The sequence below is a fragment of the Bos mutus genome, chromosome 18 (assembly GCF_027580195.1).
Source record: "Bos mutus isolate GX-2022 chromosome 18, NWIPB_WYAK_1.1, whole genome shotgun sequence".
NCBI classification, from domain to species: domain Eukaryota; kingdom Metazoa; phylum Chordata; class Mammalia; order Artiodactyla; family Bovidae; genus Bos; species Bos mutus.
In genome coordinates this window covers 8,637,980-8,746,421 of record NC_091634.1, presented here as the reverse complement: position 1 = coordinate 8,746,421, position 108,442 = coordinate 8,637,980, and the positions used below count along the sequence as shown (strand labels likewise).

The 108,442-nt window shown below is 48.4% G+C and overlaps 2 protein-coding genes across 4 annotated transcripts; one reads left to right on the top strand and one right to left on the bottom strand.

Annotated features, from left to right (window-relative positions):
• The first annotated feature begins 18,369 nt into the window (after positions 1 to 18,369).
• On the top strand, positions 18,370 to 81,154 carry SAE1 (SUMO1 activating enzyme subunit 1). 2 transcript variants are annotated; one of them, XM_005900929.2, is made up of 9 exons: positions 18,372 to 18,567; positions 31,514 to 31,625; positions 37,099 to 37,272; positions 39,519 to 39,661; positions 41,277 to 41,376; positions 52,985 to 53,090; positions 71,187 to 71,331; positions 76,473 to 76,542; positions 80,177 to 81,154. In XM_005900929.2, the coding sequence occupies exons 1-9, from the start codon at positions 18,470 to 18,472 to the stop codon at positions 80,267 to 80,269; spliced, it is 1,041 nt and encodes a 346-aa protein (XP_005900991.1). In that variant the 5' UTR covers positions 18,372 to 18,469; the 3' UTR covers positions 80,270 to 81,154. The 2 variants fall into 2 exon arrangements, with proteins under 2 accessions (XP_005900994.1, XP_005900991.1); XM_005900932.3 differs by lacking the exon at positions 71,187 to 71,331 and having other exon boundaries at positions 18,370 to 18,567.
• A 4,856-nt stretch (positions 81,155 to 86,010) lies between these two features.
• On the bottom strand, positions 86,011 to 94,002 carry BBC3 (BCL2 binding component 3). 2 transcript variants are annotated; one of them, XM_070387448.1, is made up of 4 exons: positions 93,672 to 93,994; positions 90,675 to 90,963; positions 89,051 to 89,241; positions 86,011 to 87,053 (listed from the first exon to the last, which is right to left on the bottom strand). In XM_070387448.1, the coding sequence occupies exons 2-4, from the start codon at positions 90,946 to 90,948 to the stop codon at positions 86,937 to 86,939; spliced, it is 582 nt and encodes a 193-aa protein (XP_070243549.1). In that variant the 5' UTR covers positions 90,949 to 90,963; positions 93,672 to 93,994; the 3' UTR covers positions 86,011 to 86,936. The 2 variants fall into 2 exon arrangements, with proteins under 2 accessions (XP_070243549.1, XP_070243550.1); XM_070387449.1 differs by lacking the exon at positions 86,011 to 87,053 and adding an exon at positions 87,062 to 88,574 and having other exon boundaries at positions 93,672 to 94,002.
• Between the last annotated feature and the right edge of the window lie 14,440 nt (positions 94,003 to 108,442).

Genomic DNA, 108,442 nt, shown 5'->3' with positions numbered 1-108,442 from the left:
ATGCAGGTGGACCTGGGTTTGATCACTGAGTCAGGAAGATCCTCTGGAGAAGGAAATGGCAACCCACCCCAGTACCTCTGCCGGAAAATCCCATGGACGGAGGAGCCCTGTAGGCTACAGTCCATGCGGTAGCAAAGAGTCGGACATGACTGAACAATTTCACTTTCTCTTTCAGGGGAGAAATTAGCATTCCTGATAAAGTGACAAGATTAAGCCATTTTCTATTGAGTTTTGTTGGAATGAAACTTCTGGGAAATCAGTGGCCCACCCAGTTAAAAGTCAGCTGACTGCCAGCCAAGAATCTGCTGATCTTTAACCAGATCATCTTTTCTTCCTGGATCTAATCAGTAGTCTAAGAAGGTTACTTAACAATTCTCTTCTATAAAAAATGCTCCTACAAGAGAAAATGTTTCAATTGGCCTTCAAGAGAACTTTTTCCCTTGCATGCATGATTATAATAAAATATTGGCACGTGCTCATGACTAAGTTGTCCAAAAATTTTGTTTAACACATGGAGAGTTAGATCAGGGCTGAGAGAGTGGAAAGGAAAAATACGAAAGTGGGTCTTGATGAAGGCATGTAACTCAGATTCAAACTTGTACCCGTGGTCTTTTAACTGAGATCACTCACCTGGTCTCAGAACTTGATAAAGCTCATGTTCTTGATGTCTCATTGCAGAAAGAATTCAGTGAGAGAAAAAGTGATAGGAAAAAGTGGATTTTGATAGAAACACACTCTACACAGTGTGGGCCATCTCAGAAGGTGACACCAGCACCAGGGTAGAGAGTTGTCAGTTTTTACAGGGGTGGGTAATTTCGTAGGCTAATGAATGAGAGGAGTATTCCTACTGTTTTAGGGAAGGTGCCCACTTTTTTCTTTATTTTGGTTTTGTTTTCTATTTTTGGGATGTGCTGAGAAGAACCTAGATAGCATATTGAAAAGCAGAGACATTACTTTGCCAACAAAGGTCCGTCTAGTCAAGGCTATGGTTTTTCCTGTGGTCATGTATGGATGTGAGAGTTGGACTGTGAAGAAGGCTGAGTGCCGAAGAATTGATGCTTTTGAACTGTGGTGTTGGAGAAGACTCTTGAGAGTCCCTTGGACTGCAAGGAGATCCAACCAGTCCATTCTGAAGGAGATCAGCCCTGGGATTTCTTTGGAAGGAATGATGCTAAAGCTGAAACTCCAGTACTTTGGCCACCTCATGCGAAGAGTTGACTCACTGGAAAAGACTCTGATGCTGGGAGGGATTGGGGGCAGGAGGAGAAGGGGACGACAGAGGATGAGATGGCTGGATGGCATCACTGACTCGATGGACGTGAGTGTGGGTGAACTCTGGGAGTTGGTGATGGACAGGGAGGCCTGGCGTGCTGCGATTCATGGGGTTGCAAAGAGTCGGACACGACTGAGCGACTGAACTGAACTGAACTGAACTGAGAAGCATGTGGGAGTTTAGGTCCCTGACCAGGGATCAAATCTGGGCCCCCTGTGCTAGAAATAAGGTCTTTAACTATTGGACCACCAGGGAAATCCCAAGATGCCACTTTTTAACTTTTATAGTCAGCTTTGGAACTGTCATAGCACCTGTGGGTGTGTCATTTAGCTTACTGGTGTGTTACAACGGGGCGTCCCACGTGGCGCTAGTGGTAAAGAACCTGCCTGCCAATGCAGGAGACATCAGAGATGTGGGTTCTATACCTGGGTCAGGAAGATCCCCTGGAGAAGGGAATGGTAACCCACTCCAGTATTCTTGCCTGGAGAATCCAAAGGACAGAGGAGCCTGGTAGGCTACAGTCCATAGGATTGCAAAGAATAGGAGACGGCTGAAGCAACTTAGTACACAAACGCAGTTGAAGTTCAGTCAGTTCAGTTCAGTCACTCAATCATGTCCAACTCTGCGACCCCATGAACCGCAGCACGCCAGGCCTCCCTGTCCATCACCAACTCCCGGAGTCGACCCAAACCCATGTCCATTGAGTCGGTGATGCCATCCAACCATCTTATCCTCTGTTGTCCCCTTCTCCTGCCCTCAATCTTTCCCAACATCAGGGTCTTTTCATGAGTCAGCTCTCTGCATCAGGTGGCCAAAGTATTGAAGTTTCAGCTTCAACATCAGTCCTACCAATGAACACCCAGGAATGATCTCCTCTGGTTGGATCTCCTTGCAGTGCAAGGGACTCTCAAGAGTCTTCTCCAACACCACAGTTCAAAAGCATCAATTCTTCCGTGTTCAGCCTTCTTTATGGTCCAACTGTCACAACATCCTTACATGACTACTGGAAAAACCGTAGCCTTGACTAGACGGACCTTTGTTGAAGTTCATTCATTCTCATTTCTGTGTAGTATTGTGGTGTGTGACTAAACCAGGTATTGGTGCAAATGTGGAGCCACAGGAACTGCTGATAGGACTGTGAATTGTCTAACCATCTATATTGTGATTTATATCAGAAAATACATGTCTGGTGTTTGTCCTAGTACCTTGCACTGAGCTCCTAAAACCCTAGGAATGTCCAAAGTGATAAGAGTTATAGATAAAGGTTCATACAAGCCCCTTTTAACCACACCTTCAGTCAATTCAGTTCAGTCGCTCAGTCGTGTCCGACTCTTTGCAACCCCATGAATCGCAGCACGCCAGGCCTCCCTGTCCATCACCAACTCCCAGAGTTCACCCACACTCACGTCCATCGAGTCAGTGATGCCATCCAGCCATCTCATCCTCTGTCGTCCCCTTCTCCTCTTGTCCCCAAACCCTCCCAGCATCAGAGTCTTTTCCAATGAGTCAACTCTTCTCATGAGGTGACCAAAGTATTGGAGTTTCAGCTTTAGCATCAGTCCTTCCAATGAACACCCAGGACTGATCTCCTTCAGAATGGACTGGTTGGATCTCCTTGCAGTCCAAGGGACTCTCAAGAGTCTTCTCCAACACCACAGTTCAAAAGCATCAATTCTTCGGTGCTCAGCCTTCTTCACAGTCCAACTCTCACATCCATACATGACCACTGGAAAAACCATAGCCTTGACTAGACAGACCTTTGTTGGCAAAGTAATGTCTCTGCTTTTGAATATGCTATCTAGGTTGGTCATAACTTTCCTTCCAAGGAGTAAGCGTCTTTTAATTTCATGGCTGCAGTCACCATCTGCAGTGATTTTGGAGCCCAAAAAAATGTCTGACACTGTTTCCACTGTTTCCCCATCTATTTCCCATAGTTTATGTTAATGAAGTGACTTTTGGAAAGCCACCAAGCTAGTTGTCAGGGGAACCAATCAGGAGATTGCACTTTTTACTCCATTCCCCAATCCCTAGAAGAAGGAAGAGGGGCTGGAGATTAACTTAATCCCCAATGGCCAATGATTTAACCAATTATACCTACATAGTGGGGCTTCCCAAGTGGCTTGGTAGTAAAGAATTCACCTGCCAATGCAGGAGACTCAGTTTCCATCCCCAGGTAGGGAAGATCCCCTAGAGTAGGAAAGGGCAACCCACTCCAGTATTCTTGCCTAGAAAAATCCCATGGACAGAGGAGCCTGGTGGGCTACAGTCTATGGGGTTGCAAAGAGTCAGACACAACTTAGCGACTGAGTACATACACACACAAATACACACACTCCTATGTAGCGACACCTTCCTAAAAATCCCTAGCCTATGGGGTTTGGAAGAGCATGGCAAAGGATGAGATGGTTAAATAGCATTACCAACTCAATGGACTTGAGTTTGACCAAACTCCAGGAGATAGTAGAGGACAGAGAATCCTGTTTCTAGTAGAGTAGAAACACAGGCGTTCCCCTCGAGGCACTTTAAAAACTAGCCCAGATCAGATCAGTCGCTGAGTCGTATCTGACTCTTTGCGACCCCATGAATCGCAGCTCGCCAGGCCTCCCTGTCCATCACCAACTCCCAGAGTTCACCCACACTCATGTCCATCGAGTCAGTGATGCCATCCAGCCATCTCATCCTCTGTCGTCCCCTTCTCCTCCTGCCCCCAATCCCTCCCAGCATCAGGGTCTTTTCCAATGAGTCAACTCTTCACGTGAGGTGGCCAAAGTACTGCAGTTTCAGCTTTAGCGTCATTCCTTCCAAAGAAATCCCAGGGCTGATCTCCTTCAGAATGGATTGGTTGGATCTCCTTGCAGTCCAAGGGACTCTCAAGAGTCTTCTCCAACACCACAGTTCAAAAGCATCAATTCTTCGGCACTCAGCCTTCTTCACAGTCCAACTCTCACATCCATACATGACCACAGGAAAAACCATAGCCTTGACTAGACGGACCTTTGTTGGCAAAGTAATGTCTCTGCTTTTGAATATGCTATCTAGGTTGGTCATAACTTTCCTTCCAAGGAGTAAGCGTCTTTTAATTTCATGGCTGCAGTCACCATCTGCAGTGATTTTGGAGCCCAGAAAAATAAAGTCTGACACTGTTTCCACTGTTTCCCCATCTATTTCCCATGAAATGATGGGACCGCATGCCATGATCTTCGTTTTCTGAATGTTGAGCTTTAAGCCAACTTTTCACTCTCCACTTTCATTTTCATCAAGAGGCTTTTGAGTTCCTCTTCACTTTCTGCCATAAGGGTGGTGTCATCTGCATATCTGAGGTTAGTGATATTTCTCCTGGCAATCTTGATTCCAGCTTGTGTTTCTTCCAGTCCAGCGTTTCTCATGATGTACTCTGCATATAAGTTAAATAAACAGGGTGACAATATACAGCCTTGACGAACTCCTTTTCCTATTTGGAACCAGTCTGTTGTTCCATGTCCAGTTCTAACTGTTGCTTCCTGACCTGAATACAAATTTCTCAAGAGGCAGATGAGGTGGTCTGGTATTCCCATCTCTTTCAGAATTTTCCACAGTTTATTGTGATCCACACAGTCAAAGGCTTTGGCATAGTCAATAAAGCAGAAATAGATGTTTTTCTGGAACTCTCTTGCTTTTTCCATGATCCAGCGGATATTGGCAATTTGATCTCTGGTTCCTCTGCCTTTTCTAAAACCAGCTTGAACATCAGGAAGTTCACGGTTCACATATTGCTGAAGCCTGGCTTGGAGAATTTTGAGCATTACTTTACTAGCGAGTGAGATGAGTGCAATTGTGCGATAGTGTGAGCATTCTTTGGCATTGTCCAGCAGTTATCAAATACAGGCTAGTTGATTTGGGGTAGGAACGTACTCCTATACCAAAATACAGCAATTCTAACCCCTGAGTTAAAATTCATGTTTAATTGCAAGATCAGAAAAATTTAAACCTATTTTTTTACTCTCCCCTGTACTGTGCTTTGTGTATCTGCATTAGAAGTCAACCAAACCTCCCCCGGTCCACAGAAAGATCTGCTCAACCGTAAAAAGAAACATTCTCTCAGCATCAAAAGACAACTCTTTAAAAGATAACATCTTCTTGATTTTGTAAGGGACCACGTGACCCACCACTCTGTACCCCAGATTTGAATTGTGCAAACTTTCTACATCATTTAGTGTATAGTCCTATGTCTCAAAAACCTAAATAACAGTGCTTTGGCCTCTAACAGGTGGAACAGTCTCAGAACTTTCTGAGGTTGTAATACTCCATTTGACTCAAATAAAATTTTCCATTTCTTTCCTAGATTGATCAATTCATTTTTTTATTGATAACCCCCAAAGTATATATCCCACAAGTACATATAAAGGCACAAGGGAGATTGGGGATAGTAAGTAGGTGATGCGGGATTGATCCCTGGTCAGGGAGCAAGGATCGAACACGCCTCAGATCTAAAAAACCAAAACCAAAAATAGAAGCAATATTGTAACAAATTCAATAAAGACTTTAAAAATGGTCCACATGAAAAAAAAAAAATCTTAAAATGGTGTGGCCAAAACAGTTATAAAAATATATATTAAAACTTTTTTTTTCTAACTTACTACCCAAAACCAAACTTTGTTTAAATTCCTTACTAAGAAAGCACTCAAATCTAAGTTTATCTTGTCAATTTCTCGCCAAATTATTGTGTCTTTTTTCCTACAAGAAATATGTTTTTTACAAAAAAAATTTATTTATTTTTGACTGTGCTGGGTCTTTGTTGCTGCGTGGGCTTCTCTCAAGTTTCACTGACTGGAGGCTTCTTTTGGTTGTAGTGAGCCGGCTTCTCATGGCTATAACTTCTCTTGTTGTGGAGCACAGGCTCTAGGGCACCCCGGCTCAGCAGTTGCAGCTCCCAGGCTCTAGAGCAGAGGCTCAATAATTGGGGTGCATGGGCTTAGTTGCTCTATGGCACATGGAATCCTCCCAGATCAGGGCTCAAACCTGTGTCTCCTGCATTGGCAGGCGGACTCTTTACCACTAAGCCACCAGGGAAACCCACTAAAAGAGACAAGTTTTGTCTACTGCCTGTTTGGGCCACTTCTTAGGTTTCAGTTCTTTTTCTCCTGTTAATCTGTCTTATGTCAATTTTATTACGAATCTAGCCACAAGAATTCAAGAAGGGTGAAGAGGGAAATTTCCCACTCCCTTATGGCATCACCAACTCAATGGACATGAGTTTGAGCAAACTCTAGGGGACAGTGGAGGAAGGGAAGCATGGTGTGCTGCAGTGCATGGGGTCAAAGTGTCAGACAAGACTGAGCGACAGAACAACGCACTATATCTTGGAGCATCTAGAGAACCACCTCTTGCATGGGGTCCAGAAGCCCTAGGATTTCCTTTGATGATGTCTCCCAAACATGATACAAATTGCTGCCAAAACTCCTAGAGGGCCCCCAAACATTTTGGCTCTCTGGTAGTAGGGATGGGAGGAAATACAAATTTTAGCAACTTTCCCTTTGTTTTGGGACAAAAAAAAAAAAGAATTCATTCCAACATATCTCTTCTTCTGGATCGCCAAAACATCTTTGACCTAGCAGGTGCCCGTATTTTTCTGAGACAGAACCTTCTATAATGTGCATAAATCTATAATCAATGAATCCATAGCACCTGTTTCATTGTCCATTTGGTGTTGGTGGTTTAGTTGCTCAGTTGTGTCCGATTCTTTGCAACCCCATGGACTGTAGCCCACCAGGTTCCTCTGTCCATGGAGTTTCCCAGGCAAGAATACTGGAGTGGGTTGCCATTTCCTTCTCCAGGGCATCTTCCTGACCCAGGGCTTGAACTGGGTCTCCTGCATTGCAAGTGGATTCTTTACTGAATGAGCCACCAGTTATTCTTGGAAAATCATAATTCTGGAAAAGGATGTGATTTTTCTAGTTCCTGGGATGGCTTTAGGGTGGGTTCTTTGTGCCACGGGTGAGCAGTCCTGTAGAGAGGAGACATCACAGAGTGTGGATGCAATTCCAGCTTCAACTTCTGGAAACCCTGGGGAAGAAAGGAGACCATTGGTCAAAGAGAGACATTATGGTGTATTGGATCCTACTGACTGCCAACCCAATCATTATTCCCACATTCTTTCTTGCTAATCCGATCTTGGATTTATTGGGAAGGCTGGAGGTAAAGAAGTTCATTTTATGAAGTGAACCTGTGTCTAACTAGTTCTTAAGGAGATGATGCCCCCTCTGGGGCTGAGATTGTAGCAGCCCCTTGCCTTCCAGCTCTGGCTGTCCAAGCCTGCCTCTCTGCCTTCGGGTAGGGAGGGGCCTGTATGCCCTTATGGCAGAAAGTGAAGAAGAATTAAAGAGCCTCTTGATGAAAGTGAAAGACGAGACTGAAAAAGTTGGCTTAAAACTCAACATTCAGAAAACTAAGATCATGGCATCCGGTTGCCATCACTTCATGGCAAATAGATGAGGAAACAGTGGAAACAGTAACAGACTTTATTTTCTTGGGCTCCAAAATCACTGCAGATGGTGACTGCAGCCATCTTTTAATGAAATTAAAAGAGACTTGCTCCTTGGACCAAGCTATGACCAACCGAGACAGCATACTAAAAAGCAGAGACATTACTTTACCAACAAAGGTCCATCTAGTCAAGGCTATGGTTTTTCTAGTAGTCATGTATGGATGTGAGGGTCGGACTATAAAGAAAGCTGAGTGCCAAAGAATTGATGCTTTTGAATTGTGGTGTTGGAGAAGACTCTAGAGAGTCCCTTGGACTGCAAGGAGATCCAACCAGTCAATCCTAAAGGAAATCAGTCCTGAATAATAATTAGAAGGACTGATGATGAAGCTGAAACTCCGGTACTTTGGCCACCTGATGCGAAGAACCGACTCATTGGAAAAGACACTGATGCTTGGAAAGATTGAAAACGGGAGGAGAAGGGGACAACAGAGAATGAGATGGGACACAATGGACATGACTTTGAGTAAACTCCGGGAGTTGGTGATGGACAGGGAAGCCTGGCTGCAGTCCATGGGGTCGCAAGAGTCCTACACGACAGAGACTGACCTGAACTGAAGGAGATGATGTCGCCCCCTAGAGGACATTTTGGAAATTATGGAGGGAAATTATTTGTGCTTGTCAATTGGTTCTCAAGGTGACAATATTGCTCCATTCGGGACGTTTTGGAAATTTTTGTGGACTTTTGAGGCATCACAATAATGAGGGGGCTGTTACCAGATTTAGAAGGTAGAGGTGGGGATGATAGAATATTCTGCAACATTAGTTTGTGGATAATGGGAAAAACTGTTTATGCTAAGTTATATTAAGCTGTCATGCTGAACTTTTCCAGTTCTTTAGCAATTTTGTACATAGCAAAGTCATGGTAGACTCTTGGAGATAAACGCATACCAATACTTTTGGAATAAGAGAAGTGTTTTGGAATTCAATAGAAGTGGTGGTTTCCAGTGGTGGCTGTACTAAATGTCACTGAATTGGTCACTTTATTTTTTTAATTTGTATTTTAGATTAAACTATAGCTAATTTACAATGTTGTGTTGGTTTCAGATATACAACAAAGTTATTCAGTTATCAGTTCAGTTCAGTTCAGTTGCTCAGTCATGTCCGACTCTTTGCGACCCCATGAATCGCAGCACGCCAGGCCTCCCTGTCCATCACCAACTCCCAGAGTTCACCCACACTCACATCCATCGAGTCAGTGATGCCATCCAGCCATCTCATCCTCTGTCGTCCCCTTCTCCTCCTGCCCCCATCCCTCCCAGCATCAGAGTCTTTTCCAGTGAGTCAACTCTTCGCATGAGGTGGCCAAAGTATTGGAGTTTCAGCTTTAGCATCATTCCTTCCAAAGAAATCCCAGGGCTGATCTCCTTCAGAATGGACTGGTTGGATCTCCTTGCAGTCCAAGGGACTCTCAAGAGTCTTCTCCAACACCACAGTTCAAAAGCATCAATTCTTCGGTGCTCAGCCTTCTTCACAGTCCAACTCTCACATCCATACATGACCACTGGAGAAACCATAGCCTTGACTACACAGACCTTTGTTGGCAAAGTAATGTCTCTGCTTTTTAATATGCTATCTAGGTTGGTCATATTCAGTTATACATATACATTTTAAATTTTTTTCAAATTCTTTTTCCAGTTAGGTTATTACAGAGTATTAAGCAGAATTCCTTGTGCTACATAATAGATCTTTGTTGATTTTCTATTTTAAATATAGTGGTGTATATATGTTCAGTCCCAAACCTTCAATTTATCCCTCCCACACCAAATTGGTCTCTTTAAAATGGTTAATTTGGGTATTCCTTGGCAGTCCAAAATATTTTATGTTATATGAATTTCAGATGAATTTCACTCAGGACACTCCCTAACCCAATGCAAATAAGTACATGCCCTGGATCTTTAAGGTCAGTTTCAAGATCAATATATTAACAAATCATTCAAAGCTCTAGGTCTGTTTTTGCAACTCAGAAAAGTTTCACTTAGACTCTCCTGGTGGTACAGAGGATAAGAGATCTTGCTGACCTCAACTGGAGAAAGTCTGCATGGGGCAATGAAGACATGGTGTCACCAAAAATCAAGAAATTTTAAAAAAGAGTTTGATTCCTTTATTTTCCTATAAGCCGTGTGTGTGTGAGTTTAGTCACTCAGTCCTGTCCGACTCTTTGCGACCCCATGGACTGTAGCCCGCCAGGCTCTTCTGTCCATGGGATTCTCCAGGCAAGGATACTGGAGTGGGTTGCCATGCCCTCCTCCAGGGGATCTTCCCTACCCAGGGACCGAACCCAGGTCTCCCGCATTGCAGACGGATTCTTTGTTCACTTTAATAACACAAGGCAACTCAGCAAAAGTGTTTATTTCCAAAGGCTTATCCAAAAGATACTTGATATAGCCCTTTGCTGCCCAGTCATTCCATGACTTCTAAACGTCTTTCCTGCGCAGAGGTTATTTGATCCTGTCTTTGGCATTTTCCCCACAGAGGTTATTTGATCCTGTCTTTGGTATTTTCCCCTTTGATTGGAAAATAGTAACACAGCAGAGTGCAATAGCTTTGAATTTAGAACTTAAAACAAGGTTTTAAAAAAGAAAAAGCCCACAGTTTTATTTTGGAAAAATTCAAAGATACACAAAAATAGAGGGAAGAATAATGTGAAAGTCATGTATACATTATCCAAATTAAACAATTATAATGTCATGGCCAGATAACCGACAAGGATTTACCATATAGCAGAAGACCTATGCTCATCATTTTGTAATAACCTGTAAGGGAAAAGAATCTGAAATAAATAGTTAATGTGTATGTAAAAAGTGATACAAATGAACTAATTTACAAAACAAAAAGAGATACACACATAGAAAACAAATTTATGGTTACCAAAAGGGAATGGAGAGGAGGGCTAAATTAGGAGCTTGGGATTAACACACACACTGTGGTGAAGAATCTGTCTGCCGATGCTGGAGACGCAAGAGTCTCAGGTTTGACTTCTGGGTCGGGAAGATCCCCTGAAGAAGGAAATGGCAACCCATTCCAGTATTCTTGCCTGGCGAACCCCAGGGACAGAGAAGCCTGGCGGGCTACAGTCCATGGGGTCACAAAGAGTCAGACACGATTGAGCAGGTGAGCATGCGTGCACATAATATAATACAGTACATACGTTACATGATACAGACTGATGAATTTACATCTGTACAAAGTGTTACGGGGCAAATTGTGTCTCCAAGAAGGTATGTTCACATCTCAATCCCTACTACCTATGAATGTGAGCTTACTTGGAAATAGGAGAGCATTCTTTACCACTGTGCCCCCTGGGAAGCCCCTTGTTATAGTATACTTTTATTAAAACATATTTGTTCTAAGGACTCCACTTATCCTTTGACTGTCATAGTTTCTACTCTAAACAGCAGAAACTGTGTCTACAGATGGCTTAGAGAGTGTGATTAAAAGCTGTACAGACCCATGAGAGATACCCAGAGCTTAATCTGATGTCATTTTTTAAAACTGAAGTATAGTTGGCTAACAATGCTGTGTCAGTTTCAGGTGTACAGCAAAGCGATTCAGTCATACATATTCTTCAGAATCTTTTCTTCTACAGATTATTACAAGATACTGAGTATAGTTCCCTGTACTATACAGGGAGTCCTTGTTAGTTATCTAGTTTATATTCGGTAGCATGTATATGTTAACCCCAAACTCCTAATTTCTCTCTCCATCTGTTGTCTTTTATTTATTTATGGCTGAACCACCAGGCATGTGGGATCTTCCCTAGCCAGGGATTGAATTTGTGCCCCCCTGCAGTGGAAGTGCAGAGTCCTAACCACGGGACGGCCAGGGAATTCCACCCCTTCCCCATGTCCTTTATCTATTTTTTTTTTAATTTAAGTTTTAAAAAACTTCATTTTGTATTGGGGTATGGCTGATTAACAATGCTGTGATAGCTTTGGGTGAACAGTGAAGGGACTCAGCCATACACATACCTCCCCCCCATGTCTTTTAAATACCCCATAAGAGTTACATAGTTCTATCAGGAAGAGGAGGAAAAGAATTCAGACTACAATGAAACAAGACACAGACCTTTGTTCCACAATTCTCCACACTGACTGCCTTTCAGAATCATCTGGGGAGCATTTGGTAAAAATCCCAAGGTCTCAGCTCCACCCTGAACCAATTAAGCCGTCTCTGAAGTGGGGTTTGGGCACTGTCTTCGCTAAAAAGCTCTCCAGACAATCCTAATGTACAGGTGGGATTGAGAACCACTGCCTTGGTGAATGGTGAGCAGTCACCTGGGTGGAGGTAATTATGTAATCCTTAAACCCAGGAGCCTGATGTATTGAATAACCGCTCTCCTCCCCCTTTAAGTTACTCTGTCACAGTTTGGGCAGCTGTTTTGATGAGGTGTTGCTAAAAAGCAAATTGCCCCATGGGTATCTACCCAAGAGAAATGAAAACTGTGTCTCAAAGAGATATTTGTATGCCAGTGTTCACAGCTGCATTATTCACTATAGTCGAAACAGTAGAAACAAACCAAATGTCTATTGATGGATGAATGGATAAGCAAAATGTGGTATATGCTCACAGTGGAATATACTCAGTCTTAGAGTCTCCGCCTGTGATGCGGAGTTCTCCTGGGTTCAATCCCTGTACTAGCGACTAAGCACACACAATGATCACATATTACAATTAACAAATAGATTTCCAGGCTTTAAAAAAAAAGTATACACTTTAATCCAATGTTGTATGTCAATTATACTACTACTACTAAGTCGCTTCAGTCGTGTCCGACTCTGTGCGACCCCATGGACTGCAGCCTACCAGGCTTCTCCGTCCCTGGGATTCTCCAGGCAAGAACACTGGAGTGGGTTGCCATTTCCTTCTCCAATGCATGAAAGTGGAAAGTGAAAGTGAAGTCGCTCAGTCGTGTCCGACTCTTAGCGACCCCATGGATTGCAGCCTACCAGGCTCCTCCATCCATGGGATTTTCCGGGCAACAGTACTGGAGTGGGGTGCCATTGCCTTCTCCCATGTCAATTATACCTCAGTTAAAAATAAAACAAAACATTATTTTGCCTCTCGATTGATGCTTTGTCCCCTGGGGTCACCATGGCTTAGTTGCCTGACTTCTCTTCCTTTGTCTCCTGTCTACTTGGTTATCACTTCCTCTAAGAGACGTTCCCTAAGCCCACAGTACAAAACACTCCCCCTACAGGTTATCTATTGCCTAGCATGGGGCTGGGCACTGAGGAGTTAGTGGCTTAGTGTTAGTCTCTCAGTCGTGTCCTACTCTTTGCAACCCCATGGACTGTAGCCCTCCAGACTCCTCTGTCCATGGGATTCTCCAGGCAAGAATACTGGAGTGGGTTGCCATGCCCTTCTCCAGGGCATCTTCCCCACCCCGCAATCAAACCTGGGTCTCCAACACTGTAGGTAGATTCTTTAACCATCTGAGGCACCAGGGAAGCAGGCATTGAAGATGTCCCCAGGGAAATGTAAATGAATGAACACATCAGAGAGACTAAATTCAGAAAGATGGAGAGTGAGTTTGCATTCTCAGAATACTCTTTCCTGACTCCTACACTAAATCAGACACTATTGTAGCTGCTGCTTCTTTCCCTTGACAGCACTTCTCAAAGTTTCTATTTATTTTTATACCACTTTCAGCAGAGAAAAAGAACTAGAGTTAGAAAGAGAAAGGAAGCTGGGGTTGGGCAATAAGGGAGAGTGTGAGGAGAGAATTGAGTGGGGAGAATATTCAGGTTTTCTAAAGCTCTGTAGCAAGTGTCAGCAAACTTGTACCAAAGGGCTTTCTGGTTCTTAGTTCCTGGACCAGGAATTGAACTCATTACCCGGTACTGCAAGCTGCCGAGTCTTAACCACTGGACAGCCAGGGAATTCACAGTACTTACAGCTCAGTACTTTGGGTAGAGCTTGGCAAGAATAGCTTCTCTCTGCTCCCTCTGGGGTGATTTTCTGCCAGAGGGTCTCCTTTCAAGATGGCGCACTCACATGGCCAGAAAGATGGTGCTGGTTGTTGGTTGGAGCTGTCAGCCTGGCCGAGGGTCAGAAGCTTTTGTCCCTTTCCATGTACGACTTCTTCATAGGCTGTTTTGGCTTCTACTAGCGTGGAAGCTGGGGTTAAGAACAAGTGTCCCAAGAAACAGATAGTGGAAGTTGACCACTTCCTTTTTAAAAAACAGCTTCACTGAGATATTCACACACTATGCAATTCACTTATTTAAAGTGTACAATTCGGCGACTTCCCTGGTGGTCCAGTGGCTAAGATTCTGCACTCCCAATGCAAGAGGCCAGAGTTCAATCCCTGATCAGGGAACTAGATCCCCAATGCCACAGCTAAGACTTGATGCAGCCAAATACATATTTTTTTTTTTAAAGTGTACAATTCAGTCTCTTTGGGTATATTACATTATTAATTTTTAAACATTTTACTAATTTTTTATTTTTAAATCATTTTCAAATGTACAATTCAATGTAATTAAGTACAGTAAGTGTCACACAACCACCACCACTGCCTAGTTCTTCTTTCATCACCTTTTGTACCTGAGTTCTTTCACTTAACATAATATCCTCAAGGTTCATCCAAGTTATGGCCTGTATCAGTGCTTCATCCTTTTTACGGGTGAATATGTTTTCATTGTATTGTTTTACCACATTTTGTTTATCCACTCATCACTTGATGGGTGGATTGGGTTGTTTCACATTTGGCTTTTGTGAATAATTGTCATAATGATCAGCATACAAATATCTGTTTGAGATATTTGCAAATGGAAATTGCTGGGTCCTCTGATAATTCAAAGTTTTGCTTTTTCGAAGGAAGGCTGCCCATTTCTCAAGGGCTGGACCCAAACATTGGCCTAGCATTCACTCCAATCATATATTATTAATCAAGCAGCCGTAGAACACAGATTCAAGGACAGGAGATCTAGATTCCTTCCCTCCCTCCCAATACAAATGAAGAATATCAAAGGAGTTGAGGACATGTTTTTATCCCTCCCACAGAAAGTCTGGGAGGGAGAGGCGGTGGTGAGGACCAAGGAGAGACTCTCAAGGAGTCAGACAAAGAGAATTAACTCAGACTCTGGGTCTTGGCAGGGGAAGCCGTGCTCTCAGCTTGGGGTTCTTTCGCTGGTTTGGTAGTTTCAATCTTTATCGACTGCAAATATCAGCTGAAAGTTTACACTCTCAAAATATTTTTTCCTGACTCCTACGTTAAGTCAGATACTGTCATATCTCCCTCTTCTTTTCTCTTTCTCAAAGTTCTATTTCTTTTTTTCTTTTTTATTAAAAAATATATTTAATTGTTTTTGGCTGTGCTGGGTCTTTGTTCCTATGAGGGTTTTTCTTTAGTTGCAGTGAGCCGGGGTCACTCTGTAGCTACAGAGAGTGGGCTTCTCATCGCAGTGACTTCTCTTGTTGCAGAGCACCGGCTCTAGGGTGAAAGGCTTCAGTAGTTACAGCTCTCAGGCTCTAGAGCACAGGCTCGGTAGTTGTGGTGAACGGGCTTAGTCGTTCCGACGCGTATGGGATCTTCCCAGATCAAGGCTCGAACCCGTGTCCCCTGCATTGGCAGGTGGATTTTTTACAACTGAGACACCAGGGAAGCCCTAAATTTTTAAATTTTTTTGCCATACCACAAGGCTTGTGGGATCTTAGTTCCCCAGACAGCAAGCGCGGAGTCCTAACCACTGGTGTTCCCTGGAATGTGTCCAAGTTTATCATGATTGTATCCCCAGGGCCTGGCCCAAAGTTGAATACATAGTTGGAATTTGGTAAATAGTTGTTGAGAAGTTGCATTAGTGAATGCTTTTGATGAAGTACTGTCTGTCCTCCCTACTAGAGTGTCAGCACCACACAGGGCAGGTGTTTGCTTTGTTCACCGTATTTTCACCGGGCAAGATGTGTAGTCAGTGGAGTAACGTGCCTCCAGGATGGTCCCCAAATGATCTTTGCCCTCTAGTATTCACACCCTTGTATAATCCCCTCCCGCAATGAACAGAGCTGGCCAGTACGTGGCCAATAGCATACTGGTGAGAACGCGTGACTTTCAAAGCGGCTCTGAGGATCACTTGCTCTGGGGTATGGCAGTCGGTATGTCATGAAGACACTCTTAGCAGGCTGGTGGATAGTTCCAGAGGGAGAGGAATTGAGGTCCCCAGCCATCAGCCAACATCAACTCACCAGCCACAACTATGAGTCATTTTGGAAGGAGATCTCCCTGCACCCCAAGCCATCAGAAAGTTGTAGCCCCAGCTGCCATCTGACTTCGTCCCTATGAAAAACCTTGAGCCAGAACTACCCCGCCAAACTGCTCCTGAGTTCCTGATTCACAGAAACACTAAGAGATAACAAATATCTATTGTTGTTTTAAGTCCTTAAATGTTTATATAATTTGTTCCATAACCATAACCAACACAGTAGGTATTGCTACCCTTTTCTGAATGCCAGAGTCATATTGCAAAAGGGGAAGAAATATCTATCTCTGAGGTTCATAGAGAATGCACCTCACTGGGCAAGGTCATAGAACATGTGCGTGCATGTGACTATGTGCTAAGGTTGCTTCAGTTGTCTGACTCTTTTGAGACCTAGTGGACAGTAGCCCCGCCAGGCTCCTTTGTCCATGGGATTCTCCAGGCAATAATACTGGAGTGGGTTGCCATGCCCTCCTCCAAGGGATTTTTCCGACCCAGGGATTGATCCCATGTCTCCTATGTCTCCTGCATTGGCAGGCAGGTTCTTTACCACTAGGTCAGAGGACATAGTAAGAGCTTAATGTACCACCAGAAGTGTAACTTCCTGAGGAAGCATGTGGGCCTGGGTTTGAATCCTAGCTTCACTACTTCTAAGATATTAAGACTTTGTTTGGGCCACTAATACTTAACTTTGCTGGATCTCATACTCCTCAGCTATGAAATGGGAATACTAAAGGATGTATCTACTCTTCCAAGGGTTAGAGAAATAATCCATGTAAAGCCCATTTAAGCTCCATGAGAGGGCAGATACTGTTTTTTCCTTTTCACTGTTCTATCCCTAGCACAAAGATTGGTGGTTGACAGTTTATTAATAAATATTTGTAGACTGAGCCATAAAAAGGCACTTTGCCTAAGTACACATTAGCTATTACTAGCCTATAACATCCTGCACGGGGCTTTCCAGGTGGCTCAGTGCTAAAGAATCCGCCTGCCAATGCATGAGACATAGGTTCAATCCTTGGGTTGGGAAGATCCCCTGGAGAAGGAAATGGCAACCCACTTCAGCATTCTTGACTGGAAAATTCCACAGACAGAGGAGACTAGTAGGCTACATTCCTTGGGGTTGCAAAGAGTCAGACACAACTTAGCGGTGGCGGTGGTTTAGTTGCTAAGTCGTGTCCCACTCTTGCAACCCCATGGACTGTAACCTACCAGGCTTCTCTGTCCATGGAATTCTCTAGGCAAGAATACTGGAGTGGGTTGCCATTTCCTTTTCCAGGGGATCTTCCAAATCCAGGAATGGAACCCTGGTCTCCAGCATTGCAGGCAGATTCTTTACTGACTGAGCTCGGAGGGAAGCCCCACAACTTGGTGACTAAACAACAAAAAAAGTCCTAGTGATTTCCCACCTGCTTCATTTTATGATTTAATCTTGTGCCATTTGCCACCCTCTCACTCTGCTCCATCTGCCCTCCCCTCTCCATAGCTCCTCAAATATGTCACATGTGCCAGCTTCAGGGCTTTTGCACCTGCTGGCCCCACCACCCCAAAGAAATACTCCATCTACATAGCTTGTTATTGCAGGTCCTTCAGCTCTCTACTCAATGTCACCTTTTCTGAGAGACCTCCTCTGGCCGCTCCTGTCACCCTCTAGTCCCATATCCTGTTTTACTTTTCTCCAAAACATTTACTGAGGGCCTGACTTCCCCTCCCCCTTCCCCCCTTTGGGCTCTCTTCAGTGTAATGTAAGCTCCATGAGGGCAGGGCTTTGTCTATTTTACTCGCCACTCTATTTCACAACTCCCGCGTTGCCAGGATTCAGCCGATTTCATTATATTTGCTGAATTAAAATGGCAACCCACTCCAGTACTCTCGTCTGGAAAATCCCATGGACAGAGAAGCCCGGTAGGCTACATTTCATGGGGTCACAAAGAGTCAGACACGACTAAGCGACGACAAATGACCACCTGGCTTCCCTGGTGGCTCAGACGGTAAAGCGTCTGCCTGCAATGTGGGAGACCCGGGTTCGATCCCTGGGTCGGGAAGATCCTCTGGAGAAGGAAATGGCATCCTACTGCTGTACCCTTGCCTGTAAAATCCCAGGGACGCGGTCCATGGAGTCGCAGAGAGTCCGACAAGATTGAGCAACTTCACTTTCCTTTGCTTTACAAACGACCAGCTGGGTAGCCCCGTGGAGCTAGAAGCCGCGGGGATTTTTGGCCAGGATTGGCCACAGACTCCGTCACATGACTGGCTGTGTCCCGCCCGCCTTGGCGGCTAAGGAGGTCCACGTGGTTTCGACTCCAGGGACGGGGCGGGATGGGGGTGGGGCGCCTGGAGGCGGTACTGCGCAGGCGCAGTTCGTGGCGCAGGCGCAGACGCCTCCCGGGCGCGCGGCCGGCGGCGGTTGGCGGCGTGTGGGGCCGGCTGGCGGTTGCCGGGAGCGGGACCAGAGCTCAGGCAGCTAGAGCCGGCGCCATGGTGGAGAAGGAGGAGGCGGGCGGCGGTATCAGCGAGGAGGAGGCGGCGCAGTATGACCGGCAGATCCGTCTTTGGGGGTTGGAGGCCCAGAAACGGTCAGGGCTGGTGCGGCTTGTGGAGGCGGGGGAGGGTGGTTGAGGATCTGCAGGGGGCGTCTGGCCTGAGGCGTTGGCGGCCTTCGGGGAGCCGGACGGTTTCATTTGAAAAGAGCAGGCGGGAATCGTGTCAGGCGTGGGCGCCCTTATGAGAGGACTGGAGGGGGTAGATTTGGTCTGCTTCCTCAGAAGCTTTGGGAAGCAGGGACGTCCCAGGTGGTGGGAGGGTCGTTCCGAGGGGTTGGCGGCCTCTCGAAGGGGAGGTTCAGGGACTCGACGCCCGAAGGGAGTAATGGTGGGGTTTGGATCGGGGTTGCGGGCTTACGGACTAGGAGAGGGGAGGAATGCCTGGAAACGGTGAAGTGGGGGGGCATAGTTGATTCATTCATAGGTAGCAGGAACCTCGTCTCGGCTGGACGCTGGGGGAGACTGGCGAGCCAAACAGATGCGAACTTGGATTCATTCTTGTGGCCTCTAAGTGGTGGGCCAGTCTGAAAGAATGAGGACTTTTTTCTTTTTTTGTTTTTTTTTTTTTTGAGGAATTTTGGAGCACTTTATTTCAAATGGGCATCCCGAGAGGCTCGGAGGGTCTCGGGGCGCTGGAGGTACCCGAAGAGGCTGCTTATGTGTAGATCTGGGGATTCCTCCAGAGAGGACAGGATTGGGCATGCCTTCGTCTTGGGCGAGTAATTTTCGGAGGGGATGAAGTCTTTCAAAGAGGTGATGGATTTGATCAGATATTTATTGAGCACCTACCACAGACACCGGTGTAGGCACTGAGCGGGTGTCAATGAACGATGGAGACTGCATTCTTGTGGGGAACGCAGTAAACCTAAAGAAATAGCAAAATATTGGGCAATGCAAGAGCCAGGGAGAAAAAATAAAGCAGGAAAAGAGGGTCAACAGAGGATGGTGAGGTGGAAGAGCTATTTTAAAATTTTATTTATTTTTGGCTGTGCTGGGTCTTCCTTGCTCTGTGGGCTTCTCATTGTGGCGACTTTTGTTGCAGAGCGGGGGCTCTAGGGTTCTCAGGCTTCAGTAGTTGTGTCTCCTGGGCTCTAGAGCTAGGGCTTAGTTGTGGCACACAGGCTCAGTCGCTCCGTGGCATGTAGAATCTTCCCCGGATCAGGGATCGACTCCTTCATTGGTAGACGGGTTCTCCACCATTGAGCCACCAGGGAAACCCTGTTGTGTTTTTTTTTTGTTTGTTTTACTGGAGTATAGTTGCTTTACAGTGTTGTGTTAGTGGGAGAGCTGCTTTGATAGGGTGGCCAGGGGAGTTATCTGAGAGGTAACACTGAGCCTCGGTTCTCTATGCAAGGAAGGAGCCAAAGAGCCGTGTGGTCATCTCGAAGGACCTTCCAAGCCTAGATAACAGCAAAATCCTGGAGGCCAGGGCATGCTTGGCAAAACAGAGCAACAGAAGTGGCTGGAACCAAACCAGGGGAAGCTTTTTAATACTAAGTGCTGAGGAACCTGTTGGAGAGTTTTGAGCAGAGGAGTAACACGATCTGCTTTGTGTTCAAAAAGGATCAGTCTTCTCTGTTCGAGTGTGCAGAAGTGGGAAGAAGGATTCTGTTTAAGAAGTAGCTGCAATAATCCTCTTGAGACGGAAGTAGTGACGGCTTGGAACTCTAGAGAAGGGGTCAAATTAGATTCTTACAATTTGAAGGTAGAGAGAACAGGCTTTGCTGAAGGATTCAATGTGTGGGGTGTGAAACACAGAACTCAAGGATGCCTCCAAGGTTTTGGGCCTAAGCAAGTGGAAAGATGAAAGTGCCTTTACTGAGTGAGGTGGGGAAATTGGAGGTGTGGTGTGAAGAATCGGGAGTTCACTTTTGGACTTAGGTTTTAACTGTTTACTAGACATATAAGTAGCAATATGAAAGTGGTTGAGTTCAGTGATGAGGTCTGGGTGATGGGGAGTGATTATGTGATGTGAGGGAGTACAAAGTGGAGAATTACTTGATTGAAGGATCGGGGAGGCAGGCAGGTCACGAGAATTTAGTTTGAGGGGTGAGAGCTTGTAGAATTTTTGGGTGAGTGTGTGTGTGGGGGGGTGAGGTGGGGTTACTTCAGGCTCATTCTGGAATCTTCTCTGATTGTGGAGGAAGGTACATCATGAGGTATTAGTAAGCAGTGGTCCGAGGGTTGGAGGCACCTGAAATAGACGATTGGTAATTAAATAATGAGAATGGGCCTGAAGACATAGGTGGGGTGGATTGAACTTAGGGTCTCCTGATTGAAGGATTGAAGCGTTAGGAGGTCCTAAAGAATTGGGACGCGAATCCTAGATGTTCTGGAAGGGTTGATCCAAGGGTTTAGGAGCAGCAGGTAGGTCTTATTTGAAGTGGTGTAGTGTCGGTGAGGATTAAAGGGAGCTGTCAGAGGCTTAGGAACCAGTGATTTATCTGAGGAGCAATAAAGGATGGATGGGGGCTCTTGAGGGAGAGAAGACCTAAGGGGCAAATCAGAGTCAGGGTAAGGAATTCTTGGGAGGTTGGAGTTATTCTGAGGAAATGGAGATGTACTGAGCTCAGTGGAGAACCTGTAAAGGGTTGGCTGAGGGTCCTGGGGGAAGGAAGGGGTTACCTATCGTTTGAGAGCTATAGATTTGTAGACAGTCTTACAGAGTTGATAAAATGCTCTTGAGTCTCATAGCAGCTCTTTGGAGAAGGAAGGCAGTGGTTTCCTCCTCTGTTCAGAAAGGAAGGAAGCACCACAAAGCAAACTGATTCGTCTCTAAGGGAACTCCAGGTGGGGTAGGAGAGCTTCGGAGACTGGAGCAACTTCGTGAAATAGAAAGCAGCCTGGGAATCGACAACTGCATTCTGGCTACAGGTTTGCCTCTGACTCTGTCATGTTGGACCAGGGTTGTCAGAGAACTGTAAGGGAGAGAAATTATAATAAAAATGGCCTTCAGGGGAACTCATACAGTCTGGAGGTTAAAAACGGGTGTATCTCTCATACAGTGTTTTAATTTTTTTGAAATTAGTTGCCAGCATTAAAAATTCTAAAAGAATTGGCCAAATTTGGGACAATTTGAGCATGGAAAGAATAAAATCGACCTCACTTAGAAATATGTAATAATGTATTTTCTGATGTGGTGATATAAGAACCTCAATGCATCATCTTTGATGTTTTCCTACCAAATATCTTTTACCCTAATCATGTTTTTAGAGAACAGGGGAACAGGTTAAAGGACACTATTGAGGTAATGATGAGATGTCCAGCATGTGGAACATTTTACAAGACAGCTGCCCTGGTTCTCTTCCAGAAGTCAGTGTCATGGGAAAAGCAAGCAGTGGGACTGTTCTCAATTAAGAGAGTAAAGTGGTGGAGCCCAATGCAAGGTGTGATCCTAATTGGATCCTGGTTCAAAAAGAAAACTTCTATAAAAAATATCTTTTAGGCAATAGGGAAATTTGAGTATTTAGTCCTGTTAGACGATTTGGGGAATTATTTTCTAGATGTGATAGTAGTGTGGTTATGAAGGAGAACATCATATTTTTGGAGCTGCAAGCTAAAGGTGTGAAGTGCTGCCTCGTCAGCACATGGGTGAAGCCAACAGGGCAAAATATTAACTCTGCTTTCTATTTTTCTGTATGTTGGAATTTTTTAATGAGAAGTTGGGAAAATGTCTCTGTCTCCCAACTACTCTCCATGCTCCCCACATAAGGGGATGTCACAGTTTCTGATTTATGTCTTGAAAAGTAGTTAAGGTCAGACAAACAGTAAGGTCAGCATCTATCCCTATATCGGTTGGATCGAAGTGGAGGCTGCCTGTCTTACAGAGAGCTTATGTGGCCATCGTCTCCGTCAGCTCTGCTTCAATCACTGATGGAACTGCCCGGCCCAAAGCATGTGAGTTTGCAGCTCTTGGTGTGTCCCCAGCCCATGTTGTGGTTGAGGTTCAGGGAAGGGAGCCAGCTCTCCCAAGGTCACGCACCAAGTAAATAGAAGTGGGACTTCTATCTAAGCTGCTAACTTCAGGTTCACTGCCTGTTTCCATGATAGCTCATTTGCCACCCTGAGGGGGCTCATTCTTTCAATTAAAGTAACATAAAGGAGAGTGTTGAAGCTGGCAGCCCTGGTCGTTCTCAGACCATGTGCTTCAGTAGTTTTGCATTGCGTTTGTGCCAGAGGCCCATTTATCCCCTGTTTCAGAGTGAGGAAGAAAGGTGCCTGGGAAGAGAGAAATAGAAGATAAGCTCTGTGAGGGTAGGTGCTTTGAAATGTCCGATAATTGAGATGTGGGTTTTGACTGGTCACTGTGAAATTCCCAGTGCTTTGTTGAGTGGATGGAACGGTTGTACACTGCAAAGACCTGGGAAGTCCAGAAACCTGGGTTCAGTTCCCGGCTCTGCTCACTGGCTCTCTGGCCTTGGGTGCGTCACACAGTTCCTTGGCCTTAGGTCCCATGTGTGCACAAAGGAGGGGTGAGTGTGACTAAATCTTTAAGGACTCAACGTTGAGTTTTAACCTTACAGGATTGGGACTCCCCAAAACTTCGCTGTTTGGAAACACTCATTATCCTACACAGCTGCTGTTGAGACAGCACTTCAGTTGGATCCATGGGCACCTAGTTGTCATGAAAGTGACTGAGCTTGTACTGGAGGCCAGTCCTAATGGTTTCATATAAGGATCCATTTTGTAGTGGTTAATAGTTGAGTTTGAATCCAGAACTTCTTAGTTATCTAACCTTGGATACATTTCATAACTTCTCTGTGCTTCAGTTTTCTCACGTATCAAATGAAAATAACAATCTACGTTATAAGATTTTTGAGAAAGATGGGACTTTCCTGGCGGGCCAGTGGTTAGGACTCCTGGCTTTGACTGTGAAGGACCTGGGTTCAGTCCCTGGTTGGGGAACTAAGATCCTACATGCTGTACAGTGCAGGAAAAAAAAGAGAAATGAGATGAAGCACGAATAGGATCCATGCACAAATACCATTATTTGACAAATATAAATTACAGCCACAAAAGACAAGGAACTAAGTAGGAAATGGGTTGTGATAAATAAGATACAGCAGGTGTCTGTGGATGCCAGGAAACTCCAGAAGGACAAGCTAGACTGTGGGAGGAGCAGGTTTGCCCAAGCAGATTGAGGTGGGGAACAGTCTTAAGTTGTATCTTGGATTCTGACAAGACATTGATGTAAGTATAATGAATAGGCAGTTGGATTGAGCGGGATCATAGATTTAAATGACAAGTTCTGTACTGTGTGTCTTGCCTGGTGTCTCAGCAGTAAGAATCCACCTGCCAGTGCAGGAGATGCAGGAGACTTGAGTTCTAGTGCTGGGTCGGGAAGGTCCCCTGGAGGAGGGCGTGGCAACCCACTCCAGTATTCTTGCCTGGAAGTCCCATGGACAGAGGAGCCTGGCATGGGGTCACAGAGAGTTGTATATGACTTAGCAACTAAACAACAACAACTGTACTGTTAATTGAAAAAGAGAAGTATTTTTAGAAGCAGGAAATGGTCAAATCTGCCAAGTGGTCCCATCATTTATCTGGTTGCACTGACCAGAAACCTAGGAGCTCTTTATTTATCTCTGTCCTTTCTGTCTTCGTCCAGTCTGCTGGGAAGTCCTCAGATCTCTGCTTCAAGGTTTATCTCACCTGCCTTTTTTCATTATACCCATCATCTCAGATCACCTCTACAGTTCCTCCTTGGTCTCCCCGTTCCACTCTTGACTCCTTATAATCCATCCTGCACTTAGTAGCCAAACTGATTTAAATGAAAAACAAACAAACAAACATCTTAACATTCCTTCTCAAAGCCTTCCCGGTGATTTTCTGAGTGCTCAGATCTTTTAAATCTGGTGCCCTTCTTGCCCTGCCTGTCTGTCCTTGCCTGCATCTCCCTGGCTTGCTCCATTCAAGCTAACGGTCCTTGAACCCCTCTGTTCCTCAGATATGCTAAAGCTCTGCCTGTCCTTGGGGACTTTGTGTTTGCCCTACTAGAAATAGTCCTATACAAGATTTTTGCATTAGACTCTCAATAAATGTGGTTTGAATGTGAATTTGGTAGTCTCAGAATTTTTAATCATGAGTGAAGTTCATTGGCTTGACTTACTTTGCAGTATGTTTTGTGAATTTAGATTATGGTATAAAGATTGGTTCCTTCCTTCCCAGAAATTTAAAAGGTATTTCTATACCAGAAGTTAGAGGGAAGAGAATCCACAAATGCTTATGTAGAACCTACTTTATCCTCATTGAAAAAGACCCTGATCCTGGGAAAGATTGAGGGCAGAAGGAGAGGAGGATGACAGAGGACCAGTTGGTTGGGTGGCATTGCCGACTCAGTGGACACAAGTGTGAGCAAGCTCCGGGAGATGGTGGAGGACAGGGAAGCCTGGCATGCTGCAATCCATGGGGTCGCAAAGAGTCAGACACGACTGAGCAACAACATGCAAGGCAGCATGGGGGAGATGTTGAAAGAGGGAAAGAAGAGCACAGATCCTGGTTAAAACTGAATTTGGATCCCCAGTGCTGGACACCTGTTAGCTGTGAGACCTTGGACATCTTTGCTGAACCTCGGTTTTTTTCCTTTCTCAGGATAGGCATGAATCCTTTCCTATGGAAACATAATGGCCCATGCTGGGGCCCGTGGAGCCACCTTGCCTTTTAGGGAGAGAAACTATATGCAACATTTAGCGTGTGTGTGCTTTCTGAGAGAGGAAAATGGTGAACCATAATCAAGGTTTCAATGAGGCACTGTATGTACATATCTAGCTCAGTGCCTGTACCCTGTGAGCCCTCTGTGGATAGTAATTACTATTATTGTTACTGATAGACTGTACACAATATGTCATAATGTGACTTTACATTTATTTGCTATAGAGAGGCATATAACTTTATTTTTTCCAAAGATTTTCTTATGTGGACTGTTTTTAAAGTCTTTATTGAATTTCTTACAATATTGTTGCTCTTTTTTGTTTTGGTTTTTTGGCCCCCAGTCATATGGAATCTTAGCCCTCAGAGCAGGAATTGAACCCGCATCTTTTGGAAGTATGGAGCCTAAATCCTGAGAGGCATGTAACTTGATGAGCAGACTCTGGAGCAGTATTGTGCAAGTTGATATCTGCTTTGCTAAGATCCCACATCCCATGCTGCGGCATGGCCAAAAAAACCACCCAAAAAACACAGTTTTTGAATGCCAAGCACTGTTCTAAGCAACTTAATATATATATTAACTCTGCAAGGTTGGTAGTATTAGGCTCATTTTACAGATAAAGGAAGCTGAGAGTGGCAGACAAAATAATGCCTGTTGGGTAGCTGTTTTATCTTCAGCAAGGTCCCTAAGAACTCCGTGCCTCAATGGGTTAGTTTCCTTTTGGCAGCTGTAACGATTACCACAAATTTAGTGGCCTACAGCAGCCCAAATTCTGGAGGTCAGAAGTTTGGAATCTATTTCCCTGGGCTAAATGAAAGTCAAGGCAGGGCTGTGCTCTCTGGAGGCTCTGGGAAGAATTTGTTTACTTGATTTTTCTAATGTCTAGAAGCCACCTGCATTCCTTGACTTGTGGCCCCTTCCTTCATCTCCAAAGCATCTTCAAGCCTCTCTTCTCTGAGCAAAGCCCTTGCTTTTGTCATCACTTCGCCACCTCTGACCCTTCTGTCTCCCTCTCTAAAGGACCCTTGTGATTATTTGGACCCACCTGGAAAATCCAGGATAATTACCCCTGCCCCTCCCCCAAATGCTTAATTTGATCACATCAGCAAAATTCCTTTTGTCCTGAAGTAATTTATTCATGGACCCCAGGAATTAGGGGCATGGACGTGGCGAGAGCGGGGCTGCATTATTTTGTCTGACACTCTCAGCTTCCTTTATCTGTAAAATGAGACTAATAATGTAGCCTCGCGTTCTGGGAAACAAACTCACTCAGAAGGACAATGCAGATAGTGGAGTGGAGTTATTACTCCGGTGGGCCCAAGGCAGAGTCTCCTCTTAGCCAAGGACCCCAACCAGTTTTAGTGAAAACCTTATATACCCTAAGTGTACATGCCCAAAGCCACCCCCCAAATTCCGTGAAACTAGTCTGAACAAAGGAAAAGAAAGATACAATCAAAGTTAACCCGTGATTCATATGCCTTAAGCCTGGGTAGGTAACAGAAGATAATTATCAATAGTCCTGTGGTCATACTCCAATAAGCATAATAGAATTTATGATTCTATTTGGTTGCGCAGATAATTAGGGTATTCTTTTAGGAGACGGAGAGTCTAGATACAGGCCCTGGGGCTCTTCCATCCCGGGGGTCTGGTTTTCCAGTTGGTATGTCATTTCCATAGATACTGGGCATATAGCTCAAAGTCCACAGTCCGGGCCAAGATGGAGTCCTGCTTTCAAGATGGAGCCTGTTCTGTTTCCTCCTTCAATAATACTACCAACCTTGCAGAGTTAATACACATAAGTTGCTTAGAACATGGCTTGGCATTCAAACATTGTGTTTTTCGGGTGTTTTTTTTGGCTGTGCCTTGGCGAGGCATGTGGGATCTTAGTTCTCTGACCAGGGCAAACCCATGCATGCCCCCCTGCATTGGAAGTGTGGATTCTTAAGCACTGAACTGCCAAGGAAGTCCCTCAGTAACTGTTTCCTAAGTGTCAACTACTGGTATTTCATTCTGTTTTATGGCTGCCTCACGGGCTCCCCTGGTAGCTCAGCTGGTAAATCCACCTGCAATGCGGGAGACCCCAGTTCAATTCCTGGGTCGAGAAGATCCTCTGGAGAAGGAATAGGCTATCCACTCCAGTATTCTTGGGCCTCCGTGGTGGCTCAGATGGTAGAGAATCCACCTGCATCCGCCTGCAATGTGGGAGACTTGGGTTCAATCCCTGGGTTGGGAAGATCCTCTGGAGAAGGGAATGGCTACCCACTCCAGTATTCTGGCCTGGAGAATTCCATGGATAGAGGAGCCTGGCGGGCTACAGTCCATGGGCTCGCAAAGAGCTGGATGTGACTGAATGACTTTCACGTTGATTTTCCTAGCAGGTGCACACCAGGGCGCCGTGGCCTCTGAGCCCACCATCCCAGTCACTCCGCCTTGTTGTTGCCCTTCTCTGCTGCTGGTTCTGTCAGTTACTTTTAGCTGTGTAACCACTGTGTAAGCTAGTTCACTTCTTAGTCCCTGTTTTCTCAGCTCCAGAGTAGGGATAGCAAGGCACCAGCTCATGAGATCCTCATGGGGGTTAAATGGCATTATACAAGTGAAGAGTTTACAACAGAGGTGGGTGGTAGTGTGAGTGTTCACTGACTGTTAACTATTCTTTGTTGTTGTTTTTTTATTTTTTTGCTATCTACCAGGTTTATGTAATTCTGCTGGGATTTCTTTTGCTGTATCTGTAACAGCTACTGGATTAACAGTGTCATATATTTCCAAGCACAGTCATAGACGCTAGAGATACTGTGGTTTCTGAAGCTCGCTTACACTCTAATGGAGGAATGAGCAATGAACACATGAACAAATAGCATAACTCCAGATGTGGACCTATTTTGGATGAGGTGGCCAGTGTGGACCTCTCTTAAGATGGAAACAGTTGAGCTGAGACCTGAAGAATAGGTCATGTTTGAGGTAGGGGAAGAAGCAGAGAGAACAGCTAATGCCAGAATCCAGCAGCGGGAGCCGACGTGGCGGCGCTTTCTAGGATCAAGGATGGCCAGCCGGGCTGTAGGCGATTACCAAGGGCGAGAGTAGGATGAGATGGCAAGGCTGACGGTACCAAGCTGGCCTGGGAACCGTTGAAGGGACTGAGCAGGAGAGTGGCATGATCTGGTGTCGGAGCTCTCTCTTCCTGAGATGGGGACAGCGGCTTACAGAGGGCAGGGATGGGAGCAGGGAGGCTGGGTATCAGGGTGTTGCGGTTTTACAGGTGAGAAACGGAGGCCAGGGTAGGGTGGTGGCTGTGGAGTGGTGGCCCATGCTGCCGCGAACATCAGTGTGCCTGGTTTTGGCCCACCTCAGTATTTCTGTAGGCTTGATTCCCAGAAGGCAATTCCTGCCTTAGAGTGAGTAATGAGAGCGGACATTATTTAAGTGCTGATTACGTGCCAGGTACTATTTTAAGTGCTTTTCATCTAATTGAGCCAGAAATAAGCAGTCCTCTCAGGGCCCTAGAATGGTTAAGGATTAAAAACATACCGTGATATTCGGTGTTGTTGGCAGTTGAATAAAAAAACCTCCTGAGCAGTCAGAGTCCGAGGAGCTCTGTAGGATGGAGGGATCCTGGAGAGGCCGTGGGCTCCATGGGATTTCTGTCAGAGGTGTTTATATGGAGCAGGCGCTTGAAGACTTCAGAGAGAACACTGAGTCGGTTGTGATAAGGACTTCTTGAGGAAATGGTGTCTGAGTCGGGATTTGAAGTCTGCAGGAGAGGCTAGGCGAGGCCGAGGGAGGAAGACAGGGTGCGCGTGTCAGCCGGGTGCAGTGCTTCGATTTAAAGTCTGCAGGTGGGGAACTGAAGGCATGTTGGGAGGAAGCTGGTAGTAGTGGAAGATAAGGTGGCGGAAATGGGAGAGAGCCAAGACCGAATGGATTTAAACGTCAGCTTAAATTTTGTTTCTCTGTCAGATTTTTTTTTTTTTAATCAGAATCAAATCGATCACTGAGCCCTTTTGTAATTAAGGCAGTGGAGATTGAAGAGATGTTCAGGTAACTTTTATTCGGCATCTGGTAGTTGGCTGGGCCTACATTAGGTGGTTTTGCACACGTTTGACCAGGTCTTTGGGGAGAGTTAATGATACAAAGTAAGAATGGGTGTCTCCATTTTACAGATGAATGGAATGAGGTTCAGAGAGATGGCTCAGTTTGCCTGGGTCACCAGTTAGGAAGTGGCAGAGCCATAAATTCAAACCCAAGTCTTCACCCCTGAAGGGCGTTAGTGCTGGGCCCTGCCTGTTGCCAAAGGAACGGCAAGGAGAACAGAGCCTGAGAAGTTAGTGGGTTTGGGGGCATCAATTTCTCAAAAGCAAGCGGGGCTGGTCTAGCTATATCCTTGGGGTGATGGAGCAGCCAAACCAGAAAAGACCATCACTCAGACTAAGAGGGACCATGAAACCTGGAATTCCAGGCACAGCAGTGTCGGGGCCAGGTGAAGGGAGATGAAGAACAGTGACAGCAGAGACCTGGGAGGTACCGCTGAATGCATGGCTGCTCAGCCTGTCTGGTGTCAAAGGTTTGATGTGTGCACAATATCCTCTTTGGAAACATTGCTTGTTTATTATCTGTGCTGTTTCTGGAGGGATCAGAGTGCCTCTGGAAAGATGCATAGCCTCTTTCCTCCTTCCCGCTGCTGGTGTGATGCTGTCAACCTGTAATAAGAGACCCCCCTCATTGCTAGCATCTCTGTTATTTATCTTGCTTGTATGTCATAAGTCCTTTGCCCAGTTACTCTGGTTAAGTGGAATTGTCGCACGAAAGGCTCCTCTCTGCTAGGGTGTGGTTGACAGTGGCAGGGCAGTGTAGAAGAACAATAGTGAACAAGCTGGAACCAGACATATGTCTCTGAGGGAAATATTGTCAGAGTTCTTTCCCTCCCTCTGATTTTACCCTTTGAGCATACCACTGAAGGAAATCCCAAATCTGCTAGCATCAAGAATCAGTGCAGGACTTGATTTTATCAGCCCTCATTCCCATTCAAGATTTCTAGCCTGATGACATGCAAGTGTCCATAATTATTAGAACCATTTTTGGAAAAGAGTTTCTGCATGTTCTCCCTATAGTGGTACTACATGAGAATGGACTCATTTCCTAAATTAGGAGCAGACTCATTGGCCAGCAGACCCTGAATTTATGTGTGACTGTTCTTAGTTCTTACTCATCCTTGTCAGTGTGAATAATCATAGATTTGCTGCAGAAATATTAATGGGTTTGATTACAAGGTGCTAAGACCTGTAAGACCCTGATGGGGTTTTTCATGATGCAAACTCTTTATTTCCTGTTTCCAATTGGAAAAATTCTGATTCTGAAACACTTTTGGTTCAGGAATTTCACATAAGGGATTGTGGACCTCTGCTGCTTTCTGCTGACCTCACAGTTAAGTCCAGACTTCCTGGGATATAGCCCAGCCTCTGATTACTTTAAGCTTCCTCTTCTGTCACCCTACAGACTTAGAATGGTATAAACACTCCCCAGATGTCCCCTTTCTCATGCCATCTTGTGTGTGATAGCTTAAATAGTGCCCCTTCTCTTCTGCTGTCACACTAGTCCAAGCCATCGTCCTCTCTCAACTCGGACACTCTTCTAACCACCCCCCCGGCCCCACTCCATGACTTTCCATCTTGTTTAAAGTCCAGCGTCCTGACGGTGCCTTTGTAAGAGCCTGCATGGTGTGAGCCCTGCTTCTCTCTGCAGCCTCATCCGTCATTCTTCCCTTTGCTGTCTGCTCTTCAGCCGCTGTCTCTGCCTTCCTGTTCCTGGAACATGCCGCGCACCCCTCTGCTTCAGGGCTCTCGCACTTGGCTGTTTTCTCTACCTGGCACGTGCTTCTCCCAAATACTACCTGTGTGCTTGTCCTTCATTTCATTTTAATTTTTGCTCAGCACCTCTGTGGAATGGCCTTCACGATCAGGCTGACAAAAGTAGCATCGTCCATCACTGATCCACGTCACGCTTGATTTTCGTCACTTTTGGACATGTTATGTGTCTCTCTTTGTCTCTACAAAATACAAGCTCTGAGAGGGCAGGGATTGTGTCTGTTTTTTCACTGCTGTATTTCCACACTTTAGAGGGGTGCCTGGCATTGTAGGTGCTCCATAAACAGTTGTTGAATGAGTTGTTCTCTGTAGGATAGAGTGGAGCCTGTCTCTTTTCCAAGATCTGAGGTCTTGGTGCTTAAGTGCATTCAATGAAAACCAAGGTTACTTCTCTTTGTCTTGTTTTGTTCTTCAGTGATTCGCGGTACTTCCAATGTTCTCTCTCATCCTGTTAACAATGTCTGCCTTGTAGGCTTCGGGCCTCCCAGGTGCTTCTTGTCGGCATGAAGGGACTCGGGGCTGAAATCGCCAAGAATCTCATCCTGGCTGGAGTGAAAGGACTGACCATGCTGGATCACGAGCAGGTGAGATGCGCTGTCGCGGGATCACTGTCCTTCACGGTCTCCACCCCTCAGTATAAACACATGGAGATGGCGTGTGTTCCTGCTTGCCCCTTCGGGGCTGTGAAAGAGGAGGGCTGGCGTTAATGACACTGTAGCCGTGGAGACTGACAGTGCTGACGCCAGATTTGAATTCACTGCCACCATATCTTACATGGTCTGCCCGTGGAGACTCCCGTCCCCTCACTGAGCTTGCTTGTCTGTAAGGTGGAGTTACCATCTCCCTTGAAGGGTGATTGGCACCACAGTGCCCCCTAGTGGCAGGAACACCTCACCCAGAAGAAGAATTTGTGACAGAGGAGCCTGGTGGGCTACAGACCATGGGGTTGCTGAGAGTCAGACACTACTGAGCGACTTCACTTTCACTTTTCACTTTCATGCATTGGAGAAGGAAATGGTAACCCACTCCAGTGTTCTTGCCTGGAGAATCCCAGGGACGGGGGAGCCTGGTGGGCTGCCATCTATGGGGTTGCACAGAGTCGGACACGACTGAAGTGACTTGGCGGCAGCAGTAGCAGAGAGGGTAATGGAGAAGGCAATGACACCCCACTCCAGTACTCTTGCCTGGAAAATCCCATGGACGGAGGAGCCTGGTAGGCTACAGTCCATGGGTCGCTAAGAGTCAGACACGACTGAGCGACTTCACTTTGACTTTTCACTTTCATGCATTGGAGAAGGAAATGGCAACCCACTCCAGTGTTCTTGCCTGGAGAATCCCAGGGACGGGGGAGCCTGGTGGGCTGCCGTCTATGGGATCACATAGAATCAGACATGACTGCAGCGACTTAGCAGCAGCCACAGCAGCAGAGAGGGTAGTAGCGAAGGAGAGGGAAGCCTGGCATGCTGCAGTCCCCTGGGGTCGCAGAGAGTTGGACTTGTCTGAGCAACTGAACAGCAAGAGAGGGTAAGAGTGGAGACCCAGGGAAGGATGGTTCCAAAACTTGGAGGTCCTTGGTGTGGAAAAACAAAACAACAGTGGGCCGATAGCGTCTTCATTTGGTTGTGTGATCTGAGCATGGGGAACTAGGAGAGAACGCTGAGGGCGAGTAGCCTGCTTCTGGCTCCGCCTCAGCCTGGGGACGAATGCCACTCAGTGTCGGAGCCACCCCTTAGCTCTGCAGTGCGAGCGCTGGTGGTGCTTTCTGCTTGGCTTCCTCTGCAAGGCCTAGCTCCTCTGACTGGTTTTCAAAAGCCTAACACGTGGTTCTCAGTCCCATCTGTGCTGTAGAATATTCGGGTAGTTATTTAAGAATAAAAGTTCCCCAGGTGAGTCTAAAAGTCAGGGAGGGTTGAGAAGCACTGCCTTCGTGTAACCTGGTCCCAGTCAGCTTACCCAGCCTGATGCCCATCTCATAAATTTCGTAGTTCACGAGCACGCCTCAGTAGTTCTGCCTTTTACAGTTTGCTTGAGCTTTTGTCCCTGACTACAGACATCTGTGGGAAATTCTGAAAGAGATGGGAATACCAGACCACATGACCTGCCTCTTGAGAAATCTGTATGCAGGTCAGGCAGCAACAGTTAGAACTGGACATGGAACAATAGACTGGTTCCAAATAGGAAAAGGAGTTCGTCAAGGCTGTATATTGTCACCCTGCTTATTTAACTTACATGCAGAGTACATCATGAGAAACGCTGGACTGGAAGAAGCACAAGCTGGAATCAAGATTGCCGGGAGAAATATCAAGAACCTCAGATATGCAGATGACACCACCCTTATGGCAGAAAGTGAAGAGGAACTAAAAAGCCTCTTGATGAAAGTGAAAGTGGAGAGTGAAGAGTTGGCTTAAAGCTCAACATTGAGAAAACGAAGATTATGGCATCCGGTCCCATCACTTCATGGGAAATAGATGGGGAAACAGTGTCAGACTTTATTTTTCTGGGCTCCAAAATCACTGCAGATGGTGACTGCAGCCATGAAATTAAAAGACGCCTACTCCTTGGAAGGAAAGTTATGACCAACCTAGATAGCATATTCAAAAGCAGAGACATTACTTTGCCAACAAAGATCCATCTAGTCAAGGCTATGGTTTTTCCTGTGGTCATGTATGGATGTGAGAGTTGGACTGTGAAGAAGGCTGAACACAGAAGAATTGATGCTTTTGAACTGTGGTGTTGGAGAAGACTCTTGAGAGTCCCTTGGACTGCAAGGAGATCCAACCAGTCCATTCTGAAGGAGATCAGCCCTGGGATTTCTTTGGAACAAATGCTAAAGCTGTAAGTCCAGTACTTTGGCCACCTCATGTGAAGAGTTGACTCATTGGAAAAGACTGATGCTGGGTGGGATTGGGGGCAGAAGGAGAAAGGGACGACAGAGGATGAGATGGCTGGATGGCATCACTGACTTGATGGACGTGAGTCTGAGTGAACTCCGGGAGTTGGTGATGGACAGGGAGGCCTGGCGTGCTGCGATTCATGGGGTCGCAGAGAGTCGGACACGACTGAGCGACTGAACTGAACTGAACTGAACAGACATCCCAGGGAGACAGTGCTGCATGATGCAAAAACTTTGGAATCGTGCAGACTTGGGCTCAAGTCCCACCTTCTGAAGCTGGGCAAGGGCATTAACCTCCCAGAGACTTAGTTTATACATCTATAAAATGAAGATATTCATTCCCACCCCTTAGAGTTCTTCATTTCAGTTACATCAGCACGCATCCAAGAACACCTGCTGGCTGCCTTGGAGTAGTCTAGGTAGGGGCAATAGAAAAGTCCACAAGAGGGACTTCCCTGGTGGTCTGGTGGTTCAGACTCTGGGTGCAGGTTCCAGCCCTGGTTTGGGAACTAAGATCCCACATGCCATGTGGTGCAGGGAGGTGGGGGGAAGGGAGGGATGCACAAGATTTGTTTCCCATTCTCAGTTTTTTCCAGAAACCAGAGAAGGCTCCCTGACTCAGGTTGTGTCAGGGAGACATGAAAGGCTTCCCGGAGTGGTAAACTCAGTCTTAAAAAACAAGTAGAGATTTTTCAAGGTTAGAGGGGCTGTGTTTTAGGCAGGGGACATTAGCACAGCATGGTAGAAATCAAAAATAACAAGCAGTTTGGTATTTGTAGAGCATGAAGCCCAAGGGATGGGGGTGAGGGCGCAGATTGCAGGTGAGGGCCAAGTCACGAAGGGCCTGCTGGTAAACTCCGCTATGAGCCTTCCCTTACTTCTCTCGGTGGCGTGGAGTCATCGGAGAGTTCCAGATGGGCGAGGCGGGCCTGAGCTTTGGGCCTTGTGTAGATCACTGATACCGTGTAGACTGGATGGCACAAGGCATGGGACAGAAGACTACTTAGAAGGCTGCCTTAGTAGTTTAGGAGAGTTGGAAAGAGTGAGGAATGGCAGTGATGATAGAGATGGCGAGAAGCACCCAGAGGTGAGAGGTGCTTAGGTGGTAGGGGCGGATGGATTCTGTATGGGGAAGCAAGGAGTAACCACGGCCACTGCCATGAACTGGAGGTGCTGGACACTGTGCTTAGGGCGGTAGGTGTAGTGTATCATTTAGTCTTCAAAACAGCTCTGAGATGCAGGGATTATCATCCCTCTTTTACACATAAGAAAACAGAAGGAAAGGAGGTGAAGCATGGCCCACCCAAGGTCTCAGTAGTTAGTGGGAGCACCAGAACCCAGGCCCCGACTCCTGGCAGAGCCCACCTGCTTAGTCCCGTCACCTGGTGGCTGCTGTCAAGGAAATGTCGAAGATACGAAGACCAGGTTTCTGGCTCTGGTGACTGAATGGGTGACTGGTGGGCTCATCAACAAAGACAACAAATGTAGGAATCACATATGATTGGCCCCTGGGATCTACAGCAGGAAATATCCAATGGACAGTTTAACATAAGACTCAAATGGATCAGGACGTCTGTATCAGTAACAGCAATTTGAGAAACAACAGTAGACTTTGGTAGATACTAAAAGGTATGGAGTTGGTTTATGGAGCTACATAGAGTGAAAATATGAGTGATTCTGAATGGAATCCTGAAGACAGCTGCACTGAAGAGGGCCATATAGAGACTGGGGTGTCCGGTGAGGGGGAAGGAGAGCTAGGAGCTGAGAGGCCAAGGAGCAAGGCCCAGATGACCCAGGTAAGCCAGGCAGAGTGTTGAGTAAGTGCATTGCTTCTAGTAACGTCGTCATTTTCAGGCTTCTCTGTCCATGGGGATTCTCCAGGCAAGAATCCTGGAGTGGGTTACCATTTCCTTCTTCAGGGGATCTTCCCGACCCAGGGATTGAACCTGGGTCTCCCACATTGGAGGCAGATGCTTTGATCTCTGAGCCACCAGGGAAGCCCCGTTTTACATGGGATTTCTTCATATTTGCTCAAAATCACACATTTAAGTCCTTGAGCCGGGATTTGAATCACAGATTTGAATCCAAGCTTGATTATTCCAGAAACCGCTATGATGTACAATCTCTCTGTGTTGTGAGATCCCAGGATGGGTCACAGGTACTGTTAGACGGCTGGCCTGAAGCGGGAGGAGGACCAGCGCCGTGTGCTTGGAGACAGGATCCTAGGGACAGTGTGTGCTGTGCATAGTTGGCAGGAGAGCAGGATTTCCTCTACTGAGCCCAGTCTTGGTGAAGGTGGTGAGGTCATCCATGGAGATGAATGATTAAATTAGATGTTTGATGTGTGAAGAAATGCATTTTGAACAGTGGAATCTAATCCTACTTGTGGCTATCAGGGGATTATATTATCTGTCTTTGAGGCTCTCTTCTGGTGATGTCCAGCCTTCCGAGTGAAATTGTCCCTCTGCTCCAGCCTCTGCTCATCTCACCTCCTTTCTGAGTTTTAATTGAATTTAAGAGTTCGTTTCCAGCGTTCTTAATTGTGTCTGATTTTTGCATCGGTTTGATTTGAAACCACTTGTAGGCAGGGAGTGCATCTTTTAAGCTACTTATGTTTTTCTATGAATGCTTCAAGTTGGGCACATGGTAGGTATTTTTGGTCAATTCTTAGCACTCATGATTATGTCATTTTGTTGGCAGTTAAAAATTAAGAAAGCATGTACTTTTTTGTTTATAGAGTGAATTTTCATTATAAACACAAGGGGGTGCTCTTTAACCATCAATGCCCAGTTTAAAAAAGAAAAAAAAGTTAAATGTCTGTTTTAAAGCTTCGGGAGGAAAGAATATAGGGAATCTGCGTTGGACAGATTCCTATAGAAACAGTCGTAATACAATTAGATGGTAGATATTTTAGTTACTCTTTAAAATGGAAAAGTTCAGGGGAACTTCCCTGGCTGTCCAGTAGTTATGACTTTGCTTTCCAATGCAGGAAGTTCAATCCTTGGTCCAGAAGCTAAGATCCCACATACTCTTAGCCAAAAAACCAAAACATAAAACAAGACACACTGTAACAAATTCATTAAGGAATTAAAAAAATAAAATGGAAAAGTTCATTTGTTATTTCCTGCCAAATTCAAATATTCAAAAAAAAAATTCCTTCCCAGGTATCTCCAGAAGACCCCGGAGCCCAGTTCCTGATCCGTACTGGGTCTGTTGGCCGTAACAGGGCTGAAGCCTCTTTGGAGCGAGCACAGAATCTCAACCCCATGGTGGATGTGAAGGTGGACACTGAGAATATAGAAAAGAAACCGGAGTCATTTTTCACCCAATTTGATGCTGTAAGTTTCATAGAGAATGTAAAGTCTACTGGAGGAATTAAGCCCTAGTTGTATGTATGTTAGGTCCCCTGGGGTATTAGACTCGCAAATCTGAGCTTTTCCCCCATATAGTTTGTAGGCTGTTCTGTTCTTCGCTTTTAGTATTGGGTGGGCCAAAAAGTTGCTTCGGGTTTTTCTGTACTATCTTAAGGAGAAACCCAAACCAGGTTCTTGGGCACCCCAAGCTGTTGCCCTAGTTAGGTGAAGTCTTATATTACCTTAGTGCATATATGCCTCATTAGTGTGTGGCCTTAGTTTACTGTGTGTGGGGGGTAGGCAGACCCAGGCTGTTGAATCTGCTTTAGCTGCTTGTGAGTTGCTGCCTTTTGGTTTCTTCTTTGGGCATATTTCCTCCAAGACCAGCTTTCATCATTGGTGTTTTGTCTTCCTTCCAGAATCTCCGCACACAGCTTTAATACATTTCACTGCAAATGTTTTCTTCCAAAAACTTAACAAGTTGGTGATTAATTTCTGTAGCAGAGTCATTTTTTTGTTAGAAATATCAAACTCCAGTCTGTGTTTTGTCTTTTGAAAGAGCACACCTGATCTTGGTCTGTCTATATCTCTCTCCTCCACACAGCCGCTTTGACCATGTTGCCATGGACAACTAGACAGAATCACTGCAGTCATAAGCCAAATGAAGCATATCCGACCTCACTTGATTTTACTGCCAAATCTCTGCAGAGGTGAAAGGATAAGTGAAATTCTGCTTCAGTGTCTACACGACCTTTCAGACATGGTTCCCTCCGCCCTGGAAAAGCTTAGTAAATGTTGGATAACCATGTAATAGTCAGAGATGATCTGCTTGGTTTTTCAATGAAAGACCCATTACATGAGAGGTTAGGATTTGAGTTTGGTTTCCACGCCGTTGTATCTCATATGTGCATGTATTCAAATGTGGGCTTCAAAGGACGGTTCATCTGTGCGTTTTGTCCCTTTAAGATTTTTTTTCACTCTGTTTTGTAAGTCCAGGTATTGGAACATTTTCCATTTGGACATAAGTCATCCTTCATTTCTTTATCCATAGCAACCACATTTGGTTTCTCTAGGTGTCCTTGAACTTCTAGCCACTAAAGCTTTGTTAGAACCGAAACAAGGGGTTGTTGCTTGTATTAATCTGAGGCATGTTCACAGGGCCAGCGTGACTTGTTTGAGCCGTGTTTGACTGGCCCTCATAGGTTTTCACACTCGATTTTGACTGCAGAGCTCCGTTGAGACAGTGTGCATGTTCAGCCGCACCTGTCTTGTCTTTTAGATTTGGTTTCTCCCTGGGTGGCTGCGTCCTTTGAATGGCAGTGGAGACACATGTTTCTCTGAAGCAGTTATGTCAGTGTTCAGGCTCCCAGGCAGCAGCAAAGAGGTTTATCAAGTGAAAACATCCTTTGGTAATTTTCTTCTCCAACTTTCTCTGTTCAGAAGAAAACAAGTACGATTTAGAAGTTGTCTTCTGCTCCTGATCACAAAACTTTTCCTGAAAAGATGGTGTCCTGTGCAGTAAAACTTAGCCGTTTCCAATACCTCAACTTACTGGAACATGACCTGGAGGCCTCAGAGCAACATTGATGATTCCCCTGAGTGAATCACCAGCTCATTGTCTTAACTCTGAATGGGAGGTCACTTGGGCTATAACCTTTTCTTTTGTCCTTAAATTCAGATTAAGTTTCACATCGAAAACTGTGGAAAAATAATCTCAATGGGACTTGTGTACCTTCTTTATCATCACACATCAGTCAAAAGAAGGGGGGGAATAATGCCCTTGTATTTAAACATGACCTTTGGGTAAATTTTAAAAACTGGTTTTGTTTCTTGCTGTAGCTTAATCAGACTTTAATAGGTGTAATGATTTAGAAATAACTTACTCTGAGTTATATTACTGTCTTTTCATGAAAACTGTGAAGTGTGGTTTATGTATGTTCATGGTTTAGGGGAAACAAATTCATTGAGTGCCTGTTACTTAATAGCTCAACGTGTTTCATTTTGGTCGCGGAAGGTGAAATGATAGTCTCGATAATTTACATTTTCTGCACACTGAAGCCTGCAACTGTTCTTTTGTCTTCTAACCTGAGGATCCAAAGAACCTGTTGTACCAGTTTGAAACCGGCTTTAGACATGCCCAGAGAGACTGTTCATTACGGTTTATTTAGACATCTGGGCGGTGAGTCATGGTCTGCCTAACTCACATGCAGCCACTTTCTTTTCTTCTGCAGGTATGTCTGACTTGCTGCTCCAGGGACGTCATAGTGAAAGTTGACCAGATCTGTCACAAAAATAGCATCAAGTTCTTTACAGGAGATGTTTTTGGCTACCATGGATACACGTTTGCCAATCTTGGAGAGCATGAATTTGTAGAGTAAGTTGAGGGAAAGAAGGAGAGAACATAGCATTTTAAAATGTACTTTTATTCACAGGTAGGAAATGACTGAAATGGTTAGATAGCATCACCGACTCAGTGGACATGAATTTGAGCAAACTCTGGGAGATAGTGAAGGACAGGGAAGCCTGGTGTGCCGTAGTCCATGGGATTGAAAAGAGTTGGGCGTGACTTAGCGATTGAACAGCACAACGGCAACAGGAAATGACCCGTTAAAGAAAAGTATTTTACTTTAGGACTTAGAACTTTGGGAAATCAGTTAACAGCTTATTGACTACACAGATTGTGTGTTCAGAATTGTAGGAGATGTGGCTCCTGCCTTCCAAATTGATGGTCTCCTCTAGAGCAGGGGTCCCCAACTCCCAGACCCCCGACTGGTCCCAGTCTTTGACCTGTTAGGAACCAGGCCGTGCAGCAGGAGGTGGGCAGAGCTTCACCACCTGCTCCCCATCACTTGCATTACCACTTGAACCATCCCCTGCCCTGACCATGGAAAGATTGTCTCCATAGAACTGGCGGTGCCCCCCCAACCCCACACCGTGCCAAAAAGGTTGGAAACAGTTGCTCTAGATCATGAGACAGGCATTTCTAAGGTGATCAAAGCACACCACAGGGGTGTCTGATCAGTCTGGATCAGACTGATTTTGCTTTCTGTTTAGGAACGACTTGATTAGATTGTATACATTTGTTCCCCAGCTTGGGCTTGTGTGTGTTTAGGTTTGAGAGCTAATAAAACTGAGTACTAATTAGTTAGATGGGCAACTCTGGAGGCACTCTTAGCCAGAGTCTACCTTACAACATCTCTAGGGTCCAGAGGCAGCTCTGGTGGAACAAACAGACCTCTTCTTGCATCTTGAGGTTGCAGATCCTGATAAGTCTCACATGATGAGACCTACCATATTTTGAACTTACAGCTTCTAGATGAAAGATGGTGATGATACCATTCTTGTAAGATGACAAGAGTTGGTTTGGGGGCTGTGACTTTTGACCACCGCCTTTCCAATGAGGGATAAAGAGAGACCCTGTGTGGTAGTGAAGCCCCCACCAGGAGTCAAGACAGGAACTGCTTTCTTTCATTGAACTTCTCAGGGGAGCCCCTGAACTCTCTTCAGTTTGCAGGTTTCTTGCCTGTGAAGTCAAGATGGGGGAAGGATAGACATGTTCAGAATCTCTTGTAACTCTAATGTGTGATGGCTTTAAGAAAATCTAGTCTTTGAGCATGTTCTAAATGGATAAAGAAGTCACTGTAGAGAAAAGAAGGCCAGATTATTTGAAGGTGAGCTCCCCATGGTAGATGGGAGGAATTGAATTCAGGGAATGTTTACAGCATTTCTTGAGAACATACTATGTGCTTGGCAGTCTGCTAACAATTGGTTATTTCTCTTAATAATCCTGCAGAGGTTATTATTCCCACATAGTAGGTAAATGCCACATCAGGTGGTCTTGGCTCCTGGGCTGGGATTTGAGCCCAGATCAGTGTGAGATGTTGCTCTTAACCACCATCCATTCCATGCAGTGAGCTGGTGATGCTCTTTTTGTTCTCATGGCATAATTCACAGAGTAAAACTCGATTCCCCCGCTTGTCATCCTCTAGGGAGAAAACCAAAGTTGCCAAAGTCAGTCAAGGAGTAGAAGATGGACCTGATACCAAGAGAGCCAAACTTGATTCATCTGAGACGACCATGGTCAAGAAGGTGTGTTGATGCAGCTGATTCACTTTGCTGTACAGTAGAAACTAACACAACATTGTAAAGCAACTGTGTAATTGTGTTGTTGTTTTAGTTGCAAAGTCATACTTGTTTTAGTTGCTAAGTCATATCTGACTCTTTTGTAACCCCATGGACTGTGTAGCCTGCCAGGCTCCTCTGCCCACAGGATTTCCCAGGCAAGAATGCTATACTCAGTAAAAATTAAGAAAAAAGTTATGTTGGGGGGAGTGTTAAGTCAAAAAGCCCTGGGGTCCTGTAGGCTCCAGGCCATAACCAGGAAAGGAAACATGTAGTCCTGAAGGGAGGAGTCTGGACAGAGTGGGCCAGCGCTTGTCCCCTTTAAAGGGGGGCAGATATGCTTAGTGCCAGCTAGCTGTTACCATGAGGTTGTGTGTTCAGTAGCTAAGTCATGTCTGAGTCTTTGCGACCGCATGCAGCATGCCAGGCTTCCCTGTCCTTCACTATCTCTCAGAGTTTTCCCAAGCTCGTGTCCATTGAGTTGGTGATGGCATTCAACCATCTTATCCTCTGTGGCCCTCTTCTGCCCTCAGTCTTTCTCAGCATCAGGGTCTTTTCCAGTGAGTCAGCTCTTCACATCAAGTGGGCCAAATTATTGGAGCTTCAGCTTCAGCATCAGTCCTTCCAGTGAATGCTCAGGGTTGATTTCCTTTAGGACTGGTTTGATCTCCTTGCAGTCCAAGGGACTCTCAAGAGTCTTCTCTAGCACCACAGTTTGAAAGCATCAGTTCTTCAGTGCTCAACCTTCTCTGTAGTCGAACTGTCACATTCCTACATGACTATTGGAGAAACCGTAGCTTTGGCTATATGGACCTTTGTAGACAAAGTGATGTCTCTGTTTTTTTAATATGCTGTCTGGGTTGGTCATAGCTTTTCTTCCAAGGAGCAAGCATCTTTTAATTTCATGGCTGCCGTCATTGTCTGCAGTGATTTTGGAGCCCAAGAAAATAAAATCTGTCACTGTTTCTGCTTTTTCCCCATCTATTTGCCGTGAAGTGATGGGACCAGATGCCATGATCTTAGTTCATTGAATGTTGAGTTTTAAGCCAGCTTTGTCACTCTCCTCTTTCACTCTCAAGAGGCTCTTTAGTTCCTCTTCGCTTTCATAGCTGAGGCTCTTCATATTTCTCCTGGCAATCTTGATTCCAGCTTGTGAGTCATCCAGGCTGGCATTTCACATGGTGTGCTCTGCATATCAATTAAATAAGCAGGGTGACAATATACAGCCTTGACGTGCTCCTTTCCTAATTTGGAGCCAGTCTGTTGTTCCATGTCTGGTTCTAGTTGTTGCTTCTCTCAGGGTCAGGTAAGGTGGCCTGGTGCCATCTCTTTAAAAATTTTCCACAGTTTGTTGTGATCTACACAGTCAAAGGGTTTAGCGTAGTCAGTGAAGAAGTAGTAGATGTTTTTCTGGAGAAAATGTGGACCGAGTGATGCCCAGAGGTGATTTTTCTTTTCTTTTTTTTCCAGAGGTGATTTTTCAAGAGAGTGGGAAATGTAGAATTTTTTCATATGCCCTGTCCCAGACTTGTTAATGCCAGCAGCCTTTTTGCATGCTGTTCCCTTGCGCCGTGTAGAGACTGAAGAGAACATGTGCCCTCCTTACTCACCTGCTGTGGGCCAGCAGTTTGAACCTTTGGGGTATGGAGTAGCATAAAGAAGACTGTTGTTGAGCATAAGCCATTACTCTTGTACAGATTTTTTTGTTTTCAAATTGGTAGACAATTTAGTAGGCTCCTTAATGGGCAGGGAGACAGTTTAAACTTGAATTGCTTATTGCTTTTTTAAAATAAAGTTTTTGTTTTTTTCCCCACCAAATAACCTTTTAAGAAGAAAGGTCTTGCTATTGACAAGTGTTCTCAGGTGTATATATGTATTTTTTTAACGTAGTTTATGATACTGTAATTCATTTTACATAAGAAAGAGTGGAAAGGGCATCCGTAGATAGATGATGGTTTCATAGCTAGTGCTGGAATTTGAGAAGGGAATTCACGTGATGAGGAAAACAAATCCAAGTGGCCAGAATTGGTTTTGTTAAACCAAGAGGAAAGACATGGGCAAGCCCATATTTACTCTTTACTTTGTAGATTTAAACGTTGAGAAAAAAAATCAACTGGTCAGGGCGTTGAGTTAAAATTGCTCTAAAGGGGGGATTCTAAGAGTGCAGAAACCACAAAAGAGACTGCAAAAAACCACAAAAGTGGAACTCTTGAGTTTCCAGCAAAGCTGCGCTGGAGATTTTCTTTCTCTTGCTCTTTATGTTTGTGTTGGAATAGTTCGATGCTGTGAGTGCGATACAGAGGAATTATTAAGCCCTAATTTTAGTGTCTATTCACAGGACCATAATTATCCAGAGTGAACATTAGTGTTTTGGCCAAAACTTGCGTCTTTTTCTTTCTTCCTTTCTTTCTTTCTTCTTGAGGCCCAGTCAAGCTTTATCTGAATGGCTCCGTGAGTTTGGTTGGGGGAGATAAATTGTTAACTAAGGGAGGAGGACAAAAGCAGCTTTGTGGGTGCTGTCAATTTATAAATCACACCCTCTTACAAGTGTGACACTTGGCCTTGGTGTGAAGGGTTTTATGGCTTAAGGGCCTTCTCTGATTGAGGCAGGCCTTTCACATTCAAATAGAGAGAGCCCTAGCTTTGTGAGCCCTGCACAGCGGGAAGTTTCCTGGGAGTCAGTCTGCTGGTGCCCACTGGGGCGAATCTGGAAACCTCTTTTGGGAGCCACTTTAGTGAGCTATGAGGAGAATGTGGGCAGCCCTGGCAGGCCCTGGGTGGCCTCTGCGTACCATTCTGCGGGCTCTTCAGGCACACAGCTCTTTGTGTAGCCTCTTCCTCCAAAGGGCCCAATTTGAAGGTATCAAAATATTCCCCAGCTGACATTGTTAGTCAGCTGTTTCATGGGGACAATTCAGGCTTGGATTCCAACCCTGAGCCGTGAAGGTCGTGAGGCATGCAGGGCATTCCTCATGACAATCTCCGGGATTCCAAACCTTGTCTTTGTGTGGCCTCCCCGGGAGCTGCAGAAGGCCGGGGGCTCGGCCACCTTGCAAGAATGTGCCGTCTCCATTTTGGCAGTGACTGCTCCACAGTTTTGAAGTTTTCCTCCAATTCAAAAATCCCTGGGTTTAGATTCTGCCCTTTCAACTAGCTGGGCTATGCTCAGCCTTGCAGGATGGGGGTGGGGAAGCAGCCACTTCCTGTTTCCTGTGAAAGGCTTCTGCTGAGGGTTCCCTTCCCCTCCCCCTTTTCCTTAGTCTCAACCCTATGTTGTACACCCACTTGTGCTTGAGGGTACACATTGTGCTCTGAAATTAGAAACATTAAAAAACAAAGAGGAAAAACAGAGCTTGTGGTTTTCACACCGTCTAGGAAGATGCTTGGCCGGGCCTTTCTAGCACCTGTGCTATGGTGAGAACTACAGTGGTGGGCAGATGCCCAGCCCAGAGACTGGTGCTCAGGAGGACACTGTGCGCTTCCTTTGGTGCCCAGGAGGAGTCACAAGAGAGATTTCCCCAGAAACAGGTCTTGGGCACAGGCGTGAAGTGGGTACCCATATACAGCACCTAAAGGAGATGGCAGCGGTTTTATGACGAAGTGTCTGGAAAGGTTTCCCCGAGGAAGAGTTGTCAGAGTTGAAATGTGAAGAACAGACTGGCAAGCACCAAAGCCAGGATCCGCACCCAGTCACAGGAAACAGGGTCAAGAAAAAGCTTAGATGTTGAGACTCTGACTTCCCTGGCTCCAAACAGCCAGTTCTTTATGATTCTGTGAGTTGTAAAATGCCTCCTGTGTACAAGGCACTGCATTGGGTGCAAGGAAGTACGTTAGTTGTCTTGTCTCCATTTACAGCAGACCCTGAAGCCCAGAGAAGTTAAAGGACCTGCCTGAGATCACACAGCTGTGTCAGAAGGAAGGACTAGGTGGGCTTCCCTGGTGGCTCAGATGGTAAAGAATCTGCCTACACTGCAGGAGACCTGAGTTCGATTCCTGGGTCAAGACCCCCTGGAGAAGGGAATGGCAACTCACTCCAGTGTTCTTGCATGGAGACTCCCATAGACAGAGGAGCCTGGCGGCTACAGTCCATGGGGTCACAGTGAGTCAGACAGGACTGAGAGGCTGACGCAGGGAGGGGAGAACACAGGCAGTGGCCTAGGGTGCAGGTGCGCTGTATCACCACAAGGTGCATCCCCTTGGAGTTTCCAGGATGACTTGAAGTTGGGTTAGGATGCCGGGGTGAAATATGTGAAAATCAGGATCACTTCTGAAAACTTACGGGATGAATGACGACCAGTGTGCTCCCACATTGCTGTTCATGTTTCTTTATTGTTAGGGGGCTGCCGGACAGGAGTGGATAGATTCCTGGGGGTGGATACTCTCTGTGATAGCTTTTTAAAGATTAAACATAAAGATTTGCTTCTGACATGCTAAGGAATACAGACTTAATTTTACCCCTTCTGAAGTAGTGGGTGTCTAATTTTGGCCCTGGAAATCCCTTTTTTCATGAATTAGTTGTGAAATTCCACAGTTGAAGAGTGATTCATTGTTTTGATTTCTCCTTCCTGAGACATTTGTTGACAACTCTCATCCTCCTCTCAGCCCTTTCTTTACAGCAGCATTCCTGGTGGCTGGCTAGTGTGGCTCCCCCTCTCCTGTGGCATGTTGATTGCGGCACCCATTGCCCCTCCGATGACTTGGCAGTGTCTCCCTCGTTCACATAAACTCCATTTGACCTGGGCTGGGGAGTTGTGTTCCCAGCTGTGTCCTGGTGCAGCGCCCACACGTTCGCGTTCAGGACAGGTTCAGTGCGCGGTGGTAGTGGCTGTTGCAGCAGCATAATATGACCCAACTTGGGAGATCATTGTCATTGTAAAAAGAATTTGTTCATTAGTTAGAAAGGATTTAACTTTCTTTGTGATTGAATAAATTGATTAGTGTTGTAGTATGTTAGTTCTCATAGTTGAGGTTATTTGAACTGAGCTGAGAGAACAGACTTTTAAAGAAGACAAGGTTCTTGGCGAAGAATGTGTAGAAGTCTGTTACTGAGTTGTTGCCTGGACCAGAACTTGCAGTCCAGAGAGTTCAAAACTCACTGTCAGAGTGACTTGGTATGTTTGTGGCTGGGGGGCAGGCAGGGAGGGGGCAGGGTGTACATTGCAGAGGATTTGGTGGGAAGCTGATGGCAGGTTTTCCAGGTAGAAGAGTTTTGGAGCGGGTGCTGCTGGTGCCTTGTCTCATTGGAGAGAAGTTTCTCGGTTCTATGGATGAGGAATAGAAGTCCCTGCCAGCATCACAGCACAGTGTGTGTGTGATATTTGATACACAAAAATCATGTGACATCAGTGCAAGTTATAAAACATAACAATAAAGCAAACACTATCCACCTTAATAACGAGAAGGTTTCCAGGACCCTTGTACCAATCTGCGTGTTCTTTCTCTGTCTCCTCAGGTCTGCTGGTACATTTGTGTGGATTTACTAAGATATCCAGAAAAAGTAGATATTATAAGCCGGCTTGGCATAGTGTTTTATCATGTGTTTGTAAATCTCAACAATGGAATGATGCTTACTAGGTGATGATGTAGGTTAGAAATTAAGAATGTAGAGCGAAACCACTGTGAAACCACCACCCAGATTAAAGCAGAAAACACTATTGGGTGGTCGAGGCCATTTGGATGCCCCTCGCCCACATGAGTAACCTCTGTCCTCAGTCATGTTTCTCATTCCCGTGTATTTCTTCTTCCTGCTCGCCTATGTTTCCAAGCAATACAGAATTGTTTGGCGTGCTTTTTAATTTCTTACAAATTGGTTTCACATGCTTTTTTTCCACATGCTTTTCTAAGAGCAGCTTTGTGAGGACATCTGTGTTTGTGTGTAGGTCTGGAGCTTTGCTGTCCATTATGGTAGCCACCAGCCATGTGTGGCCATTCAAATTAAAATTAATAAAATTTAACTTAAAAATTCAGTTCTGCAGTCTCACTAGCCACTTTTCACATGCTCAGTAACCACACACAGCCTATGGCATCCATATTGCAAAGCACCCATATACAGAGTGTTCTTGTCATCATTGCAAGTTCTCTTGGACAACAGTCATTGCAAGACAGTTTTTTTGGTGGGTTTTTTGTTTATTTGTTTTGACCACAGTATTTGTTGTGTGAAAACAGTACTATTTATTCTCCTATTAACAGGCATTTAGCTATGTAAGCTATTGCTGTTACAGATGGCGTTGCAGTCAGTGTTGTGTGCGTGCATAGATAATCTCTTTGGGTAGGTGTGTGATTTCTCTAGGGCATAGGAGAATTAGAATGTGCACACCTTCAACTTCACCAGACTCTAAAAAATAAGTCTTAAGGCATTTTCTCTATTTACATTCCAACCCAGCAGCATGTAACAGTAACATTTGGTAACTTTGGGCTCTTTTGCCACTCTGCTGAGTGTGAAAACTGTCTCAGGTTGTGGTTGTCAGTTGTTAAAATGCTTTTGAAAACTATAGTCTCTGATAAGCAGGTGTGGAAATTAGACCTCGAAATCTGTAGTTTGAAAGTTGTTTCAATTCTGATTTACATGCTGCTTTACATCCAGATCTTTATCACTTGTTATAGATGTTCAGCCTAATTTTAAAAAGTAAAATAGGGTACTTCCCTGGTGGTCCAGTGGGTAAGATTCCATGCTTCCATTGCAGGAGGCACGGATTTGATCCCTGGTTGGGGAACTAAGATCTCACATGCTGTGCGGCACAGCCAAAAAAAACCCACAAAAAACAAAATGGTTTCACAAGTTCCAATGTGGAAAATATAGAACAAACTGAGAAAATGTGAATCCTGCTACCCAATAATGTCACTATTCTTTTTATGCATGTACATAATAAATTGGAGTGCTAGTTAATATATGTAAATATATGCAAGACATACATAATGATCTAATGTATGTGGCATATATATATATATATGTATTGTCTTTTCCTTTTTTCACTCCGTGTATTTTCATAAGCACTCCTCAAATCTTTGTGTCTACTTTGGAGAGCATGCTTCTGTTCTACTCTATTTTATTTATTGAGGTATAGTTGGCATACAATTGGAGAACATGATTTTTAAGTGGCTGTCTGGTAGGTCTTCCTCGCTTTGCCTTGGTGTGATCTATTGAGCCAGTTCCCTATTGCATAGAGGTTATTGCAGTCTCCCACTATCTAAATGGCTCAGCGAAACCCCTTAATTTGATAGCTGATAGACTGTGTGGAGAATTCATCTTTTATATTTACTGTTGGGCTTTCTGGCAAATGAAAGGCAGGTGGGTCTTATCAACTCCTGGGTATTTGTTGAAAATCTGCTCCATTCAATGCTATGCCTTTCACTGTGGTCTCTGCCTCAGGAAGCTGCTACCCAGTGTAGGCTTGTTATGAGTCTTAACTAGACTCTCAGATTGAAATCCTCAAGGCCCAGAATGATCAGGGAAGAAAATGGACAGTGGAGGGGAGTGGGTGAGGCCTACCAGACAGGGATTCGTGAGCGGAGGGCATGGTGGAACAGGAGGGGTTACTTCGTTTGGGTGAATGGTGGCAGCTGCTACCTGGGAGGCTTTGTGGCTGCTTCATCTGACGGCTCTTCACTCCCTGAAAGCACTGTCAGGCAGCATATTCTCTTTATAAACTCAATGCCGGTGAGGTGGGTAAGGTAGGCACCGCCTTTTGCATCTGTTCTACTACAGATTAGGCAGCTTGGTTAAGTTTTATTTTTGTTATGAGCCACAATAGTAGAATTTGGATACTTTGAATGAAAAAAGGGGGCATTAATTGAAGGCAGGCTGCAGTAGCCCAAGAAGCATAGAGTTTTATTCCTGTGATCTGAGAAGAGGAAAAAACCAGGGCAGCTGGGAAGCCCTGGAGGCAGCAGGAATCTGGCCTTTCTCTTTAGAGTTCTGCCATGAATGTGTCTCTATTTCCAGCTTTCATATTCTTGATTAAGGAATCTGGTGGGCCTGGCTTGGGTCGTGTGACCACCTCAGACTCTGTCACCTGTGCTGGTGGGTTGGTACACATTAAAGCCAAGGCCACAGGGGCCTCCTCCTTAGATCCCAGGAGACTTCTCTAAAAGTTGTCTGCCACAGACCCAAAAGAGGTGAAGTCATTGGTCCACGGTCACAGACTAGTGGCAGAACTGGGACTAAATCTGCCCTAAAGTTGGGAAGGGCAGAGGGCCTCTACCCTTGGCCATGGTGCTGTAGAAGGTCCCACTCCCGCCTTCCTCCAGCCGTTCCCCTCACAGGGTGAGGCTCCCATGAGATCAAGAAGGTGCATCTGCCTGGGTCCCATAGCCTTCCCCCAAGTTCTGAACCCCATTCTGGGTACCTGGACCCCTGGAATCTCCTGGCCAGATAGCCTCAGGCTCACTTTCTAGGCTGCTTCCCTGTCTGCCTCTGGAGTGTGGACCTTACCACAGCGTCTGAATGCCTCGGCCTGAGGATTGGATGTTTTGGTGGGGAAGGATGGGCAAAACCTTGTGCAAAGTCAGGTTCAAAGCTCCTTACATTGTGGGTGAGCCAGAATGAGACGGGGGCAACCTTCCCAGGGTACCTCCTCTGACACAGGACTCCCACGGAGTGTGAGAATTCCAAATTTGAACCTAGTTTTCCAGGTGGTTATGAAGGAGGTTTATTTGTCAAGGCAGGAGAATACAATATACTTTACTTAATAGCTTATTAGTGTGATTTATAACTGAATATGTAGACATGATATATGGGTTTTCATTTGTACTCTTACCCTCAGGCCCTGAAAGCGTTAGAGGCAGGCCTGCTTCAGACTGATTCTAAGAACCAACTTTTTTCCCCCTTATTCTTCATATAATGGCCTAACAAATCAGTAGATTCTTAGCATTGGTCTTGGCCAGGCAAACTACAAAAATTTTGAATGAAAGTCTTGGTGGGTTTTGAAACCTGGTAAGACTTTTCTTCATTGTGATGGCATCTCCAGGTCGTACTGCTGATGGCTTGATCTGTGTGGTAAGACTTGTCAGGAAGGGTCTGGCAAGTCTGTACTAAGCACTAAATGTCACTCTGGTTGACTGCATGACTTATCTGCTAAGGTCAGACAGACCCATTGACCAAAAGGTTTGAGGGCAGTAGAGGCATCTTGTATACTAGCTTTTACAGTGGATCCAAACCCCAGAGGAGTGATTATGGGGAGGCAGAAAGCCACCTTACACACCATGGCTGGTTTTTATTTTCACCAGCAGTTTGAGTTTTCATCTTTCAGATCCATTTTGATCTTCAGCAGGGTGTGGAAACTGCCTGGCAGCTAATGGATCTTGGCTCCCTTAGCCTGTAAATTGCGCCATTGTTGTCTTCTTTCTGTTTTCTTTTTCTTTCTGATGTGTGGGGGGGTGGGGAGTTGGTAAAGGAAAAAAAGGAAGACACACACCTCTGTAAGTGTGAAGTTTTATACACTTGGCGCACACACATGTACTAGCTTAAACTTGGTAGAAGTACCTAACAACCATATGAGGATAAGGTGGCACTGCCTTACTCCCAAATATTTTAGTCTGTATTTTCTCAAATAAGGTATTCTCCGTGATCAGAAACCAGCCATCACAGTCAGGAAAAATACATGGATAAGTCACTGCCATCTAAATCCTCAGACCCTGTTTCGGGTTTGCTAGTTATTCCCGTCATGTCCTTAACAGCAAAAGGATCTGGGTCAGAGTCATGGATGATCTAGATTTTCATGACATCTAAAGGTTGCAAGCCGGTTATTTTGTAAAATGTCTCTCAGTTTGGGTTCCTCTGATGTTCCTTGTAATTAGACTCTTGCTACACATCTTTGGCCAAAATAGCACAACATGGATGCTTCTCATTGCATCCTGTGGTCTGGTGCATGGTTTCCATGTGTTGCTTTACTGGTTGTGTTAATTTTGATAATTTGAGTAAAGTTAGTTTCCATACTGATCCTTTGAAAACAATTTTTTTATCCCTGTGTGACTAATAGGTATTTTCTGGAGAAGTATTTTGAAAATATGTAAATACTTCATTCCTTAAAAAACTTTGCTCATTAGTTACTTTTAGGTCTAAAGGATTATAGTTTACTTAAAAGTATTATCTATTATCCTTTACTTTTATCCTCAGATTGCTCCAGATTTGACCTGAATTTAAGCTGAATTGTTACCTCTTGACATGTCCCATCATTTTTGGGGGCACTTTTCCTTGTCTCAGGCTCCTCTCATGTTGCAGCTTTGAAATCAGTCATTTCTCCAAGGAAAAATGTGTCTCTTAGTGGTGATTAGAAACCAGAGTCTGTGTTTGAGATGTGCTCATTGCTGCTAGAGTATCATTGCTTTTAGACGTTTTCAGTGGACACAGCGGGTAAATACTTGTATGTGTACACATACACTTGCATTTACATTTATTTATCTGTCTGTATATATGGAAAATAAGAGTTCACGGCAGTAACTCTCACCACAGGCTTCATTCTAATTCTCTCTGTTTCCATAGTTCTGATTCTCTTCTTTGACAGTGAAGCCTTGCTGCCCAGATTCTCAGCGCATTTTCTTGTTGCATCAAGTCCTTGGATGTGATCGGGCTCCCGCTGCTGTCCTCTGGGGATGCCCTCCTTACCCTGCCCTGCTCTGTCCCCTCCAGTCCAGCCACCAGCCCTCCACACACACTTTCTTTACCTGTCTTCCTTCAGTCCCAGAAAACGGCTTTTGGACTTCATTGTTTAGGAAAGGAAAAGAAAACCATTTTCTTATTCATAATTAGTTGTTTGTATTTTAACATATATCTCTCATGGCATTTTTAAAAGAAAATTTGATGTAGGTTACTAGGTTTCAACTGTATTTCCTTCTGCCATAGGGAGAAGGAATGCTGTTATTTATGGGTATTGTTGTTTGTGTCTGTTTACTAACACAGAGAACATTTCATTGAGTATCTTTAGACACATTTTATTGGTCACTTGTGAAGGAATTTCCGTGGCATAAATACCGCCAGAATTCACCAGAGAGTCAGAATGGACAGAGCTTTGCACTGTCTTCCTGCAGTGAAGGGAGTCCGTGGCATTGATCTCTGTGACCCCGGTGCCCAGGGGAGCTCATAGTAAGTGCTCAGGAAGCATTTGTTGGATTTGAGTTGGCCTCAGCTTCTTTTCGGAGAAGGCAATGGCACCCCACTCCAGTACTCTTGCCTGGAAAATCCCATGGATGGAGGAGCCTGGTGGGCTGCCCGTCTATGGGGTCGCATAGAGTCGGACACGACTGAAGCGACTTAGCAGCAGCAGCTTCTTTTAGTGAACAGGAAACCTAGTAATGGTGATGAGTTACTGCCTGGTGATTTGAAGTCAATGTATTTTATCCTTGGCCTTCCCTTGTGGCTCAGCTGGTAAAGAATCCACCTGCAATGCTGGAGACCTGGGTTCGATCCCTGGGTTGGGAAGATCCCCTGGAGAAGGGAATGGCTACCCACTCCAGTATTCTGGCCTGGAGAATTCCATGGACTGTATTGTCCATGGTGTCACAAAGAGATGGACGTGACTGAGCAACTTTCACTATTTTATCCCTAAGCAATCTTGTCTTTTTTTTTTTTTTTAAACAGAAGGTGGTCTTCTGCTCCGTCAAAGAGGCGCTGGAAGTGGACTGGAGCAGCGATAAAGCAAAGGCAGCTCTGAAGCGCACGACTCCAGATTACTTCCTCCTTCAAGGTGAGCCCTGAAAGCAGTTTCTCGGCACGCGCTTTGTGCTCTCATTTCTGCATGTGAGTCTGCAGAACCCAGAAGGTTCCTTGAGGTTGCCCTGAGCCTAGTTCCCCCTTAGTTGGTTCTAAGTGGTCACTTAGGACAACAGAGTGAATGGAGAGGAGGCCCATCATTGAGCTCTAGTTTCTTTACAATTTCTGTTTTTTTTTAATTATGTGTTGAAATGAACTGCTTTCTGAAATTGAGCCCAAGATAACAGTGTTATAAATCAAGCTCCTGTCATCACTGTTCCTGGTGCTCAAAACCGGCGTTCCTCTCCTGAGAGATTTTCTCCCATCTCTCACCATCATTCAGAGGGCGTTAGGTAGGTGTTGGTTGCCATCTCAGTGTTCTTGTGCTTGGCACTTTATTATTATTATTATTATTTAAAATATCCATGGAATGTGGGATCTTGGGTCCCTGACCAGGGATCGTACCCTTGCCCTCTGCATTGGAAGCACAGAGTCTTAACCACTGGACTCCAGGAAAGTCCCTGTACTTTAATTTTTTAATATTATTTTAAAAACAGTAATCATGAACATCGAGTGCTTACTAGCAAGAGCCAGTGGGAGTTGATGTGTTATCCCTTAGTTCACAGACAAGAGAGCTGAGGCACAGAGAAATTGAGGTTGCTCTTGTTCTCAGGGTGAGCAAGTATGTAAATCATATGGGTTTGTTAGCATAAAAATAATCCGTATCTGTTACAGAAAATACCAGAAAAGCCCCCCAAAAAAGAATCACCTTGACATTTTTGTACTTATGGGGATGTGCTTCTCAACTCCCCCTCCTCACTGGTGGTACATAGACACCCCTCTGTAAACAGCTGTTAATTTGCAGAGGTTTGGGCATAGCCTTGGTGTTTCTAACTGCCAGTTATAAGAGGAGTCAGCTAGTATTTGAGTTTACCATAACCTGGGGATCCTCAGCCAGGGGCAGTCTTGCCCTCCAGGCAAGTGTCTGGAGACATTTTTGGTTGTTATGACTGGTGTTGGGGTGGGGAGAGAGCCCCCAGAGTCAGCAGTGTTGAGGTTGAGAGACCCTGATCTACAACCCTTTTGCAGTTTCCAGAGTACTTTCTTGTCCACCTCCTCATCACATCTCCCTCATGAGATGGACAAGGTAGGAATTATCCCCAGTTTGGTTTCCGGGGCTGAGGAGGCAGAGACCCAGAGAGGCTTGTGTTTTGCCTTGAGAGGACACCGAGTGAAAGTCACTCAGTCGTGTCCAGCTCTGGCCTTGTGGCCTGCAGCCGCCAGGCTCCTCTGTCCATGGCAGTCTCCAGGCAAGAGTGCTGGGGCAGGCTGCCATGCCCTCCTCCAGGGAGCTTCCCAACCCAGGGATCGAACCTGCATCTCTTACATCTCTTCTGCATTGGCAGCTGGGTTCTTTACTACTCGTGTCACCTGGGAAGCCGAAGAGGACACCAGATGCAGATGTAAAAGAGGTGGGACCTGAGCAGCCCGGGTCTTTGAAATCTAATGAATTAAATACTGTATGAGGTACCAGGTAATAAGAGCATGCATGCTCCATTCTCAGTGCCCTGTGAGTGTTAGCTCATTGGATCCTCACCTCATGCACACGAAGCTGCTGCTGCGCGCTCCTCTATACACACAAGGGATAGACTGGTAAAGACACAGGCCCATGGCCATCACTGCCCTCAGGAGCCTGTCACTGAGATGGGGAGGCAGGACTCATGCCCTGGAGACAGGATGGGGGAACGTGTATATTTCATCCAAGTAGATTCTGCTGAGCATCACCATCAGAAGTTATAAGGGGCTGGGGAGTCAACAGGATGTGATGAAGAAGCAGGAGCTTTATATCACTTCGCACATGGCAGGCAGTGGTTCACGGTCATTCAGAACTGGCGCTTTGGAATCAAAACAGACCTGCCTTCCAGTCCTGGCAGGTGGGTGAGGTTGAGCCACAGACTTCAATTCCCAGAGGCGCCCTCAGATTCCCCTCTGACCATGGGGGTGGTGACAGTGCTGGCCTCAGAGGGCTTTTGTGAGGCTTGGATGATACCCGTGCAAGAGGCTTAGCCCAGAGCGAGTCCTAGAGATCTGTCTAATCTAGCCGTGTGCTTGGAGGTCGGAGGTGCTTTCTAGTGTTAGGGTTGACTCAGTTTACCCTTAATTCCATTCTTGAGTAGGTATTATCATAGCAGCAATCCTGTCAGGCTTTAGTTTTTTTGCCCGTAAAAAGCAGTTTGTTTTATAATACACTTCATGTGTTTACTTCCCTCTTCTAAATGGTAACTAATTCTCTTTTTAGTTTCAAAGCTTTGCATTTGGAGATTAAGACTATGTTCATAATTAATAATATACAGTTTCTTTATTATGATAAAAACACGCACCATAAAGTTTATCACCTTAACCATTTTTATGTGTAGTTTTCTTTTTTTTTCTTTTTGGCTGCATTTGGTCTTCGTTGCTGCGTTTTCGCTTTCTCTAGTTGCAGAGAGTGGGGGCTACTCTCCAGTTGCGGTGCGCGGACTTTTTATTGTGGTGGTTTCTCTTGTTGCAGAGCATGGGCTCTAGAATGAGGGCTCAGTAGTTGTGGCTCACAGACTTGGTTGCTCTGCGGCATGTGGAATCTTCCCAGACGAGGAATCAAACCCATGTACCCTGCATCGGCAGGCAGATTCCTAACCACTGGACCATCAGGGAAGTCCATGTGTATAGTTTTGTAACATGCGTGTGTGTGTGTGCCACTGAGTCATGTCCGACTCTTTGCGAACCCATGGACTGTATGTAGCCTGCCAGGCTCCTCTGTCCATGGGATTCTCTAGGCAAGAATACCGGAGTGGATTGCCATTTCCTTCTCCAGAGGATCTTCGCCACCCAGGGATCTAACCCAGGTCTCCTGCATTGCAGGCAGATTCTTTACCATCTGAGCCGTGAGGGAAGTCCATAGTTTTGTAATAGGGAATTTTAAAAAAGGAGGCAGCTCCACACGTCATACCATCTTGGTCAAGGCTGGCAGCCATGTGCTTCCCACTCTTCCCTCCACCCCTGGGGCAGATGTGGCTAAGAAATCATCCTTGTTGACCGGCCACTTCTCCCAGAGCCTCAGAATCCTCTCGACAGCACTGCCTGCAGTCCTCTCTGACTGGGCATACAGATGAGTCCACTTCTAAGCTTATAAGAATAAGGCCTAGAAGGGAAGTGACTCCTCCTCCTCCTGGCTATACAGCACACCAGTGGCAATATCAGGCCTAAAACCCAATTCTCCTGATTTTGTTCTTTTACACCACCGCACGCATCCGCGCCACACACACCCAATTCTCCTGATTTTGTTATTTTCCTTCGCTTTTCTCTCTGTAGCAGATGACGTGTCCTAACTTTTCTTGCGTGTTGTCACCTGCGTATTCCTGATGTTTTGCTTTGTTTTGCCCTCATGGGTCATCCTGTGCCCTGTTTGTTTTTCCAGATATGCTGCACCTGGAACTCTTAGTGTCCCAGCAGTGAGCATAAGGGGCTGGTTAGCTTTCTGGGGGCTTTTCACATGTGATTAACTGCTTGATTAAGAACTGGACTGAGCTTCTGGAAGTGGAGGGCAATGGCTCTCATGATCTCTTTCCCTAGGGGAGTCTGGCCGGCAGGTTAGACTTCTGCCAGAATTCAGCTTGTAAGTGTTAAGCGACTTGCTTTCTTTCACTTGATGGCCTTACGTGCTTCGGAAAAGATCTTGGAGCATACATAGAATGACCTCATTTGTCTTGTTGGCTGCAAAATGTGTTTCTCTGGGTATGCTGTCTTTTGTGACTCGTCTTATCAAATGTAAGTTGTTTTCAGCTTTTCTCAGTCCTTGGAGTTTGTCCCCAAGAGCCTTTCTAGGAATGTGACTGATACACCTGATGATGCCTTAGGAATTCCTGGTGAGGTCAGAGTGCAAGGTCAGAGTACTTGACTGTGATACGTATAGGAGGATACCTTGCAGATAACCCAAATGGAACACTTAGTAGGTGCTCGACAAGTAGTTTATACTTGTGACTAGTCTGCCTGTCTGGTCATTTCTTCCCCCTCCCTGCTGCTGTCCCCAGAGGCCCCTCCTGCCTCCCTGCTCCCCTGGGAGCCATCAGGCTTTCAATCCCAGTGCCACCCGGCTCTGGCTTGTCCCGCACGTGTGGACGGTCCTCACCCCATTCACCATCCAGCCCCCGGTGAGACAGTAGCCCTGCTGTCCGTATGCGTGTGTTTGCCTTGTTGGGGTGTGAGTGTTTTTCCAGTTTACTTCATAAGATAGTGGCCAGACTGCACGTTTCCTGCTGCATTTTCCACTATCTCAAGAGTCAGCCTTACCAACTGTGAGCAAAAGGTCTCATCTTTTTATTATTCTCCCATGGCATGTTGCAAAACATTAAGTGTGAGCTGGTTTCCTGTGGCAAAAAGTTGACTTTGATTTGTTCTTTTTGAGGTTACTGTGAGTTTATCATAACAGGAGTGCTAAAAATAATTGAGTCTTGTATGGAAACAGCATTCACTTACCAGCATGAACAATAACACGCAGGTTTAGCCCAGAGCAGGAAGATATGGACTTCATCTCGAGATGTGAATTACTGAGCAGAGAATCTTTGGCAATCCTAACTTTTCTCAGTCTGTTCTGACGAGTCATGGAAAAGTACTTGGGCTGTCTTTGAACCACAGAATTAATGCTGAAAATAATCTTAGACCATTTTTGGAGCACCTGCCATGCACCAGATCTCGTGCCTGGAGATTGTCACGGGAAGAAGAAGCCTCCTTGCCAATGGAAAAGACAAGCATAGATAATCCTGCTCATGAGGGGAGCTGTAACAGAGGGCTATTGACAAAGCTGTCGTGTTGTGCTGGTCTGTTTTTCAATATGTGTGAATTATTCGACAGTCGAAAGCAAACTGTTCTGAGAGCTCAAGGAACTTGGGGTCTGGGTGTCTTTGGGGAATTGGGAAGGCTTCAGAGAGGAGGAGACACCTGAGCCAGATTTTAAAGAATAGGTATTTGCCAGGTGGTAGAGGGAGGTGAGAGCGTTGTGGGCCAGAGAAGCAGCGCCTGCAGGCGGCCAACAGGGTGGAGACCGTGGTCCCGCAAGGCTGGAGCTTGGTGCGAGCCAGCCAGACATGAGACTGGGGCCTCACTTTTTTATGTTTTTATTCTTAGAGCCAGTGGTTTCCCCAGAGGATATCAGGCTCCCTCAGGGGACGTTTGAAATACAGATCCCTTGGCTGTAGCTCAGATGTACTGAATCGGAGCAGCTCAGAGTGGCTGGCATCTGCAGTGTTGCACACCTCCCAGGTTTCTAAAGGACCAGTCAGTCGGAGGGAGACCATTGCCCTAGGAGAAGGGGAGCCCTGGCCTGTGTCAAAGCCTCGCTTCACTCATCTGCAGTTTTATTTTAAGACATGTTAAATGCTGTATTTCAGGCGAGGACATGACTGAGGCAGGGCTAAGATGATAACCCCATGTGGCTCTTAAATGTGCTGTTTTGTCTATAGACCCTCATACTAAAAAAATAACTGTAAACAAATATTGAACTCGAGTTAGGTTTGTTTTTTACAGTGGTGTGGGTTAGAAATTCTGAAACTTATTTACTCTTTATTCTAGGATACCATCTCAGCCACCAGGGAAGCCCTGGATGGAGCAAATAGGCAAATATATTGTGGATAATGAGACTTGCATTTTTTTATTGCCAGAAAGGGGAGTTCGTTACTTCCCCTTGTTTTAGTCGCTCAGTCGTGTCTGACTCTTGGTGACCCCATGGACTGTAGCCCTCAGGCTCCTCTGTCCCTGAGATTTTTCAGGCAAGAATACTGGAGTGGGTTTTAATTTCCGTCTCCAGGGGATCTTCCTGACCGAGGGATTGAACCCATGTCCCATGAATTGTCAGGAGGATTTTTTACCATTGAGCCACCTGGGAAACCCTCTCTAGTTCAATTGGAATTGGAGTCATCTGGATGAACTCATGGTTTTTTTATATGTAGGTACAGAAATAGATGCGTGTGTGTCCATGTATTTACATTTTTTATTATTTTTAAAAACATTTATTTATTTAGCTGCTCCGGATCTTAGTTGCGGCATGCAAGATCTTTTTAGTCGTGGGCGGTGGGATCTAGTTCCCTGACCAGAGCTAGAACTCAGGTCCCTTACATTGGGAGTGCAGAGTCTTAGCCACTGGACCACCAGGAAAGTCCTCATGTGTTCACATTTATACATATGTATTTTCCAGCTCTAACCAGTTGAGAGGGCTTTTAGAACTACTAGCCATGAACAGACTTCATGGTTGTTAACATGCTGAGAACCAGGACTCCTTGGAGAAAGGGCTGGTTTTGGGCCTGGGGTAGGAAATTTACAGATGTGCTTGGAACATCCTGCACTGCCCGAAAGTGAGGACGTGTACAGAGAATCACAGTCGTGTCTGCGTGAAGGTCACAGGAGTCAGTTTGAAGGGGCGCCTACTGATCAAATCTGGGAGAATTTGAGGATCAGGTAAATCATGATCGTAGTTGATTACAGCCCATAGAATAAAATAACTCATGAACCTATACTGATAAATATATAAGTAAATGAGGGAGAATAAATAAATGAGGGAGAGGGGAGAGTTTATTTTTTTTTAAACAGAAGAAGAAGAATAAATACAGCAAGAATGAGGAAGATTAAAAGAAATCTGTGTTTGGCCATCATAGTAGTAGTTTTAAGGATCATTGTTTTAAGGATCATTGATGGATGCTAAAAGTAGGCTGTGAAGCAGCATAGATGTCTTCCCAAGATACTTTTTGATTTATTACAGAGAGAGACTAGAGAACCCAGCAGGTTGTCCCTCCACCAAGAGCTCACAGTTAACATTCCAAGAATAGGACAGTAGGTCTCACGCGTCCCACGTGGACGCACTGAGCAGGTAGGAGATAGTGTAAGTAGCGCCGCTCTGCTGAGCCAGCCAGCGGTGGCCTCTGGTTCTCGGCCCAACATGGGTGATCTCAGCCCAATTATGGGGAAACATCAGACACACTTGGACTGAAGAAGATTCTATAAAATAAATGGCCTGTACTCTTCAAAAGTGTCATTAAAGACCCAGGAACTCCATTTCAGATTAAAGAAGGATGAAGAGACAGGGTAACTAAATGGAACACGGACTTCCCAGACTGGATCTGAAAGCAGATATATTTTTTTTTGCTTTTGCTTTCAAAGACATCAGTGAGACTGTCAGTAAAATTTGAAAAAGATCTGTTGAGTACATAGTAATACTCTATCGATGGTTAATTTTCAGTTTTGATAACTTTTGTGGTTCTATGAGAATATTCTTGTTTGGGGGAAATACACAGTGAAGTGGGCTTCCTTGGAACTGGTAGATCAGACCTTGGGCCCGCTGTGGGGGAATTAGAATCTTTTCTAAGGTGGCCGATTGTTCTTGGTTCATAAGTCTAGCCCAGCAAGTTTGGAGTTCATGTCTACTTTCTGCTACCCCTAGAACCTTGATGTCTCCAGATTTGGATTTGGAAGAAAGGCATTTTGGTTCCACTCTGTCGTATAGTTCACCTTATGGCCTCTGTTTTCTCATATAGCGATGGGGGAGACGTTGATAACCTCCTCCCAAAGATCATGTGTAGGAGAGCCTTAGAAATCGTTCTGTCTTCTTTTAATGTTAACCTTCTTAGTAAAATACTCGGATGTCTCAGAGAAAACTGCCATTTCATGTGTATTCTTCCAGAACTTTCTAGTATTTTGTGCCTCATTCTTCCTCATCACTGCAGAGATTCTTTGGCAAGGTTTCTTATAATGGACAGTTTTAACTTTTTTATGGTTAGAAAACTTAGTTTCCTTGAGTCCTCCTTCCTCAGTTCCCCCTGCCCCCACCACACTCCCAGCCTACCTGTTTTTATGATTTTTAACTGACTTTGTCTCTAGACCTCAGCTTGATTGGGTGATCAGTTCTCTTCAGGAGGAACTTCTTATTTTAGAACCTGTAACCTTTGCACACCAGCCATCGCCAGTAGCTGGGCCCGGCGCTACCCCGCCGGTGTTTTGCTGTCCAGCGATGACAAGAACTGCTGAGGAAGAGACGGCCACAGGGAAATGGGTTCCGATAATGGGGCAGCCTCTGAGTGCTTGTTGATTTGCTGCTGTCATAACCACAGATGTTTAAAAATAATTTGTAGGGAGGGAAGAAGAAAGAAGTGGTGGGTTTTGTTGTGTTTCTTTTTTGTTTGGTTTTTTTTTTCTGGTGCCACTTGTCTTATCAGTGGTACAAAACGCAGACCACAGTCATTCAGAAAGGAAGAAGGCAGTGCCACACAGAGTGGAGAGGTGAGGGGGAGGGCAGAGGTGAGCCGTGAGTGCAGTCCTGGGCTTCACTGCCGTCAGCGGGTAGAGACTCTTGCTGGAGAACCAGCTCTGTTAGGCTTGTGCTCCATTCCTCAACCTGAAAAAGAGGCACATAACCTGGAGTCTGCCACTGGGGTCACAGGGATTAACAAATGCGGGCCAGGCACATCTTGTGCATTCATAATTTTTTTTACTTTTTAATTTTTATTGGCGTATAATTGATTTACAATGTTGTGTTAGTTCCAGGTGTACAACCCAAGTGACTCAGATATACATATACATGTGTTCATTCTTTTTCAGATTCTTTACTGATAGAGATTCTTACAGAATATTGAGTAGAGCCCCTGTGCTATACAGTAGGTCCTTGTTGATTAACCAACAAGGCACTCTCATGAGAGCAGATCTTACTATGACCATCTCATTTTCACAGACGGAAATAGAGTCTGAAAGAAGCTTAAGTCATTTGTCCAGGGTCACCAAACCTAGTAAGTGTTTAAGCATCCCCCAATAAATACCACGTCCCTCAAAGCGCTCAGTCAGACTTCAGCTATTCACCTTACTAATTAATACTTATGGCATTATGTCCATTTTTTAAAGTCTGAACATCACAAGAACCCGTGACGTTTTCTTGTTCCACTTCTGCAGATGGGAAACTGAGGCCCACCGTGGCCAGATTGAAATAATGGGCAACATTGTCAGCAACCTGCCTTGTCTTCTCTGCAGGCCCGTGTCTCCCCCACCCCCGTTGTTAGCTTGTGTTTGAGCTGCTCTCGGGCCCCAGCCCAGCTGCGATTCTGGTTGAAAGCCTCACATCTCTTCCCTGACTGTCAGACAACAGTCACGGGAATGTCCTGTGCCATCTTCCCTGGGTAAGAGCGGTTGGTGGAGAGCAGCAGATGCCCAGAGTCAAGGTCATGTGCCACTCAAGTGCTGGGCTGGAGAAAAGCCCCTGTCTCCCTGCTGCTTGTGACCAGGCAGGGGAGTGTGAATGGAGAGGGTTCTGTCAGAACAGCTCTGTGAGCCGAGGGTGCGGCTGGCCACGCTGGGAGACGGGGCCAAGCACTCGGGGTCCAGGGAGCTCCACACTTGGCCTCTATATAACCTGCCTCAGCATTTCAGAATGTTTATGTCCCCTTCTTTTTGTAAGTTACAGACTTCTCAGACTGCTCCATTGTAAAGATGAGAGTCAAGCTCAGGAATCATTAGACCGTTGTTTTGTGGGGTTTTTTTTTTTTTTAAAAAAGAAGAGAAATGGGGGACTTCCCTGGTGGTTGGGATTCATGCTTCCACTGCAGGGGTCACGGGTTTGATCCCTGGCTGGGAATGCTGCAGAGCACAACTGGGGGAAAAAATTGTTTTTAATTTTTGTTTTAAAATAATAATTGTTTTTTGTTGTTGTTGTCTTTTAAGGAGAAATAGAATATTTGGCCAGATGGAGTCTGAATGGGTGGTTTGCATTACTCTAAACTGATGGATTCTGGGATGGGAAACTAAGTTCATTTGAAGTGGTTTTCTTTTTTTTTTCTTTCTTTTTTTTTTTTTTATTTTATTTTTAAACTTTACAATATTGTATTAGTTTTGCCAAATATCAAAATGAATCCGCCACAGGTATACCTGTGTTCCCCATCCTGAACCCTCCTCCCTCCTCCCTCCCCATACCCTCCCTCTGGGTCGTCCCAGTACACTTTCTTTTCTTTTTTTAAACCAGTCTGTATTCTCTCTTCTCTCTGCTTCCAGGGAGGCAGTACAACATAGAGGTTAGAGGTGTAGTGATTTTGGAATCTATCAGAAGCCCAAGCCTTAGTTTCCCACGTTGGACAGGAGGATGGTCACAGTTGTACCCACCTCATTCTGTTTTTATTTTTTATTTTTATTTTTTTTTTTATTCATTACTATTTATTAGATGCATGTGAGGGAATCAGGTCCTTTCAAGTATCTTATCAGCACAGACCAGTTTCTGGTCTAAATTACCACAAGTATGGCATGAAATAAGAAGTTACTGAACTATTAATTCATATCCTTCAAATTTTTGTCCTTCTGGGACCATATATACTTCCTTAAGAATAGTTTATTCTCTTTCAACATAAGATGTTTCCAAAAAAGAGATTAAAATAATCTATTATCCCCTAAGGAAAAAGAAAAACTGGTGATTGTCTTTGGCTGCTGCTGCTGCTACTGCTGCTAAGTCGCTTCAGTCGTGTCTGACTCTGTGCGACCCCATAGACGGCAGCCCATCAGGCTCCTCCGTCCCTGGGATTCTCCAGGCAAGAACACTGGGGTGGGTTGCCATTTCCTTCTCTAATGCATGAAAGTGAAAAGTGAAAGTGAAGTTGCTCAGTCATATCCGACTCTTAGCGACCCCACGGACAGCAGCCCACCAGGCTCCTCCGTCCATGGGATTTTCCAGGCAAGAGTACTGGAGTGGGATGCCATTGCCTTCTCCATCATTCTGTTTTTATTAGAAGAGCTCGTTCTGAGTATAGGCTATTACCTGCCCCTGTTTTAAAAACCTAAATGTTAAGGAAACAAACATGTGACCAAAAACTGCTTAAACATAATTTTGATAGCTGAATAATACTCCATTTGGTCAATCTGTCATATTTTATATGCGTGCTTAGTCGCTCAGTCATGTCCAACTCTTTGTGATCCTATGGGCCGTAGCCCACCAGGCTCCTCTGACCATGGGATTCTCCAGGCAAGAATACTAGAGTGGGTTGCCATTTCCTACTCCAATCATATTTTATGTAATCATCCTATTATTGGATGTGAGATTGTTTCCAGATTGTGGCATAAATAACGGCGGCAACCATTTGCACATAATTAAATCACTGGCCACAGGGCCTGACCTTTTATAAAGCCGCTCAGTACTGCACCTTTGCACGGCTGGGTGAGCCAGTCTCTCCACTGCATGCTCAGGTTGAGTAATCTGGGTCTTTCATTTGGTAGGCAAAACCCAGCAGGTCATTTCTGAGAAGCAGGACTCCCCTTCTCCCATCAACAACTTTCATCCAGCTGCCTCAGGTTTTCTTCAGAAGACAGCAAGCTGTAAATAACCAGACAGCTTTCTTTCTCTCTCTGCTGAACTGAGATGGAATGTGGTCAGAGACTAGCTTTCATTGGCGAGATGAAAGGATGGCCAGGACTTGGTGCTCAGCAGGGGTGTTTCAGAAAAAGTCTTCAGGGCAGGCCAATCTGGGGGTGAAGTTCTCTGGAGAAAGAGGTCAAAGGCCCGGGCGGCCGTGGTGACAGACAGGGGCTTATGTGCGTGCCCTCTGTGGACTGTGATCTCCGCCTTTTGGGTCCCAGCACGGCTCAGCATATGGGGTGGAGGTGGTGTGCAGGTGCTCAGGAAATGTTTGTGGACAAGAAAATGAATGAAGGAATATGTGCATGCACATACTTTCAAGTTTCTGGGTTAAAGAGGAACACTAAGAAAGGTAAATGAAGCGGGTAGTGGGGTGGAGCTGAGCTGAGCAGATGACGAGATGCCACCAGATGCCTTGAAAGGTGAGAGAGGCTGAGAGCCAGTAGGCCCTCATGGGGGTTCCCGGAGACCGTGCCTCTGCTTCCTCCAGCCCAGCCCCTTCCCTCCTTTGAGCTCCACGCCTGTGGACCGGCTCTTCTGCATCTTTGGCCCTCAAATGTGGCCTTGAAAGGCAGGCTTCTATCTTGTTTCCCTCTTGAGGCAGATGTGGTACACTGTGTGTCTTTTTTTTTTTTTCCTTTTTTTCTCTGGCTGAACATTCCTTGGTAAGAAACAGAACCATCCTGGGTATCTTGCGGTCTCCATTCAGTTCAGTCAGCACAGGAACAGGCTGGTTAGATCTGTGGGGGCCTCTGCCACCTTGTTGTGAGCCTTCTCGCCCTGTGACTCCTTTCCTTCCTTCTCCAAGCACCGACACTTGCTCAGTGTGTGCAGTGGGGGCCCGCCCCGTGCTGGGCACTCAGTAGGTAATGGTGAATGTGACAGATGTATGTCTGCCCCGCAGAGCCCCAGAGGCTGGTGAGGAGACGGGTCCATCTTCGTACAGGTGAGCCGACACTTTGACTATGAAGTTTCAAATTGTGATCGAGACCATGAAGGCCAAGAGCAAGGTGCGGAGAGTTACTGGAGTATGCACGATTTAGAGCCAAAGCACGGTCGCCTGCTGAGCTCACTGTTGAGTTGGTGGTGGTCTCAGTCATGTGAGGAGTCACAGCATAGGCCAGTGTGTCAGCCTCTCTGAGGGCCATGTAGGTGGGTTTATGGAGGTCGGACAGTTCCGGAGTAGCACCATGGACCCGACGCTCCCCTGGCACCGGCCAAGGTGCCTGGCCTGTATTCATTCTGTTCATCCTTAAACCGCATGAGTTCAGTGCTGTGATGCTTCCCATTTTATGGAGGAGGCTTAGGGATGTTGTCAGGGTCCAGTGTTACAGTGATTTAGATCAGGGGTCAGAGCTATCTGCTGGTTCCAGGCTGCCCAGGCCCGGGGAAGGGCTCTGCACAGAGAGGGCACAGTGGTCCCTGATGAGCAGCACGGGCAAGTTCCAAGGGCAGGAGGTGGCAAGGGTCAGCGTTCAGGTCTGGAGGACCTGCCGAAATGTGGTGGTTGTGCCTGGTGGGCAGGGGGTGTCCGGCTGCTCGGGGAGACTGCCCTCTCCTCCCCGTCGTGCTCGCTCAGCTCCTCCTCTCGTGCTGCCTCTCGTTACCGTGCGTTGTGATGTGTGTCGCCCTCACACATACTCGGAACGGCAGAGCGTGCAGCTTGCTCTGTTGCACTCGGGCCCCGGCACAGAGGCTGTGCTCGCTGTGTGTTTATTGAATGAACAGTTGACTAAAGAGGAGACCTGGTGTCTTGCCTTAGGAAATGGGCTGCTGGCTAAGAGGATAACTCGCCTTTTCATTTTCTTGGAGATGTATGTCACCCAGGAGTGGATCCGATTTCCAGGCCATTCCCAGAGATAATGAGTCTCTTGAGTGAGCCAGTTTGGGGAGAATGTTGGGAAGCACCAGTGGTGTGAGGCAGGGGTGTCTGGTATAGAACAGTTCTAGGCACCAGCCAGGCAGTTTTACAGAGATTTGGCTTTTTTCCTTTAGATGAATTCTTTTGGGGAACAGCAATTGGGTTGGAGCTAGTTTGCAACGTTGACTTCATTTTTTTTCCTACAAAAATAATGGAGTTTTTGAATGGCCTTAGTGATTATGCTAAATATAATTGTCCCATTTAAATGCAATGAAAGTTTTCAGAAAGAAATAGAATAATTAATAATATAGCTTCCCAGATTCCTATTATAACACTAATCTAGTAGTCTGATTCAGATTAAATTTGAATTTGGGTTAATTTCTCTTTGCAAAAGTAGTAGTTTATCCACATGTACAGTTTTTCTTCTAATCCAGGAAAAGGTGCTTAGTGTCTCCCTTTCAGAGTTTGTCTCCTCCGTTGCATGGGCGAGTCCTGAACTCTAGCAGAGACCCCAGTCTGTCCTCAGTAGCAGTGAATGTCACCCCCCACCTCCGGACTTCAGCAGCCTGAGTTAATTAAAAGGTTCAGAGGAAGTTAATCAAGTTTGGAACTCTGATTTTGTGCAGTGTTTTGATATGTTTCGATGAGTCATCTTTTGGCATCCCTAACAGTATTTGATCTTCACAGAATAGTTTCATAATCTGGAAACTGGCTGGGAGGTGCTCTCCAGAAATGCAGAGTCAACAGTGATGTGTGTATGTCTGGCCATTTGGGAGGGCAGATGACAGAACAAAGAGGAGACTTTAATAAGCAAGAACCCGTCAGGGGCTCCGGTCAGTTCTGAGGCTGCTGCCCGTCTAGAACACTGGGCTTCTTCCCGCCCCCTCCAGCCCTGCTCACTGGAGTGCTGACATTAAAGGAAGAAAAAAAAAAAAGAGTACAGAATACAGCCTCTGTTTGCTTTGCTGCAAATAAGTGGCTGGAGTGACTGGCCCCCGTCCCGGAGGCCCTGCGCGAACTTCAGATGTGGTCAGTGAGGCCTCTAGACGGTGCCAGGCTGCCGGCCCACGTCCAGGCGGCCCGCACCAGGAACAGGCAAGGGGCCCAGAGAAACAGCGGGGCCAGCTGCTGGCGGCCTCTGCTCGTCCTCTGAGCGCCGCCTTCTTTTTTTCCGAGATGAAACCGGTCTTACCCTCTGAAGATGGATGGGCCAGGGCTCGTATGGCCCCTGCCTCCTCTTCTCACCCGAAGAGCTAGGAACTTAAAATGAATGGACCAGTTGAGAGAGAGCAGGGCCCGTCTGGAAAATGCATCTCACCAAAATGTGGTCGAGCAGGAGTTCTCTTAAGGTGGCGGGCAAAGAGCCAGACCACCTGGGGTCCTTGGGCTGCATTCCTCATGGTCCTGGATTTCTGCTGCGTCAGTTAGGGTTCAGAAGCAGAGATTCTGAGTGCCAGCATTGGCAGTTCTGTGACACTCCTCATTGGCAGTCCCATGGAAAAAACTGTTCAGTCTCTGGACTTCAGTTTCTTCACCTGTGAAGGGGGGAAGCGAGCGTATCAGGACCTCCCTCCCTCCCTTGGTTATTGTGGACGTAAAAGGTTTAGAAAGGTGCCTGGCATGGAGTAGGCACTGTTTGTTTTGGAGTTGTTACAATAGTCTGAGTTTGCTTCAAGAGCTGTGTTCCATAACCAGAAGGTGAAAAGTTTTGCGGCGAGGGCTTAAAAAATGAGCCTCTCTGGTGTCCCTTGTGACAGTTCGTGCTTCTGCCCCAGTGACACAGAAGAGGCAGGGCCCCAGCTGCAGTCCTGCAGCCTCATTCGCTTCCCACCTGCTTCTCCCTGGCCCTTGGACTGTGCATTACAAGCATCTGCTCAGGCAACACTGACGTGCACACTGGGTCTGTCTTCTCCAGAGTGATGGACAGGATGAGGGCTGACATTTGATACCGTCCGCTTAGAATGTCCTCTTGACTGGACCGGAGATTTCCAGGTTCATTTGTCTTCACAGGACCTTGTTGGCAAAGAGGCTCGGTCTCAGCGATTCCTCACCACTTCCACAGCCTTTCCTCCACCCTGTCCCCACACACTCGCCTGAAGGCACTTGTTTAGTCCAGATCAGAATCCCAGCGACACATCTGCAGAGGTAGAAGTTGAACTTAGGTAATGGCATGTCCGTGTTAGCCAGCATCCGGATGGACATTGGCTTTGAGTTGGCTGCCAAATGGTCGGGCCGAATCAAGGGTTGTAGAAGCTGTATTCTTGGAAGAGAGAGGAGAGTAACATTCCCAGACTGCAAACAGTATCCGAAGCAGGTGTTCTGGAACCTTCTAAAGAAAAGAGGACAAGCCCTCTGATGTGCAGAGCCCTGTCCAGGGCGTGTGACTAGCAGTCTTTCTCTGATACTGGCACTGAGAAAAGCATAGCCCAGCAGCAGTTTGCATCTTCTTTAACCCGGACCTCCGCTGTGTGGGGTCTTCTGAGAACTCTGTATAACTGTTTATGAACTTCTCTCAGGCTGCAGTGGAGCTGTCTGTCCTGGCCTTTAATATCCTGTCCTCCCCCATCACCTTCAGGCTGCAGAGACCTTGCTCACCACTGGACTCTGGCACCTAAGTCCACCGGGCACACCTAGGTCAGCCCTGCTCACTCATGCTGGCGAATGAATGAATTCTTACTACTTCTTGGAGAGCTGTTCTCCACTGGGCTGCTCATCACAAAAACTGTGTGTGAGTCTGAAGAAAACAAAGAGAAGGTTGATGATTCCCTAGTCTGAGGTTAGATCCAAACATTTGCATTTTTAAAGAGCCCCACGACAATTGCCCGTTCACCTTTAACTTTTCCCTTTCACCTTTAACTTTTAGAGGAGAGCTCCTTGTACTGAGAGGGAGGGAGTATGATTTGGGGGATGAGTTCACTTTTTCAGTGAACTCGTCAGCAAACACTGATGAGACTTAGTGGAAGCACTTGGTGAACTGTGAGTGTGAAGGGCCCTCCCAGGGCCCCCCAGGATCTACTATCTCTCCCTTTGCTCCAAAACAGCCTGTGTGCTGTGGGAGGAGCACTGCCTGGAGAGGAGGCTCTGCCTGCCTTGGAGAGCATGGTGGGGACAAGAGTGCCCCCCAGCCCGCCTGCAGTAACATCTGGACGAGGCAGTGGAAGGGGCTCATGTTTTGATCGGTCTTCTGTTCATGCCTGTGTCTTTTCATTTGGCTTACAAATTCAAGTCTTGTTCAGGGCTCGTTCCACGGTAGCTCTGATTTGCTGCCATCATCTGAACACTTCCTCTAGTTCACATCCAAAATGAAACATCCCTTTCTGGAGGTTGACGTAGCAGTTGTATTAAGTATGGGAGGGTTTGTTTGTAACGATCCGCCTGTCTGATGTGTCCGAGCCCTTGGCTGGCCTCTTCTGGCTGGAAGCAGTTCATCCTTTGAACTTGTGCCTAGCATGCGTGCCTCCTCCACCTGACGTCTCTCCTGGGTCAGAACAGGGCCTTTTCCCTGCGCTAAAAGCTTCTTGGACCTTTCTTCCCAAACCCACACAGACTTCACTCATGGTGCTGACGCAGGGAAGCTTTGCTTAACAGACCCTATAGAGGATGTCAGACTCTGTTGTACTGTCATGGCTCTCGTCACAGGAATTTTAGTCATTTTTGTCATTATTTGATTACCTTTCTGACTATGTTTGTTGAATAAATGAAAAGTGTTAACCTTTCACTTGGCCCACATTTTAATTAATGTACTTCCTGTAGAATGAAAAAAATTTGTTTTATTATCAACATTTGTAAGTATTTATTACGAAAAAAATTATTGAAGTACTGTTGATTTAGTGTTGTGTTAATTTCTGCTCTACAGCAAAGTTGATTCACATATACAGACATTCTTTTCCACTGTGCTTTATCACAGGTTATTGAATATAGTTCCCTGAGCTATACCTTAGGATCTTGTTGTTATTCCGTTCTATATATAATAACTTACATCTGCTAATCCCAAACTCTCAATCCGTCCTTCCCCTTTAGCAGCCACGAGTCTGTTTCCTGGGTCTGTGAGCCTGTTACTATTTCGTAGATAAGTTCATTTGTGTCGCATTTTAGATCCCACGTATAAGTGATATGTGGTTTTTGTCTTTCTCTTTTTGACGTACTTCACTTGGTATGATAATCTCTGGGTCCATCCCTCTTGCTGCACATGGCTTTATTTCATTCTGTTTTGTGGCTGAATCAATATTCCATTGTGTATACACACCACAGCCTCTTTATCCGTTCATCTGTCGATGGACATTTAGGTTGTTTCCATGTCTTGGTTATTGTGAATAGTGCTGCTTTGAATATGGGGCTGCATGTGTCTTTTTGAATTGCAGTTTTGTCTAGATACATGCCCAGGAGTGGATTGCTGGATCATATGGCAACTCTTTTTTTTTTTTTTTGAGGAACCTCCATACTGTTTGCCATAGTGGCTGCACCAGTTTACATTCCCACCAGCAATGTAGGAGGGTTCCCTCTTCTCTGTAGCCTCTCCAGCATTTATTATTTGCGGATTATTTTTTTTAATTGAGGGCCATTCTGACCAGTGTGGGGTGGTACCTACCTCTTTGTAGTTTTGATTTGCATTTCTCTGTTGGTTAGTGACATTGAGCGTCTTTTCATGAGCCTGACAGCCACATGTATGTCTTCTTTGGAGAGATGTTCATTCAGGTCTTCTGCCCATTTGAGTTCTATGAGCTCTTTGTATGTTTTGGAAATTAAGACCTTTTTTGATCACATCATTTTCTTTTCAGTTGTGAAAAGACTTGGTTTTTTAACCTGACTTCTTCCTTTCCCAGTGCTCCTGAAGTTTCGCACAGATAAAGGAAGAGATCCTAGTTCTGATACCTTTGGGGAAGATTCTGAGTTGTTGCTCCAGATACGGAATGATGTGCTTGACGCCCTGGGTGTCAATCCTGATCTGCTTCCTGAAGACTTTGTCAGGTTGGTCTGACTATTTATCACAGTTGAGTTTAGATTGATAAATGTCTGTGTTTAGCATTTGCCTTAATTTGGAGAGATGCTTTATTAAGACTGAAAAGCCCTGAGGAGAGAGCCTCCTTTGCCACATTCTGCCACACACACACCCACACCCACACCCACCTCGCAGCCGTCCGCCCCTCTGTTGGTATAACAACAGTATATGAAAAATGGAGGTGACCTTGTATGTGTTCAGATATAACTGCAGGGTCAAGGGAGTGGCGGGTCAGAAGGATGGGTTTATCATTTGGTAGATACTGCCCTTGCCCTCCGCTGATGACCCATCAGTTTATACCCTCGGCTGCAATGGCATCCTTGTTCCCAGCATCTTCACCCCTGGGCACTTCGATGTTTTCAGCCTCAGGGACCAGTCCTTTGTTCTTATACACAGTCAGGTTTTGGGTTTGTTGGTCTCTCCAAAGGGAGACTAAGTTAGGAATCCCTCCCAGACAGTTTTGGGATCATCTGCTTACTTCCACTCTCTCTCCGCATCTTTGAGGGACTCTGTAAGCTGCCTTGCTGTGCCCCGCTTGTAGCTGCAATAATGATGGCTAGAATCTACTGAGCAGCTATTACAGTACCAGGCACTGTGGTAGCTGCTTTGTGTATGTGCCCTGTCTTGACAAGACCCCATTTTATAGGAGAGGGGAAGCTGAGTTAGAGCTCAGAGAAGCCCAGTCACTAGCCTGAGGTTACACAGATGATAATGGAAGCACGGTGTAGTGAAGGCTTTCAGTGCTTTACCAGTGCAGCCATATGGCTGTTAAAGTCCTTGAAGGGTGTGTTATTATTTCCCCGTGAGTTAACTGAGGCTCCGAAAGATACAGTCACGTGTCCAAGGTTTTAGTAAGTAGCTGACCAAGATTTGCCCACACCACTGATCCCTGGGGACAGCCTAGTACCTTGGTTCCTATTCAGCAAGAAAGTGAATGGTGGTCCCACCCTTCCCTAGTCTTTTCCTTGTGTACTCATGTCTGGGGACCTCACTTAGACACTGACAAGCCTCAGCCAGTTTAAGACCAGCAGTGGGGCTTTGAATCGCTGCTGAGCCCTCAGCCAGAAAGAGGCACCCGGATACCAGGCACTCTTGTAAGTTGGCACCGGGAGGGAGTTCAGGGGCTAATGACACCACCGCCTGGGATGGGGTCCCTGTCCCGGGGGACGGCCCACGGAGAACAGGTTCCCACAGGTGTCCGGCTTCAGTAGTCCCATCCGGGCCAGTGAGCACACCTAGTGCCAGTGCCAGGCCATGAGTGTGCAGCCGAGTGACCGATTTGGGCATTGAGAGTGATGAATGGCCTGCTTAGGCATCACCAGCCAGTGGCAGAGCCCCCACTTCCCAGAAGGAGAGAGCCACAGCCTCACTGCTCACAGCCTGTCTCGCTGCTGGCTGGTTTCCTCTCCACAGAGTGTTGTATTCCCCCCACCCTCCCAGTCCTCTTTGCAGAAACAGCTCTCCCGTGTCTATGCCCTCATGTCTATGCCCTCCCGTGCTCAGGCACTCCCTCTCTATTGCCCTTTAAGTGAGAGGTGTTTGATGGCCTCTTAACAGCCGGCCATGGCCAGTGCAGATAAGGCTGGGGGAGATGCGCTGGGGATGTGGCGGGGAATCGAGCTGCCGTCTGGCAGCTGAGCTGCCTGCACAAATTGCCCACTGCCAGCTCCAAGCAGGGTGCGCTCACTTGAGGAGGGAAAGCTGTGCCCAAGTCTCCATTTCCCTCATCTGTCTGTGATCTGCTTGTCCCGTCCTTCATGTTATTTATTCTCTTCAGAGAGCTCAGTTGCTTTTCTGATTATGAAGGTAACAGATGCCCATTGCCAAAAAATAGAAAAGGGAAGAAAAGGATCTCCCATAGCTCCTCCCAGTGAGAAGTCACCAGTGCTGGCTTGGGGTTTAATTTGGGGGTTTAGCCTCTCAGACATCTGTGTGTGTATTTACTCATGTGTCTTCTCTTTTTAAATACCAAAATGATCACACTTTTCATACCACAGCCTTCCTTTTCCAGCATCTCATGGATCTGTTTGTGTCACAAGTAAAGACCCGTAACCTCGCTTGTACTGCCGCATGTGTCATTGTCTACTGAATGGTTTTCATTTAACCGTTACCTGCTTGGTGGGTACTTCAGTTATTTGTAGTTTTTCACTGTTATAAACATCTATGACAAACATCATAATGTATATATGTAATATAACTTGTGCTGTTAAATTTTTGCATTATGGTAAAATGCACACATCATAAATTCTAACACTTTAGCCATTCTTAAATGGACAGATCAGTGGCGTGAAGTCCGTTCGCACTCTTGTCGCCTGTCACTGATACCCGTCTCCAGAACTTGGTCCTCATCCCAAAGTGAACCTCTGTCCCCACTGAACACTGACTTCCCATTGTGTGTCCCCAGCCCCTTGCAGCCTCTTTCTTTCTTGATGAATTTGACCGTTGTGGGCATCTTGTTTAAGTGGAATTGGAATGTAGTATATGTCCTTTGGTGAACTTACTGGTCCTTAAGTTTCAGAGATAATAGACATATTATGGAAAAAAACAGATAGTATGGAATGAATCCAAAGATGGAGATGAGGGGAGGTGGGAGGCACAGAGGGTGGGATATAACATAGGCTCGAGGATGCACTGTGTAACACACGGAGTATTAGCCAGTATTTTTAATAACTGTAAATGGAAAATGACCTTTAAAACTGTATAAAAAATTTTTTAAATAGGGACTTCCCTGGTGGTTCAGTGATTAAGATTCTGCACTTCACCACTTCTGGGGGTGCAGGGTCAGTGCCTGGTCAGGAAACACAGGATCCCACATGCTGGGTGGTGTGGTCAAAATTTTTTTGTTTTTAAAATAATTTTAAAAGAAATTTAAAATTACTCATTCCATGAACCAGAGAGGGGGGAAAATCACTGAATTTGTCCTGTGCCGTACTACACTGTCTTGATTACTGGAGCTTTGTAGTAGGAAGTTTGAAATTGGGACGTGGGTTCTCCAACGTTAGCTCTTCTTTTCCAAGATTATTTGACTATTCTGGGTCTCATGCAGAATTTTAGGGTGGATTTTCCCATTTCTACAAAAAAGGTTAGCTGGAATTTTGAGAGGAATTACGTCAAATGTATAGAATAATTTGGAAAGTATTGCTGTCTTAACAAAGTTAAGTTTTCTGATCCATGAACATGGGAATATCTTTCCATTTATTTAAGTCTTTTATTTCTTTCAACAGTAGTCTTCATAGAGTAAGTCTTAAAACATCTGTTGTTAAATTTATTCTGAAATATTTTATTCTTTTGGATGCTGTTGTAAATGGAATTCTTCATTTCATCTTGAGGGTGTTCGTTGCTGATGTATAGAAATAGATTGGTTTTTTTTTTTTTTTTTGTATGTTAATCTTGTATTCTGCAGCCTTGATTCAAATAATTCAGTAGTTCAGATAATTTCTCTGTGGTTTCCTTAGTACTGTCTGTGTACCAGATCATGTCATCTGTGAAGACATATCACTTCTTTCTTTCCGGTCTGGATGCCCCTTGTGCCTCTTTCCTGCCTTCCTTAAATGCCCTGGCTGGAACCTCCAGGACAGTGTTGAATAGAAGTGGTGATAGCAGACATCCTTGTTTTGTTCCTGATATTTCAGTGTTTTGCCGTTAAGTGTGATATTAGCTGTGGATTTTTGTAGATGTCCTTTATCAGTTTGAAGAAATTTCCTTCTGTTCCCAGTTGTTGAGTGTGTTTATCACGAAAGGGTGCTGTGTTTTGTCCCATGCTTTTTCTGTGTCAGTTGAAGTGATCATGTGTATGTTGCTGTTTTGATTTACTGGCATTTTGTTGAGATGATACTCTTTATTTTTTAAGATTATATTCTTTTAAGAGAAAAAAAGTAGAACATTAAATTTTTATAGTAGGATCACATAGAATAAAGGAGAATTTTTTTAAAGGAAAAAATTGACTATCTTTGAGGAGTAGAATTATGGCGACTAGTTTCTCCTGGCTATAGTTTTCTCTGTTAGGTTTTATAGTTCCTCAGAGGACCTTGGTATGCAAGAGGAAAAGTTGCCTCCGTAGATTAACAGATGGGGGTGCTGGTCCCAGCCAGGGGGTAAGGAGATGGTCACCCCGAGCCTAATTAGTGGGAGTTGAATGGATCGAGCCTTTCTGGAGAGCATCAGGACTCAGCAATTCTATATTTAGGAATTTGCCATAAGAAGCTGTTTGGACGGCTCTACCAAGGTGTATGACCACAGAGTCCACCAGCTTAAATATCCCTCCGTAGGTCATGGGGCACAGTGAATAGTAGTTGCTGTGACCTGGGTTTTCAATTATATATATTTAGATATGTGCCCTTTTAAAAATGTCTGGAAGGGTGTGTACCAAAGCAAGAAGACTGGAAGTGTTCTCTCAGTAGGGCTCCAGAGAGAAGTTTTCCGTTTAACTTGCCTGCACCTCAATCTGCTCATTCTAGAAACCCCTTTGTGTTCAGGAGTGGGAGCTGGCGAGGCAGGCTTCCTGGAGGGAGGTGGTGGGAGACAGCGTTTGACTGTCTGGGATGGATGATTGGGAGGGGCAGGTGACAGTATTAGCTAAAATTTGTCCTCTGGGTTCCCCCTCTTGGCCCAGAAGGGTTGGTATCTATGTGGGTAGTGAAGACTTTTCTTTCCTCCCATGCTTTAATTTCAGACCCCGACTTTGCCAAGCTGTCTGCATGTTAACACAGGCCTGCTCCGGACATTTGTCTGGGACTAGCATATTGAACCCACTGCCCATTGTGGGACAGAAGAGAATTGCGAGAATGTGACCGGGGCACCAAAACATCTGGTATTTGTAGGGCTTTATTTTTAGGATGCACAGATATAGTCTTATCCTTTAACTTCAAAAAAAAAAAGAAGTTGTGAAACAGTTCTTGCCTGCCAAGGTTCAGATGTCTTTCTCGCCACCCACTAACCTGGATCAGATTTACTTTTCACACCTAGATACCAGTATTAGCATTACTGTCTGAATTGACTCCTCCTGGTGGGAGATGTTTTCATTCAGGCAAACCCACCACTGACCTCTCCCAGATGTCCACACCAGCCTTCCTGTTGCTCAGAGCTCTGTTTCACATGTCTTCTCTTTTAGGTACTGCTTCTCTGAGATGGCCCCAGTGTGTGCAGTGGTTGGAGGGATCCTGGCCCAGGAAATTGTGAAGGTAAAAAGTCCCTGTGGCATGGAAGATCATTGGCCCTCCGCACTAGGACCTTGGATGTGCCGACAGAGAACCCAGAGCTGTCTTAGAGAGCTGCCTGGTTTCTCAGACCCAGTCATCCTTGTCTCCTGACCTCCCTGTTCCCTTTCTCCCTCCGTTTTTCCACTTCATCCCCTTCTCTCCAGCCCATTCACGTGGGGCCTTCAGCAAATGGCCTTGGGAGTGCCTACTTCGTGCTGATAAGCCCAGAACTGGACACAGAGCCCACGGGGCTGTCTGCCGTCCCCTAACTATACCACCCAGCTATCTGGTGTTGTGACATTTGCCACAGATTCTGCTCACAGCTCTGTAAAGTGGGCACTGTCCTGATTCACACTTAAGGGGTGGACACTGAGGCCCAAAGAAGGGCCTCCACAGCCTGTACTGCTCCTGTCTGCTCCAGTTTCCCTCCGCTCATGCCATGGCGTCAGAGTTCCCTCTCGTTACTTCGCACCCCGTGGGCGAGTGTAGAGCAGGGGAGTCAGCACCAGAGGAACTCAAGCCCTGTGCCCAGAGCCCACAAGGCTCTGCCCAGCGTGCCCTGTACCCACGTTAGGCAGATGTCCTTCTCCCTCTCGAAAGGGGAGCTTTCACACAGGGTCATGTGTTTAGTACCTGGCACGGCACTTTGAAGTCTCTTCTGGAGCATTTGGGTTATCAGAACTGTAGCATACCCCCCAGTATGTGTTCCTTTCTTGGGGGACTTTGATATTTTCCTAAAGTGATGAATTTGCCTTGTGCACATCCTAACCACTGAAGTGGACTTGGAACAGTGGACCAACTTCCCCTGCTTTGTCTTGGTTTGCACACTTGCTTCAAAAACAGTTGACGCAATCTCATGGTCCCACCATCTTCTTAAGGCTTTTTCCCTCTCTTTTCTTCCCTGATCATTCTCTGGATCAGATTCTTTCTGAGTCTCACTCTGTGGCGTAGGCAGTGGGAGGCACAGTGGGAGGAGAGGAGAGGCACGCGCTGCTGTGTGCGGCCTCACCCCGCTTCTGCCTGCCCAGGCTGCTGGCAGGGTTCGCCTTGGGCCCCTGGCCTGGGGAGTCGGTGGTGGCTGCGGGAGGACTGTGTTGAGAAGGACTCTGAGACTGCCTGTGGAGAGACTTGGCAGGAAAGAGTACAGTGATGGAACAGCAAGGGGAGAGTGGGAACCTAGTATGTTTTTGTATCCTACGATGATGAGAGCATAGATAACACTTATTTATTTTAAACATAGTTTTCTCTAGGACTTTCTTTTTTTGACTCTGCTGGGTCCTTGTTGCTGCCAGAGGGCTTTCTCTGGTTGCAGAGAGTCAGGACTACTCTCCAGTTGTGGGGCATGGACTGCTCATTGTGGTGGCTTCTCGAGGACATGTGGGTTCCCTAGTTGTGGTACACGGGCTTAATTGTCTGTCCCTCGGTGCGTGGAATCGTCCCAGACCTGGGATCTAACACGTGTTCCGTGCATTGGCAGGTCGAGTCCCCACCACTAGACCATCAGGGAAGTCGCTAGATAGCATTTGTTGAAAGCCCATTCTGCACCCACTGCTTGGACTCCTTGTTCTCAACTTGATAGACTCGTTTGATCCTCACAACAGCGCATGAGGTAGGAGCTGCTGCGATCCCTGCACTGAGATGCAGAGCAGCGGTGAGGCCGGGATTCAAGCTCATGCCGTCCGGCTCCTGGGCCCATGCTCTTCAGCCCTTGGCCAGCAGGTCTCGGGTGCCCTCAGCCTCACCTCCACGCATCCCGCTGAGATGCTGCTTCCTGACTTTCTTGCATGGGATGGAGGTGGTGGGCTGGGCAGGCGGTCTTGCCCCACTGTGTGCAGGGGCACGCGGCGCCTGCGCCCCAGTCCCGCCTCCGGGCGCCCCTCCTCCTGCCGCCGGGCACAGCTGTGGCCCGCATCTTGTTCCTGTCTGTCCCATGGCCAGAGCATTCTGCGTTCCTGGCTGCAGGCGTGTTTGGAATCTCCCCTCCCCCTTCGGAAGTACGTTCCCCCTGGCCCCGCGTTCACCCCATGCCCTGCTGTCTTGTCCCTGCCACTCCCCCTCACTTAACACCGGTCCAGCTCCAGCCAGCTGGCGGTAAAGGCCTGCCATCTGAGGGCGGCAGACCTCCGCCCTCTCCCTGGTGGGGCCCTCTGACCACGGTAAAACGTAAACATTGGGAGATGGGGGCAGATGTACAAGTCTGTTCCCTGGGAATCGTCTGTTCCCCTCCTTCCTTGTATCTTTCCAGACACCACACATTCTAGTCCTGTCCTGTCTCATCCTCCTTCCTTGGGTTTAATCATTCTTCTTTACCTTTCACTGTTGGTGGGCAGTCTCCCCTCCTACAGCACTAGAGGTGAGAGTTGACAGCAGCAGCCTTACCAGGCTCCATGTGAAAATGCGTCGTGCCATCTCCTGGAACGTGGGTTCTTGCGTCTGGGATCCACCTGTGTGTCCTTCGACCTGGCTGAGTGCCTGGGGGCCTCAGATAATGGGAAAGGACCTCCTGTTCGAGCAGTAGCAGCTCCCATTTATTGAGAATCTACTCTGTGGCCGGCATGTTACAAGCTGGATCGCGTTTCATACTCACCAGGAACCCTAATAGGCTGAGGCCGTTTGTTTGGGTTTTCCTATGCAAGCTCAGAGAAGCCACCCTCTGACACCAGGTCAACACCTCCTCTCCAAAAGAACAGTTTGTTCCAGAGTAAGCACTTGGAATAGGTATAATCATCTCCATTTTACAGACGAGGACTGGAATTGGCGCTTAGTTCAAGGAGGAGAGGTTCAGGGCCCAGCTTTGTAAAGGCAGGCCTGCCTGAGGAGTGACTGACTGCATGGAGCTCCCGGGCACCTTGGCAGGTTGCAGTTTGCGTGGGTGATGTCCTCCTCTTTAAACAGTAACCCTTCTTGGGTTGAGAATGTCTTAGAAAACTCACTGTCACCTCTGGACCTTGCCCTGGTCCACACAGGTCACTCGTGGTCCAGCATGTAATCCCAGGGACTGTCACTCCGTCTCTTAAAAGTGCTCTGACCTGTTAACCGGATGAAATGATGACCATTTCCATGGCCGACTAGAATCTCCCAGGCCCTTTGGATGCCCACCCTGGTGTGTCCCGTGGAGGGCCAGCAGCACTGCCTTCCCCTGGGAGTGTCGGTGTGTGTCCCCCCAGGTGACAGAGGCTGTGCTCCCAGATGGGTCAGAATGATCATTCACTGCCTTTCTCAGTGGAATGTTCATAAGTAATTATTACGGCCATTTGCCATTGGTGCTTCTCTGAGTTAAGCATTGTTTTAGATATTGGAGGTAAAGCATCTCTCTTAATCCCCAGGATAAAACAGTTGTTGTTTTCATTTTACGCGGGGAACGTAAAGGTCTGAGAGGCTAAATGGTCTGCTCAAGGGCACACAGCTGGTAGGGGACAGAGTGCAGGGACAGGAGAGTCACAGTCAGAACTGTTTTCTGACCTGGCCAAATAGCCCCTGGGGAGCAAAGTCGGCCTCTTTCGAGAACCACTCTCCACGTTGCTTTGGGAAGGTCTCGGTTAAGGGGTCTATTCTCTTTTCTCCCTCGTATCCCCTTTTAAGCACTTGAGCTGAACCTTCTTATTTCCCTCCGCAGGCCCTGTCTCAGAGGGACCCCCCTCACAACAACTTCTTCTTCTTCGATGGCATGAAGGGGAACGGGATTGTGGAGTGCCTGGGCCCCAACTGAACCCAAGACTCTGCGGCCCCAGAGATGCTGACCGCACGGCGCCCTTGTGCGATTGATCCCCTCCCCTCCCCCATGAAGGCCTCTCCAGGCGAGGGAAAAACCAAGTCACTGAACCAGTACCAACCATTTCCTGTGAGGCACGAGGCTGTGCAGCACTAGTGGCTGCACAGGGGCCTGGGTCCTGACAGTCTCCTCCTCGCCCCAGGCCTCCCAGCTCGCCTGCGCGGCCAGTTCCTGGAAGTCCCCAGCCAGGAACCAGCACACTTGGTGGCCTAGGAGCCTCTCGCCACCTTCTTGTCCTCAGTCCCCACCTGATGTCACACAGCGAGGAGCGTGACTTCAGGTGGGGAATAATGCCCTGGGCCGTGAAACCACACGTCAGAACCACAGTTCCAAGTGTAGACAGGTGCCCTTAAGAGAGCCAAAAACATGGCGGGCGGAGTGTATCTCCACCAAAGGTTGAAGCTCTGCGAAACAACAGGTGCCATCTGGTGTGCTGTTCTTGAGTTTTAGTTTAGGATTAGTTGAGTTCCAGCCTGGATTTTGAAAGAGAGGAAGTATTACCAAATTCTCTTGGGTATTAGGGTGAGGCCTTGCCAGTGGAATATTAATGGGAAAGCTTGTTTAAAAAGGCAGATTCCTGGGTCCCACCCCTGGGAAGCCAGCCTGACTCTTTGGCTTTGAGGTGGGACGGGGGAGCCGGCCTGTCTTCCTGCAGAGCCCCTCACAGGTGAAGGCAGTCGTGCTGCAGGCTGTCACATTGAAGGGCTGTGTTGGTCCTTCTTGTTACCCCCCTGAATCGCAGCTGTTCGTGTGTTTTTTATATTTTCTATATTTCTTTGGTTCTTCAAAAAGGAATGATAGAAATAAAGTTATTTGCTTTAAGATTTGTTTTTCTTCCATGTGAGAAACTTCTTCCTCTGACAGGGAGCAATGGCCTGTTTAAACATGAAGATGTATCCCTGGATGCTTGAACACAACACGGAGGCCCTCCCCTCTGTCACCATTCCTGCCACTGTTTTCCTGAGCAATGCAGCAAAAGTTAGCATGCTCATATTCTAAAGCACATAGAAGCTTGAGTCTTGTTGTCAAATAATTCCGTTAAGTAGTGGCTGTTCGCAGTGACAGCAATTGTAATAATAGTGGGAAAGGAGTAAAAGTGAGCAGTGATCTCATAGCAGTTAAGTGAGACCGAAGTAAAATGCCCCAAGTCCCACAGCTGGACGGGTCAGAGCAGTCGCTGGAGTGCCAAATGTATCTTTACTCAGCGGCCCGAGCGTGTGTCCACCTGGAATGCGTTCCTCACCCACACTTGGCTTTCTCCCCATATGTAAATTGGCTGGTTAGAATGAATAAATCAGCTTCTCTGTTTCAGCCCTGTTGATGTCAGTGAGAAAAGAAAAGCACGGATCTCCTCTGGGAGGAGGGACTCAATTCTCCCCCCTCCTGGTTCTCTCTGCCCCCTCCTGAGGTGAGGCTAGGCTCTATTTCTGGAGCAGCCCTTTTCTGGGCCCTAGAGTGTTGAATCAGGGGTTCCTTGCAAAAATTTCACAGGGTCTTGGAAAATCTGAGCTAATTACACCCTTTATTTTGCAATGTGGGGCGTCGGTCACAAGGGGGAGCAGACGGGTCTGGATGGATTAAAAACAAAACTGTCTTAGAATCTTCTCTGCAACTTTTCAAACTTTTCCACCCCTGTACCTGTAATGGCAGAGACTTGAGTGACCCCGAAATGACCCCTTGGGAATCTGGAGGGTGGTGCTGGAAACTTCCAGCCCTGGACAAGAAAAAGGCTTAATTCTCCTTGCTTTCAGATTTCATATTTTTCCATGTTACAAGTTGGTGTTACCTTAAGAATAGATTTCCCTAAGTCTCCAGGAAGTCCACGGTGATTATCCTGTGGGTTCAAACACCTCGGGACATGCAGCCCACTTGGGAAGAAGGATCCTGTCTGAAGGTAGCGTATGTCTGGTGGGGGAGGTGCTGAAGTTAGCAAATGAAATGGTTCTGCCAGGGCTCTCCACTCCATACCCCACTTCTCTTGTCTCTGGTGTGCGTAATAACCAAACTTAGGTTCTCAGTGGTTGAACATTCTAGTGAACAGGTGGCTACTCAGAAAAGCCTCCCTTGTCTTCGACGTTAAGAATCCACCTGCCAATGCAGGCGACCTGCATTCGATCCCTGGTCCAGGAAGACCCTACATGCTGCGGAGCAGCTATGCTGGAGCGCCACAGCTGCTGAGCCCGAGTTCTAGAGCCCCTGAGCTGCAGCTGGAGGAGGCTGGTGCACAGCAACAAAGACCCAGCGCGGCCAAAAATCGTAAACTTTTGGCCCCATCACAGCCTTACAGTCCATGATTTCCCTTTCCACTGCGGACCCTTTTTTTCAGTTTCTTGCATTTTATTGAAAAGTATAAATGTCCCATCTATTGAGGTGTCCCCTACTTGGCCCTCCACAGGTAGGGAAATGTAAGTTTATGTATTAGTTGGCAAAGAGTGTAATAACAGCTGAAGTCCTCACACGACCCACTTGATACCTTTCAAAATAATGAGACTTCAGCTAAATTGCTTGAATCCTCACAGCAACTATGGGGGTAGATACTGTTGTACCCATAGCACAGATAAGGCAACAGCCTCACCCACCCAAGTCTGGCGTAAATAGAGAAAAAATTTTTTTCCTTTTATTTCTGACTGTTTAAAGCAAAAAATACATGTCTAAGGACGTCCCTGCAGGGGGACCTGGGTTTGAGCCCTAGTCAGAAAACTAAATCCTGCAAGCCACAGCTAAGAAAGACCTGGCACAGACGAGTAAATACATATTTTTTAAAAAGTTAATACTTGTGGGCATTTGTAAGGGGTGTTGATATGCTCCGTATGACAACTACAGCATGAAATGATGGGGAGAAGAGGGTTAGCAGGGCTGTGTGTTGGCAGAGCTTCTGCGCTGTAAGTGACGTGACAATCCATAAATAACGAACAGGTAAGGATATGTTTGTGATCCCGGGAGCAATACTAAAAGATGCTGATACACCTAAAGATAAGTTTAAAAGAAAGTATTCAAATAATCCAAGAGGAGGCAGGAGAGAGGAAACACAAAAACCTGATGAAGAGAAAACAAGAAAACGACCTGATCCAAGCAGATCAATAGTTCAACGAGGGGACTTCTCTGGTTGTTCAGGGGTCAGGACTCCCAGCTCCCACTGGGCGTGGGTGCAATCCCTCCCTGGTCGGGGAACTAGGATCCCACAAGACTTGTGACACAACCAACATGCTCCCCGCCCCCCCCCAAAAAAAAAAAACCTTGGGGCCTTGGGCCCTGTGTGTATGTAAGCATGAAGGAAATACAGAGAGGCACAAGATGAATACCCAGTACCCACCCACCATCATTTCGCTACTTGCTGTTTCTGCTCACCATTATTTGCTGTTTATTCATCGTGATAAATTTCAAGTTTATTCCAGTTCACTGCTGTGTGTTGTATTGTGTGACAGCAGACTTGATTTACCCTTCAAACTGATGGCTCTTGCTACTTAGATGGTGGCTTTGTGTCTTGCCAACCCTTGGACACCTGTGCACGTCCCCTTCTTTTTATTTATTTCTGGCTGTGCTGGGTCTTCGTTGCTGCACAGGCTCTTTTCTATTTGCGGAGAGTGGGGGCTCCTTCCTAGTTGCGATGCTTGAGCTTCTCTTGTGGAGCACGGGCTCTAGGGTGTGCCGGCTTCAATTGCTGTGGCACGTGGGCTCAGTAGTTGCGGCTCCCGGGCTCCAGAGCACGGGCTTAGTTGCTCGGTGGCATGTGAGATCCTCCCAGATCAGGGGATCGAAGCCGCTTCTCCTGCACTGGCAGGTGGATTCCTTACTGACCCACCAAGAAAGCCCCGAACATCCACTTGTGAAGGAGACACCCAGGAAGGCGCTTATTGCCATAGGCAGGTACATCCTCAGCTTGACAAGCTTTTGCCAAATTCCTGTCCAAACGATGGTTCGCGTTTCCGTTTCCCTCAGCCTGCCCTTTGAGAAGAGCCACTTCCGGGGAATGCCCTGGTGGTCCAGTGGTTAGGACGCTGCTCTTCCACTACAGCGGGTGCACATTCGATCCCTGGTTGGGAAACAAAGGTCCATGTGCACCACACCCCCACCAAAAAAAAAACATTTTCTCTGAACTGCCCCTTTACTGGGATACCCAGGGGAAGGGGCAAGGCTGGGGTCTGAGCCTGTCTGGGCCAGTCCTCTGGAAGATGCCACAGGAGAAACATTTGGCCCATTACCCTGTTTTCCAGAAGATAGCAGTAGCAGCGCCCCTTCTTATATTTTCCTTTTTGTGGGGGGCAGCCATACCACTTTGCTCTTGGGATCTTAGTTCCCCTGACCAGAAATGGAACATGGGCCCCCTGCAGTGGAAGTGAGGCATCCTAACCACTGGCCCACCGGGGAAATCCCTCCCCTTCTTGTATTAATTCAACACAGGGTTTTTGTGTTTTTAATTTGGCTGCACCTAGTTGTGACATGCAGGAATTTTGGCACTTGGGATCTAGTTCCCTGACCAGGGATCAAACCCAGGCCCCCTGCATTGGGAACGCGGAGTATTAACCACTGGATCGCCAGGGAAGTCCCTCCCCTTGTATTAATTCAACACAGGGTTTTAACACTAGATTAGAGTGTCAGACTTTATTTTTTGGGACTCCAAAAATCACTGCAGATGGTGACTGCAGCCATGAAATTAAAAGACGCTTACTCCTTGGAAGGAAAGTTATGACCAACCTAGATAGCATATTGAAAAGCAGAGACATTACTTTGCCAGTAAAGGTCTGTCTAGTCAAGACTATGGTTTTTCCAATAGTCATGTATGGATGTGAGTGTTGGACTGTGAAGAAAGCTGAGCGCCGAAGAATTGATGCTTTTGAACTGTGGTGTTGGAGAAGACTCTTGAGAGTCCCTTGGGCTGCAACCAGTCCATTCTGAAGGAGATCAGCCCTGGGATTTCTTTGGAAGGAATGATGCTAAAGTTGAAACTCCAGTACTTTGGCCACCTCATGCGAAGAGTTGACTCATTGGAAAAGACTCTAATGCTGGGAGGGATTGGGGGCAGGAGGAGAAGGGGATGACAGAGGATGAGATGGCTGGATGGCATCACTGACTCAATGGACGTGAGTCTGAGTGAACTCCGGGAGTTGGTGATGGACAGGGAAGCCTGGCGTGCTGCGATTCATGGGGTCGCAAAGAGTCGGACATGACTGAGCGTCTGAACTGAACTGAACTGGAGGGTGCTTTGGCTTCCCAAGTGTCACTGGCGGTGAAGAACCTGCCTGCCAGTGCCCACCAGGTCTATCTCAGGACTGACACATTCCCCGGGGCTCCTCACAGTGGGACTTCTGAGTAAGTTAAAGGTCATTCACTCATTCTGTGAATCTTGAGCCCCCTGATGTTTTATCCAATAGGAATAAAGTGAGAAAGTCCCCCCAAAGCCCTGTCTTTGCAGGGCTTAGCTTTTAGTGGGAGCCCAGGTGGGGTGCATGAAGGTTGGGCTCCCACAATGGCACAGAGCCATCTTTTAACCAGAGTGACAGACACCCCAGGGTGCTCCAGGCACCACCCACCCACCTCCTCCCAGCAAAGGGTCACAGGCTGGGCCCAGGCCCCGCCGCGGGGAAGGACAGCTGACAAGAGTATCCACTGTTCCAATCTGATTTTATTGAAAAGGAAACATACAAAAATCATGTACAAAAAAAATTAACCAAACATGTACAGAAAATTCATTCCGGTATCTACAGCAGCGCATATACAGTATTTTACAGGCTGGGCCATCCCTCCCCACTCCCAGACTCCTCCCTCTTCTGAGATTTTCCCCCCCTCCCTGACTCCCCGTCTTCCCCCAGCGCTTCGCCCTGGGGACTAAGGCTGGGGTGGCTTCCGCCAAAATATCCCACCCCCCAAATGAATGCCAGTGGTCACGCGTGCTCTCTCTAAACCTATGCAATGGGATTGATGGGGGGGAGCGGGGGGTGGTCACGGGCAGAGCACAGGATTCACAGTCTGGGCCCCTCCTGGCCACCCACCCCCAGATGAAGGTGAGGCAGGCATGCCCACCACCTACCGGCTGGCTCAGGGAAGATGGCTGGGCGCTGGGCCGGGGCACCCGTCAGGACGCACCCCACTCTCTGGCTCCAGGAAGCTAGTGGTCACGTTTGGCTCATTTGCTCTTCATGGGCCCCCTCCCCAGGAGGAGGGGGGGAAGCACCAGGGGCCTGAGGCCAGGCCCAAAGTGAAGGAGCGCCGGGGGGAGAGACCCCCGCTCCCCAGTGTCACCGCTGCAGCTGGAATGGGCAGCCAGCACCAGCAGCCTTTCCTGAGATGGTGGTGGGCAGCAGAGGGAAGCAGCTCAGGCCCTGCCCCCTTGGTCCCCGCCGCCTTCAGACGCCAAGTCCGTCAGCCCTCTCTCCCCTGGCCCCTCAGCCAGGGGCCCAGGAGTCCACGTCTCCATCAGTGCTCCCCGGGGCTACGCCAGGGCTGGGTCGGGAGTGGCTGCCCTGGCCCGCCCCTGGGTCGGGCAGGGCTGTAGTCCAGTATGCTACATGGTGCAGAAAGAGTCCCCCGCGCTGGCCAGGGCATCAGGAGTTGGGAGGGTCCTGCCCCCCTGGGTCCCCGACGTCCACCGGGCGGGTACAGGCACCTAATTGGGCTCCACCTCGGGGGCTCCTCGGCCCCCGGGAAAGGGCAGGAGTCCCATGATGAGATTGTATAGGACCCTCCAGGGTGAGGGGCGGTGTCGCTGCCGCTCCTCTTGTCTCTGGGGAAAGGGAGCAGACAGGAAGTTAGACGGGCTAGAGCCGGACAGGTGGGTGGGGCGCGCAAGGGGGTCAGGCTGAAGGGCAGCGAGGCAGGAGGCATAGACCCTCCACCAACCTGCTCAGGGCGGTACTGTTATTATCGTTCATTGGGTCATCTCCTGGCCTGGAAGAGACTAGGAGGGACAGGATGTGGACGAGGCCCTCAGCATAGGGCCCGTGGGTATCAGCTCTGATCTCCTAGTTCCTGGTCTCCAGATGAAGACAGTCACTCGACCGAAGTCACCCAGGCTTGAGGGGTAGGCTGGACCACAGCCCACCTGCCCTCCCATTGAAAGCTGATGAGACACACAGAAGGGAGCAGAGTCCCCCTGTCTCAGTGATTCTAGAACACTCTGTGTAAGAACCGGGAACTATTCAGTGCTGAAGCTGTACAGAAATATGTTTGGGTCAAGCAAACCCCCAGCCCTTTCCCGAGTGGCAGGATAAAGGCTGGGGGCAGCCTCCGGGACTGTCGCAGCTCCACAATGCTAGAAAAGGGAGAACGAAGAAAGCTAGATACAAGAAAAAGTTGCCCTCCAATAAAAATCAACAACAATACTCAATACTTATGGAGAGCTACAGTTCTCTCCACTCTGTGCTGAGTGCAGGCCTAGGTCCTGTGCCAAGGAACTAATCTCATCCCCACCAGATGGGAAGAAGAAACCCATTTTACAGATGCGAACAAGAAGGTCAGATCAACCATGCTAATCTTACTGGGTGCCTGGGGGTGTGCTGCCTGGTACCAATCTGTCTCTGCCTCAGTCCCCACCGAATTTTCCAGCCAGGAGAAGGTGACCAAGGGGTCACATGAGATTGGCAGAAATGCCACCGTCCCACTGTGGAGTGCCACTTGGCATAGTCACCTTGCTGAGCAAGCCAACTATTATTTACCAAGGCTAGGGGCTGGCAGACCACCCAGGTATCTACTGTGGAGACATGTGTGTGCCTGGAGATACGCATTTTTTGGAACAGCCAAAAGAAATAACAATAAAATTAAATTACGTTAAAAAATTTGAGACACTTCTGGAATATCCTAAATACCCACCAATGAGAAAATGAAGATGGATACTACATGGTGATCCAACAGAATGCTACGCTATGTGGCAGTGAAAATGAATGAACTGAAGCTCCCTTGCCCGTGGATGTATCTCAAGCACAACACTGAGCGGGTGGGAGCAGCTTTGAGAACACACCAGATCACGTTTATTAACTCTGAAACGCCTCGCAATCCTAAGTATTGTTTGTGGCCTGGTGAATGTGTTGTAAAAGAATCAACACCTACAGACCAATGGGACAAGCCAATCTGTGAGGTTTCCTTTGAAAGCGGGGGAGGGGGGTGAAGGGGCTTCGCAACATCCGGTTTTTGTTTTTTGCCTCGAATAAGCAAGCAGTGTGGCTGTAATGTTCAGGTTGGACAGAGCTGGGTGGTGGGCGCCCCGGTGTCTGTTATTCTCGGTTCCACCGCCTTAGGCTTCAAGTATCTGGTAGTAATGAGAGGCCTGGCTGTGGGCCCCGGGGGCGGGGCCTCCGGCGGGGCGGAGCCCCAGGCCCCGCCCCCAGCCCCCCGGGAAGCAGGGTGGCGCGCCGCCGCAGCCGCCGCGCTGGCGGGCGGGAGGGGCGGGCGCGGCCGCGCCGCCGCTGCTGACTCATCGGCTATAAATAGCCCGGGATATATGAGCCGCTCCACCTAGCGCCGCCCTCAGTCCCCACGGCCGCTGGCCCCGGGCGCGCAGCGGCGCTCGCGGACGCTCCGGCCCCGGCCCTCAAGCCGGGCCGTGCCGGCCGCGCCGCGGGCCCTACGGCGGCGGCTCGGCGACCACGCCGCCCCTCCCAGCTGCCTGTCCCCGGCGCGACCCCGCCGCGCAGGGCAGCAGCTGCCGCACATCTGGCTGGGCCGCCGCAGCCCCCTCCCCAGCGGGAAGTCCCACCTGCCGTCTGCCCCTCCCCCAGCACTCACCCGCCGCTCGTATAGCGCGTTGAGGTCGTCCGCCATCCGCCGCAGCTGGGCCCCGATCTCTCGGGCCCACTGCTCCTCCTCCCCCCGGACTCCCGGGGCCGCTTGGGTGGGGCCGCCCGCCAGGGCCCCCGGGGCGCTGGGCACTGGTGATTCCAGGTGCTGCTCCGCGGGCGAGAGTGAAGGCTGAGGACCTGGGAAAAGCCGGGGCTGGGGTCACACCCACCACCCCTCTAAGGTCCTGCAGTGGCCCGGAGGAGGGCCGGCTGGCTAGGACTTGCTTCTCCCTTTTCCCGTCGCCTGACTTCTCTTCGGCTCCCCACCTCATCTCGAGCGATGCCACTTTGCCCTCTTAAGAGCTAGATGTTTTAGCTCCTACTTCCCGGGGGAGAACAAAAGTGCTGGGGGGGCCTTCCTGGGCTCACCTGTCTAGCCAGCTACCACCCCACTCCCCGTGTTATTCTGGAAGTGCTTCCTCTTATCCTACCGAAGTTGTTTGTTGATGTTTAAGTCGCTCAGTCGTGTCCGACTCTTTTTGCGACCCCATGGACCATGGCCGGCCAAGCTCCTTCCAAAACGATTGCCAAATTTTGACTGCTCTACTCAACCGACAGGGAAACTGAGGCTCCCCCTAGGAAGTGGCCCAAGGTCACACTGGGATACGGTGACTGACTACACCCCGAGTCACAAGCCTCAGGTCTCCTGCCCTCTAGTGTCCAACCACAGTGAGGCCACACCCCCGGATGTGGCAGAGGCCTGGAAACCCAGAAGGCCGGCCTGTGGCCCCCTGTGAGCCTGGAGGATAGGATGCGGGACGTCCCCACGCATTTTCTGAGTTCCTCTGACGACTCTTTCTCCCTCTGTCACGCCGGGTCCTGGCTTGAGGGATCCCTGAGAACTAACCTCAGGGCCTCAGTTTCCATGCCTGTCACTCTGGTCTAGGAACCGGGTCTCCTCCAGCCTCCGCTGGCCAGGGAAGTCTGCCCTCTCCTGACCTCTCCGGGCTCCGGGGACAGGTGGGGAGGGGAGTGGAGACAACCTCTCCCTTGCCAGCGTGCGGGCCGGCCGGGCACCACGGAGTTAACAGCCCAGCAGGCAGGGGACCTTTAACCCTTCCCTCCCCAAGACCCGCCCCCCTACCCTTTCCCCCAGACAATGGACCCTCCCCCTCCTTCCTCCTCTCTGACTGCAGAGAGGGCGGGCCCTGGTCAAAGAGATGCAGATAAAGGCACCAGGCCACCCTCGACCCCTCCCCGAAGTCCTGAGAGTGACAGTCCCCTCTGCCCACACTCTTTCCAGCTGCAGTCCTCAAGAGGCTCCCGGGGACCCAGAACTGGAGAGGGTGGGGGGCTAGAAAACAGCTGTTGCCCCGGGCCCGGAAAAGGCAGTGGGCTGCAGCTCGCGGACTGCAGTCCGATTCCAAGAGGGACTTCCCAGTCGGCCTCCCCCCACCCCCCAGCCTCCCACTCCGTCTTCCTGCTTCTTGCAACACAAAGACCACACTGGCCACACCCTCCCAGTGGCCCCGCCGGCTCACCACCTCCCCCGACTCGCTCCCCTTTCCCGGGTTCCTCGGGGTCTCTCTTTCCCCAGCTCCCGCCATCTCGGGTTGGGGGCAGGCACTCACCGTCGGGTCGCGGGCCTCGGGGCCGGCTGCGGGGACCCCCAGGCCAGCGGGGGGCCCCCAGGGCGGCGGTGACGGCGGGCGGGGCGGTGGGGGCGCAGAGGTAGGCGGCGGGCAGCAGGGCGGGGGCGGCGGGGGCAGCAGGCAGGCCGGGTTCGCAGAGGCCGCAGGACACCGCCGAGGGCACCAGGCGGCTGAGCGGGAAGGGGCGCGGGCCGTCGCGGGCCAGGCCCTCTACGGGCTCCGGGGAGCTGCCCTCCTGGCGTGCTCGGGCCATGGCGCTCCCTGGGGCCTGCGGGACAGGGCAGACGGGCGCGGTCAGCAGCGGGGCAGTGCAGGGGGAGCCCCACAAGGTACACAGGGTACCCCACTTCTGCCCGCACGGCGGGCTGGGGCAGCCCACGAGGGTCCACGACACACAGAGCTGTGATGGAGGGAGCTGTAGGTGTGTGTGATGGCCCCTCAGACAGCCCCCTCCCCAGGCTGACCCCAGGCCCAGCCAACCCAGACAGCCTCCCCCAAATGTGGTGACCAGCACACAGGAGGGACCAGGGACAACATGGTGACCGGCATACAGAAGGGACCAGGGATGAGGAGGCACAGGACGGTTCTCATAGCAAGGACAGGGGCTCACGCAGGTCCCAGACTCGTGGGCCTGTCAGCAGTGTGTGTATAAGGGCTGACAGCCCCCTAACACAAACTCACCCAACCTGGGACTCACAAAGGGCCTGGGCTGGCAGGGTTAACTTTTGGAACACAGCGATGGGCACGCGCGCACGCGCGCACACACACACACACACACACACACACACACACGGAGGGCAGCCAGGCACTGCGATTGCTCCCACAACAAACACCAGGACTCACACAGGACCAAGAGGAGGTGTATGTGGAGCGTACACAACGCACACACAGGACTCAAGCAGGACTGGCCCGCCCGACCTCCCACCAGGCCTCCTATTTGCACTCCAAGACACCGAAAGGTCCCAGGACACACACACACACAGACCACGGAACAGCTATCCACACACTGCATGCTGGCTGGTACACCCCATCTCAAAAACACAGATACGCAAACTGTCAGGATGTCACCCACTGACCCGCTGTTAATATACCCACAGAGCCACAGAGACTCACAATGTGGCTGTCACAAGCACAGACAGAAACACATACCAGCTAGGGCACTGTCCCTTCTCAGGCACACGTGCCCCTCCCCGTAACGCACCCGCAATAGATAAGACCTACACCCCTCAGGACTCACACACATATCAACACAAAACAGACCTCCGTGGACACACAGGGAGCTGTACAACTGCAACACACCCACTTGTCACCAACTCTTAGGTCCCGGGACACATGTAAAGCAGGCACACATGTCATGAGATCCGGATGAACCACCGCATGCCAGCAGCAACACGGAAACACAACAGCAGACATCAGCCTACCCTCCTCCCCGAACCTCCAAACACCATTACCAACTGTCAGCCCTGGACACACGCGCGCACACACACTACAGCTAATCCCACACTGGCCTGGCAGGGCGCACACCTGAAGCACCCTCAGAAAACACTGGTCTCACGTGACTGACATAAACACTACACACACACAGCCCACATGACACACACGAGCCAGCCGATCACAGAGACAAGCCCCTCAGACTCAACACACACACTCTCTCTCTCTCACAACACACACACACACACACACACACACACACACACACACACACACGGGCTCAGACACATCCCTGTACAAGAGGCTGCCAGCAGCATCTACTGACTTTCTACTCAGACCCCACAGAGCCTAGCTCCTCAATTCCCAGACGCGATGCCAGACACACAAGCCAAACACAGACTGAGACAACCCCCCACCATACACACACACACACACACACACACACGACGCAGAACTCACACAGACACCTGGACAGAAAACAGACATCCGCAAACGCTGAGCTGAGCCAGATGCCCTGGAGATAGACACAGATACAGTCCACACTGACAAGACACACAAGCACTCACAAACACAGCCCGTCGGGCAAGACGCACACGTAAACACACAAACAGCTCACTCAGGCAACGCGCACACACACTATAGCGCAAGCAGGCAACCAGGAGCCACAGACTCACCCCCAAACAGCACACACAGACAACTCTCAGAGAGAACACACACAAGTACACCACACATCAACAGAGCGCCCACCCCTCAGGCGCGGCAGCACACACGGAGAGAACCCCCTCACACACACAGGGGGACGGCGCCGCACACCCCGACGGGGCCACAGTCCCAACATGCCCCGGGACTGGCACAACCACTCCCTGCAGACCCCAGCACAAACTCGGAGCCAGACACGCGCACACACCCAGGCGAGACACCTGCAGATCCACCACCCCGCACACGCGCGCTCCCACGGCGGGCCCAGACGCCCCCCTGCGCTGTCACAGTCCCCCCCCACCCCCCACGCCGCCGCCGCCACGTGCGCCCGCCCCGCCCGCCAGGCGAGCGCGGGGCCAATAACCGGCTGTTGCTGGGGCGCAGCCCCCGCCCGCAGGAGCCGCAGACTCCACGGCCCGCGAGCCGCCCCCTGTCGCCGCCCCCAGCGGGCGCGCGCCCGGGGTGTGGCTGCCCCTCCACGCCGTCCCCCCCACCCCCACCCCCCGCCCCTCCGGGACTGCAGGGGCCGGGGCAGTCCGGGGCGACTTACTTCCCCGGGCCCGCACTGGCCACCAGGGGGCGCTGCCGAGCCCGCACCCCATTGTTTGTAAACAAACCCGCCGGACCGCGGAGGCACCTGCGCTCTTGGACCCTCAGTGCCTCCCGCCCAGGGACCCCAGCCTCGTGGAGGGTGGGGAGGGCAGGGGGAGAGGGGAGCCCGGTGTGGGGACGCAGCGCGCCCTGCCCCCGCACTGTCTATCCGAGTGCACTCCCGCCACCTCCTCCAGGGAGCCCACCCGGCCTGGCCAATCGCGGCTGGCGGGGACTCGGGGTGCGCACACTCACCCCGGGGGCATGAACACGCCGGAGGGGATGGTGATGGGGGGCGGGCGGCTTCCTTCAGGAGGGCGCGCCCGCCGAGCGCCGCTCGCTGCGGCTGCTGCCGCTCTAACTGCAGTGGCTGTTGCTGTTGCTGCCGCAGCTGCTCCTCGAACCTCAGGCGCGTTCGCGTCCTGGACGCTGCTGCTGCTGCTGCTGCTGCTGCTGCTGCTACTGCTTGCTGCTGCTACTATCGCTGTTGCTGCCGCCGCCGCTAGGCGCCCGCTCGCATGTGGCTCGCGCCGCGTCTCAGGCCGCCCGGCTGATCCCGGGTCCTCTCGGAGGCCGCCCCGCCCCGCCCCGCCCCCGCCTGGCGGGTCCCACGCCCCGCCCCCGAGTGACGCCACGGCCGGGCCCGCCCGCCCGCCCGCCGCGGACAAGTCGGGACTTGCAGGCGCGCGCCGCGCCCCCTACCTCGGCGCGGGGGGTTTCCCTGCAGCCGGGGGCGGGGCAAGGCTTGGGCCTGGGGGCGGAGGCGCGCCGATCGGCTGTCCAGGCGGGCGGGACAGCTGGACACACACACACTGACACACTGACACACTGACTGGGACCCACAGACACACACCCCGAGACGTGTATGCGGGCTGACCGTCTGGCGCTCCAGGGTACATAAAGTCACGTGCTGTCAGGGCCACGGGGCCAAGCCCACTCGCAGACACGCCAGATACACTCCCTGGACAGGGGCGTGGACACACAAACTCACACACTGACGAGGCACTCTCCCATTCAGGCACAAATACATACGTAACATGACTTCCTACCAGTCTCACTGGGACGCAGTGTCACAGACACAGAAGTTGCACAAACACCCGCACCGCTGAGCACACCTAGGCTCACAAACCAATCCTGTTCACAAGCTCTGTTTAGGTACCCACAACACACACACCCACTAAGAGCTTGTCTTGTCGGCACACAGAAACTTCCTGATAGAGCAGGACACACACACACACACACACACACACACACACACGACACCTGTCACTGGGACACCTGGACACACTGCTTGATCTATAGTGTGTAGAAACACCTACAGGGACACACCTCCAGCAGCTCACACACAAACACACCCCCAGCAACTCATAGCTGACACATGAAAACTGTCAGAAATTGACCCTCCCGGACACAGATCAAGCTAGACATAAAAAGACGGACTCCCCCAACAGACAGTCACAAAGTCACACCTGTGACAGGTTCCTAAGTGGCCCACTGCTGGGACACGCTCCGGAAGCATGTGCACCTGTCCGCACTCACCACGAATCTGGTGGGGGACCCAGGGGGAGAAGAAAGCCCCGGGCAGCTGGCACGGGACATGCCCGGGCAGCCTCTGCAGTGGCTCTCACCCGGGGTTTTCTGCCTTTCAGTTCCCTTTCCTTTCTCAGTCTCCCTTCGTCACTCCTTCCCCCACTCTGATGTGGTGAGGTGACGCAAGGTGGTGTCTAAAGGCTCTGGGGCTCTGTCTCCCCTGCACCCTCCATTCCCTTTGCATCACCCCCCAAACCCCACGGCATCATCAGAGGGCAAGGGGCCTCTGAGTGCCCAGCAAAGGGGGGTTCTCAGGGGGTTGTCCAGGTTCTCAAGTTTGGCCAGATGCTTCGATTTCCCAAGAGCAGAGAAGGCAGGTCTCACATGTGATCTCCCTCCTTCAAATACTGGGGACCAGTTCACCCTCCCTCTCTGCTTCCTTTCCTTCATTCATTCAATCATTCATTCATTGACCTTTCCTTCCTTTCTTTCTTCCAGTGTGTTTTATTTTTCTTTTCTTTTTTTCAATTTATTTTTATTTATTTATTTTGGCTGTGCCACCCAGCTTGTGGGATCTTAGTTCCCTGACCAGGGATTGGACTCGGGTCCTTGGCAGTGAAAACAGTGTAGTCCTAACCACTGGACCAGATCATCAGGGAATTCCCCTTCCAAGCTGTGGGTCATGACCCATGTGTGTGAACCATGTATTGTGAAATCACTGGTGTGGATCTTATTCTGAGTTCACTGAGATGTATTTACATATCATAACATTTACTCTTTTTACGTGTATAGTTTGGGGAGTTGGGACAAATGGACACTGTTGCACATCACCACATCCAGATTTGGACCCTGTCTGTCGCCCTCCGCAAGACTTCTCTTGTGCTCCCCCTGTTTTATTTTTTGATATTTTATTTATGTATTTATTTGGCTGTGTAAGGTCTTAGTTGCGGCACACAGGATCTTTGATTGTGGCATGTGAGCCTTTGTTGTGGCATGTGGGTTGCTGCAGGCAAACTCTTAGTTGCCACATGTGGGATCTAGTTCCCTGACCAAGGGTCGAATCCAGGTCCCCTGCATTGAGAGCACACCAGGGAAATCCCCCCTTGTGCCCCTTTATAGTTAATCCCTTCTGCCTACAACTTTAGTGGCTCTTGACCAGACTCAAAACAAAACAAAATGATCCCATTTTAAAAATGTTGAAGTCAAAGGAAAATGTTGTTTTTGTGAAAATTTTATTATAGCGGTTACATCCCAAGTCACAAAGAAAATGGATGTATTGCTGCCTCTGGATGGAACTTAAAGGCGTTTTAGAAATGCTGCTGTAGACATTTATTAAATGAGATCATGCGTGGAAGTCAGTGAGCACAGTGTCTCGTATGTATGTGCATGTGTATATGCTCACAGGTGTAAGTGCCTAATAAATGTTAACTCCAGGGAGGTTTCCAGGTGATGCTAGTGGTAAAGAATCCACCTGCCAATGCAGGTGATGTAAGAGACATGGGTTTGATCCCTGGGTTGGGAAGGTCCCCTGGAGGAGGTCATGGCAGCCCACTCCAGTGTTCTTGCCTGGAGAATCTCATGGAGGGAAGAACCTGGCAGGCTATAGTCCACGGGTTCACAAAGAATCAGACACGACTGAAGTGACTTGGCACGTGTGCACACACACTGTATCACTAGTATAACTAATTATTGTCAATGTTTGCTCTGGACCTGGCAGTGATGCAATCGGGAGAAAGGCTCATAGACCAGCCTGGACTTCTTATCCACTGGCCAGTGCCCTAAAGCTGCCTTGTCTCTGGCTGGACACCAGGAGGTCAGATGTGCTGGAATGTTCTTCTGAGAAGAAAATGAGGGTGAAGGAATCTGGCTTGGTGAGTAAGGGTGGGAGAGGAGAAGGCCAAGAATCTACCAGGCCACAAGCAGTGGCACCAGTCAGGACCCTTCCCACAATCTAGTCCAGATCCTGTTCCAAATTCTGGTATCCTCTCACCCACCAGACCGGAGGGTCTCAAACTCAAGACCATCATGAAATAAATGAGAGAAATGAGTCCAGTGTAAGACAACAGGGCATGGTGGGGACTGTGGCTAAGTGGAAAAAATATGTGTTTTTTGGAGGCCTACAAAGTCAAAATTAGAAACTATATGAGCAGGCTTGCCTGGCAGTCCAGTGGTTAAGAATCTGTCTTGCAATGCAGGGGACACTGGTTCGATTCCTGGTCTAGGAAGATCTGACATGCTGCGGGGCAACTAAGCCTGTGCGCCACAACTACTGAGCTCGTGCCCTAGAGCCTTGGAGCCGCAACTGCCGAAGCTGATGCGCATAGAGCCTGTGCTGCGCAATGAGAGAAGCCACTGTAAGGAGAAGCCTGAGCACTGAAACTAGCGGCTCCTCCTGCTCACCGTAACTGGAGAAAGTCTGTACAGCAACAAAGACCCAGCATAGCCAAAACTAAAAAAATAAATAAAATTTAAAAACCCTATATGGGGGAAAAAAAAATTGTGACTGGCTGAAGGGCTGCCTTTTTGAGACCCGCATCCTAAGGGCCCAAGGAGGGATAAGTCCCAACCTCCACTTTCCAGACTAAATTTCCGCCCCCCACCACCCCAGCAGGTCTTCTGAGGGACCCAGGGACTCCCTCCTCTAATTTTCTGAAGAACCATTCCCTCCAACCCTGCCTCTGGTCCCTGCTCCCCTGGAGAGGGGACAGAGGGTTCTGAAGCTCTGAGGGGTCACCAATACCTTTGACAGAGGACGAGCAACAGAGGCAAACAGAGATACAAACAGAGACAGGAAGACCCAGACCAGGGGAGTGGAGGGAGTTGGAAAGAGACCAGGTGGAGAGAAAATAAGAGGGGTCAGGGATGGGTTGGCTGAGGGTGGGGGAGGTCAGGCTTGGCAGAGAGCAAAGTTCTGCTTTTCGGCCCACTGGCACACAGGATCTTAGTTCCCAGACCAGGGATGGAACCCATGCCCCCTGCAGTGGAGGCGCAGAGTCCTAACCACTGGACCGCCAGGGAAGTCCCTAGAGCAGTCTGTTAATCTCCTCTCTACTGACACGTGAGGTCGGATGACTCTTTGTTGTGGGGACTGTCTGGTGCTTTGTAGGATATTTAGCATTCACCCTGACCTCTATCCCCTGGAGGCCAGTAGCAGCCTCTCCCTTTGTGACAATCAAAAATGTCTGCCAAAATTAAAAAAGTCTGCAAACACTGCTTAATATCACCCACATGCATGCTAAGTCGCTTCAGTTGTGTCCGACTCTTTGCAACCCTATGGACTGTAGCCCGCCAGGCTCTTCTGTCCATGGGACTCTCCAGGCATGAATACTGAAGTGGGTCGCCATGCCCTCCTCCGGGGGATCTTCCCGACCCAGGGACTGAACCCTCGTCTCTTACATCTCCTTCATTGGCAGGCAGGTTCTTTACCACTAGTGTCACGTGGGAATCACCTGGGGGAGGCAAAAATCATTGAGAACCACTGGCTAAAAGAAAGTCACCAGAATCTCCATAACTGAAGCTCATTTCCCCCCTCCCCCAAGAATGCACAGAATCTCACCAAGGAGCTGATGCTCTGTGGACTTGATGGCCTGACCTAGAATCTCCAGCTCTGCCACCTTCGGGCTGTGTCACCCTGGGCAAGTGGTCCCATCTCTGTTCCTCGATTAATTTCCTCCCCTGTGAGTTGGGACAGCACAGGTCCCTACCTCAGAGGATTCTTCTGAGTAAGGTCAGTAAAAATAACGCACTGGGCTCTAATGAGTCCTTCACACATCATTTCTGTGTGGGGGAGCTATTGATTCTGAGAATTCAGACAAGGTCTTCCTGCTAAGACCCTCAGGTTGGGGAAGGGGTTTCAAGTCTGGCCTGTGGGCCAGCCATTAGTGTGTTTCACTGGCTGGCACAGTTTCTCATTTTGAATGTTTTCTTTATTTATTTGGCTGCACTGGGTCTTTAGTTGTAGCATGTGAGATCTAGCACCCCAACCAGACCAGGGCTTGAACCTGGGCCTCCTGCATTGGGAGTGCAGAGTCTTAGCCACTGAGCCACCCGGGAAGTCCCTCATTTGGACTATTAATGCCTCTCAAAGGGACAGTCAACACAGTGAAGATATACACCATCCAGATTTTGGATCCAGGCTGCCTAGGTTCAAACGATGACCTTGAGGAAGTAGCTTCCTCCTTCTGCGCCTCAGTTTCCCCACGTGTACAAAGACGATCGCCATAGGACCCCAACTTCAATGTGAAGATTAATAAATGAGTTCCGATTTGTAACGCAGGTAGGACAGTATCGTGTCGGGCAGTGCTGGGCTCCATGTGAAGTGCTGGGTGAAGAAAAACAACGTCCCAGCTAGTTTACTGCGGACCCGCAACCTGCCCCGGTATCTTGAATGCCGTTCCGGGGAAGATTTCTCAGCACCGGAGAGGGAGTTGGGAAGGACTTAACTTTTCAGAGCAGGCTGTGAGTCCTGGCTTTCCGCGGTAGGGAGGGGGGCCTCCTGGGTCCCCTCGGTGCGGCCGGCCTCCCAGGCCCCGGGGCTGGACTGGAGCCGGGTGGGGGCTGGGCGGGGGCGTCGGTGTCCGCAGGGTCCGAGCGGCCGGCGCGTGTGAAGGTTACCGCTCCCCGGCGGGGCGGGGGCCGCGCGCTGTTGCTGGGGTCTGCGGGGCCTGCCCGTGCCCGCGCCCCCCCTCCTTCCCGGCCAGCCAGTGAGCGGTACCCGCCGCCGTTGCCAGGGGAAACTCGCCGCCCCGTTACCCAGCAACAAGCCTGGCCCAACCAGGCGCGAGGAGCCCCCAGGCCCCGCCCGCCGCTGCCCACCGCGTGCCCAATGCCAGGCGGGCAGAGCCGGCCCGGCTCCCGGAGACGGCGAGCGCGCTCATTGGCCGCCGACGCGCCCGCGCGCCTGCCCGCCCGGATCTGGGGGAGCCCTCGGCGCGGGGGGCGGGGAGGCGGGCCCTGGGGAGCTGCCGGGCTCACTGCCTGCAAGCCTGCGGCCGGCTGGGGTGAGGCCCGGGCTGGGCACTGCCGCTCTCCCTCCCCGCCCCCCCGCCGGCCCGCCCCGTACTCGCACTCCCTGACGAGGATGGGCACTTGGGATGGGTTGGAAATAGGGGCCGCGCATCCCGTCCCTCCCCAGGACGGCACGCTGGAGGCGGCCTTGTGGAAACAGGGAGCAAGCCTCCCCTTCTCAGAGGGAGACCTGGGCATCCTGACCCCGCAAAGATAGGAGCTGGTTGTCTGCACATAAACCCCCCAGACCCTCCCCAAACAGGATTTAGGCATCTTGACTTTTTAAAAAAAACAGGGGCTGGGGAATCTCTCCCAGAAAAAGATCCCATAAAAATAGGGGTCTCCCCTTCTCCCCAAAGGACTCAGGCATGCCCTGTCCTGTGACAACGAAGATATGAACCCCCCACCAAGGGATGCTAGTTTCCCAGCCCCTGGAAAGAAGCATTCAGGATGCCCCCAGAAGGGAACCCAGGCAGGGCTGCTTCTGAGAAAGTTAGAACTGAGCTCCCCACCCCCACAGGAAGCAGGGACTCTGGTCTTTGGGCTCTCAGGCAACGAGATGGCTCAGAGTCCCTGGGCATCCTGGCGCCTCACCGTACTGATGCTGGGAGACCCCACAGGTACACCAGTTACCAGATCCTCAGGTGTCCAGTTCATCCAGAGTACCACCTGCCCAGCCCCAAGGGGTAGACTACGAGCTCGCCTCCCCTCCGAGTCATTTCCCCCAGGGTCTAGCTTGTTGATCTCCTAGGTCGCCAACATCTGACCCCACAGCCACGCCCTCTGCTCCCTGGCACTCAACCTCCCCCCTTCCCCCACCACGCACATGCCAGGAACCCAGGAGTCTAAGCCCCAAGTGTCACAGAGACTCCCCCTCCTCCAGACACCTGGCGAAGTGACCCAGCCCCTCACAGTGTCCAGGGGGTCCTTTCCAGGTCCTGGGGTCCTGGGATGCCCAGGACCCTAGGTCTGGTAGATCCTGTCTCCCAGTGCTTTTAGTTGGCCACCAGGGATCCGGGACTGCGAGCCTGCAGCCTCAAGGGACCCTGATGTGAGCGCCCAGGCTACTCCAGAGAGGCTCAGATTCCTCAGTCCTCACCCCCAGGAGACCCAAGCAGCCGAGCCCCCAGCTCCAGACGCGGGTTGAGTCCAGGTGCGGCCCGCCCCTACCCTGGTACCTGGGGGGGTGGGGGGTGGAGTCGAGGATTACTCAGCCTCCAGAATGAGGCGATGACATCATCCTGGGGGGGGGTGACTAATGGCCGCGCTGGGGGGGGGGCGGGGAAGTTTACCCGGTAACAGCGGCTGCCGCACGGCCCCGCCCCCGGGGAAGGGCCAGGAGAGGGAGGCATAAGCACACACACACATACACACATACACACAAGCACACACATACATACACAAGCCCACTTAGCATTCCCCCTTCCCCCAAGCATCCCACATCACACACATCCTATTGGGGCAAGGGCAGGGATGAGTGCCTGTGTGTGTGTGTGTGTGTGTGAGACTGTGTATTTGCGTGACTGTGTGGTTTGTGTACTGGAGAGTTCTCTGTCAGTCTGCTGGGCTACTGTGCTGTGTGTCCAGGGGTTGACTTATCTGAGCTGTGTTTGTGTAAAGTTGTGGTGTGGGACTGTGTCAGTGTACTGTTGTGTATCAGTTGATGGTGTGTGTCAGAGGGATGATGTTGTATGATGGCATTTGTCCCACGGGATGGCTCTGACTCTGCGATTGTGTGTCAGTGTGCTATTTGGGCATGCTGTGTGTGAGTGTGATGGTGTGTATCTGTGTGTTTGTGTTCATGTGCTGTTTTGTGCAACTTCCTGGTGTGCATAGATGAGATGATGTATGTCCCTGTGGTTGTGTTGGTGTGACAGTGGGATTGGATACGCATTGAGTGCTGTTGTGCATTAGCAGAAATGTTTGTGGACGTGCTGTCGTTGTATGCAACAGTGTAACACTGTGTGGTTGCATCACTATGATTGTGTCTGCAATGCGTCTGTGACGGTGGAATTGTGTGTGTGTACCATCATGGTTGTGTGTGTGCACAAAACTTCACATCCTTGGGATTATCTAGGCCACTCTGTGCCTCAGTGGAATTGTGAGATTTTGTGTGGTATGTTTGCGTCACTGTGATAGTGTGTGCCTGAGTGCTTTGCTGTGTGGCAAGGGGAAAATGTGTGTGCCTGTCACTGCTAATGGGTATGTTTGGACAATGCTGTGTATAGCAGGACACTCTTGTCATTGTACTGGAAATGTTGTGAGTCTGTCGGACTGTGTGTTACTGAGAGTATGTACATCAGTGCAGTGCTGTGTGTCCTGATTTTGTGTGTCGTTGTGATTGTGTTTGTCAGTGTGGTGTGTGTCCATGGGACTGTGCCTTTGTTAATAAGGTTGTGTGTCTGTGCAGTCTTGTGTCACTGTGATTGAATGAGTCATTGTGATTGTGTGTATCACTGCGATAATGTGTGTGCCATGACCTCTGGCATTGTGTGTGCCACTTATATTGTGTGCTCTAGGGTCTAAGTCGTGAAGAATGCATGGGTCTGGGCAACACTGGGTTTCAGTGTGCTGTGTGTTAGGGTAATGTTGTGTGTCATTGTGATTGTGGATCTGGGCAGTGCTGTGTGTCCTGGAACTGCGAGTGTGTCCCTGAGATTTTGTGCGTCTGCGATGCTGTGTGTCTCTGCGTGTTCCTGGGGCCGCGTGTGTATGACACGATGTGTGTCTCTGTGATTGTGTGCGTATAGGGGGCAGGCGATGCTGCGTGTCCCTGGGACAGGGTAAGTGTGTGAGCCACTGTGACTGTGTGGCCGCGTGCTTCGCTGGGTGTCGGGGGAAGGTGCATCTCCAGGCCTCCTGCCCGAGAACAGCGACGCTGCTCTCTGATTGGCTGCGGCCTCGCCAGTGAGAAGCTTCCGAATCCTGCGGTAACTTGGTAACTCGGAACTCGGCCGCCGCCGCCGCCGCCGTGGTGGGGATGGGGGGGGGTAGGGAGGGGCCCCGCCTATATCCCGCAGGGCCCGCCCCTGCAGGCGACCCTAACCCCGAGTGCCCCTCCCGGATCGCCCTCACCCCACCGCTCCCCAAACTCACCTCGGTCTCTGCAGCACTGACTCCCTCTCCCTCTCCTTCCCCATCTCGGCCACTCGCTAGGACTCTCTCCGCCTCTGTCTTCCCCGTTTGTTTCTCCCTATGTGTGTGTCCTCGTTTGTCTCTTTCTCTTTTTGTCTCTGTCTCCCACCTCCCCAGCTCTGTCTCTCCCTGTCTCTCCCCTACCTCTGTCTCTCCTTGATCTCTCTCTCCCCCCATCTCTCTCTTCCTGTCTCTGTCCCTCCTGAGACTTTCTCGGGCTCTCTGTCTCCCCCTCCTCTGCCTCAGTCTCCCCATCTTTGCGTCTTCCCACGTCTTGGCTCTGCCTCCCTCCCTTCCCCGTCCCCTTTCTCTCTCACTCCCACACCAAGCTCAGAATTCACTTTTCATTCTGCGGAAGCCCGAGGACCGACCATTTGCTACTTCACCCTCGCCCCTCCCCGCAAACCCAGGCAGGCTTCAGCCAGCAGGCCCCACGCAGGGCAGACTTCAGGAAGGACTTCCCTCCCTGGTTCAGCACTGGAGTTTTATCGCTCGGGCCAGGCAGAGCCCCGGAGGCCCCGTGGCTTCCGGAGGCGCCCGGGCGGGATGAGCTCACTGCAAGTTGGCTTGGATTTCATCAGCTTCCTCCGCCGGAGTTGCCCCCGTTCCTCATCCCGCGCGGGCCGAGCCGGTGAATCCGCTGGGCGCCTGCTGCCTCCGAGCGGCGAAAGGAGGAAGCGCAGGCTCCGGCGTAAAAACCCAACCTTTGCAGTTAACGATGTCACCAGCTCACGAGTGTGGCAAATAGGAATCCATTTCATCCTCACAGCAACCCCAGGAGACAGAGACAATTTTCTATCTCATTTACAACTGGGAAACTGAGGTCAGAGCCTTGAGGTCGGCCGCCTGAGGTCACATATAGGGTCATAAAGGGTGAATGGAGCCCTTTAGAGGTTCACATGTGAGAAGGGAATGCTAGTAATCACCCAGATGTCTGCGGTCATTTCTTCTTTTTGTTTTTAAGATTTTTTTTTGATGTGGGCCATTTTTAAAGTCTTTATTGAATTTGCTACAGTACTGCTTCTGTTTTATGTCTTGGCTCTTGGCTGCCAGGCATGTGGGCTCCTGGCTCCCCGACCTGGGACAGAACCCCCCCCCCCCCTTCCGCAACGTTGGAAGGTTAAGTCTTAACCACTGGACCACCAGGGAAGTCCTTCATTTATTCGTATATTCAGCAAAGATTTGACTTTCTATGCCAGGCACTGTTACAGGCGCTGGGGACACAGGAGTGAAGAAAACAGACAAAAACCCCTGCCTTCCTGGGGCTGATACTCTAATCTGGAGGAGATAGGCAATGGATAATAAAATTAACAATACAAAGTGAGTCTCAAAGTAGATAAAAGAAGCAGGGAAGGTGGACCGAGAGTGTTGAGAGTGGTCTTAATCACCACAGTGACCAGGGAAGATCTTCCAGAGAAAGTGATACTGGAAGGAAGAGCCCAAAGGAGGTGCCCCTGCAGAGGGAAAGGCAGGTACAAAGGTCCTAAGGCAAGAGTGGACATGTCCAGAAGAAACAGGAGCGTCTGTGGGGCTGGAAGGGCGTGAGTAAAGAGAGAGGGTGAAGTCCATACAAGATTAGATCGTGGTGAGGACTTTACTTTTTACTCGGCGTCAGGTGGCAGCCACTGGAGAGTTCCCAGCAGAGACGGGAGGTGAGCTGACGTCGTTCTTAAGGCGCCCCCTGGCGGCCAAATGGGAAACAGGTTGTAGGGTTGTGGGCGGAGCGAGCAGAGCGCCCCGGGAGGATGCGACAGGTTGGGATGGTGGAGATTGGACCAGAGTGGGTCCTGTGGAGTCAGGCTGAACGTGGAGCCGATAGGATTTGCCGAGGCACTGGGTGTGGATGTGTGGGAAAGAGGAATTTAGAGGGTTTGTCCTGAGCATCTGGAAGGATAAAAAGACCAGGATGATAATAATATCATTATAATGGTAATTCCCACATTCTGTGCACCTACTATGTGCCAAACTCGGTGACAACTCACCACGTTAACACCCGTCCTGGTTAAATCCTTCTGACCATCCTGAGAAGCCAGAGGTGGAGGGGGCCAGTGTAGCGTTCTGGATTTATTGAGATTTTATTTTGAAAGTAGAATCTACATGATTTACTCAGTAGCTATGTGTGGATTTGATGGATAATAACAATAATAGCCTACACATAGAGTGTGTGTCTGGAACTGTTCTCAGCACTTTAACTGTATCATCTTATTTAATCCTCACAGCCTGCCATCATTAGCACCATTTTACATACGTGGAAACCGAGGCAAGTATCTTGTCTAAGCACAACTAGTAATTACAAACACTTATTATAGAGGTGTTAGTGTGGGCTCTAGGAATTAGAAGGATAGCTTTGGGTTCAAATCCCAGCTGGATGTATGACCTTAAACAGCTCACAAGGACTCCGGGTTTTGGTATCCTGCTTTATAAAATGGAGATTGCAAGAGTACCATTTTCACCAGGACTTGGGAATGAATTGCTGAGGAACAAAAGAGAACCACAGAGAGACTTCACTGGCGGTCCAATGGTCAGTGCATTGGATTGCCATGCTTCCAATGCATCAATGCAGGGGGATGTGGGTTCGATCTCTGGTCCGGGAACTAAGATTCCTCATGCAACACGACAAGACAAAACAAACAAACAAAAAACAAAACTCAGCGGCAAGAAAGACATATGTTAGTACAGACTCCTTTTGGGGCTTCCCAGGTGGTGCTAGTGGTAAAGAACCCATCTGCCAGTGCATAAGAGATGCAGGTTCGATTCCTGGGTTGGGAAGATCTCCTGGAGGAGTGCATGGCAACGCACTCCAGTATTCTTGCCTGGAGAATCCCACGGACAGAGGAGCCTCGAGAGCCACGGTTCACAGGGTCACAAAGAGTCAGACACGACTGAAGCGACTTAGCAGGCACACACAGACTCTCTTTAAGGCCTGGGGCTACAGAGACATGATCTTAAAACAATCCTGATAAAACAAATATTCAGTCACCTCAGAGGGCCTACAAGGTGTCGTGGCCAGAGGGCAAAAGAACAAGATAAGCCCAAAGGGCCTCAGAACGCAGGAACGGAAAGCAGCAGACCCTTCCTGCCTTTCCCTCCAGGTTGCAGCTGATGCAGAATATCTGAGCCCTTTTTGTCTAAAGGTATCTGTCCTGTGCTTCTTCCCCATATAAGGAAAGTATACATACCTCATCCAATCAGCAAAGGACTCGCAAGCTGTCTAGCCCATTCTTTCGTTCCCTGGTTATAAAAACAGGCAAATGACCCATATTCCTTATCGCGCTCCCTTGAGCTGGCCCGCTGTTCTAAGTGTCTCCCACTCTGATAAATTCTATTCTCCTCTTGTTCTGCCTCCTGTCTGAAAATTCTTTTCAGGGACCACAACACAAGGTTTGAGTCTTGCGAGGACTCCTCCAGGTAGGACTCCCTGGTTGCCTCCTTGCTTCCCCAGGCTCATAGGAGCTCTGTCTTGTCTGTAGCTCTGCCTGCGCAGCTTGTGTCAGGGAATATGCCTCCCAGTGCCTCTTACTGGGCCTGGATGGGCCTACCTCAGCCTCCCTTTCTATCTTACAGCTGGGAATGGAGCCACCATATTCCCTCTCTTCACCCGGGACACGGCACTATTCACTTGGCTTGCCCCCACGTTTCACTCTGATCTCTACTGAAATCGCCTTCCCCAAGAAGCCTTCCAGGACCATCTTTGTCCCCTCACTCTGCCTTATTTTGCTCCACAGCTCTCCTTTTACATATTCATTTGTTTAGCTAGTTACAGTCTGTTTTCTTTAGTTGAAAGTCACCGCCATGGCGGCAGGGACATAACTGTACCTTCGACTTTCCATTTCACAAATTGGGAAAAAAAAAAAAACAGATCAAGGCTCCTCCGCAAAGCAGGTTTCATGGTTCAAGGACTATTTGTTGAATGAATGCGTCTGGGGTGGAAAGCGGAGCGGAATGCGCCACACCGCCCCCTGGTGGCGAGTGAGAAACTCGCACCGCGGAAGTACCCTGCAGGCTGTCCCAATTTTCTACAGACGTTCAGGCCTTCTGTTATTACCTGTGTACTAATACTAGGACGTAACTCCATTTCATGTTAAACACCAAGTATTGTTTACGATTATTTTTTGAACTTTCAAATTTTACTTTTAAAATGCTTTAAAACGTTGCTTCAACTGAGGCATAACTTCCATACTTTTGTAAGGCTCACAAATCCCACACGTGAAACTCCATGTAATGCGTACACTCTGCCCAGGGTCCGAGACGGGGGATGCAAGACACAGACATTACCCCTAGGAGCTTCCCTCAGACCCCCTCTAGTCACTTCCCCCGGGGGAACCATTATCCTGAATGCTAACAGCAGAGATTAGTGTTGCCTTTTCCAGAACTTCAGACAAACGGCACCATGCATGTGTGCCCCTTGTTGTCTGTCTGGCTCTTGTCGCTCGGCTTCATGTCTGTGCCATTCATCATGTCGCTGTGCATCATCGGAGGCCGTTTGTTTTCTGTTTCCTTTTTGGCTGCGCCTCGCTGCACGTGGGATCTTATTTCCCTGGCCAGGGATCGAACTCACAACCCCTGCATTGAAAGCGCAGAACCTTAACCACTGGACCACCGGGGATGTCCCCGTTTTCGTTTTCGTATAGTATTCCCTGGTGGGAAAACACCACAGTGTGACTATCCCCTTCCCTGACAGGCGTTTGAGTTGCTTCCGGTTTGGGATTGGGTTAGTCTACTTAGGGCTGCCAGAAGAAAATAGCACAGACTGGATGGCCTAAACAACAGATACTTATTTTTTCAGAGTTCTCAGACATCTGGATGTCTGAGATCCAGGTCCCGGTGGGGTTGATTTCTTCTGAGGCCTCTCTTGGTTGGTAGAGGGCCACTTTCTCTCTGTGGGTTCCAGTGGTCTTCTCTGTGTGTGTCTTAACCTCTTCTCATTCATTTTTTTGGCCTCAGCACAGGGCATGTGGGATCTTAGATCCCCTACCAAGTATTGAACCCACACTCCCTGCATTGGACGTGCCAAGTCTTAACCACTAGATAGCTGTGAAGTTCCCCTAATCTGCTTTTCTTATAAGAATACCAGTCATATTAAGTGATCTCATATTCACTTAACTACCTCGGCAAAGAGCTGAGAGACACGTAATCTGTCTCAGTGAGGTCACACGCTGGGGTCCTGAGGTGGGGGTTAAGACTTCAAGATACACATTTTGCGGTGATACAAATCAGCCCCTAAGAGGGTCTATTATGTAAAAGCTGCTATGAACATTCTGATTCGTGGCATATATTTTGGGGCTCACATGTATGCGGAGCATGTGTTCTCAGTTGCTTCAATTGTGTCCGACTCTTGCGACCCCATTGGTTCT

Bases quoted from the DNA above. Each gene is read 5' to 3' on its own strand.
- SAE1 (XM_005900929.2), top strand. From the start codon at position 18,470: ATGGTGGAGAAGGAGGAGGCGGGCGGCGGTATCAGCGAGGAGGAGGCG. The intron at 18,568-31,513 runs GTCAGGGCTGGT...TCTGCCTTGTAG, and splicing joins GGGTTGGAGGCCCAGAAACG to GCTTCGGGCCTCCCAGGTGC. The intron at 53,091-71,186 runs GTGAGCCCTGAA...TTCCTTTCCCAG, and splicing joins AGATTACTTCCTCCTTCAAG to TGCTCCTGAAGTTTCGCACA.
- BBC3 (XM_070387448.1), bottom strand. From the start codon at position 90,948: ATGGCCCGAGCACGCCAGGAGGGCAGCTCCCCGGAGCCCGTAGAGGGC. The intron at 89,242-90,674 runs GTGAGTGCCTGC...GGCTTTTCCCAG, and splicing joins CCGAGGCCCGCGACCCGACG to GTCCTCAGCCTTCACTCTCG. The intron at 87,054-89,050 runs GTGAGTGCTGGG...CCCTTTCCCCAG, and splicing joins ACGCGCTATACGAGCGGCGG to AGACAAGAGGAGCGGCAGCG.